The sequence below is a fragment of the Acartia tonsa genome, chromosome 4 (genome assembly GCF_053477335.1).
Source record: "Acartia tonsa isolate MP-2025a chromosome 4, ASM5347733v1, whole genome shotgun sequence".
In the NCBI taxonomy this organism is placed as follows: Eukaryota; Metazoa; Arthropoda; class Copepoda; order Calanoida; family Acartiidae; genus Acartia; species Acartia tonsa.
Genome location: NC_137263.1, coordinates 27,183,878 through 27,319,438, shown reverse-complemented (window position 1 = coordinate 27,319,438; position 135,561 = coordinate 27,183,878). Strand labels below are relative to the sequence as shown.

The following is a 135,561-nucleotide window of genomic DNA, read 5'->3' as shown; positions in this document are numbered from 1 at the left end:
AATTGCGTCTGTTTTGGGATAAGGCATTCACCTACTAACTTTTTTTTGTCGCTCACCTCACATAGCAACAGCAGGAACCTTTTTTATGTCCTTAGTTATAACGTTATGAGAAAACCTACTATCTTAAAGAACGGATGCGTTACGTGTTATGCCACAGTCGCGGGTCAAGGAGGTATCCAGGGATCCAAAACTATGTAGAACTTGTCAAATGGCTAAACAAGAATCATATAAGGTTCCTCAAGCTAACAAAGTAGTTAGGATATCTTTAGTATTACATATTCCTTTAATTATATCCATGTAAGTCTAAGAGAAAAGCCTAGGCTAGCCTTAAAAATAACTTAAAGAATTTGACCTAATATCTTCAAACAAAGATTAAAAGACAAAATAGAAAGCTCCAGATAAACGAAAAATCACGAAACCTATACGTAAATCTAAAGAAATATTGGCTTTAGATTAGAGCATAAAGGCCTTTTTGAAATTCTGCTCCGTTTTTGGCTCCTCCGCAAACACGATCTGTGGGAAGTAAATAAAAACTGATTTTACCATAGCTATACAAATGTCTAAAAAGACTTGCAAAGACACACACACAAAATTAATGTCGCTGATTAATAGTTATCACACACTAAAAATATTTAAAATAACGACTGTAAAAATATTGGCTCCTAAAGATCACGTATGTTAATGAAAATGTTTTGAGTTTTATAGAACAAGCTTTGCGTGTTAAAATAACAGTAACTAAAAAGCATTTATGTTTTTGTTATATGAAGAAATATTATATTTTGTGAGAAAAGTGAGTAGGGTTTATAAAGAGCATGATTTGTCGTGACAGCTTGATTAAGTCTACATTTTCTTATATTTCTGTCTAGTTGTACAATAATATACAATCAACAACATTTTTATTTATTTATAAAAATCATACATAAGAAAAAAATATTTAGAAGGTCCATCTAATTTTTAAAAAAGATTATTAAAATAAATTGTTTGAAAGAAAGATAAAATTTCTACATTGTTTAGCTGAATAAAAGTGAAATGAAAACAAATCCTAGAAATGAATTTTGCAGCGAAAGTTTGAAGGTAAGAAATGCACACTTCCAATCATTTTCACCTCTCTTAATTTCTTATAAAATATTTTTTTTATCTATTTTATGGCCTAAAACTAAAAATGCAAAAGTTTGCTCGCATGTCCTCCTGTCCCCCCCCCCCCCTCCTCCAAACATATAACATACAAAAGCATATGAGAAGAAAAAGAATTTTTTACTCAACTTTGCTGACTTCAGGGCGTTGTACAAAATCCTTTTTATGCTTCATCTACCTATATACTACGACTCTGCCTTGCTAATTTTAACATACAGAAGAGAATGTTGAATGTTAAGAAAGTTTGTACAACGTCTGTACCTGACACAATAGCTTGAAAATATAACCTTAATTGCTATAAAGTTGGTTTTGTTACTAAAAGATTTGGTAATGATAAATCCTCTAAAAATCTGAACATTTGTTTAATGGTATGGTCTTGTATTTTTTACAAACCAAAAATCTACAAAGATTGTCTGCTTTTCATAAGTAGTTTGGTTGGCAACATGGTTTCATCCTATGAGGAGATAAATGACTTCAGGGGAACGAAGAGCTTTTGAAGGACCGCCGTAGTCACTCTAGTCCGTGGTTAAATGAAAACTGTAAGGACATTGTAGGGATTTAAGGCCTCCTAACTCTTAGAGACACACCAACAGACATCCTGATGGTTTTCATCAAGGAGGTATTAGGCAACATGGACAAGAAAATGGTCAAAAGAACCTGTTTCCGATTCAGAGACAAAAAATAGTCTAGATATACATATAAAACAGCTTTACTGATAAGACATGAAATTGATTCCATTGATTAAATGTTTAAGTCTAATCAAAATAGTGAGTAATTTGTTGAAAAACTGCTCAAATAAATTATACTGTTTAAGAAATACTTACATTTTAGGACTTGATTACAGAGATACTTCGCTTAAAACATTACACCTTGTTGTAACAGGAATCATCATCCCTAAAATCAGACTAATAGGATAAAAAATTGTTATCAAATTATATAATACTAGCGGCTTCGCCCCTAGCCTCTAGGGGCTACGCCCTATATAGTTATGGGAAGTCAACCCTCCTTTATAGAAATATTCAAAAAAATTATTCTTTGTTTAATTACTCTGTGGTAAAATTAAACCCAGGTTGTGCGCTTTACGCACAAAAATTTTAATTTGTACAAATTAAACCCAAAAATTTCAATTCGTAAAAATTAAACCTAGGTTGTTCACATACACAAAAATTAAAATAAAAAAAAAAAATTTAAATTTTTTTTGTTTTGGGGGGGAGGATTCATGGGGGCTTCGCCCCATGTTGCAGTGGGGTTCCCCCACCCCAATAACTGGTTTTTGTTTACAAAAATTTTGAAAAATTAAAAATTTTGGAAGTGGGGATTTTTTTTAGTTTTGGGGGGGTTGGGGTGTCCCATTCCCCAAGAAAAAAGCTTAAAACCACCAGAGGACCAGTAGGTATATTCCCAGAAGGGTAGAGCCCAATTTGATCAGCAGTTATTGAGATTTTACAAAAAATGTAAAAAAAAATTTTTGGGGGGTTGTTTTTATTTTATTTTTGGGGGGGTTAGATGTGTCCCATCCCCCAAGAAAATAGCCTAAAACCACCACAGGACCAGTAGGTATATTCCCTGAAGAGTAGAATCCGATCGGTTCAGTGGTTACCGAGATTTTAAGGGACAGACAGACGGACAGATTTTTGGAATTCTGATTCCTAGGAAAACATAGTCCAATATCATTTCTGTAGGTAAGATAAGGTTAGGTTATATTGGGCATAGGGAACAGGGTTAGGGCCCCCGGTTAGGTTACATTGGGCATAGGGAACAGGGTTAGGGACCCCAACAGGGGTTAGTAAAAAGGGAAAAATTACCCTACATATTTACAAATAATTTCAAAAACTGATGGTGGGGGAGGGGAGGGGAGTTAGCAACGCTAAACATGCACATTGTGTGAAAGAACCTAAATTGTTTTAAATATGCATCTACAATAAACTTTTTCAATCGAAGCCACTGCTTTTCTCACCCTCCTGTTTGCTTTTTATTCTTAAACAATCTACGCTTTACTTTTGTAGAGGTATAACTTACAAAATTATAAGTAAATATGTAACAAATATGCTAAACATCTGAAAACACTAAAAGGACAACATAGTCATACAATGCAATTGTTAAGGAATTAAATGTGTAAATACTGGGTCAATGTATAATGTAAACGAATGTACTTTAACAATGAAACAAAGGTCTATTAATATGTATTGATATGCATATAAAATAGGCTAGATGAAATTTTGGGAAAAAACGTAATTCTGTTTGCACGCTTTAAATTTTCCAATATTTTCGATTAAAGCAAATTTGTTGGTAGCGACAATAATCTAATATTGACTGTTCTGTTCTTTGTCTGAATAACTGTAAAGCAACATTATCACTCTATCATTCTTTATATCTTGCTATTTCTCTATGTTATCTATTTCTCTATTTCTCTCTCTCTTTCTCTCCCTGTAAGTCTTTCTCTTTTTTGGTGCATTCCCTTATGTCAAATTAAATAAACGCCATTTATGTAATCAGCACAGCGCTTTTCTATTTTTATAGTCTGCCCGTCCGCACTTAGTTTTTTATGCTTGTGAGAATCGTCCATTTGATTTTAAACATACTGTCACGGATAGTTATCTAAGCCTTCGCATTTTTTCCTTATGACGCCATCTGGACGATCATAAATTATAGAGAAGCTTTAGCCAGGTATAGAAATGACTCTTAGGAAATGCTTTATTAAGCCATAAAAACAAAAGGACATCATCTAAACAATAATAAAAAAAATTAGTTACATGTTAAACATTTTTTATTCATTACTTTAATCAAAGTTTCAGCCTTTTATCTTTTATAGGGGCTGATAAAATACCATTTCCCCCATTGCGTTACTGACAAACGGACGGACGGACTGACTGACAAAGTAAATCATGAAGTAGCTTCGCTACTAAAAAGATTTGTCATAAATTTGATGCTGTCTGTAATGATAGAATAACATAGATTTAAACAAATAGAATAGATACAAATATGTAAGTTTAAACCAGGTACGAGAAATATTTAGTTGTAAAACAAGGATGACAACATCCATAAGTAGCGAAGAACAAAATTTATAATGAAATAGACAAACGGACTAAGTGATTTATAAAGCAGATTAACTGTTATCATAACAAAGAAAAGAAAGAGAGATATATGCAAATAAATATGCAAAAACTTTTAAAAAAATATTAAGGTTTATGTCTGAAAGTTTTAAAAATAAAAGCAGCTTAAAAGCAGTCATTCTACTAAAAGAGCAACTAGAAAGCTGTATATAAACAGTCCGGCCGCTATTGATGCCTTACACTTAATTATGCTCCATATTGATAGGAATGTTGACAAGAAGTTTCAGCCTTCTCTATTTTACGGGAGCCAAGAAAAATATTTTGGAAAAAAAGCTGCTAAAAAGCAGTCTGGTCGCTATTGATGTTATATACTGATGGGAATGATGACAAGAAGTTTCAGTCACCTCTCTTTTACAGGAGCCGAGAAAATCAGTTTTAAAAAAAGCGGCTAAAAAGCTCCTGAAAAGCAGTATTACTGCTATTAATGTTTTATACTCAATTAAGCTCCATATTTATTGGAATATTGAAAAGTTGAAATTTTCAGCCTTCTCTCTTTTACAGGAGCCAAGAAAATCGGTTATGAAAAATAAAAGCGGCTAAAAAGCTGCTGAAATACAGTCTGCCCGCTATCGATGTTTTATACTTAATTATGCTGCAGACTGATAAGAATGTTAACAAGAAGTTTCATCCTTCTCTTTTTACAGGAGCTGAGAAAATCAGTTTGAAAAATAAAAGCTGCTGAAAAGCAGTGTGACCGCTATTGATGTTTTATACTTAATTATGCTTCATATTTATAGGAATGTTGACAAGAAGTTTCAGCTTTCTATATTTTATAGGAGCTGAGTAAATACCATTTCCCCCATAGCGTTACGGACTGACTGACTGACGGACAGACAAAGTGAATTATAGAGTATCTCCGCTACTAAAAAGAGAGAGAAATAAAGAGAATAAAGGAAACAAGTATGACAACATTCATAAGTAGTGAAGCTTTTAAATAAAAGAATCAAGAAGAACCGCCATCAAATAAAAAAACTCGTTAATATAGAAAGTAGATTCTCATAGTTCAGGGAAACCATTATACGAACTTCGAATCATCTATATATAGCAACTAATTAAATATGAATCCTAATATTGTCTTCCTTCTTGGTACTACTCCACAGGAAGCATCAGGTTGTTGTAAAATTGTTTCATCCAGCTATGGTACTGCTCCATTGACCAGACATCATCCATGGTACTACTCCATAGGCATCTATAGTACTACTCTAATGGCATCCATAGTACTACTCTATGGGAAAATATGCTTAAATTATAATAATGTAGCTTCAGCACACAAATCCACACAATAGAAAGACAGACTGTCTCAATTAGTTGAAGAGTAGATATTCGATATTCAGCTCGCAATATGAATCTTCACACAAAATTTCAGAAGTCTCTCGTCGATACCAGCATATTTAAATAAAGTTTGAAATTTAAAAGAAAAAAATTATCTATTTTTAGTATCATTAAATATAACACATAAAATAATATTGTTTCTAAATTCGCAAATAAAATTGCAATTAAGTTGATAATACAAAAAGTTGATCCATAAATGATTTCTAATTTTTTATCAGACGTAACTATGTCTAATGTAAATGTTATGCTAATAATATACATGCCCAATAAATATTTGATATATGTTTTTTATAAATACACAAGTATTATGTTTATATAGTTTTGGCATGATATATTAATATTTTGTCATCGGGGATAATAGTTTACCATACCCTAAACTTTATCAATATACATTTCTCTCTCTCTCTCTCAATCTATATATCTCCTTATCTATCTATTTATATATCTCCCTATCTATCTATTTATATATCAATCTCTCTAATTCTTTTCTTTTTTTCTCTCCTACTTTGTTTCTCGTTTTTCCTGAATTCTTCTCTTTTATCTTTCTCATTTTCTAATCTTTTCTCTTTCACTCTCTCTCCATCCTTCTGATACACTGTTTTTGTATCTCCGTGTGTGTGTATGTGTTTGTGTGTGTGTAGCTGGGCTGGTGGTGCTCTGAGTGAGCTGGTGTCCGAGCAGAGCAAACTCAATATACAAGTAAAGAGAGAACAGAACTTGGTCAAAGCCTTCAAAGGGATTTAGCTGGAATCCAAAGGGAGGGGGGTAATATTGTAGAAGTCTATTAAAGGACTGTATTCAATATAAAAAATTCTAGGTACAATAAAATTGCATAAGTTTTGTACTTTTTTAAACTGTTAAAAAGGCATTTAGAAAATATAGATCTCATCTTTCAATGCCATTTTTACCTAATAACAATTGATTCAATAAACAAGTGAATTACATAATGTCCCTAAACAATAGCTTTTCCAACAACTTAATTTTAGTCACAATTATTTTAGAGCTATTTAACAATAATTAAGTATTAAGTTAAAAGTTTGATGTTGAAAATCTCAAAATTGATATTGAAACTTTGGAAGAGAGAAAATAAAGAGAATACAGTCCTTTTAAATTAGAGGAGACCATAACTGCCCCCCTTCCCTTTACACGTTGAATAAGAGAATGTGTTCTGGTCCTGGGGTAACATCCATGTAACATCCGATCCCTATCCTGCCTTCACTCGTCGTACACAAGCCACTGTGTCACCATCTAAGTGTTGGGGGCCAATGAAAAGAGCATTGCCAAGAGTACAAGTGGTTGACGTTGCTGTGTTGTCAGCTTGTGGTCTCAAATCAACATCCACCAGTTAAATATCCTCTTTGTGTATGTATCAGTTTTTTTTATTCTTGCCTATTGGTAAATTATATTTGATTTATTTTACCTCTGATTAGTTTTTCCTAAAGTTGAGCAAAACTCATTATTTCCCTAAAATTTGCAGTCATATTCAAACATAACAAATTTTCCAAACATGACATTTAGAAAGAGACAATTTATAACTTAATTATACACTTTATATAAGATGTGATTTTTATTTTATATTTACATTTTTTAAAATGTGAATACAAAATTAATTACAAGTTAAACTTCATTTTAATTTGTTATTTTGCAATTACATTTTTAATGGTAAACGTTAATAATGAAGATAATTTGACAATCGGATAAAATATTTATTTAAACTTTTTTCTATGTAGGGTGTATGTATATCTATAATACAAAGTAGAACGATGTCTGTCCGTCCGTCCGTCCCTTAAGATCTCGGGAACCAATGAACCGAGTGGATTCTACTCTTCAGGGAAAATACCTACTGGTCCTGTAGTGGTTTTAGGCTATTTCTTGTGGGGGTGGAACACCCCCGACCCCCAAAAAACAAAAAAATCTTCCAGCCCATATTGTTTAGGTAGGCTGTAACAGTGCTATTTTTTAAAACAAATTCTATATAGGAGGGTTGACTTTCCCGTACCTCATAGGGCGAAGCCCCTAGAGGTTAGGGGCGAAGCCGCTAGTACTGTATTAATTGTTCTTAAATAACATGATCCAATTTGATAAAACTCAAAATATTATGCATACAATTTATTTGTGTTTATATTTAGTTGATTACTTATGTACCCATAAAGTAAAATAGATATTTTAGAAAGAAATACTGCTCAGAAAGTTTGCTTTTAGGCTTTTATAAAACATCAGTGTGCTAGGAACAGGTTTGTTAGTTTTAATATGGGTTGGTTCTTAAGTCAGGTTTTTAAAACTTAATTTTTTCTAAATGTTCTGGTTTGTAAGTTAGCTGTTGATAATCTTGGTGCACTATAATTCATCTAAAGCCACACTTGAATAACCAAACTCGGGATCTAATGGAAATATTATCTATCGGAACGTGAAATTGGAGGAGAAAGACAATCCTGCATACACTTTGCATACTCGCAGCCCACTCAATCTCAAACTTTCAATTTTAAAGTCAAAATTAATCGAAGTTTAGCTTTTGTAACATAAGTGGTGAGTATAAGTATACTATATTGTATACTACCCCAGGACCCCATTACAGTTTCTACACTTTTTAAAGAACAGCTTTTCTAAAATTAAGGTCTGTACGTACAATCGTCCGAATTAAATAGCTTTCATTTTTAATTTAGGCATGTTTAAAATGTCCTATCGATTTTAAACATAGCAAAGTGATTCCTGTAATAGTTAAATTCTATTTAGAAATCGTAGCAACCATATAATCGTTACCAGAATGTCCTTACGTCCATTTAAAACATGTTGATTTTTATATTTAATGGCAAAATTTTTTTGTGTGATATAAATATCCTTATCATCTGATTGATCGAATGTTGACAACAAAGTTATATGTTTTAGGTGAAGCATCTCTACAATCAAGTCCTAAAAATGCAAGTATGTCCTTAAACAGTTTTGCAACAAATTAACTTGCAATTTTGTTTATACTTATACATTTATATTCTGCTTATTAAGTTCTGATATTACAGTTTCAGAGCTTTGCTTTTATGGATTTTGTCATCTTTGTTTAAATATTTAACTTGAAGTTAGTATAAGGACCTTGTTTAAAATATCTAAAAACTATTGAAAATTCAACATTATATTTTTTATATGTTATGTAAATAAGTTTAGAAAACATGATAGTACTAAAACGCTACCATAGACGTCCAAGGGGGGGGGGATGGGACGATCACCCCCTTAAACGAATTTGGGTGTGCCGTAGGCACCCCAAAATTTTTATCATTATACCCCCCCCCATTTAAAATTTACCCCTACCCTGGAAGTGCCGTAGGCACCCCCAACCATTTAGTAGGGGGTATTTACCCTCCTCAAACAATTTTGGGGTGGTAAATACCCCCCCCCCAAAAAAAAAAATCTGTAACATAAAATTTTTTGCCATTTTTAATACTAAATATTTAAGAATATTTAAATTACCCCCCCAAAAATAAACAAAATTTAGCCCTGCCAACAGATTTTAGGGGGGTAATTACCCCCCCCCCCCCAATCAAATTTTACCCCCGGGGTAAAAATTTTGTGGGGGGTAAACAAAAATTTCGGCGCCATTTTACCCCCCCCCCCAAATACGAATTACCCCCCCCCCCCAAAAAAAAGCTTGGAAGTCTATGAACGCTACTCATAGTTTTCTCGAAAAATAAATTTCCTGTTTATGTCTTACCCTATGTTTGCAATGCCTTTACTCTTAATCATTATAATAAAAGCTAATTAACCTGATATTTATGTTTAAATCAAAGCTAGAATGCTATATCTACCGGAAAACGCCACTCTAATAATGATATAATGTCTAACATGATAAAAATAGAATGTTTGTCAGGTTAGAAAATTAAGCTTATTTAAATTTCAAACAACCTGGTTTTTCCCCTATTTTGATACCTAATTTTTACATGGTGTACCTGTTGTATATTTTTTGTTTGTTTATATTCAATTCCTTATAAAATATCCTGTTTATAGGCAGTTTTACGACAGATTTACCTACATTTTATTCTTTTGTTTTTTCTCAATATTAGAAGCAATGTGCAACTACTCTATATTTGTTGTGTTCACCTTATTAAATGTCTTATTTGATTTATAAATATAGAGTTTCATCCTTGTTTTACGTGTTTCAATATGCTTGAAATTGATTTTTACTCATTTTGGGTTTTTTTTCAATGCACTTTTTGCAATAACGTTTCCCCCCATGAATACTATCAAGAACAGCAAACCCGAAGTTTGAAACCGACCATTTTCTGAACAAAATTATAAGTATTTTCTTGGGATATCTTGAAATGGGATATCATGTAACAGATTTAATGGATATAGTACACATTTTTCATTTTGTTAAAAGATTTTTGCAAAAAAATTCCATTCTGGACATTAAAAACAAATGCTCAAGATATATTATTTTGATTTTTAAAAAGTAAGGTAAAACGTTTAATCCATTTCTTTCAAAAGGAGTTGCTTTTAAAATCTATACTAATTATATAATCTAATATTATAAATTCTGCATATTAGAGAGCATTTGGGCATTGAAACTTACACACAAGACAAGCTTATATTACAACAGTATTATTTTATTGAAGCTTTCAATAATAAATTTTTATAAAATATTACATTCTTAAGATATCATATTGTATAGTAAGAATACTTTGTATTTCAATTTATAAACTTAGGATTATCCTTAGAAAGTTTTAACTATCTTTCATCTCATTATCATATTTGAAAGGCTTAAGCAAACTATTTTTAAATCTTTCTCAATATTTTATATTTTATACAAAGGGATATTTTACATTATTTTTAATATTTTTTGGTATTATTAGTATACAACATACAACTTAAAACAAACTTATAAGATTTTAAAGATAAAATTATTGCTTAAGAGCTTGGCTCTAAACTGTATCATATATAAAGATGGATTAGTCTGTGTGGATAATTAGGGTGATGATAGAGTAAAAAATGTTGAGTTATCTAATGATTGTGGCTGGTATTGATAATGTATATATGGTAAATGGACTGGAATACATCGTCAGACCTTTTTCTTTCATAAATATATAAACCAGACCAGTATTTAAGGCTTCTAATGTATCTAAATATTTTTTCCTATTTTTTTGGATTACAACTCTTACTTGATCAAAAGTCATCAAGTACATGAGTATGATATTTTTAAGTAATTTAACCCTTTAAAAAATATTGGCCATTTTCACTTTTAATTGGTTTATCCACATTTTTAAATAGCTAGTTTTATAGCTTTACTAACATTTGATTTCCTTTATTGAGAAAATACTACTTTATAAAACGTTGCCTCTGTTTGGCACAGGAACTAAATTCAGGTATTCATTAATATCATCATCTGTAGGCACAAGTGATTGATGCATTTTCTGAACAGGTTTAAGAAACTGCACATTTTGTGAGCTCACTTAGTCCTGAGTGTTGTAACATGATGAAAGTGGATGAATTTAGTGTAAAGTAAAGTATGAGAGTGTATATGTAGTGTATGTGTGTGTGTGTTTGTGTGTGTGTGTGTGCAACTATAAGTATATGGGTGTATAAATGGATTCGGATGAAATTTGTGCAGCTAGCAGATGCACTTGCTGTGTGGTGAACCAATATTGCCAATCAGATATTTTACAAATTTATATTCTCCAAAATTTTGAGAATGAAAATAGGTTTTTTTTCTAATTATACAATGAAGCTAATTAAAAATCTTAATTCTATTTCCCCTTATTGAGGATAAAGCACAAATGTTTATTATTTTTTTTATTTTCAGACATACATTAGAAATTTTGTATGAAATTCTATAAAATTATTTAATAGTTATTTAAAAGTATGCAGATTTTTTCTTTATCTAGTTTGAACTTGATTACTTTCTAAAAGTAAAAGTTTTGAGGGTTGGGTTATGAGTTTTGATGCATGTAGAGATGTATGTGTGTTTGTGCGTGACTGTTGGTGTGTGTATCCGTGTCCTTGTATATGTATGTGTGTGTTTGTCCCCGTGTGTGTATTTGTTTGGGCTGTGCAATCTACAAAAGTTAATTTTCTTGCTTTGAAAATGAAGCTTGAGCTCGGAGGCCATCCATACAAACTTTATAGATATGTATAATGTATATAGGAAAAGGCAGTGGATTCATTCAAAAGCATTCAATAATACTACATCAAAGTTTGAAGGCAAAAAAAGGTTAAGGTAAAGGCAAAGTTATCTTAAATGCTGTTTTATTTCAAAGAAGCTGTATCAACTTTTTTTTTATAGCTAGCCGGTTCTTTTAGTAAGTAGTAGATGTAAAATTTTTCATAGAATTCAGATATGCAATCGGTTTTTTTGTAGACCTCTTATTTTTTAAGTAATTTAAGTTTAAAAAAAAAAAAAATTAAGTCGATTTTAAGGTACTAAAATGCAACAAAAAAAAGAAAGAAAATGGCCATTATGAACAAAAATAGTAAGATCTTTAATTTGACACCTTACTTTTTCAATTCTGTCAGGTAATTATTGAAAAAATCGATTTTTTAAAACCCACGAGAATAAAAACTTAGAACTTAATTTTATCATTTCACAGGTAAAAAAATATGGGTTAATATATACCTTTAGAATCAGAAAAATATTACGAATCCATTGTAAGCAAAATTGAAATAAAAAGTTTACAATATAGTATATAAAATACAATAAAAGGAATTATATGAAAATATCATATTATATTATACAGGCAACGTCTTAATTCTTGAATTGAGTATAAAAATGGGAAGGGGGTAAAGAGGGGGTAAAAAAGGGAAGACAAAAGTGTTGCCTGAACAAAAAATATAATTGGCCATTTGTTTATTTTTTTTTTTTTTACTTCTTTTCAATTTTGCTTACAATGGATTCTAAAGGTATATATTAACCCATATTTTTTTACCTGTGAAATGATAAAATTAAGTTCAAAGTTTTTATTCTCGTGGGTTTAAAAAAATCAATTTTTTTAATAATTACCTGACAAAATTCAAAAAGTAAAGTGTCAAATTAAAGATCTTACTATTTTTGTACATAATGGACATTTTCTTCCTTTTTTTTTGTTGCGTTTTAGTACCTTAAAATCGACTTAATCTTTTTTTTTAAACTTAAATTACTTAAAAAATAAGAGGTCTACAAAAAAAACCGATTGCATATCTGAATTCTATGAAAAATTTTACATCTACTACTTACTAAAAGAACCGGCTAGCTATAAAAAAAAAGTTGATACACCTTCTTTAAATTATTTTTTTTAAACCTGGTTGTCCGTCCACCTATCTGTACAGATAGCTTTCTATTCCTATACAATTGAGGATTGTCTGTATGTCTGTCCATAATGATACGAAATCAAATTTTCTCAGGTTCTCTATGAAAGTTGCTTCTTTTATGTTGAGTGTCTTTCCAGAATGGCTCCGAATTCAGGTCATTTCTGCTGGATTAAAACCGGTACTAAAATAGAGCCAACAAAACAGTATAACGGTGGAGAACTGCGTGTAATACGTTAATAGCCTAAGCAACAGATAAAAGTAATATTTGAAAAGCCTGTTTGTATCAAATCTTGCTAGCTGCATCAATTCTTGTTTTAAAGACGTAAAAATGTAATATACATAGATATTTGAAAGTAATGATTACTTCTTACCCAATGAAATACACAATTAAGCGACAACGATTAGTTTTTTTTTTAAATTAAAATGCAATACCAAAAATAACTTTTCTGTGAATGCCACTTACTTGTATTATAGAATGATTCTTTTTAAAATAATTTTGATTTATTGTCTTAGGAATCATTATTCTATAATTAGGATAATTATATCATACAAAAACATTGTTGTAAAAGAGTTAAAAATCAGATTTAAATGGACATCTGACTTTCTGGTTATGATTATAAGTTGTACCTAACTTTTACAGGAATTCTTATGCAATTTTGAAATAGATAGGACAATTCCAACATGTCTAAATAAATTTAATAGCAATAGCAAATTTATAGAAAAGCTTGGCTTTAAATACTAACCAACAGACAACGCATTAAATAAATGATTTATTATTTGATTTTCACAAGGGAATACACAAAACAATATATAATGCAAAGTATAACGATGTCTGTCTGACCTTACGTTTGTTTTCCTCTAAGTTAACGCTAACGGCTGAACCGATAAGGTGATTCTCAGATAATATACCTACTGGTTCTGTGATTTTTTAAAGGTTTTTCTTCGGAGAGGTGTGTTCAACCTATAACTCAAGAACCCCTCTCCCCCCAAAAAAATATAGAAATTACGTTGCTCAAAAGGATATAAAAATAATTCTCAACAAATTTTGATTGCGAGAGTTTGGGCGAAGCCACTAATATTTCATATATTGCTAGGTCAGTAGTGTAATTTAATTCACCTGATAAAAACCAGACTTTTCCTCTTGGATTCGTGGTTTGATACCTTACTTTTGTATTCTACATTATTAAAAATATAAATGTTTTACACTAGCCCCTCAGGGTGGGAGTTGGGACCTTATATCCCCCCCCCCCGCATTAAAAAAAACTTTTTTGTCTGAATGTCATAAAACCTAGTTTGAAATTTCTGACTATGTTATTAGTATATATGAAATTTAAGTGCCCTAGCTAATTTCAAGTTCCAAGTATGTTCCCCCCAGATTAAAATGTAACATCTCCTTTGGCCGTTATTTTTATAATCAAGGACTTTTTGCTTACCTTAAACACCGACACCCCTTCGCTGCATCCGTTGACAACAATTTTTAAAAGCGAAGCTTTTCTATAATTAGGGTCGGTCCGTCCGTACGTCCGTCCGTCCGTCCGTCCGTCCGTACGTCCGTCCGTCCGTACGTCCGTCCGAGATAGATAGCTTTTATTCATTAATTTAGGCATGTTAGAATTGTCCTATCGATTTCAAACTTTGCATGATGATTCCTGTAGTAGTTGGGCACGATTTAGAAAGCGTAGCAACTCTATAATCATTACCAGAATGTCCGTACGTCCATTTTAAACATGTTGATTTTTCTACTTTTTTAACAACAAATTTTTAAGTGATCTAATTATCCCTTTGATTTGATTTTTGGTATATTGATTCCTGGGACAACACAGAACAATATTATAAGCGAAGCAACTCTATAATCAAGTCCTAAAGATGTAAGTATGTCCTTAAACATTATCATGTATCAAGCATTTTTTCAACAAATATACTTGCAATTTTGCTTCGATACTTCTGATTATTCAATTCCGACACTATACAAGTGTTAATGTCCGTTTGTCCTACCGTTTCAGTGCTTCGCTTTTATGGATGTTGTCATCCTTGTTACTACAAATTTTTACTAAAAAGCTTATTAAAATTATGGCTTTAGTATAGATGTGTATGTTTCTCGAACACAGTAATAGTGTCTGACTGATTATGACGTAACAAAAAAATTAGCCAATGAGAGGCCACTATAAATTTTACCATTGGTCAATAACGGCCTCTCATTGGCTATTTTTTTTGTTACGTCATAATCAGTCAGACACTATTACTGTGTTCATGTTTCTCTCAAAAAATTGTGTCGTTTTCATGTCAACACGATTGCATAAGACTTGTGATACGTCGATAATTTGTCATCTATGGCCATTTTATTATACCCACAAGTTCGACGTTATTGTAGTCAAAAGATTATTTTCAAAAAACATGTCAATAATATGTCTCCCATAATTCTTTTTTGTTTTGAGTCGATATAAACCCTTAAGGTTGCAATTTTTCTAATGGATTGATTGATGTAGAATTAGAGTAGCGGCGGCGCTTAAAGAAAAAAATACTAGAAACCCATTGGGGAAACTTACTTATATAGCTTGAAAGTATAGAAATTAATTTATTTCATAATAAGCAAGTTGCTTTTTTTAGTTCATCATAGGCCAAAACGACTTGTGCACTGCCAGTTTAATAATAACTAAACAAATAAATGATTGTAGTTCCTTTTGGTTACATATTGTTTTGGAAAATCAAAAAGAAATGTGGGAAATGTTTTGTTTGAGAGTATCCATTGTACATTGCACCCAATATAATCTGATTATCAGCTTGGCCCAGACTTTCCACTAATATTACCATCCCTCCTCCCTTTACACCGATTTCTACAACTTCCCTTTTTCCTTTTTTTTACGCGGACAATTACACTTGCTGCCAAAATAGGAAATACAATTAATATGCTGTAACCTTATCAACTTTTGGCTGTCCTATTTAGTTTTACTATTGGCTTTGCCCCTTGTCTCTAGGGACATCGTCCAAAGAAGGGGTTGGCTTACATATTCAAGTTTTATTCAAATAATAAAGGTCATTAAAACTTAAAACCAGAAAAGCAAATTTACTGTGAGTTGAGTGAAACTATTATTTTCAGGGAGTAAGGGAGGGGACAATGGATCGAATATTCAATTATTAGTGATCTCAAACCTTGGGGACCTGCCCAAAGTGTTTGCGAAGGATTAAGCAAGATTTTGAGAACTAGCACACATTTGCCACTGAATTTGTTATGATCCTAGAAGTACAATTTCTAGCAGACTAAAAAATTCATATGGAATAAAATTATTTTGGCTGATGTTTGTTTGTCTGTCTGTCTGTCTGTTTGTTTGTAGCAAAGGATCTCGTTAACCGCTGAACCGATCGGGTTCTCCTTTACAGGGTAGCTTATCATAGGTCCCGGGAAGGTTTATAACTATTTTCTTGGGGGATGGGACACCCCCAACCCCCCCCCAAAAATTAAAAATCCCCCCCCCCAAAAAAAAATTCTTTTAAAACTCAAATTAAAATAGTGGGGTAGAAGATTTGAACATAAGAAAAATGCGCTAAAACCATTTTTAGATGTTGACACCTAAGTTTTGAATTTTACATTTTACTGTACTTTTTTAACAAAAACTGTAATATTTTTTTAATGTTCTATAAATTGCCTTAAAAAACGGGGAAAATAAGCCATTAATCATTAAATTCTGATAACTATAAGTGGGGTAAAATTGCTTTCAAAAAAGTTCTCATAAAAAAACACACTGTTTTTGTTCTTGGATATTTATTTATTCTTTAATTATATGATACTTACGTTTCTTCTTTTCTAATGAAAACCCCCCAAAAAAGCTCATTTCATGATTGGATCTTTGCTCAGTAGAATACAGAAAATATTATTTTTTTATCTTCCAAAGGATTGATGAACATTAACTATTTTTTTTGTATAAAATTCGTGACCTTTGTAAAAATATTTCATTGTTGTTTCTTAAGCTTATTCCTTTATCCCAGAACTTTTGTCATTTCTTAGTATAAGAATTTCAAATGTAAATCCGAAACTTTTCTACATTCGAATCCACCCGTCCGTTAATTTAGACATGTAAAAATTGTGTTGTTGATTTTAAATTTTGCATGTAGATTCATGTAACAGTTAACTAAACTTTTTAAAGCGTGGAATGTTTTGTTCTTAAGTGATTTTTAGTTTAAGCCGTCAAAAAGGAGTTTCATTTTTTGATTTTCCAGTTTAAACTAATCTTTATACTTTTCCCAGCACTATGATTCCCGTAACAATTATGTACAATTTAGAAAGCGCATCAACTCTATAATCATTTTCAGGAATTCCGTATTTCCAGGATATCTCCCTTTGATCACACGCCCGTGAAAATATGACTTAATACAAATAAAAGAAAGTGAACCTGGATAAAAAAAAATTGTAAGTTTAGAAATCTGGGCTAACATTTCCTTATTTCATGCCTCATAAACTTGACATACAATTTATTGAATGCTTTTCTTAAGTGAACCTTGTCCCACCACAAAAATTCTGACATCATTTTAAATTCAAGATTAATCTAACATAAAAGAATGTTTTAAATTTAAAAAAAAGAGTTGTATGTTGTTTTTTCTCTTAAGTGTGAAATAAACAAATATTCAATGATTTTTTTTAGGAGAAAGTAAATTCATTACTAAATTATGACCAAAAATAAAACTTTTAAGATATCTGTATTAAAAATGTTTGTGGAGGGGGAGAGGGGTTTTAATATATGTCCTCCATTCAAATATAAAATAAAAAATTTCCCTACAAAATTTTATTTTTGTATGATTCCTCTTTGGATGATGGAGTAACCTTCTCTCAGAGTACATAAATTTTCCGCACCTATAAAACGCTTCACTGTAAAGGAAAGTCATATCGGTCAAGCGGTTAGCGTGTGCTTTCAGTACAGAAATAAACACAAATAGAGAGACACACAAATATCCTGTCTGTATTAAATAATGATTTTATTTTAAAGAAATAGTTTAAGGTTAGATTATGATTTAGTAGAAATATGCTGAGGTTGTATAAATTAGGAATACCTATCATCTTAATAAGCATATCTACATTATAGATATTTATACATCTAATTGAGATAGTTGCACCTATTTGCATTTTTAAAATTAATTTAGGTATTTATTTATACTATCAAGAAATTATAATAATTATAAAATTTACTTCGAGGCTGCTATATAACTCGCTTTGTCCAGCTGTAAGTGAGTCTGTACATCCGTCCGTCGCAAATATTATTTCTTTGAATTCTATTTTAATATAAGCTGAAATTTGTGGGGAAGATTCCTATGACCTATAAGCATCAACTATTTTGTCAGGGGAAATGTAATTTTCTTGGCTTCTATTAAAGATATAAAGGTGAACGTTTAAAAGAAGATTCCTATTATTTCTATACATAGCTTTTATTCTGTCCTGTCAGTAATGCTATTAAAATCATTTTATTTTACATGGGAAATGTGATCTAAACGACTACTTCTTAGCTAGATAGCTGAATTAAATTCAAGTTTTTAAAGCATTTTTTCTATAACTCACTTTTTCTGTTTGTAGTTCAATAATATGAGGAGAGTTCATTTCTGTTAGAAAATATAATTTTCTATATGAAATCAGATAATGAAATATCTTAGTAAAATTCCGTTAATATGCATTTACCATATAATTTACTCTGTCAGTCTGTTTGTTAGACTATGCCTGATAATTTGATAAATGTTTTTATATATCTATGCTTCGCTATTTATAGATGACGTCGTCCTTGTATTTATTTTGAACTGAGATGTAATCCTTACCTACTGATGAAAGCTTTCATTATTATTGTAAACCTGTCAACATTATATTGACGGATATAAGCTAAAAAAAGTAAAATATAATTTGTTAACATCTAAAAGACATTCAAGTAAAATTTATTCTGTTTTATTTCGCTTTCTATTCATTTAATGTTATCAAAATTCATGAAATAAATAATTCATGTCGTTGAAAACTGTATCAACATTTTTCAACTTCCTAGTTTATCCTAATTCACATATAACAGTGAAAAAATAACCTAACTTTTCAAAAAGCTTTAATAGAATTAAAATTGAAAATTAGATTTAATGAAGATAAAAAATATATATTTAGTGTTTTTTTCGAACCTCAGGTTTTTTTGTATTGTGCATTGGACCGCTTCAAATGATTTGAAAAATCTTGTAATTGGCTGCAAACAAAATTTTTCCCAAAAACTGGAAATTTTTATTTGTTCTCTGTCTCTCCTGTCAACTTTAAAAAATGTGACGACAAATTATATTTATGTTTTTTTTCTCATGAAAGTAAATTGTTACCAAGCAAAACATTTACTCCTGTTTGTTTTCAGACTCGAGTGCGCTCTGTGTGAGTGTGTGTGTCCTAGTGTTTCTGTATGTGTGGGTGTATTTGTTTGCGAGCTGGTCAGTACAAATATTAAACCCACTGCAGAGAGAGCGACAGAGCACAGGTAAGCAAAAGTCTTGTCTTACATGTATACAAACACACATATTCACACACAGAAACGCACTTTTATCCACAAACAAACACACTTCTACACACACTTTCTCCAGCTCCACCCATTTCGCAGTTTTTCTTCCCTTGGGATTACTCTACACGAACCTCTTTCAGTGTGACCCTTGTTTGTAACCCATTACCTAAAAATTCTTCATTTCAATATAATTGTATGCTGATTTTTTTTCTGGGATATGTGAGAAACAACAAAGTGAATTTAACAAAGTACAATTGTTTTGGTAAAATGTCAATTATTAATGAACGTGAAGCTTTTCTATAATAAGGGACAGTTCGACATGTCGATTTCAAACTTGGCATGATGATTCTTGTAATAAATAGATATAATCTAAAAACAAAGCAACCAAAAAGTCCGCAGGTCCATTTCAAACATGTTGATTTTTAGAATTATTTTTTATGTGATATAATTATTCTATTCAACAGATTTTTGTAATAATGGCTATCAAATAATTATTGGATGCGTTTATTTACATAAAATATTTGTTTAAACTTCAAGATATACTTGAATATTGAATACGTTGCTTCTCTATGTTTGTCAATGTTTGTTTGTTTGTCCAATTTGTAGAGCTTTTCTTTATGGGTGTTTGTCATCCTTATTTATTCTTGTTTGGCTTCTCCTCAGTTTTTTTTTGTATATCATGGTTGAGCTGTACTACTTATTTATCAATGAATCATTATAACCTTATTTCACAATCTCATGTTCTATTTATTTTCTTATCAATAAAATATTAAATTACATTTCTTGTGGAGGTGCCCCTAAATGCTAGGGGCCAAGTCTACAGTTCTAAATAAATGACTATTATACTTAATAATTTTGTTAAGACTGGGTGATGTGGGTGCTACTCCTGGTTGGTCTTCCCTGTGTCCTCGGACTTAATAAACCTCTTCTCTCCGAGGAAACTCTAGCCAGAAGAAAGTTAAACAGATTTATAAAAGATGATCCACAAAACTCCATGTGCTGGGAAAGGTAAACAAACTTTGTTATAGTCCCCTTCATAGCCCAGTGGACCATAAAAACATCACCACCTTAGTCTTACCAGTTTCAATACAGCTTTTCTCTAAACTGCAGATATCCCATACTTGACCTAACCCATTCTAAAAGAAAATAGCAGATATGTTTTTTTGGTATTTTAAACTTTCCATGATTATTGTTTTAATTATTATTTATGATAAAATGAAAATATTTTATAAATAACAATTTTTAGTGAAAATTTGAAGTATGTTAGTAAAGAATTTTAAAAAGTGTTTACATCTTAAGTTCTTTAAACTGTAAACATTTTCAGTAAATTTAAACATGCTATATTTTAATTCAAAATTTTATTCAGCGATTTTTAAATTATATCATTTTAATTATCCTTGTGACTAATTGTAAACAAATAAAAGTAATTTTAGTGGGGGAGGGAGGAGTTTTTGAAAGATGTTGACCTTACCCCCTTACAAATTTATCGAAAACAGTACTTTTGAAACAAGAAATTCTAAAAATTTGTTAAAATTTAGGCATGGAGCAGATGGTTGGATGAGTATTATAGATACACATAATCATTTCAGGTTAGTTTAACATTTTTAATATATTTATGTAATTGACATATAATACAGTTTTCATTTCATAGCCGTTGATGCTGGCTTAAAAGTAGATCTTTATCCTTTTATGAGATGTTATGTATGTTTTTTTTGTCAGCTGTCGAAATCTAATTAACTATGACCCGTTTATTACCAAATATATAATACTAGCGGCTACGCCCTTAGAGGCATCTTGAGTTTTATGTATCGGGTCACTTAATTGCCAAAATTTGTTGTTCAATGTTCATTATGTCACAACATGATTTTTCAGTATGACCCATAACCGGTCTTGATCCACCGGCTATTAATCCGCTTCGAAGCAATATTGGAAACATTTTGTAGTCTTTTAGTAGCTGAGCTACTTTTTAATTAGAGTATATCTGTTTGTCCCATGATATTTTTCTTATTTTCTTTCTCTCCTTTTATTACCACAACTACTCTGTAGATTAGCCGGTACATTCCTTTTCCTTCTTTCTTATTCAAAAATTTCCATGCTGCGCTTCTCATTAAAAAGAAATTTTTTTGATACTTAGAGAGCAAAAAGAAAATTTTAACTTGCATTGTCCTCTCCTTCTTTCTCCTTCCTTCTTTTATTTCCATATTTTTCTCCCTTGCACTTATTGTAAAACCCCATGATTCATTTTTGCAGTTTTTGTACAGAAAATATAGAAACTATTATAATAATTTTAAAGCAAGTTTGAAAAATTCTGTATTTATGAATATTATTTTATTAATATAATAAAATTGACTAATAGTTTATAAAAATAAAAAATAATAGAAAACGTTGTCTGTTTCAGGAATTTTTTTTCTCAATCTTTTGGTCTATCTTTAGACCTTAAATATAACAAATCAAGCTCATTACAATCAACTGAAGGTTATTTCAAATATTTAGTAGCTCCACTACCAGCCAAGAGGGGCCTTGCCCTGACAGGAAGAGCGGGGTGTAGCTCTAAAAAGTTTAAATAAATTCTGGTAATTGCTTTGTAGCAATCTGTGATGTGGTGACCAAAACTTTCTTCTGGACATACAGTCCTACAACCAGTCATATCTTTCTACCATTTCATAATGAGGAAATGTAGTCATAATTTGTGTGTTTATTTTCTTTGAAAAATAAACATTCCTATAAAAGTAAAAGTCAATAAATACAAAAAAAAATATATATCAAACTTTAAATGAGATGAAAAGACAATATAATGTATATGTGTTGTATTGAAAGAAACTTTCCTGTTTGGGCAAAAAAGATAAGTAGGCAATAAAATCTAAATTTGGCAATCTTGTTCTCTTTAATGGGACTTGAGTGTGTCCTGGGAGGGAATTCAGGGATTTACATTTTCTTCTCAATATACAACATACAACAAGGATCCCAACAATCAAAAGTAGCAAAGTATAAAAATTATGGATAGACCAACGGATAAAGTGAGTTATTGAGCATATATTCCGTGCTTAAAATGATTTATATATACCTAGATAGTTTTTAGAAATCACAAAACCTGTTTGTATACAATATGTATCAGTCTTCTGTAATATGTCCGACAGACCACAAACCATTAAATTATATACTGGATGCTCATTGATACAGGGAATCCAATCGTCTATCTTGAATAGAAGCTGATGAATTTACGTTTCCACTAAAGATAATAAATTACAAGGATTATATATTCGTTTCATTAAAAAAACCCATTAATTTCAACTTCCAATGTACTTTGAAAATAAAAGTTTCTTTTTTTGTTGTGATTATACCAACATTTTAACATATAAAGGGTGTTAAAAAAAACAATCGCTCACAATTTGAACCACTATAAGAACTTCAAATCTTGGAGATAGACCCCATAATTTTTAGAGTTTTTTTATGGGGAATGTAAAAATCTTTCTATAGACACCTTAGTCAGATTTCTAACTCAATCTATGCCAATTTGGCCAGCGATATGCGAGATCTTTTTGATGCTTTACTACTTTATTTATGTTGCATATGCTTCACCAACGACTTGCGTACGAGTACAAAAGTATAAAAGTTTTGCTTTTGTAAAGACACTGAAATATTTCACAATACAAAATTTTAAAAAGTTGGAACAATGTACAAAGTAAATTATAAATATTTGAAATAATCCATACCTACTAGGTACTGCATACAGTATAAAGTTTTAGATTTATATTCAATTTTGAAACATTGCATTGTACATACATGGAAAATAAAACAAGGGTAATAAAATGTAATAAAGCTAAATTTATCAAATGGCCTAAATGAAGGCAAAAACCAACACTTAAGCTACTATTGCTCTTGATGCAAAATATTGGATCACTTGCCATTTGATAATTATAGAGATTCTATATTCTTTTTAAATATATTGTACCTAATTGTCAAAATAGCAATATACATTTACAAAATATAAATTAAATCCTAATATGTAAAAATTTACGTTAACAAAGCTTAAAATAAGTCCTCTACGCTTCCTAGATTATACCTTATTTTTCATATTTATAGTTTTATGGTGGGGTTCATTGGTATTTACTTTTTTGTCATCGTCTAAAATTATATTCGTATTTTTAAAATTAACTAAAAGTAAAATGATTGATAATGATTTCTTTATACAGTGTGTTTTTTTTTATGAGAACTTTTTTGAAAGCAATTTACCGCACTTATAGTTATCAGAATTTCATGATTACAGTAAAATGTAAAATTCAAAACTTAGGTGTCAACATCTAAAAATGGTTTTAGCGCATTTTTCCTATGTTCAAATCTTCTACCTTTTGCAAGAATGGCTGCGAAACGCTTCAAAGTTGAGATCTAGAGCTAAAAATTGATACTGATACTATTGGGGACATGTACTAGAATATATCAAAGTTTGCAGGTCATATCTGAATCGGGGAGAGAGTACTGGCCCCCCAAAGTCGACAACTTAAAAACCAATTTTTTTCTTGCATAGGGTAGAAGATTTGAGCATAAGAAAAATGCGCTAAAACCAATTTGATGTTGTCACCTAAGTTTGGAATTTTAGATTTTACTGTTCTTTTTAATTAAAAACTGAAATATTTTTTTAATGTTCTATTAATTGCATTAAAAAACGAAGAAAATAAGCCATTAATCATTAAATTCTGATAACTATAAGTGGGGTAAAATTGCTTTCAAAAAAGTTCTCATAAAAAAACACACTGTTAAACTTTAGGCCTTTCTATGGACCCCCAGTTCCGTTTTTTACCTATCTGGATTGGATGATTAACCATGGAATTCTTTTCTCAACTATATTTGGAATTGGACAGAAGCTGGTTAAGGTAAATATTTTTTTGTTATCCTAACTAACCCAAAGAAATATAACTCGAATAAACTATTTTTAACAGTGTTGCCTTTTAGACAAACTCTTTCTGAACTTAATTTTGGAGGCAAATAGTTTTTGTTCAGATGCCATATTGCAGTTTTGAGGAAATAATTTTATCAATGTGCAAACTATTAAGGACATGCATACAATATTGCTGAGAATGGGTTGGGGTGTAGGATAAAATGGGTCCACCACCCTTTTTGGAGGGGTTAAGGGGTTTTGTGATAGTGGACAAAATAATGCTATATCTCCCGGTCATACGCCGTCATGCGTCAGGTTGGAAGGGTGACGCAAATTTCAGATCCCAGATTTCACGATTTGAAAAAAAAATTTCATAGATTATAGCGAATCAAACAATCTTGCAAGCATTGCTTTTATCTTACAGATAAAAATAGTAAATCAAATTGCGAAAACTGAGATGTGAAATTTGCGTCACCTTTCCAATGTGATGCATGACCGCTACGACCGCGAGACGTCGCATTACTTGGTCCACTATCGGGTTTTGTGTCTTTTGACCATTCATTATTTAATAAAGTGCATCATCATTTTTCAAATATCCTACAAACATCCAAAACATTGATGGTACAACCATAGTCTGAAAATTTAACTGTTCATGTTAATGAATTATGCCAAGTCATTCCAACTAATATAACTAAAAATGTCGCACATACGAAATATCAGTAGTATATACAACGTTTTATTAAGACGTCGTGGTTTAGGGTAAGAAGCGGTTCCCTGCAAAGAATGGATTTATCACAATTTGGTTAATATTTGTAAAATTTATTTTTATACAAGAAAGGAAAATATTATCAAAGATGTTGATCCAATATTATAAAATCATTTCTGCAAATAAACATTATCAAAACAACAAAAAGACAAACACAAACTCTAGAACGCGTTCAGAATTAAAGGTTTTACTCTAAATAAAAAGGGAATTTGTTTTGTTTTTCTTTATTATGGATTTGATTCTAGAACAATTAGAATATCTTTTAGATTTGTTTAATAGAAAAGAAGTAAAATTTTGATAACTATTTAAGTAGCACAGATATCCATGGGTTCTAGGGTAGGAGGGAAAAGAGTGACCCCCTTTTTTCAAAGCTGTTATTAAATATTTTTCAAATATCTAATTACATTTTGTAAATATATGTATAATTTTGATATTTAGGCAAATCCTACAGATCCTGAATGTTGTTATTACCTGCACTGCCCTAACTTGAACTATACAGTTGTTCCTAACCCAGAAAATGATCGTCTCAATGCTCTCGAGTTTACTCAACATTATCAGGTATATTTTCAAAATACATAGAGAAATGTATAAACTTTGCTTCTTCAACTCTGTACTAGCTGTTCCTGTATTTGTGTATGTCAGTTCCGTTGCTTTTTAAATGTCAATAAATGTCATCTTGATGTTTATGGTTTTAATCCAACAAGAATAGATGAAACAGGATTAAGTGAACTTAAACGTTCTTGTTGGACATTTCAAAATAAAGACATAATTTTTTTAGTTAAAAAAAAACAGTTACCTACTTTTATCCTGTTGTTTTGTACTATGTGTTGAGTTAAATAGATTTTCCTAGTAATATCTGATTGTGCCAAGTTTATAGAGAAACCCTGAGAAAACCATGTAGAATATTAAGAAATAAAGTTTGCTTGGTTAATAATGGAATAGTTACAAAATAACAAATCAAATATCTACTCAAATCCAAATATGAACATTTTGGAATTTCAAAATCGCCCCATAAGAGAAATTTGTATCTATAGCATTATCTGGCTTATTGATGGTTACAAATTTGTCATCAATATCACAATAACAATCAAAACAGCGTTATAAGGCAAATTTAATCTTTAAAATCATTTTATTTCAATTCTTAGTCTGTAAACAAGATTTTTAAAATCTTTTATTTCTAATTATTCTCATTAGATTAGAAATTCAGATAATTTTTATTTTGCAAGAAATCAATTTTGCCTCTAAAAAATTAGTTTACAATTTGGTGTACTCAAATGCAACGGAGGAAAATCTAAAAATACATAAAAGGATTTTTTACACAATAGTGATTAAGGGGGAGGGGAAAATTTTATCCCTAATAACCTCTCCTCTCAGTCCAAAGATAAAGCCTATACACCAGGTTTACGCAAATGTGTCAGAACTCCCCCCCCCCCCTTATTTTCATAAAGTATTATAGTTCTTATTTTCACAAAGAACCTTTATTTCTTAGCATTTATACTAGTGTATAGTGAAACATGTATCCCACATTTATTCTTTAGGCATCACAATATTCTTATCCTGCCAAAAATATTCTTTACATTGTTTCCTCATGAAGTTAACTTTATTATTGGCTACGAGTTGATTTATGTTCTTTATATACTCTTATCATCTGTACCAGTATATCAAAGAATTTACAAATAAGCTACTCTTAGTTTTCTGGTCTGTGTGTCTGTCTGGCAGTTCAACTCTCTTAAATTAAATTCTTTACTTAAGCAATTAAAATCCATTAGTTCAACATGTCATGCATGATATTTCTATGTTCTTACCACGTACTGTATTGAGAAATTGAATCTCTTTTTCACCTAGAATAGATAAGACTTGTGGTTCAGAAATGTTGACAAATAATTATTATTTTGATGACCCCTGACACTGCTTTTATGTTTTATTTTGAAGAAAAGGATTTTTTTGTTATATTACACCCAGAAAAAAAATATTTCATGAATTACAAATAAAAAAATAATTGTCGTATTAATTTATCAATAGACAGTAGATGGTAGAAATAAAATTTGATATATCACCTTATCTTTAAACAAAATACCAACAATTTTTAAAATCACTTGTTTGTGTTTTCCCTGAAATTGCCTAGCGACCACCTACGTCCCTTTTCCATTTATTTTCATACCCTACCATTTACATTGTACAAAAAAACTTTCTACTTTAAAATGGGGCATAAATTGCTGTTCTTTTTATTAAATTATGTTAGCTTATCATTTTTGCTCTAAAATCGTCGATTTTATTAAAATATTATTTATATTTTAGGGTAATGAAACTCTAGAAGAGAAGATCCATCTGACTCTTTCTATGACATTTCCCAACCTTCAGCAGCCACAGAGAATTGTTAGCAACTTTAATAATCTGGAGAACTCATTCCCAGAGGCTTTCACCTGGGCGGGAGAAATCAATGTATTTAAGCATGCTCTGGCCAGCAATGGATTTTTTGAACAGGAAATTATAGAAATATTACTATTTTTATCCTATCTATCAAAGTCTCAGGGTAATGAAGATGAAACAATAAAATAAAATAAATAGTGTCCAAAAAAAATGACGTCTTAAATTACAAATAACTAATGGTAAATTGTATACTGGTCATTTGCATTGTATGACGTCATTTTTTTTATTGTTTCAATGAAGATTAAAAAAATATGTGTAATTACAGATATCAATACCCTTGACATTTAATATGGCATGTTCGTTCAATAGAGCAATTAAGGGGAAAAAAGATTACCATAATGTTAGCTGGGCTGATACAAAGGTTAAGACAAGCGCAAAGTTGGATGGAAAATCAATATTCTACAAATATCGAATTCTCTATAAATTGTCATGTCAAGGTTCTCCTTAAACAGATTAATCTATTTATTCTTCAAAATATGTTCCTATCCACATCATTTTTTTATTTTTTTTAGACAGAATAACACAAATACAAAAGATAAGAAATACTTAACCCCAAAATCACCGTTAACCGTGTTATATATTTCATAAAAAAATTTCATTTGGAGTAACTTATAAAAAGGAAGTAAAGTTTTAAGTATATCTTAAAAAGTTGAAAACTTTATTTTGTTGTTATACACAAAACATTTATTTGGATTTAAATAGGCTCAATTTTAAGCCAAACTAATCTTCACTTCTACAAAATATGTTTTCTTTCCAATTCTTGTATTATTTCTATACTAGGCTTTCTAACGATATTCTAAAATTATCTTTTATACTTTTATATTCTAAAATTACTGAAAAGAAAGAGTAAGAGAGAAAATAATGATATAATGCATATTTATAAAAGTTAAGAAGAATGGGAGAGAGATAAGAAGACAATAAATGTTTATCTGGTTGATTAAGTCCATAATATTGTCTCTTTATTGTTTCAGCCACTCTATACAATTATAGAAAACATTTTACAATCTCTTAACAATGAAAGGAAACAGTTTTTTTTGTAATCTTCCTTTATTTTATTGGTATCTTTAAAACTATTAATTCTCATATAAATATTTTTCTAAACCTATTTTATTTCCTGTATTGCTAAACTTAAGATGTACGACTGAAAAGATTTTGAACAATAATTAGACAACTAATTAAATACATTTAGCAAATTAAAATTCCCTCTTTTGTAACATAATTAAGTGCATGAAAGTAGGTTTTCAGGTTAAAGCTAAATTTTAAATTATTGTTGATCTTTTTGCATTAGCTACCTATATTTGATACAAAATAATTATCTTTAACAGATTTTAAGATGTGCTTTTATATTTTTTGCGCTGAATTACAGCTTACACCGACAATGAAATTAATTCGGGAAAAATCACGCAACTAATACGTGTTTTTCGGCTTTCGTTGGGGGGCAACAAATCGTAAAATTGACGACCTCTCCTTTCACCCCCCCCCCCCCCCCAATATTATTTTAGATTTTTTTTCGCTTGTTGGTTATACCTTATTCCTGGCTGAATGTACTCTTTCATTCGTCATATATATAGCACCATCTATTAGTTTAATTAAATAAAATATAAACTTTCATGTTAGTTTGATAAATCATATTTAATTTTAGTGTTACATTATAATTACTTTTTTTAAAATATCAATGCTAGCCGATACGCCATTAGTTTTAACTAAAAAAAAGAACCTTGCAGTTCCAGTAGTTTGTGAGATCATATGGGACACACAGACAAAAAAATTTAAATTTTATTAAAAGATAAAAATTTTTAACTTTCATGATTTTTTCAAAATGTATAAAATAATATTTTTAACATTTACACAACCTCCCCCACACAGAAATCACTTGAATCAGAATTTGAATATTTTTCTATTTGAATGGATAGCTCCACATCACTTGGCTTTATTACAATTTTCAGTTTCACATTAGTGACTTAGTTAAACAGGAGACTCTTAATAAACTTTTATTAATTATGCTTCATTTAAATTGTTAAGGCATACGAGATGAGTTTTAAAATTACTTTTAATGAAATCTTAAAATTTTAATTGCCTTAAGACTTAACAATAACTTTAATAGTAGTATAAAATAAAAGTAGACAGAAAAATAAACTTTATAAAAATGTATATAACTTTTTAGTATATTTTACACCAGAAGTTATTTGCATAAAGAATTTGCACACTTTACATTTGCATAAATTTAGTTTTCTATGTGAGATACTTGTATTCTTATTCTGTAAATGTGTAGGCACTACAAAACATAAATATATTCATGTAGATAATTATACATATCATACAATATATATATATATATGTTTATACAGAATGTTTCCAGATAACTAGAAGGGAGACCTTGTATAAATTCACATTATTTTTTAAAATAAATACCATCATGGACCATTTTAAGTTATAAGTATTTTAACGTGCTAAAAGAGTTTCTTTTGCATATTTTTCTGTAATGATTCCGAGTCCTTTCAGAAAGTTAAAAAAATATATGTCTGATGTATTTTAAACAATGACTTAGATTATCCTCCTCCATAATCCTTCAGGTTATCTAAAAAAAAACGAAATGGCTTTTTTCAAAAATATTTTTATCAAGTTGGAAATGATAAGGAGGGTATAACTTTGAAGGCTCCTACTGGAGAAACATACTAACCATCAAATGAGTACTATTTTTGCAACCTCATTGGACGACAAAATTTGACGTCATAATATCCACGTATTGAATATCTTTTGCTCAAACGACTGACCGCAATTGTATTACAAAGCCAGAGAAAATGCGCGCAATATCGAACTTTTGTGCAGGGTTACGTGTGAATTATTGAGTTATTGCTATTATATTTGCTGGTTCCACTAGTTTAGACGCTAGCAGTCTCAAAAGTTATAAAAAAAATCCTTCCTTCATATATCAGACTTGATCCAAAAATTATTTCTGTTTTTCCATGTTATCCTGTTATGCAGTAGTACCACAATATACATTATACACTCTTCTATTGTGTAAAAAGTCTCACATTCAGCAGTTTTTTTTAGATATGTAGAGAGAAGCTAAGATTATGGCAAGTAACATTTGAAGCTTCAAATAAAGTGTTCTTTAGTGCAGATACTCTTTTCATAGGATATTTAAATAATTTTCCCATTTCAGTTCTGCTAAATTTTGTAACAAATAACACAGTACAACAAGTCATTGCTTTTATATTAAATTTATAAAAATTATATACGTATATAGATAAAGGGAAAATCCTTTTTTAAAAATAAAAACACTCATAAAAGCTTAGCTTAGCTAATAAAACAGCCGTACAAACGAAATTAACATTCACGGTCCTTTTTAATGTTGAAGAAACGGAATATTATTTAGATATGGAACAAATTTTTGACGGAAAAAATGCTATAAAGAGATGATGCTTCATAGCATATTTCAATTTTAGGACTATAGAGATGCTTCGATTAAAATATTTTGCCTTAATCATAATAATATGATAATATTTATATAATTTGAATGTTTATTTTTTACATTTATTTATTTCTGTAACATAATCAGGAAAGGGTGACAGTGAGTAGAATTGAGAAAGGAGAATATGACGGTCTTTTTGGAGTCTTGTCAGACAAGAGTTGGCCAACAACTCTGCATTGTGATCTGGGTTGTGACAATTATGATAAAGTTCCAGTCAACGAGGATCCTACTAATCGTATTTCAGGTTAAATTTTTATCAATTTGGTTAATTACGTAATGTTATAATTTTCTCTCAGTTTAAATATCATTATTAGAATCTAAACCCATTGCAGTTCTGAGGACTATATAGTTTTAGAAGAGAAGCTCCTCTATAATGTGATCATGTCTGTAAACATTTTAGAACTTATTTTTTTCGAAATGGCGCAAATTTATATTTTCAGACCTAGTATTGGCAGTCTAATTAATTTTCAAATCATAAAACTATAATTCCCAATAAAAATATGGTCAAGGCTGACATAGTATTGACATAAAGATATCACATTATGTAACCACTAAAACTAGTTATGATTATAAAGTTTGGTTAGCCTAAAATAATGAAAAATCTGTGAATTTTATGACGTGTAGTCATTAATATCCATTAATATGTTAATACAGTTTTATTTATAAATTATTTGATGAAATGTAAAAACAGTTGTAAAAGCACTTTATCAGGAAGAACAGTGACTTTGAAACTTTAAAAAAATAAATTAAATTCTTAAATGTAATCATTTCTTTACCTTAAAGTGTCTAGCGAGTACAGAACCCCTTCCATTTTTTGAAATAAATTGAAATTCTTCGGAGACTTTCCCTACGGTGCCCTTGCCCTTCTAGACTAACACCAAACTTAATCTGATCTAAATTAAAAAACAAGCACACAAAAAAATAGACACCTTGGAAACTGTCCCAATTTTGTATAACTTTTGCGGAACATGTTCCAGTTACGTCATATACGTTTCGGGAAAGAGAAAGGGAAGGGGGAAAGAAAAAAAGGGAAGGGGGGAAGAAAAAAGAGATGGGAGAAAAGGGGCACAGTGAGCCCAGGAATCCAATTTTGTGGAAAAAATTAATAACTTCCTTATTTTTCAACCAAATCAAACAATTTTTTTTAATTAAAAGGTTTTTATAGTATCTTTTACAGAATTAACAAGATTATCCCTTCCTCCCTCTCTAGATGATTGGGGGGTCAAAATATCACCCCCAAAAATTGGTTTTTGGTCGATTTTGACCCAGGCCACTTTGAATGGCTATCACGGCCAAAAAGTGATTGTGCAAAATAGCAAAGATGGGCAATGGCCCAGTGTGTCAGGTGACATGTGTCCCAGGCCTGTCAGCCAAGCAGTCTGGCTGCACTGGCATGCCAAAAATCCTCAAAAACTTCAATTTTTGACAATTTTTGCGACCTTTAACTGCGGCTGTCGGCCAAATGACCGGTCAGACCACCTATTCCGCACACCCGCCAATCCGGCTTGGAATGACCTACAAAAAAGTGGTAATACACGTGGCTGCGCCACAAACACACGCCTCCCTGTGTGCAAAAAACACAACAAAAAATTGTCATTTTTTTGGTGTGCTAACTTTGCCGCCAATTAAAGGACGGAAGGCGGCCGGCAATTATCTCTGACTTCTTCTGAGTGCAGTTAGAGCCGGCCATTGTGGTTCCAAAGACACCTTTAGATTTCTGGTAGCCCCTCCAGGAGGCCCTCAGGGTCCAATACACAAGGGCATAGTAAAATTTTATTTTGAGGTGCTCTAACTTTTCCACCACTGGTGGGAAAATTTTATGCCATGATTTTTCAGAAAGGCATTTTGCCAGATTTTTACCCTGTAAAAGGATTTTTCTCTATAATGAAATCCGGCAACAAATTATATAAGGATTATACACTAAAAATAGCTTAAAACGACCTTTACAAAAATATCTATAGAGGTTAAGCAACTAAGTGAAAGTTGATAAGACCAATGGGATCCTCTTATATATTGCCTAATTAATGCTAGAACTTCATCCTAAAAATTTTCACCTCGTTGCTAAAAAGATCAAGGTATTTGAATCAGAGCTTAAAAAAATATTCAACGTGCTTTTTTTGCATTTTCACCAACTTTCTTTAATATGAATTCAAGAGGTTTTTTTTATACAAAAATATTTAGTTTCTTGTTATCCAGCGTTAGATAATTGCACAACCTTTCTAAAATGTTATTACATTACGTCCTAAGTTAATATTTAATTAAATGGCAAGTAAAACAAAAAAAAAATTTAAAATATTTTTTTTGGGAGATTTTTGTATCTAAATTTCGTGAATTCCAGGGTAACAACTTAAGAAGGCCATAAAAACTTTAATTTTTTAAATTTTTCATTAATTTAAAATGGCAAACCTCCTCTAATATGATGAATTTTAACATGGACTTTTAAAATAATTGATTTTCTAAAGTTCGATTTTGGGCATAAATAATTTTTTCCACAAAGTTGGATTCCTGGGCTCACTGTGAGGGGGTTTCCCCATCTCTTTTGAAGAGATTTTCTTCCCCCCTTCCCTTTCTCTTTCCCGAAACGTATATGACGTAACTGGAACATGTTCCGCAAAAGTTATACAAAATTGGGACAGTTTCCATGGTGTCAAAAAAATATTTCTAATTTATTTAAAAATAAGGGGATGGAGAAGTTTCTGTGAATGACTATAATAATTCCCCCCGAAACTTCGATAATATTACTTGGAAGTTAAATAAATGTTTTTTTTTATAAAATTATGATACGATTATAAGAAAAAATGGGATGTGTTGTTTAAAGCTAGTGAATATGCACAACTTTATGCAGCTGGAGCTCATACAAATGCATTCCAGGAATATGTAACATAAATCTGAGGCAGGATAACTCAAATCCATTTGCAAATTACACTTGAGGAATAATGTGGACTTACAAACCATTAAATAAAGGACTTGGCTTCACAACATTCATTCTTATATAGTAGTCAGGTCAATAGTTTAAAATATTAATTAAAAATATTACTCAAGACTAAAGTCTAACCAAGTAATTAAGCTATTTTTTTAAAGGAAGAAAATCCGTCAAAAATTTGGATATAATACCTATTATAGCATAGTCATCTTGATAAAATATTTCATGTCTTTTTGTTAATTAAAACAAAAGTTGACAGATAGAAAATTAAAACATCGCAAAAAAATTTTATTAAAAGAATTGAGATGTAAAAATTATGACTAATGAGTAAGGCTATTGTGCTGTGCATATCTCTCATACAGAATATAACTGCACCACCCAGTACTTGTTACAACAATTAACAATTTTTATTAGATTTCACTTTATGTTTAATACTAATAGGCTGTTTTCGTCAAACTAAACTAAACTAAAAAAAACCAATTATTTAATGTGTTTGATTTATGATTTTATACTTTGACTTTCATATTTAATTATTCTATTTGAGTGACTTTTATTTGGATTTATTTGTTTATAACTTAGAATGTAATGCTTCGGACAACAAAAAGAAAGATAAGTTATGAGTATGTTCTTGGGCCCCATGAGTTAAAAAGAACATCAAATTATTATTGTTTTCTACGAAAATATTACATTATGCTTTTATTTGATTTTAGAAGTATGAAAAGCAGGGTACATAATTATGATTATCCTTAAATAAACATAAATTCACATTTTATTCTTGCCAAAAATATTCTTTGTCAGTTCTCGGATTCTTTGCTTGGAATTCCAGAATTCTATTTCCGTTTTGAGCCAAGGTTTGCCCTTTCCACATTGTGTTGTGTGCCTACATTTTCATATCTTGATGAAAAGCTTCCGGGAGCCAACTATTTACTCTGAGAAACCTTGCAGAAGAGACAGATATATTATATGGATACAAGGAAACTTCTTTCCTTTCATATCAGCACATTTCTTTTTATATACAGTGTGATTTTCAAAAAAGTTGTTTTATTTATGGGCTTGTGCCTTTATAAAATAGCATAAAACAAAGTTAAATATACATTTTCACACCAGAAAACAAACAAATAAGTTTTATATAATTTAATTTTGAAAATCTGTTAACTTTTTAGGTAAAATAAAAATTTTATATCCCTTTTGATAATGATATAATAGTATAAACCCAATATTGGGAAAGAAAATGGTTTTTCAGATTTAAAGACTTTTTTAGGACCTCACTGTAAATCAGGGATTTCTTTTCAGCTTTACAGAAATACATATTCTACTTGTACTTTATTAAAATAATTATGTAACTATACACACACATCATTAATTATTAGACTAAAATAGTCCTTCAGACAATAAAATACTATTTTTGTATAAATAGCAAAATTATTAAAAGAGAAATACAATTATGTTAATTTAAGGAAACCGATGGATTGAATTAAAAAAAATATAATAACAAATAGTTAGATGGGAGGGGTAAAATCGTAAATTCCCTTCTACTAAGAAATATCTCAAAATCTTAAGGACGTAGGCTATTACTAACAGAATTAGCAACAGTTTGACTTCAACAAAGCGATCGATACATCCTTTTCAATGAAAACATGAGATATGGGTAAATTTCAATGCGTTGAAAATTGTTCACCTACGGGTTTCAAAATATTTTACCACAATTTGAATTGAAACCTAAACAAACTAGGGCAATTGAAATGTTGTTAAAAATACAGCGGCAATATTTTTTACATTGCTTAATATATGAAAATAAAAAACATTTCTACTGGAGACATCATTCAAGTGATGAATTCAAGGATTTAAGTGAAGAAAGTTTAAATTGGCCAGATTAAGTTCTTGTTAACAATTAATTAAGTTAGGAAATTAAGGTGCAAAGAATAAATAATTATACAATATTGTGTGCTGTGTACAAATTACATTATTTGGTACTTGACAGATAAACATTAATATTTTTTTATATTTTAGGTTGTCACGTGCCTGCAGAGGAAGTTCGTCTTGCTAAGATTCAACATCAATGGTGGAAAGATACTTTGGGACCTTTCTATTATTCTTTCTTTGATAAAACCAACAACCCCAGGCCAACATTTAGCAAAGTGCAGCATCTGAAGGTGTGGGATGCAATCCTGACCAAGTATCCAGATATGATTGTTGTCTGGGCTCATCTTGGTGGCCTCTCCAAGGAGCTCAGGGATCTTCACCCTCATATTCACACTCATATTCTCAGGGTCATGTTCCAGAAATATCCTAACCTAAACATTGATCTGTCCTGGGATGTCCTGGCCAAGCAGAATCTGATGAACCACAAGCCTGATGCCAACATTGATGATCTCAGTCATGAAAACCATGTTGACTTCAATGAAGATACAGAGTTTCTATTTAACAGCTCAGATGTTGAGGCCTTAAGAAAGGAGTTACATGAGACTTGGGAGATTCATGAGGATCTGGTTCAAAGATCTGGAACAATCACTGGACCATCGTATTCTATGGCCGTGTATCTAGAACTTTTCCACGAATTTTCAGATAGATTTGTCACTGGTACAGATTTTGTCGCCTCTTTTGGCCAGAAAGAGGATTTCCCCGGCACCAAGAATGGAAATGGATGTGTAAAGGATATTCCTAACCATGCTAGACAACTTACAGACACAAGCTCAATTAATATGTTCCTGAATGATGATGTCTTTAAGAAGATTGTTCTTGGTGAAAACTTTTTCCGCATTATAGGACAGGCTGATATTTTCTCTGCTCCCCCGGTCTGTGGCGATTCGGTAAATACATTTTAATTTATATTTCTATCTTTGAAGTAACACTCAAGTTATTGTTAATAAGCTGCATCCTTTAAATTGTTCTAGGCTAACCTAAAAGTTGTGATTTCCTAAGTCCTACATATTCATATATCTATGAAAGGCTAGAGCGACTCAAAGTCCTATGCTAACATAGCAAATTTTAACAGATTTTGACTCAAATCACCCTAACTTATTTCAAAAATTAATATCAAGAAGTTTAACTCGTGACACAAATCTATATTATTACAATCTTTTATAACCATAGTTTCTTTTATTTTAACTGCTTTGTTAGATATATTTCAAATTAAAACCCAGCTCTTGATTCAAATATTATCCTTGTACTTTTACTAATTCTATTTCTCTATATTAAACAACTTAGATGCAAATTTGTTTATTTTTAGAGTAATTTAACTTTGCTCTCATTTCAAGAAAAGATTAATAAAAAGAGAAATATGAAACTAAATAAATAATTATTCGAATTCAAAACAAGAAGAATCTGCACATTACATGAATCAAGGATGACAACATTAATGAAAGTGAAGTAAAAACTTATACAACAATTGGGTATTGATATTGAAAAACAATATACATAGCATTTCGAAATAATGTAATGACGTTTTTAGATTTGATTATAGAGATACTTTGCTATTAATATGGACCTTAATCACCATTTAAAACATCTAGTTGATAGGAAAACTACATCACGTTAAATATTAATGTAAAACTGGACCTAGGAACTTAAAAAAAATAGTATAGTGGTGCTGGGTTTTGCTTTCAAAATAATACCTAACTGTTTCTGAAATCATAGTGAAAGTTTTTAAATAAGACTATAATTGTTAACTTGCATGAATTAACGATCACAGATATTCTTGACGAAATGACGAATGGAAAGACTTTTTAAAAAGTTTCGATTTAAAATACATAAATTATAAACCAATTAATCAATCAGACCAATATAGAATTTTAAATATTTTTAGATGATGCCATTGGAGGTTATTATTGGTGTGAGTGTCGGTGTTGGTGTTCTTCTCATCCTTGTTGCTGCGCTCCTCCTTGTCCTCTACTGTGTCAAGAACAAAGATGGGGGCGGAGTCAACTTCACCAGAGTCGTCGGAGATAACAACGCCACGACCAATGTGTAATAAGTGTGGTTAAAAAAATACACCTTTTAAGATAATAATGTCTACATATTAAGACATGAACACATTGATTAGGTGATGTTGCGTGGACTAATTGTGCCACAACATTAAATTATTCTGCTCATTATATTTAGGATTTAGGTGTAAACAAAGTGAAACTTGCCAACTCTTTACTCTCTTTTAGAAAAATTTTACTATGTAGGTTTAGTAGTGTAATAATAACACTATCTTGTGAAGTTTACAATTGTTCAAAACCATTTTTTGTTGAAATAGAGTTATTAAAAAACCGGTTTTAGCACAATGTGTTAAAATTTTAAATATTATCTCTTTTAGCAATGAAAATCGGTGAAATTTAAACTAATGGTCGACCTTACATAATACAAATTTATTTGAATACCTGGGCGCCATGGTAGACATATCAGTATTATCTGCCTTAAGTTTTAAATCATGTTTAAATTTCATCAAATATATTTAATTAAAAGTTGCTTTTTCTATCTTTAGTTTAAAACTTAGAAAAGCTTTTGGTCTTTAAGTAAAATGAGAATAGTTAAAAAAATAATAATCTGACGAAAAGAGTTATGTTATTTTAACAAAAATTTTTAATGATATTAAAGGCACAAAATCAAACTAGATTTGGACCAAATTTATTTTTGACTCTGTTATTGATTTAATACACTTTTTAGTTGTTATTGTTTTATTGTTGTCATTTGTGTAAATATTTATTCCCCTTTCTGACGGTAATATAAAAACAATTAAATTTGCTAACCTTTTAGATGTAAAAACTTTAAATAAAAATGAAGTATGTTGACTCTAAATCCTATCTTTAATCTATGGCTTTCAAGATATGCTTTCATGTGTTCTCAAGTAATATTCTTGTCTTGCCCTGTGCTGCACAAACTTAATATCAACATAAATATCATTTCAAACATAATTAACTATAAATTAAGTAAAATCATCGTACAATTGATAAAATGTTTATTCACCAGCTTTTTGAATATAATTCTAATTTTTGAGGATAAATTTGAATGAAGATTAATTTTGTATGAAATGATATAAAATAATTTCAGTATTTAATTACTTGCTTTATATTCTGTAGTTGTTGTTATTATCAATTTTTTTATTAGATCATATATTTTTCCTTAGCACAAGTATTGTAACTATTCCCATCCTATTTAGATATTATATTAATTGTCAACTTATGGCTTTCATAAGCAACGCCTTAGAAACAACCCAATATGTGAGTTTTTGACTGATCAGTCTTTATCAATGGAAGTTTTTAATGGAGTTTTCTTAAAACCAATGGAATACCTTTTTTAGAATTAGAAATTTTACAATCAAATTTATAGAAATTAAAATATGATTTCATAAACCCATGTTTATATTTAAATGAGATCTCTTGTATTCTATGGTATTTTAAAAAGAAGGGCATTTTTCAAACTTTTTGAACATTTACAAACCCAAGAAATTAAATTTAAATTAAAAATTTTGATATTTTCTTTAAAACATCAAATTTTCCGTATGTTTATGGTATTAAATTCCTGAAAGATCGGTTTGTTATTTTGGAAATAGGTTTAAATATTATTTGAAACATCGATTTTTCTACACCTTACTGGTGGCTGAAGTGCGGCTGCTGAGTGTTAGAAATTGATAGGTCGAAAATTGTCCTTCTTTAGATATTATAGTTTATAGATTATTAATAAAAAGTATTACCCAATTTATTGCATATAAAAAAATTTAAAAATGAAGCTAAAACTAGCCAATTCACACATAGTTTAATTATTTGTTATCATTAACTTTGAATTGCATATTTGTTATTAAAATCAAATTCTCATCCCAAATTATATAAAAATTTTATTCAACGCTTTCTCTCTTAGCTAATAACTTTATCAACTTCCAATTAAATGTAAAAGAAAGTATAAATTGTGTATCTTTTATGCTCTTGTTCTCAACTTGTGTTAAAATTAAAATAATATTTATATCTGTGTTCAATAATTATTGTGTTCTACTTATAAAAACAATTCTGAACGCTAATTCTAAAATAAAAGTTATACAAACCCTCTAATTTGAACCCATTACAATTATTTAAATACATTATTTTATCTATCTCTTCTATTGAAAGTAGACCAAATAACATATTTGTATTGCTATCATAGGTCAGGTAGCCTCGGATAGGTGATAGAGCACGATTTACACCACGAGATCTTATTTTGGTGTATAACAGATCTTACTTGATGTTGTTTATAATTAAATGGTCAAACGCCCTTAATACAACCCACATTTTGATAGCACGACCTAACTGTGCATGGTAATGATTTACGCCTGTTTTAGGCCAAGGTATTCTCCCTACTCTAACTATTTTTCCGAGCACCTGACATAGCAGCAGTAGGAACCATTTTTACACCGCTGTATTGGGCCGCGAGTCGAACCTATCACCGTCCCTGTAACGAAGGAATGTGCTAGGTGTTACGCCACAGTCTGACAGGGTATGCCAGATGTGGTAAATGATGATGATCATGGGGTAGGATCATGTGGCCTACACGTCGATTTTCCTGGATCTATAAACAATATGACCTACTGATATGCTAGCCATTAGTTAGCTAGTATTTTTTTTCTCAGAAAAATCAGTTTTATAAAATAAGAATAATTTAAATGATCAAGCTTATAAAAAATCAAAAAAATGAAATTTAAAACGATTATTGCTTTACAGAAGAACACAAAGACCCACAGATTAGCCCCTCCACTAAAATCAGATTTAACGTTTTATGTAGCAAAAGCTTATAATATTCTACATCAATTTGATACGACAACGGTATTACAATTCCCAGTGATAGTTTAAGTGGTTTGTTTTTGGAGAATTCTGAATGTCGTATTACTTAGACCAAAATATAAAAGAGCTTCTTAAAACACCATTACAACTTTAATATATACAAGGTAATATGAATAGCAGTTGATAAATACTGTCACACTGTTTAATAAAAAATAATTGACTTGATAAATATCGATAACAACATCCATAAGTAGCGAAGCTTTTCTATATTAAAAGCGAAGCTTTTCTATAATTAGGGTCGGTCCGTCCGAGATAGATAGCTTTTATTCGTTAATTTAGGAATGTTAGAATTGTCCTATCGATTTCAAACTTTGCATGATGATTCCTGTAGTAGTTAGGTACGATTTAGAAATCGTAGCAACTCTATAACCATTACCAGAATGTCCGTACGTCCATTTTAAAAATGTTGATTTTTTTACTTTTTTGACAACAAATGTTTATGTGATCTAATTATCCGTTTGATCTGATTTTTGATATACTGATTCCTGAGACAACAAAGTACAACATTTTAAGCGAAGCAACTCTATAATCAATTCCTAAAAATGTAAGTATGTCCATAAACATTATCCTGTATCAAGCAGTTTTTCAACAAATTTACTTACAATTTTGCTTCGAATCTTATACATTTATATTCTAATTATTCAGTTCTGACACTATACAAGTGTTAATGTCTGTTTGTTCTACCATTTCAGAGCTTCGCTTTTATGGATGTTGTCATCCTTGTTAATTTAAATATCTCTATAGACGGATCTAGTGTATGTTTACTCCTTGGGGTTAAAGATTAAAAAATGCGGCAATAGCGTAATGATTGCTTGAGGTGTCTGGTTTGTCAGATGCCCAACATATATGCTGGTAGATATTCCAGCCACGATGTACAATGGTACAGGACATCTAATTTCTAGGGTAGGATTAATTTACACTTCAGTTTTCAGTCAATAGATTCAAGCTTCATCTCAGTTGTTGACATTATTTTTTATCTTTACCGGGAAGTTTTACCAAGCATAATCTTTCTCTTGCAATTAAGTATTGAACAATTGGTATTTTGTATTTACAAAAAGAAACAGAAATTTTTTTTTGTAAGTTTAATAGATCAAAATAGATTCTTTTATTACATAATTATTAATATTTAATATTTGTATATAAAATTTTAAGATGTAAAACATAATCAAAATCAAACCTCAAAATTCCTTTCAATGTACTCCAAGGGCTCAAAATGTTACAACGTTTTGGAAATTGATTTTAAACAAATATTGAAATGATATACTGACCGTCCTGCTTACTACCAAAGTTTCTTTTCTTAAAAATATATAAATACTTAACAACAATAAATACTTAGGCTTCCGCAGAGGTAAGGGATGGGAAACCTGACCGAAAATTAGGTATCACCCTCCTTTTGAAGGCGATAGAGCAACTTTTAATATTTTCCTAAAAAATCAACTCATTGGCGGCCGCTTCTATTGGCTGTAGGCCAATATCCAATAGCCTGAAACTTGCTTTTGGCATTAACCAATTACCAGTGCCTCCAGTTCCTTATTGGCTGAATTAATTAAAGCGAACATAAATTTCTGCTTTTAGACTAAAACAATGGAAATTTTCTGCTATCAGAATGACAACAATATAAATGACGTTCAATTAATCACATCAACTTATTATCAAAATTGCACATTAATAAAAGTTCATTTAGCAAAACATAAACAGAGAAATTTTTAAACTTTTTATATGTTAGAACAATTTGAAAAACTCTTGTCTTTAGAAAATTTGAAATAGTAATATTTCATGCGGAATCGATAACAAACCTAAATTATTACAAATACAAAACTAGTTCAATATATAAATAAAAGTGTCCTGTATATTGTTATATTCTTTTTTTATAAATTTTGCTAAAATAAATACACACTTATCCAAGTTTTTCTGTTTATTTTAAACGTAAAATTTAGTTTTTAAAAAATTCTTAAATTATATGTATGCTTGTCATGGAACAATTAGTTGATAAAATGTTACCCCTTAAAATGTTTAAAAATAAATCAGATTTACTTAACTCAAAAAATTTCAAGGGGAGGGGGGCGACGTAATGACCATCTTAACGCGATTCAGCTAAAAGCCACTAACATATTGGTTCTTTAAAAAGTTCTTATTATATTTTAAGCTAGGAGGAATAAGCTACCTGAAGTATATGCTATACTTTTTTTTCTTTGCATTCATAATATATCTATTTCAATCATTGTTCATATTTTTCTAAACTAACTAATGCACCTTTCCAAAACCGTTTTTTAGAGAATTGTGAAGTTTCCAATCCCTTATCCCTGGGCTTCCGTGGCTAGGCTAAACATCTCTTCTTTGCAATCCACACCGGAAGTATATTTGCATGGCAATAACGCGCAATCTAGGTAAGGTCTTTTGGTCTGATATAAGTAGCCAATTATATTTCAAACTTAAAAACAATACATTACAAAACTGGATCCAATTTCTGGAGTTGCTTCAATCTTGGAGGTGACAGGTAATTTATGTAACAGTATCAGTTGGGGATTTGACAGGTTTGAGTCTGGCCCACAACGCGTCATACCAGAGACGTTAGAATTACTTTCTACTGCTGCGCGCCGCACAGTTTGGACATCAAGACAAAGGTCATGCAATAAAAGGGTTAGATGTCTGTTTTGATGTTACTTAACCTAATATCCCAAAGGGCGCAAGAGTATCGCATACCATTACAAGCTGTTGATGCTCTGCTTTTCTAGATGATAACTTGAAATCCCGCCCCAATGAGGTAATGAACTAGGTCCTGGTTCAAAACATTTCAGTTTCCCTACAATTTGGTGTAATCGGTTATGTTATTCATCTATAATTATGTTATAATATATAAACGAGATACAGATCGGAGATCACATAGATATACTCATTTTGTTGTATTGAAAATCATAATTCAACAGAAAATATAAATCTTCTTTTTAAATCTGTGTTTAATAACACAAGTATTCAATAAACTTTTATTGCGTCAAAATTACAAAATACCAAATATTACAAACATTTTTGATTTTACTTATAAAGTAGCTCCACTTCATGAAGGGACAAGAAATGCAAAATAATTTTAAAAACTTAAATCATAAAAAGATAGATTGTTTTAAAAATGTCTTGACCATGTATTGAAAAAAAAACCTTGCAAAAGACTAAATTCTGTGATTTATTAAGAGAATAATGCAACATTTTAAATTGTTAAAGACCGTTTGTTGTGTTGCAGGAGTTTGTATAATTATGTTACCTTAGACCTGTCCAATGTCTAATTTTCTTTCTTCCTTTGAAATTTGAGCTTTAAAAACATTGAAATTAAATAGTTTAAATTGTTGATTTTTTTCCCAGAGAACAAGGAACTGGTCTAATATCTGCCAGCCTGAGGTAAAATATCTAAACTATTGAACTGGTCTAATATCTGCCAGCTTGAGATACAATATCTAAACTATGAACTGGTCTAATATCTGCCAGCCTGAGATAAAATATCTAAACTATTGAACTGGTCTAATATCTGCCAGCCTGAGATACAATATCTAAACTATGAACTGGTCTAATATCTGGAACCTGGGATAAAATATCTAAACTATTGAACTGGTCTAATATCTGCCAGCCTGAGATAAAATATCTAAACTATGAACTGGTCTAATATCTGCCAGCCTGAGATAAAATATCTAAACTATTGAACTGGTCTAATATCTGGAACCTGGGATAAAATATCTAAACTATTGAACTGGTCTAATATCTGCCAGCCTGAGATACAATATCTAAACTATTGAACTGGTCTAATATCTGCCAGCCTGAGATACAATATCTAAACTATGAACTGGTCTAATATCTGCCAGCCTGAGATACAATATCTAAACTATTGAACTGGTCTAATATCTGCCAGCCTGAGATACAATATCTAAACTATGAACTGGTTTAATATCTGCCAGCCTGAGATAAAATATCTAAACTATTGAACTGGTCTAATATCTGCCAGTTTGAGATACAATATCTAAACTATGAACTGGTCTAATATCTGGAACCTGGGATAAAATATCTAAACTATTGAACTGGTCTAATATCTGCCAGTTTGAGATACAATATTTAAACTATTGAACAGAGGTGGATTCTTAAAAAAAATTTGCCCCACTAATCGCTTAGTGGGGCATTTTTTTTTAAGAATCCACCTCTGGTCTAATATCTTCCAGCCTGAGATACAATATCTAAATTATGAACTGGTCTAATATCTGCCAGCCTGGAGGATTTTTCACGAAAACAATTTTGCCCCACTGGGCGATTAGTGGGGCAATTTTTTTTAAGAATCCACCTCTGGTCTAATATCTTCCAGCCTGAGATACAATATCTAAACTATGAACTGGTCTAATATCTGCCAGCCTGAGATAAAATATCTAAACTATTGAACTGGTCTAATATCTGCCAGTTTGAGATACAATATTTAAACTATTGAACTGGTCTAATATCTTCCAGCCTGAGATACAATATCTAAACTATGAACTGGTCTAATATCTGCCAGCCTGAGATACAATATCTAAACTATGAACTGGTCTAATATCTGCCAGCCTGAGATACAATATCTAAACTATGAACTGGTTTAATATCTGCCAGCCTGAGATAAAATATCTAAACTATTGAACTGGTCTAATATCTGCCAGCCTGAGATAAAATATCTAAACTATGAACTGGTCTAATATCTGGAACCTGAGATACAATATCTAAACTATGAACTGGTCTAATATCTGGAACCTGAGATAAAATATCTAAACTATTGAACTGGTCTAATATCTGCCAGCCTGAGATAAAATATCTAAACTATGAACTGGTCTAATATCTGCCAGCCTGAGATAAAATATCTAAACTATTGAACTGGTCTAATATCTGCCAGCCTGAGATACAACATCTAAACAAACAAAACAAAATCTGCAGAGTTAGATATATATGTATATATATAGAGAGAGATTTGTATTATTTGAACCTTTGCATACAAAATTTCATTAAGAAAACTAACTCTATAAATGTACATAAATTTAATTTTCTAATTTGGTTTAGAGGACGGTACAATGAACATTATTTATTTCTATAATACTTGCAAAATAATCATCACAAAATTAATTTAAATCGTTGGTTCATTTGTAACTCAAGTTTAGTAACTAGGTTCGGCGGATTTAATGAGATATCTGACTAAAACGTAACTAATAAAAAAAGTCTACTAACTGTTGTTTTTATTTTAAGTAATGAAGCAATAACTGTTGGAATTGGCAGAATCTGGTATAGAATAGAAACATAATGGTTCTGTCATTTTATCTCCGCTCAACTGGATAATTTCATTTATTATCAGGAACTACAACAGGGATTATATATAATTACTAGCGGGTGCGCCCCTAGCATCAATTCGAAGGGGTATGGAGGGTCCAGAAAATAGCCTAATCCACCCCAAATTTTTAATCTAAAAATGAAACAACCCAAAACCATACCAAAGCGAGGTATTAATAAAATGAAGAATTCAATCGGTTTCAGACAAAACCTTACTACTTTAAATACTAGGATAGTCTAGATATCCATTCAAGTTTCATGTCGCTTCAACGCGATAATTTTGATATAATTAAAAACATGCACTGTGTAAAGACAGACAGTGTGAGGAAGGTTATGCTTGATAGAAAACGCTCTGCGTGTCAGAAACATGTAAAACAACTAATATATATGACTTTTATGCACAAAAATAATTTTATTTAAAAGGCTTTATCGTTTTGATTGATGTGCTGTCAATATTGTTTAATCCTTTTCATTCCATCATTCCAGTGATTTGGAGCCGTTTCATAAAAAGATATTGAAATGATTCAATAAACTTTTCTAAATATAGCAGGGATATGCAATTTTTAATCCTCAATCAATTCAATTCAGCCTCCCATCAACCGCGCGGTTTTCAAAGCGGCCAAAAAATTTACCATTTATAAAATTATTTTTAAATGCTTTTCTATTTTAAGAGTTTGTCCCTATTCCGTAACGGATAGCTCATATTGATGAATTGGGTATCATAATCGTCCCAATGCATGCTGATTCCCGTAACAGTTTATAATGCGTAGCAACTATATAATCATTACCAGTAAGTCTGCATGTCCTAATTTTTTTTATGTAATATGATTATGATATTTGTAGGACAATAAGGCACATTGTAAAAAGCATATTGTAAAAAGCACTATATGTATGCTTATATTTGTTAATATTCGTTTGTCTCACTGTCTCATTTGTTCAACTTCGCTTTTATAGTTGTTGCCATTCTTGAGTTCCTGTCAACCAAATCAGATAATTTTTCGTTTATGTTACGATTTTCTTTTAAGAATCAACATTTCGTAATAATTCTTGTCGTCCACGTCACTGTATGTTAAAATGTCAATTAAACCATTAGACATCAAACGCCCATAAACAAAAAAATCATAATAAATAAATTGTAAATAATAACAAGGATGACAACATCCATAAAAGCGAAGCGCTGAAGCGGTAGGACAAACGGACATAAACACTTGTATAGTGTCAGAACTGAATAATCAGAATATAAATGTATAAGAGTCGATGCAAAATTGTAAGTAAATTTGTTGAAAAACTGCTTGATACAGAATAATGTTTATGGACATACTTACATTTTTAGGACTTAATTATAGAGTTGCTTCGCTTATAATATTGTACTTTGTTGTCCCAGGAATCAATATACAAAAAATCAGATAAATCGGATAATTAGATCATATAAAAATTTGTTGTTAAAAAAGTAAAAAAATGGACGTACTGACATTTTGGTAATGATTATAGAGTTGCTACGCTTTCAAAATCGTACCTAACTACTGCAGGAATCACCATGCAAAGTTTGAAATCGATAGAACAATTCAAACATGCCTAAATTAACGAAAAAAGCTATCCGTTACGGAAGGACGGACGGACCTACCCTAATTATAGAAAAGCTTCGCTTTTAAAAAGTAAAGATAGACTAATATAAACATAAAAAATATATTTTATTTTAATCTATTTGTATGATAAACAATTATATGTATTGTGTAAATATATTGTAAATATGTTATATGTATACTCAACTATTCACATATTCTATATTACCCATTATCTAACCCATAAGCAGGATTCTATATGTACACAAAGACAACAATAAACAAGGATGACAACATCCATAAAAGCGAAGCACTGAAACGGTAGGACAAACGGACATTAATACTTGTATAGTGTCTGAACTGAATAATCAGAATATAAAAGTATAAGATTCGAAGCAAAATTGTAAGTAAATTTGTTGAAAAACTGCTTGATACAGGATAATGTTTATGGACATACTTACATCTTTAGGGCTTGATTATAGAGTTGCTTCGCTTAAAATATTGTTCTTTGTTGTCCCAGGAATCAATATACCAAATATCAGATCAAACGGATAATTAGATCATATAAAAATTCGTTGTTAAAAAAGTAGAAAAATCAACATGTTTAAAATGGACGTACGGACATTCTGGTAATGATTATAGAGTTGCTACGCTTTCTAAATCGTACCTAACTATTACAGGAATTACCATGCAAAATTTGAAATCGATAGGACAATTCTAACATGCTTAAATTAACGAATAAAAGCTATTTAAAAAAGTAAAAAAATCAACATGTTTAAAATGGACGTACGGACATTTGGGTAATGATTATAGAGTTGCTACGCTTTCTAAATCGTACCTAACTACTACAGAAATCACCATGCAAAGTTTGAAATCGATAGGACAATTCTAACATGCTTAAATTAACGATTAAAAGCTAACTGTCTCGGACGGACGGACGGACGGACGGACGTACGGACGGACGGACGGACCGACCCTAATTATAGAAAAGCTTCGCTTTTAAAAAGTACATATTACTCAAGGACAATAGCCTCGATACGTGGCGCAAAATTAAAGACTTAAAAACTGTTTTACAGATAAAACTATAAAAGGGAATAATACGTAAGACAAGAGGGTTTGGACGAGTGGCGTGCTGAAGGGGGGTGTAATATTGGATTGTCAACACCTGCCTTGTCATTTCCCCTGGTTAATGGCTGTTCACGCCATTGATTTGGTATATCCTATTTATCTACTGGCTCTATTCTTATAACTAGACAGCTTTTCTGTAAGTAACTTTATGGTACATAACATAGATCTAGTAAATTTTATAAATTTATATATTTGTTTTTTTCGTACAGTATTGAAGGGACACATATATACAATACATAAATATTGCATATAGGTAACCTCTTAAGCACTAAAGATATCAATTATGTGGTGTAAACGTATGTAGAAAAACCAAATATGTTTATGGAAATATCTCAACCAAGATCATATCATTTGTCTTTTATTTGTAACGGAGCTACACTGTACTTTAGGTCTTTTTTTTGTATCTGACATCCATTATCTATAATATTTTAGTAAATACATTGTTGTTTAAAATTCGAAGCTTGTCTATAATCAGGGTCCGTCCGTAACTGTTAGCTCTTTTTATTAATTTTAGAATTGTCCTATCGATTTAAAACTTTTCATGGTGTTTCATATAACAATTAGGTAAGAATTAGAAAGCGAAGCAACTCTATATCGATACCAGAAAGTCCGTACATAAATTTAAAACATGATGTATGTTAAAACTGTCCGATTCATATGATTTTTTGAATACTGATTCATATTACAAGAAGGCACAATTTTATAAGCAAAGCATCTTTGTAATCAAGCTCTAAATATGTAAGTATATCCTTAAACAGTAAATGTAATTCTTATTTAACCTACAAAACTTACACCTGGCTCAAATAATACTCTCCTTGTTTAGGTGGTGACTAAAACAGGCTAAACAATCTATGACGGAAAAAGTCCCCTAACGGCAAAAGTCCCAAAACCAACCAACCTAATCGGAAAACAAGCCTGTCAAGCAGATACCATGTTCGAAGCTATAATTAGTGTGCCTTGCTGTGGAAGGATAGCTAACACACTAAGAAATGAAGGTACTTATCTTTAAAATAAAAAGTAAGATTCAAGAAATGTCCTCCACAATGCCATTTAATAATCTATACTTTTTTATTGGGGAGGGGGTCTCCCTACCATCCAAATTGATCTTTTAAAACGTATTACAGGCAAGCGCATGACAAAATTTTTTGATGTATTGTCTTATCCTAAAAGCAGAGCCACTAGGGAATCAGTATAATAAGAAATATTAAGATTAATTTTTTTAATGGTTTTAAACTAATTTTTTGAATACTTTAAATCTGCAATATTATTTAACTGTAGAATGATAATTTTCTTTGGAAATTTACCAGTTTTTCGAAGGTCAGAATTTTCTACCTAGACTTTCGAAGGAAGAAAAGTTTACAGTTCATTTTCCCATTTCTTAAGGTCCTTGTTCATATCTAGATTAGAGATATACTTATTTACCTTTTACAAATATATGTGAAAGAAATACGAGGTTAGAAGATGTATGTTTTTCATGTATAACCTTGTTTCCTTTCCTCCAAGATGATTAAATTGAGTGTATTTGGGCAAGTTTTCAAACTTCTTTTTCTATGTAGGTTTCATTGTTTGTGTAAGTGTGTGTGGGTTTGTGTGTGTGTGTGTGTGCTTGAGAGTGTGATAATGAGTGTAAGTGTGTGTATGTGTTTTTGTGTAAAATATTTTATTTTTACTTATTTATATGTGTGTGAGTTTGTCTATGTATATTTAATGTGTGTATGTGTGTATATATGTGTGTGTATTTGTGTGCCATGCTCCAATGCCATGAAAGTCTTGTTCTGAAGGAAGGGTATTTCTCCTTTCTATCTCTCACTTATAATTCATCCCAGTTTCACTCTGAACACAATTAGGACAAAATTTATCATTTAAATATTTTCAAATATCGATTCAACTTTGGGCCTAAATAGCATGCATTACTAGTCTTAGAAAAAATATTGAAGGAATAACAAAATTTAACAGGAATAAAACATCCAGAAAAGTAAAACTCAGAGATAGCATAGTTAGTGGCACATACCCTCCAACTTTTATTTTGAATTTGAAGTTTGGGTTCTGGGATACAAATTTTTAGGGGTCAATTCTTTACCATTTAGGAAGGTAGGCTACCATCCCTCAAATTAACTAAAAACAATCCTAGGACTTATAAAGAGCTACCCTAACAAATAAAATCAGAATCGGCCATGCTGCAAGCAAAACCAGATAAACAATTAAATGGAAAAGACATTTGACCTTAGCCTTTTGCCTCCAGGGGCTTTGCCCCAAGACGCGATGGAAAGTCTAATCACCTATCTAATAATGTTATAATATGGGTATTTATCATTTAATGACTATTATTGTGAAATCTCTAACATCACAGTAAATTTTTATTTGATACCTATAATTATATCTGCGATAACTTTTTCAACACAGAAACTGTACATTTTAGGAATTACAAATGTCCCCAACCAATTTCTTTTGACGGGTTTAGTATTTTTTTCATCAGGGCTTCACCCAACTCCCCTATTTTTTTTTTTTTTTTTTTTGCTTCAGACATTGTTCTACTTTTTATTAAAATCAGTTTTCCTAAATGGCTAACAAAATTAGTTTTAAGTGATGAATAATAAATCAATTTTCACTTGTCTGCTGATTAAGTAATTTACCACTAAAAAGAACCAATCATGTGTATTTCTTGTCAAAATTTAGCAAAGTGATCAAAATTTTGCTCTCTTCCTCCCCCCTAACCCAAGACTTTTGCACAGTGCACACTAGGGTGGGTTGATTTTGGACATTTTTTTTCTGAGACCAAAGCGGGGATCTGCAATTGATTTTTATCAGTATAATACAACTCTGGATGATTTAAAATTTATCCTAAGTCTTAAAACCGCTGACAACCAGACATTCAATTGTATAGCTATTTGTAAATGGGTGTCAAAAATTTATTGAATCAGAACTATGGCTTCATGGTGCTCCTAGGAAAGGCATTGAGGAGTAGAATCAGTAACTTTTGACCGGTTCAGAAAATCTCATTCCTAGCCTGAGAAAGCCTCAAAAAAACTCTACAAATTGGACAATACTCAATAAACCTTAAAAAATGGTGTTTTTTTTAGTCATTTCTAAGGCTAGGAACGAGATATTTTGAAACGGACAAAAGTTTCTGATTCTACTCCTCAAGGCCTTTCCTGGGAGCACCATGAAGCCATAGATCTGATTCAATATATTTTTTACTCTCATTTACAAATAGCTATTCAATTGTATGTCTGGTCGTTGGCCGGTAAAAGGTTGATAAATAAAGGTTAAGGGAGCAAAATGTGATGACTTACTTATAGTAGGAAATTCATTACTAAACTGGGGAAATGCACAAAAATATTTAGCACTCTAGGACTAATTGGAACTGAGATAATAAGTGGAAAGGACTTGAATGTCATCTTTGCATATTTTTTATATTATTGTTCATTACATTTTTAAGTGGTCGTATTCTAAATCTCAATTTTTTGAAATTCTTTTTTGGTCAGAAATCTTTTTAAAGTTATTTTTATCTGTTACACATCCCCTCTTTGTCTTATTCCAAAATGATCCCGCCCTAGTGCACACCCATCACCAGTCATAAAATTTTGAAATCTTAAAACTTGTTTCTTTTATATATATTCTCAGGTAAGACTTTATTATTGGATCAATGCTTATCAATACCTTATATTTATGCTATGAAATTGATTTCTAATTTTGATTTATACGAAATATACGAATGGAAAAGTTGTCTATATCAACTAATTTAGCCCATTGTTTAAGAGTTGATAAAATATTATGTCCTACTTCACTCTTTTCCCCCCTGGACCTTTGTGACTCCCCACCACTTCCCTTCCATACAAAGTCACTAGCGTCCCACAATGTTAAAACCCTCTCCTTCCTTTAAATAACCATTTGCTTGTAATAGTGTACCTATTTTGGTTGGTACTAGCCCTTCCACCTCCATATTTATATGTACAAACATGATATATAAATGTATATATATATATACCTCTACCTTATCCTCCAATTCTGCCATAATCAATCATGGTCGTAAAATGAACGTTTAATAGAATGAACCTGTTCAAAGTATTTTGAACCATATTTCTTTTTTAATTATGTATCAATGAAAAGATGAAATAATAATTGTGTTATCAAATTAGCTAAAATAAAAATATTTTTTTCTTGGCAAAAAAGTAGCTATACTCATACTCAAACGTCCATATTTGGTTGTTGGAAATGGAAGGAAAGAAAAAAGAAATGAGTAAGAGGTAGATTTAGCTGTCCCTCACACACACACACACACTCATACACACATTATAATAGAAAAGAGTAACACAAAACAAATGGAAATGGGAAGGTAGTGGAGAAAGTATAAAAGATAATGGGTCGGAGGATACACCTGTAAACCGGTTTACGGAGGCTCAAACCAGTGGATTTAGGGGATGGGAGACAACACTTTTGAGGATGGAAGTTATGGAGTCCTCCGTATTGATTGGGAAACAGTGACGGCTAAGCACTGAAGAGAAAATAGGAGAGAAGAGGAATTTTCTTGTGGTAGAAATGAGAGACATGGGGAGTATGTGAGTAGGATACACTGAAAGAGGTAAATACAAACTTTCAGGGAGAAGAAAAGACAAAAAGTGAGTGGGAGAGAGAGAGAGAGAGAGTTTATGAGAGAGAAAGAGAGGCTTTAAGTTTTTACAAAACATAAAGAGGAAGAGAAATGAGAAGCATTTATAACGAGAAAGAGATTGAGAGAGTGAAAGAGAGAGTTTATGCAGAGAGAAGCTGCAGTCTAGTGAATCTACAGGAAGGTTGGCCATCCACACGCAGTAACTTATACTCACACATATAGAGTACAAATTAAAGCATATACAAACATAAACAAACCAAATTTTGGTTGATGCCAAGTGTTTAGTGCAAGCTCCATTTTCTCCTGGCCTTCATCCCCCTTTCCTTCACTCCTCCAGTAAATAAATGATATGTGTGTGATGACCGCTGGTAGCACCATAATGATGAGCAGGATCCCTGTGTAGAGATGGTGCACACTCACACCTTACTCTCACATGTATTATTGTCAACCTAAAACATGGTTTTCCTTGACTTGGTCAGGACTATGGTGATAAATAATCTTGTGTGTGAATATGAAATCTGAATAGTGCATGCAGTGATATTCTCAACAAGACAACCTTACTCCAGGTGGGATATGTCAACTAGGTTCAATAGTATCTACTTTTTTCATATTGTAAAAACAGTTAAAAAAACAATAGTTCATAAATAAAGTTTCCTCAAATAGTTAAAGGTATATTATTATTCATAATAAGATCATTCTATTTTATAACTGATCAATTTTTGAATCTAGTTTTCTTCTCTAGATATTATTAACTTAAAACTTTAGAATTAAATAATTATATTATACCCAATGGACCAGCTCTTTCAGTTTCAAGTTTATTTAAGTAAATGTTAAAAAGACAAAGGAAAAACTGAGGTCTGAGTAGGCTTTCTTATCTCAACTTCTAGTTTGTATCATAGTATTCACTAATTTGTATCATAGTATTCACTAATTTGTATCATAGTATTCACTAATTTGTATCATAGTATTCACTAATTTGTATCATAGTATTCACTAATTTGTCTCATAGTACTCACTAATTTGTATCATAGTACTCACTAATTTGTATCATAGTATTCACTAATTTGTATCATAGTATTCACTAATTTGTATCATAGTATTCACTAATTTGTCTCATAGTACTCACTAATTTGTATCATAGTACTCACTAATTTGTATCATAGTATTCACTAATTTGTATCATAGTATTCACTAATTTGTATCATAATATTCACACAAAAATGTATTGATCTTTGAAACATTAAGTTTTTTCACATAAAAAATCCAAACTAAAACAAAACTACAATTATATTATTACAAAAAGAGTTAGAGAATAAAGAATTATTAATTTTCAAAAGTTTTGAGTTTGTATTATATGTTAGCTTTATTTGAAGCATGGTGTGTTTCATTTAAAGTTTAGACATATATAGGACATATACACATTTTCTTAATAGGTTAAACTTATTTTACATTTTAAATTTCAAAAAGAAAGCTTATATTTAAATATTTAAATTGTAATTTCTTATGTTGTAAAATCTAAATAAACGTGGTTTCTTAAAATCGGAAAAGGACCACCAACTAACTTTTCAATCTTAAAATCTGCTAAGTAAGGTTAAGTAAGAGCTAGAAGAGCTCAGAATTACCCAGAATCATGCATAGGGCTCCGTGGCTTCTACATAGGGCTTCGTGGGTTCTACATAGGGCTCCGTGGCTTCTACATAGGGCTTCGTGGGTTCTACATAGGGCTTCGTGGGTTCTACATAGGGCTTCGTGGGTTCTACATAGGGCTCCGTGGCTTCTACATAGGGCTTCGTGGCTTCTACATAGGGCTTCGTGGCTTCTACATAGGGCTTCGTGGGTTCTACATAGGGCTTCGTGGCTTCTACATAGGGCTTCGTGGCTTCTACATAGGGCTTCGTGGGTTCTACATAGGGCTCCGTAGCTTCTACATAGGGCTTCGTGGCTTCTACATAGGGCTTCGTGGGTTCTACATAGGGCCCCGTGGCTTCTACATAGGGCTTCGTGGGTTCTACAAACTTTTTTTTAAAATTTCATTACAAAAGGAAGATTGGTCGGTTGTCCATCTATAGATAAGATTGAAAGCAACAAAATAGTTTTGCTATAATTATGAAAACCTCTTCCTAATTGGTTTAAACTCGGAATAAAATATAATTTCCAATATATTTGATCAATTAAGCTATACTAGTAATTAGTAATTATTTAAAAAATACGTGGAAAAAGTTTCATATTTTTTATGTAATAAATTTATCTTACTTTCAACAAATGCTTTTTAAATCCCCTTGTCCGTATTATTATTCAAGATTTTTATGCTTCGCTACTTATGGATGTTGTCATCCTTGTTCAAATTCTTCATTAGTTAATCCTCTCTATACGTGCGTTTGAAAGTCACTTCTCAAGTTCTTAAACTACAACAAAAACAATTTCCACATTTGCCATCCTGACCTAATCTGACTTAAAGTAATAAAAAAAGTGGACTGAAGAGGGTACATTGTGTGGTATGTAGCCTAAACGTATTGTAAGATTATTTTGCCATACAAGCACGGACGTGTCCATTAATTTTGTCAACATTGCAAAGGATTAAATAAATGTATGAATATCTGTGCAGCAAATTTCATACATACAAATTATTCTTAATATATCCTTGAAAGATAAATAGTTTTATAGCTAAACTCGCTGTCCTAACAGTTCTATTAATATAATATGTTTTTTATTCTTATTTCTCATAAGACTACTAAAATAATCTATTTTCTTATTTCTGCGCATTTAGCCTCTCGGGCTTGATATAATAATGCTTCGCTTATTACATGGGGCTTTATATTCTTAGGAATCTCCATTCTAAAATCGTAATTCCAAAAAAAGGTTTTTACATCATGTTAACTTTATGTCAGCTATGTGTAACAGAAATCGTCTAACAAAAACAAGGATGACAACATCCATAAAAGCGAAGCTCTGAAACGGTAGGACAAAAGGGCATTGTCACTTGTAGAGTGTCAGAACTGAATAATCAGAATATAAATATATAAGAGTCGAAGCAAAATTGTAAGTAAATTTGTTGAAAAATTGCTTGATGCAGGATAATGTTTAAGGACATACTTACATTTTTAGGACTTGATTATAGAGTTGCTTCGCTTATAATATTGTACTTTGTCCAGGAATCAGTATACTAATAATCAGATCACTCGGATAATTAGATCATATAAAAATAATTTGTTAAAAAAGTGAAAAAATCAACATGTTGAAAATGGACGCACGGACATTCTGGTAACGATTATAGAGTTGCTAAATTGTACCTAACTACTACAGGGATCACCATGCAAAATTTGAAATCGATAGGACAATTCTAACATGCCTATATTAAAGAAAAAAGCTCTCCGTCACGGACGGATGGACGGATAGAACTAGCCTAATTATAGAAAAGCTTCGCTTTTAAAAAGAAATCGATATAGGCCAAACAGGACGAACCTATTCAAATTAAAGAAAAGTCAGGCTTCTATATCAGTTTATTAAGGAGAAATGCAACTTTTAAAATATTAGCAATGCTACGAACATAAAATTTAGAATTGTTGTTAAAATCGAAGTTTTCAGATTTAGGGTCAGTACGTAGTCTGTTAAAACTTATCATACTTATATGCAACAGTTAGGTACAGTTTAGTAATCATAGTACTCCTTTAATATTTGAGCTATCTTAGTAAAATAAAAAGTATTTGGCAGCCTACTGCTGACCATTTAATGATATGGTGATGAAAAATCCGCAAAGTGAACAGAAAAAAAAATCTACAAGGTAATACATAGCAGGCTAATTTTAGTGAATATAAGACTAATCCACAAGAAAAAATATTCCTTAGTTAACTTTTAAAGCAGCTGGTGGTCAAATGGTGAATCACAAAGCCTTACTCCAGACATTATAAGAACTGGCATTGTAGTCTAATTTAAAAATATGGTATTTTTCAGGTTCTTGTGTGCATTTGAAGCGAGCTCAAATGAAAAATTAACGAAGAAGATCAATATTATGCCTATTTTGACATATTGTTAACTTATATTACACTTCAGATTCTTGAATATTGAGAATTTCTGGTATGCCTTGTCAAGCCTGTTCTATTGTTATGCTTAGAAAGTCTGAGCGACCAGCCGTTTGGACCCTAACTAATCTTAAAGTTAACCAAGCAAATATTTTCTTGTAGGTTAGTCTAAATTCAATAAAATTAACCTCTTATGTAATACCTTGTAGATTTTTTCCTGTTTATTTTGTAGATTTTTCATCATTACCCCATAAAATGGTCAGTAGTAGGCTGCCAAATACTTTTTATTCTACTAAGATAGCCTAAATATTAAGGGAGTAATAAGCGTTTAAAAAAAAGAGTTTACGAGGGACACCCTGTATATGTATATTAAACACTTATAATTTTTAGTTTTTTAAAAATACGATAGGTACTTTATATGATACTATAGGTACTTTATATGATACTAGCAACTTCGCTCCTAGCCTCTAGGGGCTTTGCCCAAAGAGGTTTGATCAACTTAATTTTTGGTATTTTAGATTTAAAAGAAGAAAACATTTTTTTTTTGGGGGGGGGGTTATTCGTTATACTTTGTATTATAAATATTCATTCTATTATCTTTATTTTGGGAATGTATTCCTGGGAGCATTAGGCATAAATTAAGTATGTATATTAATTATCCTGTCCTGTTTGGGATATATTTATACAGAGTTTTTTTAGACTTAACAAAAATTAATTATTTAATGCGCTGTTTCTCTATTTTTTTAATGTTCATTTGTACGATTTTTAAAGTGCTGTCATTCTTGTTATAGATATATTTGCATTAAAAACAAGGATGACAACATCCATAAAAGCGAAGCACTGAAACGGTAGGACAAACGGACATTAACACCTGTATAGTGTCTGAACTGAATAATCAGAATATAAAAGTATAAGAGTCGACGCAAAATTGTATGTAAATTGTTGAAAAACTGCTTGATACAGGATAATGTTTATGGACATACTTACATTTTTAGGACTTGATTATAGAGTTGCTTCGCTTATAATATTGTTCTTTGTTGTCACAGGAATCAATATACCAAAAATCAGATCAAACGGATAATTAGTTCACATAAAAATTTGCTTTTAAAAAAGTAGAAAAATCAACATGTTTAAAATGGACGTACGGACATTCTGGTAATGATTATAGAGTTGCTACGCTTTCTAAATCGTACCTAACTACTACAGGAATCATCATGCATAGTTTGAAATCGATAGGACAATTCTAACATGCCTAAATTAACGAATAAAAGCTATCTATCTCGGACGGACGGACGTACAGACGGACGGACGGACGGACGGACGGACGTACGGACCGACCCTAATTATAGAAAAGCTTCGCTTTTAATTATTTCTAGAATACTCTTACAATTTCCAGCTTTGCCAAAATTTATTATGTCCAACATTCTACAATTTAAATGTTTCCCTTCCTTTACAATACAATATACAATATATTCACATAATAATACAATATTCATGCAACAAGGGGAAATTATACTAAATTTGAATCATTAATGTTTCTATATACAATATTACTAAGTCGATAAACAACAAGAATGTTGATAAATAATTAATAAATATTTTTAATGTGTTTTGAAAATAATTAATTGTAAAAAAAATAAAACTGTTTGTATAGTCTACCTACTTCTTTTAATAAATTTGTATTAAGTTTCAAAAATATATTATTTCATTAAAGTGAATATTTTTAAATTAATCTTTCTAAAGTTGGTCAAAGACTGCTTTGATACTTTTGTTAAAAAAATTTTCTATAGAATTTATTTGCAATTTGTTAGGGTCTTGTTTGAGTTTATTTAAATTTTAACAAAAAAATTAAAATAGTACCTTAATCAGTTTTTGTCCAGGCTCGCTGACATGACAACCTATAGGGAAACACTACAAAAAAGCTACACAATCTTACAGGAAGTCCAAGCTTTTTATTAGGGGGGGGGTGAAATTTATTTCATATATGCAAAGCCGTCCAAGCTTTAAAAAAAAAGGTTGGGGGAGGGGTAAAAATTAAATATAATATTTTTTTTGGAGGGTTATTCATTAATATACTCCTCCCCCTTGGACGTACCTGCAATATTTCCTCTTGTTTCATTGAAAAATAGTAAAGCAAATTTGTTTTAGTACTTTTCTAATTAAATTTTATTACAAATTGTTTAACATTTTTATTGTGTAATCATGCATTTCCTACAAACACTAATTTTTTCGGATCAAGTCGGATATACGCAGAAAGCCTATTGTTGGTAACTGGTAAAATCTGGCCGCACTGAATAAGCACTATACAAATTACAGACCTCAGTAAAAGAATTTCAAATAATCAATACCAAATATATTATATGGAGCTAGCAGTCTTTAGGATTAAAAAATTCAAATTTTATGCTTGTTTCATTTAATAAGTTGGACTCTGTGTATTATTGGGGATTTCAGGGTTCTAGTGATTCCTTTTCACACTTTGGCCGTCGAGTCAGTCTGTAGGAAGTAAGTAGGTCTAAAAACAGACCTTCTTCTCCTTTCTTACTTAATTCTATTGGTCTTGTAATTAAATATTTCTGATTATGCAGCTACTCAATAATCAAATTTGAATTAAATAATTTAGTATTAGAATCGGCTTAAAAACATATTTCATGTAAAAGAATTCAATACAGATCCTCATTTTTTAATATTCTAATTTCTCAACAGCAAAAATGTTTTTTTTTATCAAAACCATGTCCATTCACCCCCCAAACGTTACCCATCTTAGTCTAATACTCTCAAAGCGATCCCTTAAAAAGTAGGTAAAGGATAAAACAATATTTTTTTTCTGGTTTGAGTTTTTTATTGACATAATTTATTTTTTATTTAAATTTTTTTTGTTTTGATCTAAATCTCTTATGGTTATAAAGGTCCTTGTTATTTGTTATTACCCATTTACCGAGCTACCATTATCAAACATTTATTTTTTACATTTACACAAAACCACGGCCCTTATTTTGGGTAATTAATTTGGAAAAAATATTTAGGGGGAAATTAAGATAAAATCATAACCTTTATCATTGGTTCATTTTTCTGAATCTTGAATTGTCTTTTTTTTCTCGCCTATTAATTATACGGGGTTTGTTGATTTAAATTTAAGTTTTAGTGGAAGCATCAAAAGTTATTCTGGTAGTTTTTGTTTTATTTGTAACCACAGTAACTATATCAAATATCAGTAACCATTAATAGTCCATCTATTTTTTAAAGCATAGCTTTTTTATGATTAGGTTTCGTCCGTATGTCTGTCTGCCCAGGGACGTCCAAACGAATTTGGGGGTGCCGTAGGCAAATTTGGGGGGTAATGGGTGGTCGATATTTAGGTATAAGTAAAAGCACCTCATTTTTTTAAATTCTTTACCTCTTGCCGTGCATTTTGTAATCGTGTACGATATTTTTACATCTGGTATATAATACAAGAGAATATATCTCATTAACAACATCACTAAATATTTCATATTTCTAGTTTAATTTGTAAAACATGTGGAAAAGTATGAGACAAAAAGTTGATCCCCTTACTGAAATAGTTTGTATGAGAATGATTTATCAATGGTTGATAGGCACTTGACATATTTTAAATATAGGACACAAATGTAAAATAATGTTCGCACCAATATACAATATATGTATAGAAATTGCACATTTATCGACCAATCCAAAATAAAACTGTATACAAGAACTGTTAATTTTTAAAAGCGAAGCTTTTCTATGATTAGGGTCGGTCCGTCCGTCCGTAACGGATAGCTCTTTTCGTTAATTTAGGCATGTTAGAATTGTCCTATCGATTTCAAATTTTGCATGGTGATTCCTTTAGTAGAAAGCCTTTAGAAAGCGTAGCAACTCTATAATCATTACGTCCAATTTATACATGTTGTTTTTTTTTACTTTTTTAACAACAAATTTTTATGTGATCTAATAATCCGATTGATCTGATTTTTGGTATATTGATTCCTGGGACAACAATGTATAATGTTATAAGCGAAGCAACTCTATAATCAAGTTCTAAATATGTAAGTATGTCCATAAACATTATCCTGTATAAAGCAGTTTTTCAACCAATTTTCTTACAATTTTGCTTCGACTCTTATACTTATATATTCTGATTATTCAGTTCTGACACTATATAAGTGTTCATGTCCGTTTGTCCTACCGTTTCAGTGCTTCGCTTTTATGGATGTTGTCATCCTTGTTTTTATTCATCTTTTTAATATTTTTTCAATGTTCTCGGCAAATGATGTATTTGTTTGCCTAAAAACAAAATGTTTTTGAGGAAGGTACTTTTTTTCTTTTTCTTTTAAAAACTAAAAATGAAAAAAAAATTGGGTTCGATCACCCCCCCCCCCCCTCCCCTCACTCACCTCTTTTAAGTGTTCCCAGCGGATCTATGGTCGTAGGCGGTAGTGCTGTACAAAAAAGGGCAAAAAATACAATATTTAATAAATTTGAAATGGAAAAGTTTAAGTTTTGAACAGGTCTAAAATATAAATGTATATTATAATATACTTCTATCGACTCATCCAGATATAAAGTTGTTCTATCAAGTCCGCGAAAATATGATACCTAAAGATTAATTTAACATTTCAAAGTTACATTTATATTTTCATAAAATCCATTGAATAATCATGTAGAAGTGTATTTTTGTTGCTGTTGTAATGAATGAATCTGTTAATCCATGTTTGAAATCCAAGAAAATCAAGTTCTTTAGCAGACGTGATTTAACATCGAAATAAAATCCAGGCTTTGGTTGAAATGTCAGGATTGTTGAATGAAAGAGTATCTCATGCAAATTTTAAACTGGAATCAAAACTTGTGCCAATTGAAAATTTTAATAAATTTTGTATTTTAGTAGATATTAGAATATAGAGTATGTACATGAAATTACAGAATTTGTAATATTTTTTTGTTTTTAATAAGGCTACAGTTATTTTTAATGTTTTTTTTTTTGCATGAAAGTTAAGATTCCCAAACAGTGAACTTTGTTTTATTCCTATATTTTTTAGAAATGTCGCTTAGAAATAGTTCTCAATAAAAAAATCGATTTTATTTTAAACCAATAGAAATAAGAAGTTTTTACAGGTGATACTAAAAATGTTATTTAAAATTGTTTTTATATTTTAACTAATAATAACTGTTAATTTTATAAATATTACTTGCAGCTTTTGTATGCTTAATTTGATTTTTTCTGTTTTCATCTCTGCAGGCTTCCTCTAATAAACCTGCTAAACTTCACTTATTCTAAAAGAAGATTAATCATCACACATACGTTTTTATTTTAAAAAATGGGAGGAAAGATTCAGGTATTGGTAAGAGATATAAAAATGATTATAATACAATTTTCTTAGAAGTTAGTCGTTGGGTACTCTTTAAATTATGTAACATTTTAGTATTTTTAGCCAATTATAGGCAAACTAATTAAATCTTGAGCTGTCTAATAAGATTAAAATGAGAATTGTGTAAGATGTAAAGTTGTCAAAAGTTTTCTACGAACTGCCTAACTAAAGTAAATTTTGGGTTGTGTGGATAGTAGATGGGTGCGCACGCAATTAAAGCACAAAAATAAAAATAATTTAATGAGAAAAAAAAATATAAAACCTATATTGACAGAAAATAAAGAGAAGTCTTCAATACAAAGCTTGATTGTTAACATTTACATTCATGCCACGGGTTAAATTTACAATAAATCATCTTTCTCTACTAATTTAATAATCTAATTGAAGATCATTACTAAGCAATAATATCTGCCAATATGATATTTGTAAAAAGGTTTATTTGAAGGTGTGAAGATTTCGCGTAAATTTTATATACATCAGAGGAAGAGATAGAGAAAAAAGAAGGGAGAAATAGTATGTTGATTTAAATTCACAGATTTTACAATACTCATGCTTTATATGATTTTAAAAATAATCCTACCAAAGTTGAAAGTCTACGAGTTAGGATGATTGTAAAATCAACTTTAATGGTCTTGCTTATTACTAACTTTTTGTAAAACTTTTTTATCTTTATCACGGCCACATTAAGACGTTAAACCTATTAAATCTCCACAGATAATAAATATTTCATGATTCAAATTGATGGACTATTTGTTTTCTTTTTTTGTTACTTTATTAGATTAAATGAATTTTAATATTTAGGAGTGAGCGGGATGGATGGATATGTTTCATTGTTGTTGTTGTTGTGTCAACTCTACCGTCCAACATCTCAACAGCATGATGTGAAGCTAGAGGAATCTCCACGAGGTACATAACTTTATTGTCCAAGGACAGCTCAAATGCTGGATTGAATTGTGACTGTTCCAGCTACACAATTATTATTTAAAGATTCTTGTATAATGTATGTCTGGCAATTCAAAAAATTCTCTTGCTTTATCCTTGTCCCAAGAGACATTGGTTAGATTAAATTTAGTTTGAAATTTTAAAAAATCTAATCCAGTTGTTTACACTAAGTAAAAAATTTGCATAAACGAGAGAGTATTCTAATTAGGCCATTAAATTCAGCATAAACTTTGTAAAGGTCGTCACAACTAGAAACTAGACAATTTTTAAACTTTATCAAGTTTTTAATATTAGAAAACAGATAATAGATTTTTAAAACATATTGATATTTGAAAAATTATTTTACCCTTCTATTTTAATTGACATTTTTGTCTTAGTTACATCTTCTTTGCTTCAAATAATTTCTTGTTTAATTTCATAAATATGTTTCATTTTCTATGTCGAGATTTGTTCTAGAGTTCTTAATCTTGAAATGAAATATATATCATTCATGGTCGTTTTTAAGATGATTTTGTATACAAAAGATCCAAAATGATCCCTTTTATTAGATGACATGACAATATGTTTTGATTGTATTGTGGGCCAGCGTGGTATAGTTTATTGTCAGCTATGAAATGATTATTGTATTAGCCTATTTCTTGTGTCTCATGGTCTCAATCAGTATAGTTTCAAGTGCAGCTACTCTAACACCGGGATTCTTCATCTGTCCATAATGGCAGACTCTTCAATAGAAAAATATTTTTAATTGCACTATTTATGTCCTTTCTGCGCTAAATATGGTCAGTATTGCTAATGATTAATTGAAGAAAAAGATTTAAATCTTTTAATATGGTTTAAATTTGTAGATAAAACGTCCTTTCTTGTAATTAGATGAGGTTGAACGGTTATTACGAGAATACAAACAGAATCAGGAGCTTCTCACAAGACTCGGAGATAGATATTATCAAGTTGTATACCCAATACAGGTATTATCAAGTTGTTTATCTAATACAGGTATTATCAAGTTGTTTATCTAATACAGGCATTATCAAGTTGTTTATCTAATACAGGTATTATCAAGTTGTTTATCTAATACAGGCATTATCTAGTTGTATATCTAATACAGGTATTATCAAGTTGTTTATCTAATACAGGTATTATCAAGTTGTTTATCTAATACAGGCATTATCTAGTTGTATATCTAATACAGGTATTATCAAGTTGTTTATCTAATACAGGTATTATCAAGTTGTTTATCTAATACAGGCATTATCTAGTTGTATATCTAATACAGGCATTATCTAGTTGTATATCTAATACAGGTATTATCAAGTTGTAAATACAGGTATTATCAAGTTGTATATCTAATACAGTTATTATCTAGTTGTATATCCAATACAGGTATTATCAAGTTGTTTATCTAATACAGGCATTATCTAGTTGTATATCTAATACAGGTATTATCAAGTTATATATCTAATACAGGTATTATCAAGTTGTTTATCTAATACAGGTATTATCAAGTTATATATCTAATACAGGTATTATCAAGTTTTATATCTAATACAGTTATTATCTAGTTGTATACCCAATACAGGTATTATCAAGTTGTTTATCTAATACAGGTATTATCAAGTTGTTTATCTAATACAGTTATTATCTAGTTGTATACCCAATACAGGTATTATCAAGTTGTTTATCTAATACAGGTATTATCTAGTTGTATATCTAATACAGGTATTATCAAGTTATATATCTAATACAGTTATTATCTAGTTGTATACCCAATACAGGTATTATCAAGTTGTTTATCTAATACAGGTATTATCTAGTTGTATATCTAATACAGGTATTATCAAGTTTTATATCTAATACAGTTATTATCTAGTTGTATACCCAATACAGGTATTATCAAGTTGTTTATCTAATACAGGTATTATCTAGTTGTATATCTAATACAGGTATTATCAAGTTATATATCTAATACAGTTATTATCTAGTTCTATACCCAATACAGGTATTATCAAGTTGTTTATCTAATACAGGCATTATCTAGTTGTATATCTAATACAGGTATTATCAAGTTGTATATCTAATACAGGTATTATCAAGTTTTATATCTAATACAGTTATTATCTAGTTTTATACCCAATACAGGTATTATCAAGTTGTTTATCTAATACAGGCATTATCTAGTTGTATATCTAATACAGGTATTATCAAGTTTTATATCTAATACAGGTATTATCTAGTTGTATATCTAATACAGGTATTATCTAGTTGTATATCTAATACAGGTATTATCAAGTTATATATCTAATACAGTTATTATCTAGTTCTATACCCAATACAGGTATTATCAAGTTGTTTATCTAATACAGGCATTATCTAGTTGTATATCTAATACAGGTATTATCAAGTTGTATATCTAATACAGGTATTATCAAGTTTTATATCTAATACAGTTATTATCTAGTTTTATACCCAATACAGGTATTATCAAGTTGTTTATCTAATACAGGCATTATCTAGTTGTATATCTAATACAGGTATTATCAAGTTATATATCTAATACAGGTATTATCAAGTTTTATATCTAATACAGTTATTATCTAGTTTTATACCCAATACAGGTATTATCAAGTTGTTTATCTAATACAGGTATTATCTAGTTGTATATCTAATACAGGTATTATCAAGTTGTTTATCTAATACAGGCATTATCTAGTTGTATATCTAATACAGGCATTATCTAGTTGTTTATCTAATACAGGTATTATCAAGTTATATATCTAATACAGGCATTATCTAGTTGTATATCTAATACAGGTATTATCAAGTTTTATATCTAATACAGGTATTATCAAGTTGTATATTTAATACAGGTATTATCTAGTTGTATATCTAATACAGGTATTATCTAGTTGTATATCTAATACAGGTATTATCTAGTTGTATATCTAATACAGGTATTATCTAGTTGTATATCTAATACAGGTATTATCAAGTTATATATCTAATACAGGTATTATCAAGTTATATATCTAATACAGGTATTATCTAGTTGTATATCTAATACAGGTATTATCAAGTTGTTTATCTAATACAGGCATTATCTAGTTGTATATCTAATACAGGCATTATCTAGTTGTTTATCTAATACAGGTATTATCTAGTTATATATCTAATACAGGTATTATCTAGTTATATATCTAATACAGGTATTATCCAGTTTTATATCTAATACAGGTATTATCAAGTTGTATATTTAATACAGGTATTATCTAGTTGTATATCTAATACAGGTTGTATATTCATACTAATACAGATATCATCAAGTTTGATATCTATATTCGCTACAACTGTATGACCTTAACCGTATACAGTAAAAAAGACAAAGTTTCCGTAATACCAAAAATTCTTTTCTAAAACTTTTTAGAAATATCTATTAAATTGGTATCTTTCTGAACATTGCAAAATCATTAAACTTTTAAGTTAATGATAAAGAAATAAATTAAAACATTTTTTACTTTACATGCTTTGATTTGTTAATACTCTTATTGAAACCCAAAAACTAAGAATATGAAGTCTTAAGAGCATCTTACTTTAATAATCTAAAATGATTTTAGGTTTTTCATTATATCACATACTGGCTTATTGAATCATTGATAAGGGATAAAGAGGTTGATTCAAAATGATTTTTTTGACGGGCTTATACTTTTGGTACTAGAACCAATTTAATTTTTCTTTTTTGGCCAATTTTATAGACTTGGGGTATTAGAGCACAGAATGCCGTTACAGAATGTATACTCCGAGCAGACGAAGCTTACTGAACAAAATTATCAAAAAGAGAAGCAGTTAATACCGTTCAATATGAAAAAAAAAATATGGATAATTTTGTTTGGTTCTAAAAAAATTCTTTGAAGTACTTTGATACTTTTGTAATTAACAATTCTAATCCGACTCTTGTTCTATCTGTAATGAAACCCCTATTTTTGTGACAGACTAATCACAGCATTATAATAATGACAAGGTTACCTCAGCTGATGTCACTTATTTACGCTTATCCAAATTTACCTGAGCAACATTTTAGTAATTTTTTTTCAGAGAACTCAAGTTTTGAAGATCGTTGAGTTAAAACTCTAAAATTTAATTAATTGCCCATTGTCCCATCCTTACATCCCTGCTTACTTATTGATGAACTTTGTGTAAATTTTATAAATTTTCAAATATTGCGGTATTTCTGGTAGATATTAATGTAAGTTATTGCCAGATACTTTTAACATAATCTCAAGGGAACGAGGTTTTAGAAAATAAACAAACAAACATTACAAATATGAGCGAAACCAGAACAATGATGACAATATCCAAAAGTACTAAGAACTAATAGAAAGCATACTTTCCTACTTAAGTCACATATCCTTACACACTTACATATTGTCAGATGGACACAGTAATTTACAAGTTAGATGCTTAAACCTTGTAACGCAGCTGAACAACTACAATAAATATTCTTTAAAATATATTTAAACTGATGATAATTTCCCTCTTATATTTTGATTTCGTTCTATTGCCAGCTCTTAAAGAATGATCTAGTCGAACCAACCATTTGAGATATTATTAAAATACATTTGTTTAGGTTCGACATCGAGAAAAAATGGGTATCTCAACACGTGAGATAGACAGTGGATATCCAAAGGTAAATTTCTATCTATTGATGGTATTGCTGAAGAATTGAAGAGTGCACTTTTATTTTACTTTTTCTTTCTTACACATTATTATTTTGTTTGAGTAGGCAAAGTTTTAAAAAGTTCCAATGTTTTACTTTTTCACTTTTTAGCAATGATGTGCAATTTGAAGACTTAGCAAATATAGAAATACATACTTATGTATGAAATCACTATAAATCATATAAATTTAAAAGAAATTTTATTACATTTTTTACAGAGTATGAACAATGGTTTCTTTTCATTTAGACAACTAAATATTTAACTAAACATATTTTTTGTATTTATACTTAAAATTTGCCAGCTTCAGCTTTAATAATTTATTTGATAATATTTTAATATGAACACATTTTAAAAAGACTAAGCCTGAAAAATCAAAGATGGGATAAACAAACATTAGCAATGATTAAGTTTCGAAGTTTATTGCTTTTTAGGTTCAAACCAGTATTTAAAATCATTACACGTCTTAATTTAATTTCAATTTGCGCATAACTGAACGTACTAGCATATATATCATAACTATAGGAATTCTACACATAGCAGGCAGGCCTTTAATTTTACAGGAATCTATTTTAAGTTTTAAATTGAACAGACGATTCTAACAAGTTTAAATTTGATATTGAAGATGTAGAAAAGAACACTCCCGTAATGTTGAAATCTTCGCTTTTAAAAATGGAAAATGGCAAGTTTTTTTTGTCATATTTGTTACTAATTATAAGTAAGGTTATATATTTGACTGTATGTATAAATAGTGTATGAAGGAATTATTTGGCACACCATTCAAACTTTTTGTTCTCACTAGATCTTCTATATGTCATTACAAGAACAATCCTTTCATTTTATATGTACTTCTTCTCTAACAAATCAACATTAGACATGTTCATTTCTATCTTTTACATATTTTCCATGTTTTAGATTATTTAAAATACTTTCACTATTCCCGTAAAAATTCTCTTGGGGTGGTACCGTACACCCATTTATGTGCAATTTTTTAGGGACATTGTATAATAGCAAAAGAATCCCCTCCCATCTTGAGTAAAATTTTCAAATTTTATTTTTAAATACTGGAACTATTTTTATATTTCTAATTGACTTTTAACAACTTTAATACTTTGATTCTTTGTAGGCCTTCATATATGTATTCTTAAATTTTACCATATTTTACCTTCATTAAGTAATATAAGTCTTTTTGGTAACAATTGAACAGATAATTTCTTGTCTCTTCCATATTACATAAATTATGCATGAAAACAATTTCGTGATTTTGGAATAAGGTTTTATTAATTTTTTCATAATGTCAAAGAAATCAAATCTTGTATGATGAAATAGAGAATTTAACAAAATATTATACTACAATTAAAAAAAATTAAATCCATTCCTTTTCCCTTATTTGAAAATTGTTATTAATTTTCAAGGTTCTTGGAGGCCTTGTATTTAATCTAAATCTATTTTTATTGTTTTTTTATTTGAAGCAGAGCTTTGTTGTAATGAATATATTTATGATTTTTATGGAATATATATAATTATTATGGCTCTGCAGAAATAATTTGAACAAACTATTTCTTCCATGCATTTGTAAACATTTCAAAGTTTCCAATATGTCATAGGTTATTATATTTTTATTTTTAGGGAAGCTATGGTCCTAATGATATAAACAGTAGAACAGATCCTAAGTATGGACAAAGGGTAAGTGGATTATATATCATTTTTTAAGGTGATCACATCTTATACTATTTGTATCAAACCTCATTGCTTTTGCTACCCATATTCGTCACTACGTTTGCCTGAAAGAGTTCCTTATGTTTTTTTTTAGCTGCTATATAAGATAAAGAACTGTTTTTTTTTAAACTCTTCTGAATAATAAAAATACCCTTAACATTTATATTTATTGGTCTGTCGATTTATGGAGAATGATAGATTAAAAAATTAAATTTTAAAAAGTTTCAATGTAAAAATGATTATGTTTGTCTCTATTTAAAAGTTTATATAAAATGCCTGGCAATATTGAATAGGTATTACACAATATAAAACTTTACTGACCTTTCTATGAAATATCTCAATTAACAAGAAAAATTTCTTCTAAACTTTAAACGCGGATAAAATATAATCAAAAGATGAGAAACAGGTTGCTAAAAGCAATTTTTTTTCTATAAAATCTTTAGTATTAATTGTTGAAGAGTTCCTTAATGAATATTAGAATAGGCATTTAAATAATAATCTTTCTAAACGTATGACATATGAAGGAAGATTTCTTACTTTTTGAGTAAAATCATATCACGGGATTCTTAAAATTACATTTATAGGTAACAATAGGTTACCCAACAGAAAATAAAAAAATCCTATTATATGTATAAAGCGGTAAGTTTTTTTTTGTCTGTAGCAAAGGATCTCGCCAACTGCTGAACCGATATGATTCTCCTTTACAGTAAGCTTCTTATAGATCCTGAGATGGTTTTGGGCTATTTTATTTAGATATATTTTAAGTCTGAGTAAGGTTTTAGGCTATTTTTCTGCCCTTCAATATCCCTCGCGAATATAGAGCCCCTAGACAATAGGGGTGCATTCGCTACTAACTATTAAAGAACAAATAGGAATTTTTTCTAAAAATAATACCGTAATATGTCAAGAGCATAAGTGGAAATAACAAATAAAATATACATGCTTTAAAAGTTTTATTTTCTGTTTCTAATTTCATCCTAAGTACAACTGTAGTCTGAGAAGATATTAGAATGTTTAAAATTCAACACTTCTTTATGATATTGTCTCGTCAAATTATTGATATCTTGTTTTTGTTGTTTTAGATTTACTATTTTGCATAGACATTTTTCATTTTAACACTTTTTATAATTTCAATCATATTTTTTATTCTAATGCGTTAAATAAATTTATATTGGTCCTCCTTCGGTCATTCTTATATTATATTTCTTCTAAATTGAATACTATTCTTTATCAAAACTCTTTTTTTTTTCTTTAAAAAATCGTATATGCATATATGCCCGTCTGCTGTCTTGTTTAATATGAGTATATTGAACAATCTTATTTTTTTTTTAACTAGAATAGAAATTGATTAAATGCACGAACCAATTTTTTATAATATCCCATTTTCTCATTTAGGTAATTTATTGAAAAGTAAAATATCTACTTTCAGTTAACCAGCTTTTTATACTTCTTACTAAATTATTTTCAATACTTTCCTTAAGTGATTCATTTTAGTAGAATATCTATTTATAAATATATAGAAAGTGTTTACATTGAAAAGATAAACTTTATTTTCATTAACCGGAAGTTCAATGTTTTCGCCATTACTTTGCCTCAAAAGAAATTGTTTTTTTTTTATATAAAAATAGAAATTTATTTTTATATAATGTAAGTACTTCCAAGTATTTAAGAATATAACCATACAAAATTTAATTGATGATAAATTAAATAACTGTAGAAAAAAGGAAACAGATGGATTTCGACTCGACCATAGCAAAAGCGTATAAGACCCAACAATTGAAATTAATAATATGCATGTGACACTGTGCAGGGAGGGAGGGCACTGTAATTAATAATAGGTATGCATGTGACACTGTGCAGGGAGGGAGGGCACTGTAATTAATAATATGCATGTGACACTGTGCAGGGAGGGAGGGCACTGTAATTAATAATATGCATGTGACACTGTGCAGGGAGGGAGGGCACTGTAATTAATAATAATATGCATGTGACACTGTGCAGGGAGGGAGGGCACTGTAATTAATAATATGCATGTGACACTGTGCAGGGAGGGAGGGCACTGTAATTAATAATAGGTATGCATGTGACACTGTGCAGGGAGGGAGGGCACTGTAATTAATAATATGCATGTGACACTGTGCAGGGAGGGAGGGCACTGTAATTAATAATAATATGCATGTGACACTGTGCAGGGAGGGAGGGCACTGTAATTAATAATATGCATGTGACACTGTGCAGGGAGGGAGGGCACTGTAATTAATAATAGGTATGCATGTGACACTGTGCAGGGAGGGAGGGCACTGTAATTAATAATATGCATGTGACACTGTGCAGGGAGGGAGGGCACTGTAATTAATAATAGGTATGCATGTGACACTGTGCAGGGAGGGAGGGCACTGTAATTAGTGTTAATTATGATGACCAGTGGCCACTAAAGTTTTATTTCAAGAAAAGGTATAAAAAAAAAACGTAAATGTTAGGCAAGTCGTTATTGCTTTGTGGAACAAAATTTTGAAAAAAATTTCATTTGTTAGAAATAAATAAATAAAGGTAAAGTTTCAGTTTCACTTTTGTTTAATTTGGCCTATTTTAGCCCATTACCATTGGATTTTTATTTTCTTGTCTAAAAGCATTGGAATAGGTATTTCTCGCATCGTATTATAAACAGCTTTCCGAAGGCAAGGGCTAAAAAACTGGGTTTAATCTTTTAATTGTACATTTTTTTATTTGTAGAAAACTGGATATGATACGATGCCAAACATAATTTTTTTGTATAAATGAGAACCGGTTCTAATCCACCAGATATTAATCAGTTTCGACTAAATACGAGAAAATATTTTTCTCGTATTCATTCGAATCAGGTGGATAGGAACCGGTTCTCATCCATACAAAAAAACTATGCCTAGCATCGTATTATTATATCTAACTTTCTACGAATATTGAAATGTACAATCATAAGACTAAAACCAGTTTTTTAGCCCCGAGGTGCCGAAGGTGTGGGAAGCTGACTATAATACGATGCGAGAAATAACTATAAAAAATATTTTAAATGTCTGCCATAGTATTCGAATGTATGTGTGTTGTCAAGAAAACAAACTGGCTTATCTTGGCACTTTTTATCAAAAGCAAATTTTAAAAAATTATCATCATAAAAGAAATGAATTTATAATAGAATGATTTTTATTTTATTTTAGCATCAGAAGCACTACAGGACAACATCTCTACTTATCAAAGCTTTCCAACATAAGTTTAGACTGGATCTTGAATTAAACTCGTAAGTTTTTCATTAATCAGCAAAACATGTTCTATAAAGCTTGAAATCAAGCTGAAATTTGTGAAAACTATTTAGATTGTTAGCCAATGCTCTATAACACACATTGTCCGTCTGTATGACAGTAATGGTACATCGGAGATTTCAATTCTATGGGGAAATTTAATTTCTCAGCCTTTATATAAAATTAAGTTGTAGAATTCTTAAGATAATTTATTAGATAAATAAGCATCTTTGTCAGTCCGTTTGTTCGACTTTTCTTGATATTTTATATATTTCCTTGGTTCGCTTGTTTTTCCTGGTAAATTATACTGGTGCTTACTTTTAGTTTTCTTATTCATTGGCTTAAAACCTTTGGACACTTTGATTAAATCAGACGAACAACTTTACTACTATAATTGTAATCCATAAAAGGGGTAATTTGAATTATCAGCATTGGGGATATACATCAACTTATTGTATTATCCCTTAGGATCCATTATAAACACATACATTTATCATACTTTGTTTATAAAGGGAGAGGGGTAGAAATTTGAACACTTTGCAAAATGTTTCATCCCATCCCTGAAATCTATGTAAGTGCATAACTGGGCACTAGTGGTTGGGGTTACCCAAATGCCGTCTTCTGTTGGCACGCCCATGATATGTACATATATATATTTACATATTACATATTTGTATGAGTGGTGTGAGTGGAGGATGACAACTAACCTTGATAAATCATCGGAATTCAGTAAACATCCATTTTCTGATTGATAAGAGATTTGTCCCCCCCTATACATACATATATATAGGTAGATATATATTATGTGCAGATACCTTAGATGTATAGGGAGGGGGGGGGGGGTACTATTTGTCCAATAATCATGGCAATGTATGTATAATAGGAGATATTTTCCATAAAGAAAGATGATCTATCACTATGATGGTACTCTTTCCTTGATGTATGAATGCAAAATTCTCAACTAAATTTACTTTTTACCTACAAATTTTAAACATTTTAGCATAGATACTGTATAAAGGTTTTAATATTATGTTCATTTGTAGCTTAGCAATAATGAGCCATATTTTTTATAGAAATTTCATTTAATTAAGTGGTTCATGTTATAAAATTGTAATGATTTTCATTTGAGAATCAAAAATAAAAATAGGAAAAAATTTAAGTTTTGGTTGGTTTTGTTTACACAATTTTTAAAATTTTAGTTACCCAATTGTTTAGAAATTCATATTTTAATTTTAAATATATTAGTTTTTACGGTCAATCACAGTCAAGCATTAAAAACCATAATTAGTATAGTAATAGTAATTAGGGATTATCCACAAAAATTTTCATAAGGATCGGACTATTGCTTCTATGTCAAAAATCATAGAAAAATTTTCTTTAAGATATTAGAAAAAAGCGTATTCTATTACTTTTAAGGCCTGATCCTTTAAAAGCCCACATTGAACAATAGATTTGGCCCAAAAAAAAACATGAAAATTATTTGAAAATTGACCTCAATAATCGAATTTGAAATCAAAAAGTATCATCTTTGCAAAAAAAACTTGACTATATTTTAAACTAAAAAAAATTGATAAAAATCGGATAAATGGCCAGTCAAGCATAAATTATCATAATTGGTATAGGGATTATCCACAAAAATTTTCATAATGATCGGATTATTCCTTCTATGTCAAAAATATTTTTTTTAAAAAAAGGACCAGAAACTTCGATTTTTTTCTCGTAAAATAATTCTTTTAAATATAAATTTTTTTTTTTTATTAAAAAAACCTGTTCTATTCACTTTTAGGCCTAATTTTTAAAAAAGCCATATTGAATTTTAGATTTTACGAAAGAAAACTTGAAAATTGACCTAAAAAATCAAATCTAATTTTTTTTTGAAATAACTAGAAAAAGCCGCGCCACCAACTTTGGTCATTTTTGAAAAAAAATATAAGCTCTATTTTAAGGCTCTCAACGGATTTGGATACAGCGGGCAATTCTTAGTTAAAAAGGTTTTTACGGATCAGTTCTAGGTCTTAACAATTTTTGTGCACATCGATCTTTACACACCTACGGAAAAATTTTCAAAATTTTTTTTTCCGATTTTGAGACCCAAAAAGTACCTTTAAAATTCATCTCACAAAAATTACCAGATTAACCCCTCCCCAAAAATAGCCCCCTTCACCTTAGATAAGTCACTAAACAAGATATTAACATAATCAGAAGAAAAGATTATTTCTTTTGCGGTGCTCCAAGAGTGTGTAAATGTTTGGCTTTATTTAAGTATGTAGTTTGTATGGGTTTAATTGTAGCATGCCAGCTTTTGGCATACTATAGTGTAGGATAAGAGCATGTAAAAGAAAAGTATGATTGCATGTCATAACATACAAAACCAATTCTTTTAATGGATAGAGTGTTTTGTGTCTAGTGTGTCTCTTTTTGTAAAAGGATAATTTTTGACATAGGTGTATACTCTAGTATTTGTCAGGGTAGGATATAATAGGATACTTTGTGACATAGGTTTGTACTCTAGTATTTGTTAGGGTAGGATATAATAGGATACTTTGTGACATAGGTTTGTACTCTAGTATTTGTCAGGGTAGGATATAATAGGATACTTTGTGACATAGGTTTGTACTCTAGTATTTGTCAGGTTAGGATATAATAGGATACTTTGTGACATAGGTTTATACTCTAGTATTTGTCAGGGTAGGATATAATAGGACACTTTGTGACATGGGTTTATACTCTAGTATTTGTCAGGGTAGGATATGATAGGATACTTTGTGACATCGGTTTATACTCTAGTATTTGTCAGGGTATGATATGATAGGATACTTTGTGACATGGGTTTATACTCTAGTATTTGGCATGGTAGGATATAAGGGGATAATTTGTGACATAGGTTTATACTCTAGTATTTGTCAGAGTAGGATATAATAGAATTCTTTGTGACATGGGTTTATACTTAAGTATTTGTCAGGGTAGGATATAGTAATACTTTGCGACATAGGTTTGTACTCTAGTATTTGTCAGGGTATGATATAATAGAATTCTTTGTGCCATGGGTTTATACTCTAGTATTTGTCAGGATAGGATATAGTAATACTTTGCGACATAGGTTTATACTCTAGTATTTGTCAGGGTAGGATATGATAGGATACTTTGTGACATGGGTTTATACTCTAGTATTTGGCAGGGTAGGATATAATAGGATAATGTGTGACATAGGTTTTATACTCTATTATTTGGCAAAGACAATGTTATTAAACTGTCAAAAGAATAATATAGGATACTTTGTGACATAGGTTTATACTCTAGTATTTGTTAGGGTAGGATATGATAGGATACTTTGTGACATGGGTTTATGCTCTAGTATTTGGCAGGGTAGGATATGATAGGATACTTTGTGACATGGGTTTATACTCTAGTATTTGGCAGGGTAGGATATAATAGGATAATGTGTGACATAGGTTTTATACTCTATTATTTGGCAAAGACAATGTTATTAAACTGTCAAAAGAATAATATTGAAGCTTTGAATGAAGTTTCCATTTGAATGGTAAGAATGAAAGTTAGTTTGTAATTAACCTAAATTTTGAAGCCTTGTCTTGTGTGCTGTACTATAAAACTAAATTGGATTGCTACAATAACAAAACAATAAATTTATAAAATTTAAAACTAAATCATAAACTGATAATCTTGTTTAAATAAAAAAAAAAGTATTTTTTGGAGGGTTAACTTTCTGAGGCTTTTTCTTTTTTTTTTTGATTCATTTTCCGCAAATTCGAGTGAAAAAAATATGAAGATGACTAAGAAATTTTACCGGCACTAATGCTACAGCCAGTCGTTTGGCTGTAAGTATCATTCAAAGTTGTAACAAGTTTTTGATTTAATCCAAATAGGTATTTTAAACTCTCTTAGAATAGAAGATTCCTAGTTTTGAATTTTGCTTCGATTTGGTGCTTTACGCATCACACACAGACCAACAAGATGTTCTGTAGAGTTTTCATATTAAAGCATAGTAAGATCTTTTTTGTGGTTTTGTTGAGATATATTGAATGATATTGTATAATAGTAGGGGAACCTTCTTAAGACCTGAGAACAAATTATCAATGTTTGTCTGTGAATAAAGGAAATCTTCGTATAATCCTGATGGTGTTTAATCAAATTCGCTAAAGAACCTGTTTTAGTGCAAAAATAGCAATAAATTAATGTAATAAAAAAAAAGATCTAAATGTCCTAAAATAGAGAAATTTGTATTATAGTTTCAACCTTCATATTGAAATTCCACTCCACGTTTAGCATAGTACTTGAAAGTTGAGAAAAATAGATTAACCTCAAGACATATACAAAGCTTCAATTGAGAGTACAGCCAAATCGAACCAGAAATTTTCCAGATCTTAAGCTTCAAAGAGTCTTACTACTTTGTATTTTAAGATATTTGCAAAGCCTATATGTAATCATTTGAAATTAGTACAGGAGTGATTGTGCACCACTACACCCTGCAATGAGTTGTGTCTGAATACTATATAGTATACATATAATATGTGTTTCTCTCCATACTTAAGCTAAAGGATTTTTATATTTTTCTTTTTTTTACCTATCTTGTAATGATTGCCATTATATGCAATACATATGTATATATACTATATTTTGTATATTTACTTTTACAATATAAACTGAGACAAAAATCTCAGTTTATTTTAAAATGAAATTGAATAACTAAACACTCCTTTCATGATTGTGGGTGAGGACAGGGAGGACAGGGAGGGAGAGGACATAGGACTATAAATTAGACCAATAGTACTAAAAGTTACGGTTTTATAATTCATGTTACAATAAAATGTCATATTTTGATTTATTTTAGGCGAATAATTGCTCCGAATGTCCAGAAGAAAGTATTTTTGAGCGGCGGAGCTACGGAACATTCATCTTCCGCTTCTCAGGTTCAACAAAAATATTAAAAATAGTTTAAATTATACCTATGCAAGTAAAAATGAAAAATTGTAATTTGAAATAAATTCAAATGCTCATGATACATACATGAAAGAAGGGAATAGAATGCATTGCAGAGCACTATTAAACAATTTTGACACGCCTAACCATGGATGTTAAATTAATTATTGTTTATTATTTAGATGAATAGAAATGCTTTTACCCAGGATGTTGAGCACTGTTACTACCATGGTGTGGTGAAGGACTGGCACGGAGGAGAGTTTATACCTGGATCTATGGCGGCACTGCAAACCTGTAATGGAGTATCTGGTATCATACATCTTGGCAATGAAACTTTTGTTATCCACCCTTTCTATGGCGGAGATTTGTCTGTAAGTTACCTTTATCCATACTTGTTTCCCTTTATATTTAACTAGCGGCTTTGCCCCAAGAAGTTTGATCAACCCATTTTTTGGTATTTCAGATTTAAAAGAAAATTTTGTTTTTTTAAATTGGGGGGGAGGTGGATTTTTTTTTTTTTTTGGGGGGGGGGGTTAATTTTTTTTGGTTGGGTTGGGGGTGTCCCACCCCCCAAGAAAGTAGTTATAAACCTTCCCGGGACCTATGAGAAGCTACCCTGTAAAGGAGAACCCAATCGGTTCAGCGGTTAGCGAGATCCTTCGCTACAAACAAACAAACAGACACACAGACATCGTTCTACTTTGTATTATAGATGACTTGTGCCTGTTTTGTGCTAATGTATTCCCCCTACTCAAAGTGGGGTATGGAGAGGGGTTAGTTTTTCATGGGGCAGTATCAATTAAGGGGAGAGACGTACCGAAAATTAAAGAATTCTCGGTCATTAACGACATATTTCAAGACAAGCACCTTTTATTTTTTAATATAGGACTATATGATGTTTACTATTTAAGTTTAATTTATTATTATTTAATTATAAAAACCAAAAAGCGGATTTAGGGATACGACGAATTGACTAAATTAAATAAGTCAAAGTTGATTCAATGAAGGGCTAAAAAATTGTTGGCTATGCAGTTTACTTTGATTGGTCTCTAATCTTATAGCCATGTTGATTTATTTTATTTAAAATTTCAGAGTAAGCATCCACATATCGTGTATCAGTCAGACCAGAAGCCCACCCAGTCCTGTGGAGTATCAAACAACCTCCTGAGGAAGGATGGTCAACGATATCGTAGAGAGATTGGAGGAGAGGGAAACAGGACAGAAAGAGATGTTAGATACGTAAATAAGTACATTGAAACTGGTCTGGTTCTAGACAAGGCCATGGTAAGATAACATAAGTTTGAACAATTACATAATTCTTTTCATACAAAATGATTCTTTGTTTTGTTGTTGTAATTAATTTTATCCTTTACACAATCATCAGTCAAAGACAATAGTTCTATTACAAAAATTTGATACCTTTAAAGGCCTCTCTGTAAATAATGCTAAAAATTTCATTATCTCTATTTTAAACAAGGATGACAACATCTATAAAATTGAAGCTCTCAAATATGAACTTAATAAGCCAACTATAAATTTTTAAGTCTAAATTTGTTGCAAAATTGAGTAAATACAGGATACTGTTCTAGGACACTCTTACATTTTTAAGACTTGATTGAGATACTTCGCTTTTGATATTGTATCTTGTTTTCCTATAAATCATTTTCATAAGTCAGATTAATAAGTTTTAAAAATCAAATTGTTTTAAATTTGGTAACGTAATAGCATAGAACCCACTTGTTATAGGAATTATTCAAAGTTTTCAACCTTTAGGACAATTATAACATGCCTAAATTAACTAAGAGCTATAGAAAAGTTTCGCTTGTAAAAATTATACAATTTTCTAGTTTGACAACAGACCTGGGCTGTCACAGAGAGATGTTATACATGAAGCCATCCAGGTGGCCAACATTGCCGACCTTTATTTCAAGAGCTCTTTGAAGACCAGGCTTAGTATTGTTTACCTGGAGACCTGGCAGCTGGAGGATATGGCCCCAGGAATTAAACAACAGAATGATATCAACAGGGTAAGTCTTGTTTCCAATTTCTTAAATTTCAGCAGAGCTAAATTAGCTTGAGTTTTAATCATTTAATAAATCCTAAATGTTAAAGAAAAATTTAAAATTTGTTCATACATATTTAAAGATTTCCATTTAGATAAAATTGAACATGCCGCTCAAATACGATCAGAAACTAAAACTTTGATTTACTTAAAAACATAGCATTCCTTAAATTGTTATAAAATTGAATGAAAATTGTTGACAAAGACTTTACTACTCAGGGGGGGAGGTGAGTGTTTGCTATTAGTTGCTGTACACATACACACACACACTCACTTGTGTTGCATTTACTGCAGTTTACAAACATTTTGTGGAGGATTTGGTGTTTTCATACATACTCTATACATACTGAATATTCTGTAAGTAAATGCAAAAATAAATATACTAAGTCGCTCCATAACTGCATATTCACATACGGCGCAACATTGAAAAGTAATTGATCCACTGAACCAATAGAAAAATATAGTATTATTTCATACCTTTTATTATTGTAAAACAGACAGTTTGAATTGTAAAATAGATATTGGCTAAACGAACTTGGCAATAAGCAAATATATAGAAATTAAAGAAAAAAATTATGGTTAAGCCATTGCAATTATAAAGAACAATAAATTAAATATAATCTAAATATTTTTTATAAAATTAGTGCTTGGTAGTTGTTAATTATAGGATATTGGGGAAACCATCAGGAATTTAAGGATCTCAAATTCTTTAATTTGTTAAAAAGAAAAAAATAACTAACACTAAGTTCCCATGTCAGCACATATATCCCACAACTCTTCACACTTATTTTCAAATTAAAGATAAGGTGATGGGGAGTTTTTCGTTGGTTTGTTTATTACTTTAGGTCAGGTTAGGTTAGGTAACTAGGTAACCCCGCCTGGTTAGTACTTCCCGCAAGGGTTAAACATAGGAGAAAATTAACAAATAGACGACAAAAATAATGTTTATCATGTCCAATCGCAAAATCCATGATAATATATTTTCTTATCTTTTTTGGGGTCGGGGGGGGGGGAGCATTTTGTCTTAGGGGTTGCTGGTGATCTCCCCCAATATAGTTAAAACCTTTTAGGACCTTTGAAAAGCTTCACTATAAAAGATAGCCATATCGGATAATTTTCTATTGGTTTTTTTTAAGTTAACCCGCCCCCATAACACACATGATCCGATAACTGAAAATAAAATTGGAATGCCCTGGCAAATTATCAGAGGTGTGAGATGAGATGGGAAAGAAAGTATTCAGATTTATGTGTTGCACTGCGGGTTAGTATAGCAGGGGCTAGGGGAGGGGGGGGGGCAGGTGCATAGATGGTTAGGTAATGGCAGGGTAGGGGCGGGGCTGGCGGAGTATATTGCCTACTAGGCATGCATATATATACATACAATCAATGAATATTCTAAATATTATACTATTTATTCAAGTCTTTTTTCAAACGTTTATTCACATTGTTTTCAACTAATTTCGTAAAAGTTTAAGAAGTTTACAAAGTTTTGGAAATTAATAAATTTGACAAAAAGTAATAAATCTTATTTTACGCAAGGTAAACATGGATGTTGTGTTGCAAGTACACAGCAAACAATATTTCTATTTCTCATTTAGTATGAAAACCATTTGGAATATATTGTATAGAAAAGTTTTCATCCGCATATTGATATCAAGATTTATTAGAGTTCTAAAGGTTTATAGGAAGATATATAGAGATAGGGCTTCCCCATTGCTTTATCATACTCAAAACCTATTTCAAAGATTGAAGCACTATATAGATAAAAAATTGAATGCATATTCGGTTCCATTTATTCTGTGTTGATTCACTGGAATTCTCTCATTTTATTTTATTTTCCCTCACTTTCTTTTTCTCTTTCTTTCCATCCTTTGTCTCTTGTTTCCCATACTCGTTAAATTCATCCAGCTTTTGCGAGATTAACATGAATTGGAAATCTATACCTTGAGGTGGGTGAGTCTTACAACAAAGTTTGGGTGTGTGCCTTGCCTATTTAAACAAGTTTTGTTGTAAGAAAGTATGGGTGCTTGTTAATATAGATTTTGAACGGACGCGTACTTTGTATTTAGAATGGAGCATAGGAAATCTTGCTACAAACAAAATTTATGTCAAGCATAGTCACATTGGTCAAAATTGAGTTTGAAAAAAAGTTGAATCAAATTTCCACTTAACATGCATGTAAAGAAAAGCAAATATTTTTTTAATTCTACACAAGTTTTTTTTCCATAAAACTAATTTTTTCATAAAGTGTTCATATGTCAAACGGATGAGTAGGTATAATTGTTTGGTTTGATTTAAAATGTGTGGGTATTTCTTAATCAAAATATGTGGATAGCATTGCTACTAGAAATTTTGAGCATTATCACAACTTTGTGTGACTGTGAATGGGGTAGTTGGAGCTTTACAAAACTTTCGTCCTATGCAAGGCTTTGCTCACAAAAAAAACAATACACATTTTTTTTAATTATTTTAATTATTACAACATATAGTATTGTATACTGTAGACTAGCAAAGTTAAATATTTGCCAAGAATTCTTTATCCCAAAATAATTACTTTCCCTTGTGGAATAATCCTTTTCAAAGAAAAATTAATCAAAATACTGAAGAAGAAAAATTTCATATATCATTCTAATATAACCTTTTCATAACCTTATGTTACCAAAGTAAATCTGTAAATATATACATATGAAAAGGAGGTGAACTTACAAGCAAAATTATAGATTTTAGATAACTAAAATTTTTTTGGGTTTTATTAGGGCTATATTCAAAAAACGCCCATCTCAGAAAACGCCTATCTCAAAAAACGCCCATTTAATTATTGAAGCTCATTAAAAAGTACATCATTTTTTAATCTGATAAAAATAAGAAGGAATATAGGGATAGGACATTAAAATAACCCCACCCTATTTTCCCCCCAAAATTCATAAAATATGGAAAGTCAATTTGTTAGATAGAAAATGTTAGATTGCTTTATAATTTACTAGCAACTTCGCCTCTAGCCTCTAGATACCTCCTACAAAAAAAATGGTGGGAGATTTTTTGTTTTTTTTGGGAGGTTGGGGGTTTCCCACCCCCAAGTAAATATCCTAAAACCACCACAGGACCAGTAGGTATATTCCCTAAAGAGTAGAATCCGATCAGTTCAGTGGTTATCAAGATCTTAAGCTTCAGACGAAAGGACGGACAGACATCATTCTACTTTGTATTATAGATAATAATAATTATTCTAAACTATTTTTTTTATTTTGAGGAACAGCTATATAATTCTGATAGGTTCAAAGCATATTATACTCAATAAATATTTTGCATATTATTTGTGTATGTTAATAATTATATAACATGAATCTAAAATTTCTTTTTAGCAGAATAAAAACTAGAACAAAATTTTGTGTTTTCCAAACTATTTATCCCTTCCTTTCACCCTACCCAAATTTAACAACCCTATTTTGAAATTCACCCATCCAAAATTCCACGACATCTTTATGAATATCTCTTTACTGTTTACAAATTTACTAGGTTTAGTTATATTTACAACATTTCAACCTGATATTCTGTTAATTCAAGATATTAGGGCAAATAATAAAGAAAATAAATAAGAAGTATGTTTTAATAGAGCTCATAGTTGTTCATCTTATTGTAATAACTGAAAAGTAAACTGGGTTGTTTGCAGTAGAAATAAAAAAAACTTAAAACATGAATTAACTAGGTAAAAGTTTTTGTTATTCAGTTGTGATCAATTTTCAAAAAGCAAACCTTTAGTATGTTGTTGCTCAAAATGCTTTAAAAACTAAAAATTGCCTAAGGAATGTACAAGAGTGACATTATACTTCAGGGATAGATATTTCAAAAAGAAGATTCATAATGTACATATTGTACAATATTCACAATACCTTCTTAGACTGACATATTTCACATAATTTTTAAAAATGTAGTAGGCATTTTATGAAAAAGGCGTTTTTTGAGATAGGCGTTTTCTGAGATGGGCGTTTTTTGAGATAGGCGTTTTCTGAGATGGGCGTTTTTTGAGATAGGCGTTTTCTGAGATTTTTGAGTATAGCCCAAATAAAACCCAAAAAATTTTATTATCTTTTGTTTGTTGAAATATCTCAAATAATCCCCCCCCCCCCCGCCCTTATTTGGAGCTAATTTGGAACAGGACTATTCTATTTTCCTAGTTAAGACTAGTCAGCAAAAATATACCACATTCACAATTAAAGAAGTGTCCTTCACACTCACCTAAGATAGTTCTATCTCCATTTTAAATTTGTAAAATAGTAATGAAAAATGTAAATGTAAGGAAACCGCACATTTTCTTTTTTTTAGTATGGAATAGCAGAATACATTATTCTCTAAACACATTCCTAAGCTGTGGCATCTATACATTCAATTATTCGTATTAGTAGTGAAGCTACTTTGTAATTCCATGTGTTTCCATATCATTTTTAAAAAAACAGTAAGGGAAGATTTTTTGGATTTTATTAAAGATAGATTGCTGAAAATTACCTTAAAAATCAAGATACCATGACCGATAAACATGAACACTAAATGATGTCCATTCATTATTTACGGAGAACATTTTTTTGGGTGGGGGGGGGGGAGTTACTGATTTACTTGACTAAAATGAAAAACAAGATTAAAGTTTAAATGCTTCTGAATAATGGGCAATTTGTCAGACGGTTTATCTGTTTATTATTGTTGATAACCTAATGTGAGAAACTTATTTATTTATTGCTTGACTACTAGGTTATTTTTGTCATGAAAACTGTGAATTACAATGGTGTGAAATAATGGCAATGTAACTGTAATGATATCAAAAATATTGCACATTAACACTCGCTAATGAAATTGACAAATTTACACTATTTTTTATCCTTAACACAGTGACAGTATTTTTGCTAGCTGTAGAAATGGCAGCACCCCTAGACTCAAAGTTTGCTTAGGTTAGTCAAGCAACAAATATTTGCGCAAAACCATCCTAATCTGGAAATTTAAATATTTTTGTGCTTTCCTCTTATTGATGTTGTCTTCCTTGTTTATGGTACAATCAGGATGGATGGAGAAATAAGATGATATAGTAATTGTTTATATGGAGGATAATTACAATCATGTATACAACAAGTATTTAACATATTTACAACTAATCAGACTTATTCAGCACAACATACATACAAATCTCATACAAGAATATAACAAACTAGGAACTTAATTATGGAAAGATTTTTTGAGGGAGTAAAGATAATGTCTCATTGCCTTTCATATTTTCTTTAGAAATATTTATAATATAAATATCTGCAGTTTTAAAAAGTCATGTTGCAATTAAAGAAATTCTAGGTACACAGGAAAAATGGAAAGAAAGAAAGAGAGAGAAAGCAATACAAATAGAGAGAGATCCTCTGATTAAATAATTAAGTGTAATTGATTGACCCAACAGAAGAATTCATGTATCTATGTATACACAAGAATTCATGTATTCATGTATGTATAGTGTATACTATAGTTGTATATAACTATTAGGCTACCTAAGTGATAAATAACCAGTAATCAAAATAGAAAATTTTAAACAAAAAAGGATAATACCGCAGAACTAGGACGTTGCCGTTTGAAAAGAAGAGTGAGCAGGGGCGTTCAAGCTTTTCAATTTGGGGGGGTAAAATTTTTTGAAAGAGAGGATAATCCCTCCAAAATTTTTACCCCGGGGGTAAAATTTGCTTATGGGGGGGGGGGGGGGTAATTAACCCCCCTGAAATCTGTTATCAAGAAAATATATGATATAAAATTTATGCCACCGAAGTGATACAGACCAACATAAAGACCCTAAAAGAAAATATTAATTGATATGAAATAAAAATAATAATTCTATTAAAAATATTAATTTTAAGGTGATGGATGATTTCAGTACATATATTAACAGTCAGAGTTATGATATACAAAGGGATACAACTGTTCTGCTAACGTAAGTTTTTTTTATTTAATTCTAGTCGTTTCGTCACTAGCCCCTGATAAAAAATTCTATTTAATAATTTTCTATCTTCATAACTAATAAAAGATTTATTTTCATTAAAAAAAAATGAAGAGAAAAAAGTTAGTGAGTCCCCTGCTACCAAAAATACCTAAGTTAGTATCCTGTAAAGTTTGAAAATCAATATCTTATCTTGGAATGACATCTAAGACTGAAAAGGTAATCCCATTTGTCATAAAAAGTTTGATAAAATCCATTTGAATCAGTTTTGTTCCCTGTCAGTTAGACAAACTTTATATGTGCATCGTTATCCACTAGGTGGACACCTGCTTTTAATACAAGACTTTTTATTTGCATTAAAAAATCTTTTTACATTAGAAAATGGATATATTTGTATTTGTTTATTTTCATTTAGATTTCGAAACAGACATTTTATGGTAAATTTTCGGTTTTTATTATTCTTCAAAAGGTGCTTTAACCTCCACTTTCAAATTTTTAAATTATTTATTATACAGGGAAATCTTCTAAATACTAAAAATAGTTAAAAATTTCAGTGGTAGATCGTTCATGCAAGGAAAGACTACAACCGCGAGTGTCAACATGATCTGTACTAAGAGATCTGTTGGAGTCAGTGCAGATATTAATCCATTTGAGCCTCATATCCTTGCGAGCAACCTGGCTCACGCCATTGGACATAACCTTGGCTTTGCTCATGATGAAGTTCCGTATGGTTCAGGTACAAATAATTTATAATTTAAAACACCAGTTTCAGATATTTTAGGTGGTTTTAAGAGATAATCTAATGGTAAAAAGATAAGAGTTAAAATAAGTAAACGTTAGACTAACAAACAACTTTCAGTAGCTTAATTACCAAAAATTTAGACGAATAAAGAATATATAAAAAAATACTTCGTTTATGTTTCTAAAAAATAACTAATAATCCTCCCTATATTTAGCAGGAAGCCTGAACCTAAACCCCTGCGGGTGTCCAGATTGGCATGGTTGTATCATGAGGTCAACAGTATCTGGTGAAGATGGAATCCAGCCTTACAAATTTTCTGCCTGTTCTGTGGATCATTTCCAGCGCTGGATGGATCAGGGATCTGCTCTCTGCCTCCTAAATAAACCAAGGAAATTTTGTGTGCTTTTTAAAACATACCTTGTACATAAAAACAAGCATGCCTGAAAATTGTGGAACGTTAGATCTAGCCATTTACGAGTTTTTGCTGGGCAGACACTCATAAATGCACTTAAGATCTTTTAAATGAATAGACAAATAAAACTTCTTATTGTTCTTGTTCAGGTTTTTTCTAAATATGTCATCTAGGACTATTATTATGCAATACAAATTTGTAATATTTTATCAATTAGCTTTTTGCATAAACAAAGAAAAGAGTAGCAGAAGAACAAACATTTACAAATTTTTAACATTACAACATTGATGAAAATTACAAAGTGTATAAACTAGTCATTTTCCGTGAAACATATAATTTCTAAATTTCTAAATTTAAGTATAGGTAGTTTTGGCATATTAGGCCTTTAATAAAACAAGTTTTGCGTGCATATATTTTAATCTATACAGTACATACCTTTCTAAATTATCTAACTAATGATAGCCTAATCTTATAAATGATATTCTTTTCTATGTATACAAAAATGGAGAAAAAAAACATTTTTTCCCCATATTAATCTTATTTATTGCTTTCTTCACTTTTCTAATCCAAACATTTTCTCCTTTACTTGATGCTGTGAGAATTGGTGCAAAAAATATGACGTAACAAAAAAAATTAGCCAATGAGAGGCCGTTATTGACCAATGGCGGCAATGGTAGTGGCCGCCATTGGTCAATAACGGCCTCTCATTGGCTAATTTTTTTTGTTACGTCATATTTTTTGCACCAATTCTCACAGCATCCTTTACTTTCGTTCTTTCTAGAAATCGTATTTGCTTATAACTAGTTATGAAAAAGTAATACTGTCTTTATGATTTCAATAATTAAAATATTAGTCATTTTATGGCCCCTCTAAAACAATTTTCTCCATAAAGTTTGTTTGTTTATAAACATTATGCCGAATTAGTATGATTTGTATGTTGTTTGGCTGTGTCAAATTTTGCGTACCTTTTTCCTTCAAAATGCTTGTTTTATTTTCAATATAAATTTATAAATAAATATTTTTTTCGTCTTTTTATAAAAGAAAAATGATCTGTGCGTTGGAGGGGGGGGGACTCGGAAGGTTACCTACACCCTTCTAAGAGATATGTCCCTTGCCAAAAATTCTCCCCCCCCAAAAAAAAAAAAAATTTTTTAGCTTTTTCTTTTAAAACTTTAGTTGGAAAGGTGGTTGTCGACTTAATCACTCTATGCCCTAGGGACGTAACCGCTAGCTATATAATATTGCGTATTTTTTGTCCAATTTAGCGTATTTCTAAGAAAATAAATAGAATGTTTAAAATACTCTTATAATGTGGCCATTTCTTCAAATGAAGTTAGATTTCTTCCATTAATTATAAAACTTACTGTAGTAAAAGAGAATAAAATTTTACTTATCTTGAAAAAAAAGAAAAAGAAAGTTTTTGCCGGCCTTGTTAATATTTTCTTTTATTGAAGGTCTAATTTTGTGTAAAGACAGTTTCTTTCCCTCTATAGTTTCTCCTCCACCCTCTGGCATTCATACCATACATGGAAACAGTATATTGACATACAATTATACTTTATAACTTTTTATGTTGACTATGAGGCAATTCAAGAACGCTGTTGTTGCTGATTTATTCTTAACTTGCCGTTATTTTAAAGACTTTATGAATTTATAAATGTCTAAAATTTTCCATTATATAAAAGTGATCTAATAACACTTTGACTTTTTCTTGTCTTGCTGTTAATAACAGCGAAAAGTTTGGTATTGATTCTGTGTACTAACCTATGTTGTTATTCAAGGCAAACTTTTACAAACTCAGCATAAATTCTTTTCACACTATTTATTTAGAAACATAGACGAGCATAAACAACTATAGGCTAGCATAGGAAAGCATTAACATGCATAGACAAACATAGGCAAGCATAGACAAGCATAGAGAAGCATAGGCAAGCATAGTCAAACATAGGCAAGCATAGTCAGACATAGGCAAGCATAGTCGAGCATAGGCAGGCATTGGCTAACATAGGCAAGCATAGGCAAACATAGGCAAACATAGGCAAACATATATAAACATAGTAAAGCACAGACAAACATTGACAAATGAGAAAGCACAGAAAACCATAGACAAGCATGGGCTATCATATACAAGCAAAGCCATGCATAGACTACTATAGGATAGCATTGACATGCAAAGGCTTTTATAGGCAAGCATAGACGACAAGCATTGACGGCAGGCATAGACAATTATTGACAACTGTAGACAAGCATAGACAAGCATAGGTAAGCATAGACAACTAAAGACAAACATAGACAAGGATAGGCTAGCATACACAAGAATAGACAAGAATAAACAACTATAGACAAACATAGGCAAGGATAGGCTAGCATACACAAGAATAGACAAGAATAAACAACTATAGACAAACATAGGCAAGGATAGGCTAGCATACACAAGAATAGACAAGAATAAACAACTATAGACAAACATAGGCAAGGATAGGCTAGCATACACAAGAATAGACAAGAATAAACAACTATAGACAAACATAGGCAAGGATAGGCTAGCATACACAAGAATAGACAAGAATAAACAACTATAGACAAACATAGGCAAGGATAGGCTAGCATACACAAGAATAGACAAGAATAAACAACTATAGACAAACATAGGCAAGGATAGGCTAGCATACACAAGAATAGACAAGAATAAACAACTATAGACAAAAATAGGCAGGCATAGGCTAGCATACACAAGAATAGACAAGAATAAACAACTATAGACAAACATAGGCAAGGACAGGCTATCATACACAAGAATAGACAACTATAGACAAACATAGGCAAGCAAAGGCTACCATATACAAGAATAGACAACTATAGACAAGAATAAACAAGGCAAAACATAGACCTAAAAGCTTACAAAATCATAGTAATTCTGTTGTAATATTATCCAACCAGCTGCGTCCTAGTATCTGGGTCCTTTGTTTTGGAAAACTCATCTTAAAACTTAAATCTAAAAGTAGAAAATTCTAAAACCATCCCCGGACCTATGTTGCTTCCTAAAAATGAAGGTTCGGTAAGAAAAAAAACTTTATTACATTATATTCCCTTTACATTCACCCCATGAGGGGATGGGGATTTAAGGTCAATATATATTAATACTATTTCATATCTTAAATATAAATCGGTGAAAGATATGGAGATGTGGGCTGAGAGGGAGGGTACTAAACTTGGTTGGAAATTATGCATGGATATATTTTTATTTATTTTATTGCATTTAACAACTACAAAATGATTATGTACAATATGTATTATGCTATGAAGATGGAAGGATGTACTTCTATTTTAATGCATTATTTATCTCTAGGATTGATTAGATTATACAGATATTAACCACTAATCTGAGGATTATGCCTGTGTGCGTGTAACTGGTAATAGGTGTGTGTGTATTTCGGCTATGTGTGTGTGTGTGTGTTTTAGTTTATGTATGTGTTTGTGTTTGTAAATGTTTGTTTGATGCAGGTGTAGAACTTAATATAGCGCCATCATTTATTAAATGATTCACAAGTTCATCTAGAAATGCAATAGGCAAGTGATCATGGTCAGATCAACCTTTGCATCGGGAAGGCGGATCTTAATTGGGGGTGGGGTGGGGCAAAAGTAAAGGCATAAGAAGCAGAATAGTTTTAAGGAATGGTTAAGTTTGGAGAATGTTATACAAGAATAACTTTGTAATATTAAAGCTTATTTTTTTTGTTTTTAGCTAGGTTTGTTGGTTAAAAATGCATTCCACAAATCTAATATTTGCGAAGCTTTTCTACTAGGAGGGAACTTACGTTAGTCCTTAATGCATAGCTCTGATAGAAAATCTACGAATGTTAGAATCGCCCTATCCATTTTAACTTTAAGTGCAATTTTGAAAGCACATCAACTCAATAATCTTTACCTGGAAATTTATGACTATACTTCTATTTAAAAATGTTTTTTTTTGGCACCCTTTTTCAATGGATTTTCTTATTATCTTGTTTTTAAATTGTGATTCCTTTGTCGATTAGGCAAACTAAAAAGTTTAAAATGTAAATTCATCCTTTACAAGTATCCTGTATTTCAAGAATTTTGCAATAAATTGACATAATTTTCTGAAGACTTCTAAATAATATTATGTTTCTTCAAAATTAATAGCACTACCTCTTTTAATTTTTTAATGCTCGTCTGTCCGAATGTCTGATTTTTTGTGTAACGCTTTTTTGGATGTTGACAACCTTTTTTTCTTGGTCAATTATAATAGTTCTACTAATCTTCTACAATTAAGAAAGTAATTGTAAACCTTTAATGAGTAACCACAGTAAGATACTCCATTCAAAACAATTGTATTCTTATCCTAATAACAACATACAAAATGAATTAGTGAGGGCCCGGGACCTATGGTGATGCCTGGTCCAGGTGGGGGAGGATACAACCCAGGTCCAAGTATGGGAGGAGGGCGCTGTGGTAATGGTGTTGTAGATGAAGGTGAAGATTGTGACTGTGGCTCAGATCCAACATGTTCAGATAATCCTTGTTGTAGCAGCTACACATGTAGGCTCAACATTGATGCTCAGTGCTCAGATGGAGAATGTTGCCAAAATTGCAAGGTAAGTAACTGTTTCATACCTAACTGTAAATGACTCGTGAACATTACAACATAACGTGATTAACAAATGTAAATGTAAAATGACACCCATCAGACAAACAACTGTTGTATTAGACAAGGTATTATACCTTTACTTTAATTACTAATGTCACGCTTTCAATGCCAACAACAAGAAATGTATATTTTTCCCTTTGAACAATTGAGAACAACAATTTATCCATTAACTCTTAGATAATTAGCGGAAGAATTTCTATTTTTACTTCTTTTATTCTAATATTGTTTTACGTTACGAATTATTTGAGGCGTTTATTTTCTTCTCTATGAAGTTCCAATTTTAAATACTTAATTTATAGCAGTTTGACTTTATACTGGCATTTGATAATATATAGAATACTATACTACATAGTTTGAAAAATGCTGAATTTCAAAACAGAAGGGCAAATAATTTTTATCGATCGAAAAACTTGATTTTTTACATATTAAACTTTGTTTGTTTTCAGATAAAACCAGCAGGCGTTGAATGTCGTAAATCCATGGGAGAATGTGATCTTCCAGAGTTTTGTAATGGAAATAGTGGAGAATGTCCGGATGATTTATACTTTCAAGATGGCGCGGAATGTAGAAATGGTGAAGGGTATTGCTATGGGTAAGAAATATTTCTTGTTTCCAAATGGTTTACATTATTTAATAGATATCATCCTTAAAAGTATTTTGGACTTATGAAGAAAAAAAATTTCACCAGTTAGAAAGAAGTTCATTAAAAGTGCTTTAAATGATAACAATTGAAACAAGTTATTTTAAAAGATTAAAAGTAATACAACTTTTATACTTAATAATTATATATTTTGCAAAATTCTATTTTTCAATGCAAATTTTTTACTATAATGTTACCTTGTAGTGGAGTTTGTCCTACCATGAATGATCAATGTAAGAATCTGTGGGGTCATGGAGCAGTCAGAAGTTTAGTAGAATGCTTCTCTACGTATAATGTGAAGGGTAACCAACAAGGGAATTGTGGAAAGAAGGTTTATCAGTTTCCTGGACAGTCAGAATACAAAGAATGTAATGTAAAGTAAGTTAATTTTTTTAAAATCCCGCATTTCTTCATTAAAAAATATATTAGATTTCAAGATATTGTTTAAGATTTCTTTTTTGTTCTTCTCATATGAATGCTAAGATTCAGTGTAGCCCCGACTTTTTAAAAACATATACTTAATTACAGATTGCTTTTGGGGATATAGTTTATGCTATTGGTTTATAAACCTAATTTGTAGTAATGTTTGGTTAAATGTGAATACAAACCTATCTAACATAAGACACATTGTTCATATTAATCAGTAAACTTTGATATTGAAACATAATATTAGATGTGCAATACCACGGTTACTAATTAATATTTGTTAATGAACACTAGAGCAATATATACCTAAAGTAACAATAGCTAGAGAATGTGTTGTGTATTCAGTGCAAATGAAATAATAATTGTTACATCTTGGAAACAAAGATGCATTACTAAGAGGGGGACAATGTCAAACTTCATAAACAAGATGAATAGAAGATAGAAAAAGGAAGATTATGTTACTAACGTATAGCTTATATGAGCTTAAAGTGTGAGTTTGTATTTGCAACACTTTACAAACACATTGATCTAAAAACAATTTTTAATCAATATTCATAAATATTTTTAAAAACTAATAAATTAAACACTTTGATTGATATAAACATAGCATACAAAAAGAATTTACTTATTATTTTTCCTTATTTTGTCCTTTGCCACACCATTGTGACATGTTTTCCTCTGCAGTGCCTTTTAAATACACATTGGGTCAGTACAGGTTAAAGCAAAAAAAATTTTAAATGAATAAATTTTTTTCTCATACTTCCAATAGTTTTAAATTCTATTATCATTTATTTTTTTCTCCTTGATGATTTATTTTATATTCGCGTTTATGTTATTTATTGTGTGTGTACTGAGTAGTCGGGTTGAAATTCTGCAGTATATTACATATTGGCAAATATGATAAAGAAAAGATGTAAAGATGTGGGAATACAAAATAGAAATACATAAACCTGTCAATCTTACACCCACAAAATTTCTTTTTATGGGTTTTCATTACATTAACTATAGTAAAATATAATTGATATAGATATGTTTATCTTTTTTATCATATTAAATTTGTAAATCTCCGTCTTAAGAAATTTGTAGAGCAACAAACAGCATATTATATGCTTTTTAAATGATGAAAAAATATATTCAAGTAACTTGTACTTGAACAATGAAGAAATATGCATGTACTAAACATGTATGTATCTTCTCGATGAAAAAGTATAAAGCTTTAGATGGGTGTGAAAATGAATTTTGAATGATATTCTTGTGCCTTGCTCAACTACAATACATACTTCAACATAAATATATATACGCCAAGAGGTTTCTACATTAAATATATGGAAATATAAAGTTCCTGTGCGTTTGGTGTGTGTGAGTGTAACCGTCGGTGTGTGTGTGTTTGTGTGTGTGGTTTGTTGTTGAATGAATGTTTTTGTGACTATTTATACACCTATGTTTGTATTTTAAACAAGAACATTTATGTCCATAATTAGCGCAACAACAACAAAGGAATAATTAAGAAGTGATAGAAATGAAACATTACCTTTATCTATATTGACAACCATGGAATAGTTTGACCGAACTTGGTTGGTGAATAACTTATAATTATCCACAAGATATTGTTTCATATTGAATTCTACCTCAAAGACAACTCCGTTTATTACAACAACTATACACTGTGAAAATTAATTTTATGTAGAAATGCCTTTTTTAATAGCCTTAAAATCATACAATATTTATTATTAAAATTGATATAAGAAAGATAGAAAGTAAATTTTATAAATCCTATTTATTAACGTCTTAGAAAGCTGTTTGAATACAACAAAGATAAAAATACATATTATACGAACAAAAATATAAATGAGATACAGCATTGATACATTTGATATGAAAATATGACAGGAAGAGGAAATATGTCCCACTAATGCTTAGTTTATCCATTATACACATAATATCTGAGATGCAAGGTAGATACAAAACAACAACTTTCTTTAACTTATTCTGTATAAAGAATTTTGGGGGGATGCATTTCTTAATATTTGTTTGTTTAGGGATGTGATGTGCGGAACTATACATTGTATGAAGGGAAGAGATAAACCTGTAATAGAGGGAGTGGTCAGCCATATTAATTCTCAGGTAAAAACATTTTTGTTTTCTATCATGGTTCACAATTTAATGAGGATTTAGGGCTTTGAGAAAAAATATTTTGCGTGTTTTTTTCTGATTGAGATAAAAAGTATTTGTTATTTGTTTCTTTTTAAACAATGATTAAATATTTATAATAAGTGTTTTAGTATATAAATAAATTACAGCAAATTTCCAACAGATGTTATATAAATTATAAAAAAAAATATGAGGATGATTTAAGATTCAAGCCATTTTTTTTTGTTCTAAAATTGTTAAGCATCAAGTTAAATTTTGATATCCTCTCATGATATTTTATTATTTTTATTTTTTAGAGTTCCTTGGATAACAAACAGCTGGAATGTAAAGTGATGTCCGGAAGTTTACCTGGATATAAAGACCAGGGAATAGTACAGGATGGTACAAAGTGTGCTGAGGGAAAGATTTGTATGAACCAGACCTGTGTACAGATGGTCATGCAGGAGAACAGATGTATGTCAATTGTTGGTGGAAAACGTGTTGAATGCTCTGACCGCGGGGTAAGCTTCAGCTTTGCCAATTTGTTTTCATTGGAACACTACAGCTATTCAGAATATCATTGATAAAAAAAATATTGACTATTTTCAATGAATTTCAGAACTGATGCAATATATATGGAACTAGTAGATTAATGAAATTTGTACTTAGGTGTGTTCCAACCTTGGTACCTGTGTTTGTACTCCTGGTTGGACAGGCATGGACTGTTCAGTCAATATTCCTACCCCCTGGACAGAGGCCCCACCGGGTGGAATTACTCCAACATTCTTCGATCCTGGCACCACAAAGTCCAACACACATATATGTAAGTTTTGCATGATATTTTTCATAGGAAAACATTTTAAAAAGAGATATCAGTTGTTCAGAAAAAATTGTTTCAAAATAGAATAAAATCATGCTAGAGATAAATCAACAAAATTTTAAAACACTTTAGGTTAGGTTAAGTGAAGCACGGGTTAAGGGTGCCCCACCATAAACAAGTTTTTTTAAAGAATATAATTATTGAGTCGAGTGGAGGGGGGAGGGATGTGTGGTTCAAAGGTACATTTCATACAGAATCAATTTACCAACTTCTTTCTAGATTAAAATGAATCAATTTTATATAAATGAACCATTTTTTTTAAAATGATTAATTTGTTTTATTCTAACAAAGAACGACTGGAATCCTTTTTAGAACATAAGTATCCCTAAAAAATATACTTCATATGTTTCTTACTAATATATTTTCTATATTCAAACTAAATTCTGTATCATGTATAATAATAAATGTTTCACATTTAATTCCGATAAGAATATTTTCAAGAAAAAACTAGTCACAAAGTATGAATATTATAATGAAAAATTATAAATATTTTATCTTTTATTTATGAACAGTCTAAAATTTTCGAATAAAATTAGATTGAAACCATTAATGTTTCAGTTTTAATTTTACAATTTAATTGGCATTTTAAACCAATCAATGTTACTCCCATCTTCATTCAGGAAGGGAATAGGTATTGAAAGGACTTATAAACTATTTTTTAAAGTAGGGAGGGACTTACAAAATTTCAAATGATATTTACATAGTTGGTTTTATTTCATCCCCCTTAGGATCCCTTAAACAAGGGTAAACAGGTTTATATAAACTTTAATATACTAAAGCAGCATTTTTTTGATTGATTTCTCGTGCAATATCCTACTACTGTGTTTTCCGGATCTTGATTAAATTGCCAGCGTTGCAAACATTGATTTTAGTATTTGACCTGATTTATATTTTAAATGATTTAATTTAGTGAATATATCTCTAAAATTTTATCATATCTACATTTAAAATTATAAATATTTAAATACATTACATCTGTATAATTGTATAATAATACTTAATATGATGAAAATCTTATTTTTGAATAACACAATTCTTATTTAAACTTTTGTGTAGCGGCAGGTACAACGATAAGCAACGAGGTTCACGTGGATAAGGCAGCTTCTAACACTGTCTTCCTTGTTCTTGTATTAATCATCGGAGTGGCCATGATCTTCATATGCTTTGCTATGGCCGCCGTGTGCTATAGGTATTGTCACAACTACAACAGCAACAAAACCAAGCAAATATTATCAGCTTCTTAATCTATCTGAAATTTAAAGTTAGAAAATATATTTTTTTATGAATGCAGATATCTTAGGAAGCTGTTGATAAACTGGTTTGAATGATCTGTACGGAATGATGGCTAATGTACTTCTGTAATTGAGTGTGGATATCCAGCTTGTACTGTTTCTACATCACCATGTACCAATATAAGGTTCAACAAATGATAAAACAAACAATCTATAATTTATACTTAGGTTTTAGTATGCAATATTAAATAATTCAATTTATCTATTTTAAAAATCTGCCTTTTAATGTAATGACTTGGTATGTTGCTGTGAAATTAATAAAGTTTCTTTGAAATTATAATGATTATGTAGAATTTTTGTATTGTCATATTGTTGCACCATTATACACATGCGCTTATACACACAGCTTAGTAGAGCTACAACTATTCTGCTCTCCAGCCAGCTACAAACAATTATAACTAAGGATATTGTGTTGTTTGGTAACTATGTTGTTTTGTCAAACTATAATAATAATAATAGCTGCAAATGCGCATTTCTGTACTGCGCCCATGCTAGATGTTTAATATTATAATTACAATGTACTTTTATTTACAATATTAATATTACAGGAATACCATTTAAAACCCCAGCATAATATATTTAGTTTATTATGTATGTTGATAGTTATGTCAGAAACAATAGATTAAGGTAGATTGAATGAAACATATTTACTAGTCATACTTGATATTGTGTATCTATAAGTATAAAGTATGTTAACATGTATACAATTATAATGTTTATTAAAGTAAATAACAAGTGGAAATACTAATATCAGTAATTTGTAATAGATACACATTTAAAGTTTAATTAGGGACATTATAGTATTGTGTTGCATACCCGAACTTTAGCTACTAAAGAAAATTTCCGGTTATCAAAGATATTGAAACAAAATACTTTAATTTTCTTGTTACAGCATAAATTTATCACCAAAAGTAAGTCTAATGTAAAAATGCGAACGATAAAAGTCCGGGCTCAGCTCCGGTAACCGTAGCACAGTAATTCTTTTAGTATATTAAGGTTAACTGCAGACAGCAATCAATTTGCATTTAAAATCTGCAGTCGTAGCCGCAAATTTTGGCCTTAATTTTTTAATAATAAACTTTGCAAGTGCCGAGCCCTGCTCAAATATTTTTTCATTCTATTCTAAAAGATTTTATTTTACCTTTCAGTGTAAAGATTATTTTTCCCATGTCTATCCCAGCTTCATACAATCTTATATGTACATACATACTAATAGATAACAAGCACAATAATCTACATAAGTTGGGCATTAATACTGTTGTTTTTATGATAAAAGATATCAGGGCAGTTGTTGCCAATAAACTAATTATTTGAGTAGTTGGTAGATTTCTAAATATAAGAACGAGGAGCAGTTTCCCCGAATATAAAAATAAACTAATCATAGCAAATCTTCTTTGAAAACACACTATGTCGGTCAAAATATTTCAGAGATTTTTTTGTTTTAAACAAGTACCCTTGTCACTCAAAATTAAAGATTTGTTGGCTTCGTTTTCAATTTAAAAAAATGCAATATACAAGTATACCAAAGTTTTTGGACTGACGGTATTACTCAAGGAATAGAATAGCTGCGTCACTAATAATACTGCATTGTATTGGTCTTGTTATCCACAAGGAGAATATGAAATGCGGAATTAAGAAGTATAAGATGAATCTATACATACAATACTAAATACTTGCTTTATACATAATAAGGTTACATTCATACATACAAACATACACAGTATAAATGGATTATATACAAAATCATAATACGTGTATAATAACTGTGTATGCTTATTCAGACATACAGACATCTTAAAGTTTATTTCATTCTGAAATTGTCATAGTTATCATTTAATAAATGTATTTGTTGTTTGTTATAAGCGACAATGCAGAATACAGAGCTTTCTAAATATTTCTGCAAAACTTTGGCGCCATTGTAGCTCTGTATGTATTAGAACCAATAGAGATACTTCAAAGTTCACAGTGCTTTATAAACAACTGGTTAAAACATTCCATTCGGGCACTTGGGTCTAGTGTTTTTGAGCGAGCTTAACAGGAGTAAAAAATATCAATTTATTCGCGCCTTACATATCATTACCCACCGTTTATTACAAGTAGTATAAGAATAGATTTAAGTTCAGAATATATTTTTTAAGTTATTTCCCCTTAATGATAATCGAAAACAAGAAGAAATATAGCTAAGAACGTTTCATGACAAACTGATATAAATAAATTGACTTTAAAAACTAATTTTTATTGTTGGGGTTTACCCAGATTCTTAATGGTCTAACCACATCCCCCAACCATAAGTATATAGTATATTATTATAATAATGTTATGTTAAGTAAAAAAATACTTGTTCAGGAAGTTAATACAGATGAATTTACTTAAAATTGAGCTTAAAAACTACTGTAATATACTTATACAATATATTGTATTCATATAAATGATTGAAAGTATTGTACATTTTTTTCTATACTAATGTAGTTGGATGATATTTGCATGGGTTGAATGTTAACTGTTTGTTGTAGTAAAAGAGAGCGACAGCGACACCATCATGATGGTGATCATCCTTGTTGTGGGGGTTGGTGGCATCTTTATTCTCTTCGCCATTCTGGCACTCTGCTACAGGTGGGACATAATTATGCATAGAAAGTCAACTTTATTACGATGTTACATTTTATATCAATATTTTTTTAAACATAATACTTTTAATACAAAAATTTAGTTGTTAAATGATTGTTTCTGAAAATTGTATTTTTTATGGCTATTATTTGATGTAGACTGACAAATCTTTTTAACTTTTTGTTTTTATCATGAAATACTCAGAAATATTTTTTAAAAATTAAGAATTATATTATTACAGTTGAAAGAAAATTGTTTTTAACTTTCTTGTTTGTCCATAAGAGTGAAGGAAAACTTTAAAAAGACAAACTTTTATGGATGTTATTAATACTGACATTATTCCTACTCAATATACGTATGTATATACATATATATACTTAAAACTGTTTTGCTAAAAATAAAATTAACGAGACCCATAAAGACCAAAGGCTAAGCCACTAGTTGGATATAAATGATTATTTTACAAATTTTATTCCACTTGAAAAGAAAAACTTGTTAATTTAATTTGATTGATGTGGAATATTTGCGCTAAGTTTGAGAAGTGGCTTAACTCTAAGTTCAATATCGACCATCAATAGTTTTTTTCTTCATGTTTGCCTATTCTTCACATTCTCTCGAATCCTTTGAGGGAACTTAAACTTTTACAAATTCAATTATTCAACTAACAAACACTTGAATAACGTAGTATAACTTTTGTTTTACAATTTTATGAGAAAAAGGGAGGAATAGGATTAAATATTGTAATGATTTCCTAATCTAAGTATAGGGGCTCCGTAGAAACATCACAATGCTGATAATTCGCATACAGCTTATTTATGCCAAAAAATTTTAAGCAAAAATAATAACTGTTCAATTCTTGGCCTCCTTTAAAATGTTTAAAATTCAGTGTTTTCCAGTTAAAATTGTTGGACAAAAGGTCTTTTATCAAAATCCACTAAAAGAGCCCCACAATTAAAGATTAAATTGTAAAATATGTATATTTTTTAATAATTATGAAAAGGAAATTATGAATTGGATTATGGTTATAGCAAGCTGTTTTTGAAAATTTCTGTGTGATACTTAACTCTTATAAAATTAAATAATTCGATTTTCTACTTACTTTCATATATAAATCTAAATGTTATTTTTTCCTAAATCAATATATACAATACATGCATTTATAATACTATTAGTCATATGTTATTTTGCTTTAATAATTAAAATTGTAAATATAAAAATCATTTTAAGAAATTAGAAATATAGTTTAAACAAATTATAAGAAAAATTACTTTTTTTAATATCAAAGATTATCTTTCGAATAGTAATTTATTTCCAAATAATGTAAAATGACAAAAATTTTATGGAAATATGTATACAAATTTTTGCTTTTTAGAAATCATTTATTATTTTTATTCCATTTTTTTGTATTTAAAAAAAAGATATCGTTTTCACTTCTTCCACCAATTCAAAATAAATTTTTAGTGTTTTCTCGTCATTTGTATGTCCCTTGGGACATCTAAAACGATGGTCTCCAAAAACTTTGTCCGTCCATCCGTCCGTAATCCCATTTTTACTTTGTTCATCATAACACCTTGCGTAGTTGTTACAGTTTTAAAATCGTCTAAATAAGTGTAATCAATCTAGGACAGTATGGACGTCCGCATCCTGTCATTCTTTTGTCCGTCCGTCCGTCTAAGTATGTTAGGAAGAAATATAACATAAGCTATAGTAGGGATAGAAGAATAGATCTTTCAGTTTTGAAACATCTAACCAAGTCTATTCAATCTCGGGCAATTAGAAACTTAGACTATTGTAGAGCTACAAACATGGTTCATACAGTGTTTTGATCGCCTAATCATTCTAGAATATTTATCTGGTTTAGCCTGTAATGTTCACAATATATTTTTTTATGTTTAAGGTTTTTATGTCTGTACACGAAAGGCATCAGTTTTCATAAAATCTAGTCTTGTTAGACTTTTAAATAATTTTATTTCTACCCTTAATTGCAGGTCTTTAGTTGTTTACAAAAATATGTCAATGTGTGAAAGGTCAGTTTTATCGTGTAAAAAAACACAACTTGAAATAACAACTAACAAAATTTCAAATTTAACTTTATGATGATTTAGTTAATCCCTCACATTTTTTTATGAAACAAAGGATTTTTGTGTCTGTATGTTGAAATTTTGTCTTGTTTATATATAGTGTGTGAGAGAGAGAGATGTGACTAACTTGTAGGGACTAATACAAACACACAACATCTAACAACACAGTCAATTATGTCCATTCGTAGTGCAACATTTTAAACTAAAACAAGGATGAAAACTTCCATAAGTAGCGAAGTACAAAAAAAAATCTTGAAAAAGACGAACGGACAAAGTGAGTTATAGAGCAAATATTCAGTTGTCATAACAAGAAAGAGAGATGATATGCAAAAACTCAAAGAATTACGTAAACTTACAAAAAGTTTTAGGATTTTTGAAGCATGAATGGCAGATAGACATACAAACTTTGTATAAACTAGATACGCATATGTCATAGAAATCTTCAATGCAATTTTCAGCTGTTTATCTTCCATAGAAGCCGAGAAAACAAACAGGATGCCAGATTTATTTCATCACTTTATTGACAAATATTATGAAAATAATATAAAATATATAAAATACATTAATATGAATAATATACATACCGTCTTTAAATTGTGCTTACAGTGTTACGTACAGATTAACTGAAGAACTTAATGACGGACAGTCAAAGTGAATCATGGTGTAGCTTCGAAAAGATAAAAAATGAAAAACTAAGAGCAAAGTCAATTTTAGGCAGATATTGTCGACAGCTTACTGATTTTTTATTTGACGAGTTTAATTCTAAGTTTACTAGACAAAGAGAAATGGCCATGTTATAGAGTAGGTGCTACAACTAACACATATAGAGTAGGTGCTACAACTAACACATATAGACATACAGAATTATGTTATAGAGTAGGTGCTACAACTAACACATATAGACATACAGAATTATGTTATAGAGTAGGTGCTACAACTAACACATATAGACATACAGAATTATGTTATAGAGTAGGTGCTACAACTAACACATATAGACATACAGAATAGAGTAGGTGCTACAACTAACACATATAGACATACAGAATTACACATTTTATTCTCTGCCTTGTAATTTGTATGGTTCCCGCTTTTGCTTGCAAAATTATTTTATGTGTAAACAAATTCTGGATCAAGTCGAAAATACGAAGAAAGGTATTTTTTAAGTCTTGTGGCGGCTAAGCTGTTGGGCCCGCAACCTGCATCCATACAACGTTACAATCGGTAAAACAAAGTCTTTGAATAAACTGGAAGATAAATTTAAAAATAGCAGCAGTCAACACAGTGAAAGGGGTGAAAAATCCTCGTTTTACGCGGGTTTTCTCCAGCAATGTGCATAATTTAATGTCAGTTATTGTTTATTTTCTGGTGGTGCTCTTAAACTGGTTCTTATGCATTGTTTGCGAAAGTAGGCTGTTTTGGTTAGCCATTTGGGCGTTCGCAGCCTCTTGATTTAATGTAAAATTAAAGAAATTGTAATAAAAGTTTAATAAAACAATCTTAGAGATGGACACAAAAATATATTACAATCAGACCATAGACGTCCAAGGGGGGGGGGTAAAGGGGTGATTATCCCCCCCCCCCCCAACAAAAATTTTTGGATTTTCAATTTTTACCCTCCCCCCCCCCAAAAAAAAAATGCCTCTATGAAATAAAGATTACCCCCCCCCCCCAAATAAAAAAGCTTGGACGCCCCTGAATCAGACCTATCTACAAATATAAGATATAAAGGAAGTTGTTTTTTTCTATGAAAAATATTTAGAATAAAAAATTGGTTCACAAATTTGTATATTCTTCGTATAGCTTGCATGGCTACTGTCAAGTGAATTACAGCTAACAAACTTGAAAACTAATTTTCTGATATCCTAGCTGAATGATGCATGAATAAAAATCCTCCAAGGCCAAAAAAAGGCAATACTTTGGGGGATATATTTAGTATTAAAGCTATAAGGACAGATACAATGTTTATAGCATAGCTCTTATTAAAAAACATATTTTTTATGTTTTGTATTCTACTACTTTATTTTACTATATGTATCTATCCTTGAATGTATTTGTCAGCTTTCTATGTCTTGTAACTTCTCATGCCTGTCATCATTGTTTTTTAAGCTACAGATTCATTTTATCAATTTAAAATTGTTTTTTTTTACTTTATCAATGAAATTATTTGGAGAAATAATCATTGAATTAACTTTGATAATTAAATTTACTGACAAGCTAGTGACTGTAGAGTTGACAAATAAAACTGAAATATTTATCTGTTGTCAATCAAATGTGATCATGTTTATATTCATAGTCCTAATGTTACTTATAACAAATATCTGTGTTATTTGGCCGTTTTAGGTAAATGAAAATGCATAAGAAAATTAATGAAAAAGTTGTCCATTTTAAACTTAAACTACTGTCTTTACCAACCTTCCTATTTCATTTTCTCTAAATTATTGGAAAACTTTTCAAGTTTTGAGACTAAAAAAGTATGGGGAGGTTGGACACATACAGACAGACTCAGGTTGTACACATACAGACAGACTCAGGTTGGACACATACAGACAGACTCAGGTTGTACACATACAGACAGACTCAGGTTGGACACATACAGACAGACTCAGGTTGGACACATACAGACAGACTCAGGTTGGACACATACAGACAGACTCAGGTTGGACACATACAGACAGACTCAGGTTGGACACATACAGACAGACTCAGGTTGGACACATACAGACAGACTCAGGTTGGACACATACAGACAGACTCAGGTTGGACACATACAGACAGACTCAGGTTGGACACATACAGACAGACTCAGGTTGGACACATACAGACAGACTCAGGTTGGACAAATACAGACAGACTCAGGTTGGACACATACAGACAGACTCAGGTTGGACACATACAGACAGACTCAGGTTGGACACATACAGACAGACTCACAAACATTTACATTATGAGACTCCCGGTTTTTATTTAGTATCCAGATAAAAAGGGACCCTCTTATCAAAGTCAGAACTTTAAAATAAATCTGAGTGAGGGAAAATGCCTGTCCTTCAACAAAAAATGAATATGAAATAATGTTTTTCTCTCAATAGTAAAAGTAATTTTTTTTCAAAAAAATATCATTAAAGATAAAAGTCAATTAGAATAAATTTAAACTTCTAGAAGAAAATCTGCGCTGCCCAAATATGACCCCCCGTACCTGAAGCGGCCCATTCTGCCGGGAGGAAAAGGATTTGGACAGCCCCACTCACCACATCCCAACCACCCCGCCCAACAACACTTTGGTCCACAGCATGTTGAGCCACCGCCAGCCATGGAGGAAACGAACAAGATGATTAATTTTACACCCACGCCAACATACAGATCCATGGAGTAAGTATTTTTAAATTTTTGAACAGCATAAATTAAATTATATTTCTCACCATTGTGAGGAGCTTAATCACTGCGCAATTCTCTTAAAATTTACTTTAACCTAAAAGAAGTCCCCAACATTTAAAATACATAAAATGTGTGTCCTGGTAATTTATTTACAAAATATTTACCACATTTTAATCTTGAAATATACAAAGCCAGCTGTATATAATAACACTATATATGTATTTAAACATTCTCTAGCGTTTTAATTTGATTATAAAGTTTCTAGTTTTTTTTTTAATTTGCCATAATGCACCAACAATAAATATAATATACATATGGGTGCAAATAGTCTTCACACAGCTTATAAATACTGGGTGTCTCATTTGTCCTTTTTTATCCTTTCAAAATGCAGAAAATAAAATGAAAATTTGTTGTTCAGTCACAAACTCCAGTGAACCTGAGTACCTTGAAAAGTAATATTTAAGTTTCCTGGAGTATTTCAGTTCATATAATATCATATTAAATATATGTATAATAAACAAAAATTATTAAAAATTAAAATATAAATTTTCCAATCATTCTTTTTTACATGGGACAAATTAGGCTCCGCAGATAATCTTTCAAATAATTATGCAAATTACAGTTTTATATTTTTTATCTATCGATTTTTTACTGTCTTTTTATGTTCCCTCTAAAATAAGTGATACTCTAACCGAATCAAAACTTTTCCAGTCCTATGATATGCTGTAATACTTTTTTTGACGACAGTGATTGAAAAATAATTAAGGGTATTTTTTAACTAACGGATTAAAAAGAATGGAAGAATTTAACCATGAAAAAACTTATTTTATTGGCTTTTATTTTGTTAGTTTTTTTTATTTAATATTATATTTTTTATTAGATGTATAGCTTGTATGTACGAGAGGTAAATACAAGGATTCAATATTTACTATTTCACAATATAATTTAAACCGGGGCTTTGCATCCGCTGCTGCAGCCGCAGCAAACAACAAGTCACAAACAAGCCGCACTAGTTTTGTCAACCTCCAGTTGTTGTCGCAAAAAATTAACCACCACCTTGATTATCATGAAAGGAACAAAGTTGACCTCGATCTTTAAAAATCTGCAGCCTTTTTATTTTCAGCTTCCAGCAAGTCCGCAGCCACTTCTCTTTTTTCCTTAAAAACCTGTGTAAATACGGATGGTTGCCGAGCCCTAGTTTAAACCTTTTCCTTAAATTTTGTATTGAAGAAAAATATTTAAACCACAAAGACAAAATACACTCAAAATATTTTCAAATATATCTTTTCATCATTTGAAATCTTTTAAAAAAAACAAGCACAAAATAAAAAAATAAAAAAAGAATACACTAAAATTAAAACACTTTTCTTTCATAATTATACTTTAATTTTGAAAAATAGAAAAGGAAATTGAAAGATTAACTTTGCTCTGGCTAATCACTTGGAATAACAAAAGTAATATAAAATTATTTCTCGTATTTATTCGAATCCGGTGGATAGGAACCGGTTCTCATGAATACGAAAAAACTATGTCTAGCACCGTATTATATCCAGTTTTCTACGAATATAGAAATGTACAATCATAAGATTAAAACCAGTTTTTTAGCCGGTGCCTAGGGCACCTCGGGGCTAAAAAAAAGTAGTTTTAATCTTATAATTGTACATTCTATATACGCGGGAAGCCGTTTATAATACGATGCGAGAAATAAGTATTTTAATATCTTTGTTCTTAATCTTTGTGGTATAAAAAGCAGACAAATAATGAAATTTAAATGTAAATGTCCTTAATGAAGTGTCTCACCATGTCAAACTATTGTGCTGTAATAAGTTAAGGTCATTGTTAGTTACAATGTCGACGTAAATAACTAAATAGATTTTAAAACGACATATCGATAACTGGTTAGCCATGATCATTTTAATGAATGGCATCCAGATATACTACTTCCAGAATGAACAATACCCCGTCCTGTCCTAGAAAAACTTGGTTAAAATTTTGGCCCTCAGCTTTGAAAGATTACTTGCTACACCTTTGTCCTTCATATGTTATAATTAAGACGGCTCCATTTTTTTTGGTAAATTTCAGGTTTATATCGACACACTAGAGTTGAAATTTTGTAAAAATCTTTAAAATTGAGATGGTTCAAAAGCTTTAAAAAAAGGTCTTTTTGCAGATTTTAAAAACTTTAAAGTGCTTGTACCATCGTCATTTTTGAATTACAGAAAAAAATGTTTTGCATGGGTAATTTTTTTGGCATAAATCAACCATATTTTGGCTAGGGGCCAAAAGTTTAACAAAATTTTTCTAGGACGGGACACAAGGTAATGGATAAAGTAAATAAATGGACCCCCTAGTATTTCTGTTGAAGGAACCATGAAAATATTTTTATCAAAATTGTGGACATAGAAAAAGATAGATAGACTTACATTCTATTACTTTACCAAATAGGATTAAATCTGATTCTGTAACCCAATGCTACGAGCTTCCAAAGATCAAGAAATATATTATAATGTATAGTAATTTGTCAGTTAGATCTCGCTAATCCCTGATGGGATTCAGTTCCTAATTTTAGGGAAGCTTCACATAGGTCCTAGGGTAGTTTTTAGTTATCTTATTTTTAATAAAAATCTTGGTATGGTTTTTTATATATTTTTCTCTCTCATAACTCTCATAGAAGAGTCCCTTGATGCTAACGGCACAGCTGCTAGTTTTACATAGCCTACTATAACTATGAAGGCAATAAAAGACCATAATTTTAGAATATCTACTCCACTAACAAGTAAAATTTGATAACATAGCTCACTATAACATAAAATACACCAAAATAAGTTTTCTACATTTTAATTAATATAAATTCATAAAAAAATAACGTTATAAAAACCTAATTTTATCTTTTAACATGTAACACAAATAATTATACATTAATTGAATGATATTTATTATTCTTAAATAATAATACTAAGATAAGAGAAAAACAAGTAGAATAACAAAAAAATCATTTAAATCTAATATCTAATATGTTTTAGTGCATGTTTAAAATCAAGATATTTTGAATAAGAATATGATTATATTGATATTGTAATTGTTGTGCTAGGGAGCATGGAATGAAGCGTATGGGTAACCACACAAGCTTTGGATCCACACATCAAATTCCAAGTTCCAATCAGATCCTGGGTTCAGGTCAAAACATGCTCTCAGATCAAGCATATCAATCAGGTCAGACATATTTTTTAACTGCTTTGCGCGTTCCAGCCTAGCTTCACCCCTTAACTATACTTTTTGGAATATTTGATAATAAATACCTTTGTTATTTTAAACGGAAATATAAAACTTTTGGAGTCTAGCTAAATCTATATTATTGAAACTCAACCAGCAAGCGTTGGATTTTTTACTATCGTTAGGTTTTATAAGTTTGCGTCAATTTTTATATGATTTTAAGTATTGTGAAATACATAGAAGATCATAATGTTTTTTTATGCGATTTTAATTGTTGCTTTATTTTAGAGAAAGGAATATTGAAGAAGCCCGGCCCTTACTGTTCTATGGACAAGGACAGATGGGATGATAGAATAAGCTCGTCTTCCCAAAATAATTTAATTAATATAGTCGGAGCTCCTCCTCCCCCTTCCCATGCAGGTCTCTCCAACCATCACTCCAGACAGGAGCTTTCTGGTCATCAGCACAACACCATGTCACGTTCAGATCTGGTCCATGCTGCCAGCCTTTCCAGACAGGACCTCACAGACCACCATAGTTTATCTAGACAAGACTTAACTGGACATAGTAGTTTATCAAGACAGGATATTTCTGGACGTGCCACACTATCCGGCCACAGCACACTTGCGCGTGGAAACCATGCGGTCAGCGCGCACCCGGGATATTCTACAATATCCAGGACTGGCCCAACCTCACTGTCACGTGAGAACCTGGCGGGTGGACACTCGACTCTGTCCAGGCCAGGTCCAGGTCATGTGGCACTCTCTCTTTCACGCGAGGAGCTGGCGGGTCATGGACCTATTGACCGCCAGGACTCCCGCAGGGACATGACTGAAGTGGATAGAACGTTAAAGTCACTAAATGGCTACCATGAAGACATACTTGAGGTTAATCTTTTAATATTTCTCACGAAATTTTTTTTTATAAACCATATTTTATTCTTAAAGAAAACAAAAAGTTTTGAATTTTAAGTGATTGGATAAGAATGAAACTACTATAGAAATTGTTTTGTTTTCACTTTTATATCAAATATTAATGTGTTTCAAATGTATTAAAAAGGGGAGGAAATTTTTAGACAAAATTTTTTATTTCATCACAATATATTCTAATTTAAAAATAATTAAAGAGCATTTACAATTATTATAAGTAACTATTTTGTATTATATTTGATTGCTGCAGGCCCTGAGAGATGCGGCCAGTAGCAGACCAGTGGGCCAACCAAGATATTGTGCTCCACAACCAAATCAGGATACACAGGTGCTAAATGAAGAACTGAAACGCCAGGGTTCCGGAGGAGGGCTGGCAGGAGCTGGCAGCGGACCTGACTACGGAGATGGGAAAGGTGTAGGGGAGCACAATCAGGATGAGATGGGGCCTATTCGGATACGAAATCTTGAGGACCTTATTAGGTAATTTTTTTTCTTTAACTGCAATACCTATGTTAGAAAAGTTTTTAAATTAAGTTCATAATGTTCATATTCTCAATAATATTTTATTTATTTTTTCACTTTTTTTATGTGATTTGTATCAAATATCAGCTGAATATCAGTAACATTGGTGATTTACCTACAACATTTCGTTTGCATGATATTTTATCTGACAGTCATACAAAGCCAGTGTTTTTATTAAATAAGAGCAATTATCATCTCGTGTCATAGTTATCTGGCAGCATTTAAAATAAGCTAGAGGTTACTAATAATATACAGCGAGCATTATGGCATATATACAAAAAAAAATAACTTTGTGATGAAATATTTTTGTTTGTTAGGCAATTAGAGCAAAGTTCTAACCGACATATGAGTCCTGTGGGAGGAGAGGGATTACCTGATCCTCAATCTGACCGTCACTTTAGGTAACTATCCTAACATATAAAGTAGTTAGGATTTTCTGTCTGTAGCTAGATTGCTATAACTGCTGAGCCATTTCAGGAAAGATTCACATAGGACCCGAGATTGTTTTGGGCTATTTATTTCTAGATTTAAACAAAAAAAAGTTAAGACAATCTAGTTATTTGCCTAAGCAGTCTTGCACACGTTAAAAGATTGGTAAATAGAATTGTATATTATCTTGATTGGAAGGACAAAACCGTAATCATAGATTTTATTTCTGCTTTTATGAAAATAGATTCATCCTCCTGACTGAAAAAAAAACATCAGAAACCGCCTTCTATCTAAATAATCAGGTGTAATTTGCTCCTCCCTCTCCTTCCTAATAACCCGCCCGTTACCGCCCGTTCACTTATCAATATTGATTGGATTATACCCTAAGATTCTTTCTAAATGTGTATCTACCTATCTATTTGTGTAATCAGACAAGAAGTAAATTTGTTCCAGACTAATTGCTTATTGTTTGAAAAAGCTGAGAAGCTAAACTAGAGTTTGTTGGCAATCAGAGAGAGACAAACTTTAGATTCATCAACAAAAAAGTATTTCTTCAGATACAACTAAATATATTTTATATTTATGTATAATGTATATTTAAATGTCACCTTTTATAATTATTGATTTTAAAAAGAAATAGTTATAAGATTGACATAATTGTTTATTTAACGACAGTTGATGTAGCAAAGTTACTCTATACGTAATATAGAAAGTGACAGTACGTCCTTCACTAAAAATCATTTACTTTAAAACCAAATTAAATTAGAAAATTAAATTGATTTGTGTAATTTTATTAGGTTTTATAGTTTTATCTTTAGCTAAATTTGCTAATTTGAAAATCTTTCAGCGTAGTCTTTTTTGAGAAAATTGTGATTTAAATTTAATAACAAATTTACACCCACTTGAAGTTTACGTAAAAATATTTTGAGAAAAGCAAATATTCTTTTCTTTCAACTTAAAATTATATCTTTAATTTTATGAAATATATTTAAAGATGGACCTATTGAATGTTTTGCTAAGATTAAGAAAATTTAATAAATAACATTTTTTTAAAGCCAAGCCTTTTATATTTAGGATCCTCTCGTCCGTCCGTAACTCATATCTCTTTTCAATAATTTAGTCATCGATTTCAAACTTTGCATGATGGGTACTATAACAGTTAGCTACGATTTAGGAAGCATAGCAACTCTACAATTGTTACCAGAAAGTTCGGTAAAAAATGCTGATTTATAACTTTTTTGAGAACAAATTTTAGTTTAATATAGTTATCCTATTTATCTGACACAAGAATTATTGTTCGTATGTCTTGATCCGTTTCAATAAAGTTGCGGTGTTTAACAGTTATTTATCTCATCGTATTATAGACAGCTTTGAGTCGATAGTAAAATAAATAATTACGTAATAAAAATTTTTTAAAAGTTTATTGGATCTGACAAATAAATTTTTCGATTAACTTTTATATATCCTACTTTCCTAGTACGTATATACAGTAGTAAGGTTTTTTGTCTGTAGCTTATGATTTAAATAACCACTGAACCGATTGTGTCCTGGGGTGATTAAATGCTGTTTTATTTTTAGATTGGTCTTGGGAGTGTTTGATGCTAATTTTCTGTTCTTCCCTACACCTGCAAATACATATCCCTAAGATTCTATGTTCACAAACGCTAATTATACATATAAAGTAGTAAGATTTCGATAACTACTGAACCAAATCAGTTCTCCCTAAGATATAAACTAAGGTACTGGGATGGTTTTAGGCTATTTTATTTTTAGATTTAAGTAAAGGGACAGTTTTTTGCTATTTTTTTCTTGACCTACTCCTTTAAAATAGAGCCTCAAGATGCTAGGGGCGCAGCTGCTAGTAAATATATAAAAAAAAATCCCAACAAACAACCATAACTATTTTTATCTAGATTGTTAATATCTATATTTATCATTTTTGTTAAAAACCTCCACCTTGCACCACCCTTCTGCATAAAATGTTTTATAATTTGTCTGCAGTGTAGTGTAAAAGTGTACATCTAGATTATTGGACCCATAGAGTTTACCATATTAGACTACAGGATCCAAAATGAATAAAATAGAGGCATTATCGTAAAAAAGTCCTTCCAAAATTTCAGAGTTCTTTAGGCAAAAGTGGTTGAAAAGAAACATGATATTAAGTTTTGAAACTTTACATTTTCTTTTCATATTTTCATATCAAGTAGTCTAGTCTGTTTTTCATACTCCAACATTTAAAATTCCCTGGACCCCCTCGATTATATAACATTAAGATACAATGTATGTAGAAATAGTCTGTAGAATATATCCATGCATAATAATCAGATGTCCTAGTCAATACTGCACTAGCCATTCATACCCAAAATAAACATCAAAGCTGAATGGATGAAATTAGAACTTTTTTCCTCATTTTAATGAAACTATTATACCTAAAACATTTATAAAAAAAAACTTTTACCTTTTAATACTGTACAGAATACTATGGTTTACAAAAATGCAGAGAATAATGCAATGTTTTTCAATATATTCTTTAAATAATTTAAACAAATAAAACTTGTTAGACTTTGAGTTTGTCTTTTTATATCTCATAAACAGTTGAATTTTTTTTATTTCTCCAATTAAAGGAAGAATTATATTTTTTTCTCAATTAGAAGATATAGACACGACAATGACTGACTATATATAAATCATCTCTACAGTATTCAATTATGTTCGCAATTGCGTCTTTATAGAGTCATAGTTGTTTAATATAGCTATATAGGTATATATAAAGAAATTTTACCACTTTAAAAATCAGCTTAACCCATAAGCTGTTATGTAATGTGTAAGAAGAATAACATTTACAAATGTGTAGAGAAATCTCGCTTGTGTAAAATAAAATGTGTGTGACTAGTTTAAACCAGGAAAATAATAAAGATATCTTTCAACTTTATATACATTTTTATTCAATTAGGTCTGACAGAGCCTTGTCTTCAATAATTTACCAGGGGTATCAATTTTGAGTTGCGTATGTTAAAGTTTTAGGGGGGGTAAAACCAGGTCATTAAGGAGAAAATCAAATAAAAATGATGCTTTTGGGGTGTGAAGGGTGCTTTCATCTTGCTACACCCCCGTTGTCTTATTTGGCATATGGTAGCTTCCTACAACATTACTTGGCTACAAATTCTGTTGCCAAAATATAACAGTGCTTTTAGTTTTGGTATATTTGAAAGGTGTCATAAAAATCTTAAATATAAGACAATTGACGATAAATTAATTTACATCTTACAAACAAAATTAACCCTTCTGTAGATTATTATAAGTGAAAAAGTTTTGGTACTGCTAGATTGACCAAACAAGATTTAATAAGAGCACCTAAAGTTTTTAAGCCATTGAATGAGAGAGCATATATATAAAACTTTGGGTACCAGTACTTAAAGAGCATAAAGACATACCGAAGATATGTTAAAACATTTATTTAGATATAATCATATTCAAACCTTATTATTAACCTTTATTGATTATTAATGTGCTATTTTTATTTTCAGTGGAATAAACCATGACGGGGGGCGTTACCACTCCCGGGGCCAGGGAAGCGGTGGTCAGGGCGGTCGCAGTCCCGCCCTGTCTCTGGCCTCGGGTAGTGGCGGTCAACGAAGCAGACGTGGCAGCCGCCGGTCACCTTTAAACTCTCCTGGCACACCAATGTACAATGAGGGGCTGAGTCAGCCAGGTGTGAAGCCAACCCAGGATATCAGTGATAGGTAGGACAATTTTAGTGAACCATTCACTCCATAACTAGGAGATGATATGTCAGTCTGTCCAACTATAAAAGGCAGCAGTGAAGAATACAAATGTCTTGCTAACTTGATTTTGGGTAAAGTTAAAATATTCTGAATTTTTATAAGTAAGTTTTAAAATTTCAGTTTAGAAAATTTCTTATTTTAAATAAAAAGCTTTTTATAATTCATCATGTGGAATTTCAATTATGGATATCATTGAATTGATCTTTTTTTAACATAGTTGTTACCTTGTTGTTTATGTAAATATAAACAGGTTCGTGTTTAAGTTAAAGGTATTGAGAGGTATTGCTTGAAAGATTTTATCAAGTTAAATTGCCCCACAGAACATTTCTAACCTATCTAAAACTTTGCTTTCATATTCTCTACATATACTATACATCATGGATATAAGACAACAATATTATATTGAAAAATTATTCAAATAGAAATAGAAATTTATTATTTAGCTTACCCTAGCAATTATAAATTGATTATTTTGTGTCGTTGTGGAGCTATTTGTTTTCGCTTGAGTTGGAGGTTGAGTGAAGCCGCCTCAAAGTGATGATGACTCCACATTTTTTACATTGACATGAAGACATTATCATATTTTGGCTGCAGCTGGTGTGGAAATTTAGTTTTTGCTATGGCCGGAGCGGAGCCGCGTACTCCTTACAATAACACATGTCTTTAAACATACACTAAAATAAATTTGAGTATGTTACTTTTATATTGCATAATACTTTGTAACACATTTAAGCTTTCTGTCTCTTCTAGTTCGCTACGGTTAAAACATTATTTTAAACCATTTTCTACAAATATTATTGTTTTGTTATTTTGATTTAGCATTATTTACAGTCATGCTCTCCCTCCTCCCTGGAGAGACGATCAAAATTAATGGATTAAATATCCTATCCTTATATCCCTGACAATACATACATAAATTTGGCATAAAATGGTATGTTCTACCTACATATTATTATCATTTCACATATATTTAAATTGTGAATATAAACATATTAGGCAAAATACCATAATTAGTAAAGTGTACTTATCCAAATAGAATATATATTTAGTATATGGAAGATAGTCCTCTAAATCGAAAGATATAATGTATTTTAGTAGCGATGCTACTCTTAAATTCACTTTGTATGTCAATTTGCCTGCACACAATAGGGAAAATGTGATTATCTCGGCTGGTATCTAAGATTGATGCCGGAATTGTTTTTGTGAAGATACCACTTAGCATCCAAAACATAATTACATGCAAGAATTAAAGATATAACTATTTGTTATGGAGACACATTAACGTAATGATGAAAATAATGAGCACATAAATGTAGAAAAGCTTGTATTTTATTCTTTTGTTTCATAAAAGACTAAATAATTGTTTTATTTAGTGAAGATTATTTGCGCAACAAGCTGCTACGCTCCGCCTCAGAAGAGGGACTCAACATTCCCAGCACTCCAGAGTTCTCATTCGATGGAAACCTGGAAGGTAGCAGCACACCCTACAGACAACAGGCCAGCAGGATGGTGTCTCCTACCTCTCCAGTTAGTGAGTCTGGATCTTCCTACCATGGCTCTGCCAGGTATTATCTTTATAGGAGGTAAATAATAGGGGTTCAATATATTTCTTTTAAAAAAAATTATTTTTGAAACAATTATGCTCATAAGAAGCACAGCAATAAAAAGCTAATATGTTTTACAAAAATAAAGTTTAGTTATAGAAAGCGTTTATTCGAACACAAAAGGAAAATATGATAATTTTAACAAACTCATAGTTAACAACTGACAACGGACATTCTCGATTTATACAATAGCTGCGCTGCTTCAAAATTTGGGCGTTTTCATTCTGATTGTTTAATTTACATTTTTATTCCAGATCAGAGCAGGACTCATATACAACTCATAGTGAGCGAAGCTTTACAAATCCCCCACAACGGGAAAAAGACTCACAAAGAAAATATTTCCCTCCTCCCCCCGAGGGAGGGGACGTGGATGAGCTAATGCGGGCTAGATATTTTGACTACAAGCATTAAAGCTCACACAAATAGCTATTATCAAATATTTAAAATTTAGATTAAGAAAATAAAAGACTATTAATACATTCTCAATAATTTGTTCAAAGACTAAAATTATGTGTGCTATAATAAAATAAACTATACTATTAAAAAACTAGTGAAAATTGTGTACAGAGTGTACATTACATAGTGTACATTGCTAACAGTATACAGTGTACAGAATGTACAAAAATATTATTTGTAAGTGTAAAGTAATAATTGATAATGTTGTGAATTTAATATTCAGTGTTTCATAGATTTTTATCTCCATCAAGATAAGTTTATGTTGTCTAGTTTAGGAAATAGGTGCAGAACGCGTACATTTCAACTTATATACACACACAAATAATACATGATTCTAACAAAATTAGACAAATAATTTTATATTTACGGTTTTACTTCAACTTCTGTATCTTTTTATAAAAAAAAAATAAAGAGATATTTAAATGAAAACTATATAATTTCATGAAAACTCCTACTACTTGAATAATGCTACTCAAAATAAGGATAAGGTTTCTATAAGCAGTACTAAAGCAATAATAAGCTAACTTCAATTTAGATCTTCTTTTTAGAACAAATAAGAAATTAGTTATTTATTAATATTTGTTTATTGTTGAATGATAAAATCCATAAATGAATGAGGAAGACTTTATATTTTCTTAACTTACTGGGATGAAATCTTAATGTGAACTTAAAATTAAAGAGAAGCTTCGCTACTTATTTCAAGATTTTTATAATTTTTATAATTTATTAATATTAAATATTAAACTTAAATTCAAGAGGAGTTTTTATCCATTTTATTCTTCAAGTTAAAATAAAATTGTTCGAACTATAGAAATTTTTAAAGTCAATATTTATAATAAAAACAAATTTTCTTTTAATGAGCCAAATCCATATAATTTCGAAGGCCATTAGTTTCCTTAGCCTTACAGAGACTTAGGAAAACTTCTATTTAGTATAGCCTAGGAAATTCTATAAGATTTGATCTAATATTATGATAAGTTTATTGATAGATTGTTTAAAGACATGTAATAGGAAATAATGCTTTTTATTATGTATAGAAACCTTGTAAACTGCTTACAACTAACTCATTCAATTAAACTGCCCAAGCTATCCAATTAAAATGTAAATGTATGCGTTGAAACAATACATATACAGTAAATATTTTTTATTTCATCATTATTTACTTCAAATTTAGATTTAACAATACATTTTAAACGCCCTATTTGTAAGATTATTGTAAGTAAAAGACAAAAATAAAAAATATTCTTTATAATTTGTAAATTATCTTTAAAAGTATATATTATATATAAAAACATCTTTCTGTTTGTAACATTTTGTTTGTAATGTAGCAACGAGGATTTTTAGCATTAAATTGTCATTTTGTTACTTTTTGTTCTAAAAGGGGATTTTAGAATATAGGACGTAATAATTGTAAAATTTCTACTTCTGCATAGCTTATGCTTTATGGGATTTAGATAAAAATAATTTTGATGGTAAATCTTAAGGAAAGTAAAAATTTTCAAAATCATTTGACATGTTAGCCGTTAATCTTGAAAAAGATAGTAAAATTTAAAAATGTAAATAGAAATAAAATATTTGCTAGCTACCATGTGATTTTGCCGTGTGAATAAGAAAGGCGCAACAGTCTTTATATACCATTTAATATGTATTAATTATGTATACGAAGTAGAAAGATGTCTGTCTGTTCATTCATTTTTACAGGGTTCAAGGTTTTAAGCTTTTTAAGGGGTTTGAGAAACTATCCTCCTTAAAAATTATCCTCCCTCGAAAAAAGAAAAAAGATTAAGGTAAAGGTAAAGGCGTTCAAGGATTAGATAAAAGTATTATTTTTAAAACTAAATATTGATAGTTGAGATATATTCCACCCCCTCTATCAGACTCTAGAGGACAAAGCCACTGGTTGAAATCTAGTAAATAGGAAAATGACCGGATTAGTTTTTCATAATTACTTTCAAAATAAACTATTAAAAGTTATTTCTGTTGTTGATTAATCAATAAAAATGAAAAAAAATACTTTATTTTTTAGTCAAATTTCATTGATGTACACTCACCAAATACAAAATTACACCCCCCCTATGTACAACCCACAATGCCGCCTGAAACAAGCAGAAACTACACCCGTACACCGTACCGCCCTAAAATAAAATTACACCCCCATTGTACAAATGACTGCTCCGCCTTTCACAAGAAGGTGTACTCTCACACACCTATACACCCACCTGCACCTCCAGAAAACAAAATTAAATCTCCCGAGCTGAATGAAACAAGAAGATGTACGCCAATACTCCTCTACACCTCTCCTCACCCCCTTAAAAATAAATTACATCAAAGTGGTAAAACCAATAGATCCGCCTGAAAAAACAACGCCCCTCTAAAACATATTACATACCCCGTGTACAACCCACCGCGCCTCTTGATACATGAAGGTGTACAATCACACATCTTTGCACCCCTCTTCACACCAAGAACAAAATTATACCTACTTGGTACAACACAGAGCGCCTCCTGAGACAAGAAAGTTTACACGCACTCCTCTACACCCCCTTGAAACAAGGGGCTCGTCAACTCCAAAGTAAATCAGGGTAGAAAAAATATTGGTACTCCTCGAACTTTAAAGGTTTCATTTGTATCTCCTTCATACCAATCAGGGACGTCCAAGGAGGGTGGAGAAAAGGGGTGAAAAAATTATTTTTAATTCTTACCTCCCACCCCCTCACAATTAAAATGCTTAGACGTCCTGTTAATAAAATCCTGTTTGCGCACTACAGCCCTATCATGATTATAAAGTACCTAAGAAATCAAAAACATTAATTAGAAAAGCCATAGAAAGAATCCGAATAGAATTTATCTGTAGTACAAGAAAAGAGACAATCTTGTCTATAATACAATATACAGTGATGTCTGTATGGATGTAGCTTAAGATCTCAATAACTTCTTGGCCGAGTAAGCAAATTTCAGTGAATATATCTACTAATTTCATCATAGTTTTAAAGCTTTTTCCTTGGAGTGTTAGGACAACCCTGCATCCACCCTGTCAACCAAAAAAAGTTATTTTTTAAAAATTGTATTCAAACCATCCCATCCCTCTTTTAATATAATCGTCTCTAGGTCTGTCATTTTTTATAGGCATTGTAAAGATCTTCTTTTATTGTGGTTAGAGAATAAATTTAGACTTTTCATAATAACTTTATGTTAGTATTCAATTGACAAGGTTTTTTTTTAATGGCGATTAAATTTTTTACCTATTTAAAGCATTGAACTATATAACGAAAAGGGAGAATTATAGAGAACGACCTACATTTTTATAAAGGTTTGTTCTAAAACTTTAAAGAAAAGACATGAAGACAGAATTTGAAGATTTTTTAAAAATGTATTTATATATTAATATTTAGATCATTTATTTTCAAATAACATACTTTAAATACATATTCATAATTTTTATGTGGTTCTTTCACCTGTTTTGTAGAAGTGTAGCATCCCTACAATTGTTCTTATTCTCTGACTATAAAACTCTTTTGTTAATGCTTCATTCATTCCTCTTTCACTAACTATTGAATATTATTTTGATATTAGTTAGATAATATTTGAAAGTTGTGATAATAATATCCCTTTTACTTTCTAATTCTACTCTTTTCTATGTTCAACCTTTTGGGTTTTCGGTCAATATTCTGCTACTCTTTGAATTGTATTTGTGCACTACAGAACATTTGGACTGTCTCAATTTTATATTTACATCCAAGTTTGGGTATTGTATATGTGTTTTGTGTAAATGTATGTATCTGCGACCGTTTGCAGTCTTGTTCATTTTTAGAATTTGTATTAAGAGAAAAAATTACCTAACCATATATCAAAGTGAGTTAAAGGTTCAGATGTTCAGTTGTAATAATAAATAGATATGTAGAAATAGCATACCATTAAACCTTATTCATCTCTAAATTCAGCCGTCTAATTTAAATAGCAGCCGAGAGATCAGCGGTTCTCCCCTTATGGAGTTAGCTTCTAATAATCAAGGGAACAGAATTTTTATTTAATTCATGAAATGGCGAACTTTATTAAAATCAAGGGTAAGTCATTGAACCAATTTTTAAAGATTAGAATAATGATTATTTTATTTTTTTATTATGTACAATAAAAAAGTAGATATAATTATCTTCTTAATTACATATTTGATTGTTAATTATACCTTTAAAGGTTTAAATAGAAAAGTTCAAATTGGGATTTGCATATGTTGTCATATTTTAATAATTTAATTTTAATAATTTATTGTGTAGTGAAAAGTGCTTATTTGTTGTTATATATGCATATATTTTCAAGTTACTTTAATACACTTCTGACTACGGTTTGATATAATATATCTAAACTATTTTTGTGTTTATATATATTAATAATTGTGATGTTGAGAATAATTAGGAATATATTGTAATAACTTTAAAATCTACTAACTTCAATAAAATTGATTCCCTCAATGCAATTAAGGCATTTGACAAAAGAAGCAATTAGGCTACAAACTAGATCTGAATCTTAAGAATTTCATACAAAAAATATTTTTAACATTTGTCTTCAAAATACATCGTTTTAATTTTTTAGTGATGAAATACAAAATTTACTAATTCAGATTTTTTTAATGAAAATTCCATAATATTAGTAAACGATTTTATTATATTCACAATTTTAAAATTTCACTAAATGTAATATTTTTAATAAAACCAACCCAAATGAACGAATATTTACCTTTAATGATTTTTCTGGTGTGTTCAAAATTGGTTTGAATATGTTAAATAATGTAAAATAACTTCCTTCAAATATTGATAGAGATCTAATTTATTGCCTAATACATCTTTTGGATGAAATATTGGTGAACATTATATTATTAATGAATAAAATATTAAGGTACATAACTATTACAGAAACTAAGCAGTAAGCAAGTTAGAATTATTCTGCCTGCTAAAATTTATACATTATCTGAAATAATATAAACAGATATTTGGATGGTAAAACAAGGCAAATTTCGTTTTTTTTGTAAAAATGTACAATATGATCATAGAAATAATAATAATAAATTTAAATGAATTTGCAAAATAGAAAATCAAATGCTTTGTAAATATCAAACTGCAAATATTCTTTATGCATACTGTTTTCCACTTTGGGGCCTTACTATTAATGAAAATGGGCGCAGCCGCCAGTACATAGAGTAACAATAATCCAAACTTTATATAAAACTTAAACTTTCAATTTTGCTTTCTGAAAGGCAATTTGTAAATTTCTTTCTTAACATGGTTTTTAGATTCGTATAATAATGAAAAGTTAAAGTGCTTGGAAAAACTAAGTAAAGCAACCCCACCCTTTTAAAAAGAGAAGAAAAATTTAATTTTGAAATGTTACAGCTTTTGTGGAATTCCAGAGATCACTTTCTGATAATTCAGATTCAGTATCAGAAAAATATTCATCCTTCTTCTCATCGATAAGTTTCTGCTGGGCTGCAGCTTCCTCTCTCTCTTCCTCAGCAATCCTTTCCTCTTCCGCTTTCTTTTTTGCCTCTTCCTCCTCTCTTTCCTTGGTCTTGGCTTGATCTTGTTGTAGTTTAGCAGCTCGCTTTGATTTAAATCTATTTTTAGCCTTCACAATCTTTAGAAGAATCTAAACATCAATTTTAGTTTTAAACATTTGCACTTACAATATGAAAAAATTTGATCCAATTTCATAAACTATATTTTGTTGAATATTTAATGACTAACATACCAATTACTTGTAGAAAAGTTTCACTGAAACTAGATTATTTTGTAGCCAAAAGAATTCATAATTTGTATAACCTGATAGGCTTCGTGCATATCTTGTTGAGATTTCTTCTTTTGTTGGTCAGGATTCTCTGCAAATATATTTTATGTAATTGGATGTTTTTGTCTTTATGTTCATGTGTTTCTTAAGATTATTTTTAAAGAACTAGCTAGGCATTTTGATAATTTGCAAGATTTTTTGTTTTTATGACTAAAGAAGATTCTTTTGTTATTTACCCATTTAAAATTGTTACTTTTTAAAATTAAACGGCTTTTTAGAAAAATGAAATCCTGTAGCGTCAAACCTCGTAAAAGTAAATCTGGAAGAATTGCAATCTAAAAAGGTTAACTTTAAATGTGGACATCCTTGAATCTAAAAAATTTGATTCGATATTTAAAATGAGTATTCTCAAGAATACAAGGTCAATGTATTTATTACAATAAAAATATTTAAGGTTAAAATATTTCAAGACGATATTTACATTTCTCAATTTGCTCAGAGAATGTAAAGTATTATACCAGTGCATATTTCTTAGGAACAAAACTTTTTTTGGACAATCCTTTCTTACTAATCATGGACAATTATATCCACAAAAAAAACAGCATTAGATTACGACATTTAGTATGAAGCAACTGAAGTGCCACATGTCTATGTGTTTGTGTACTAGAGTGAGGCTACTCGCGGGGGAGGGGAGAGAGGGTTAAGAAATAAGGAAAAAGGAAAAGCATTAGTTATGAGCGACAGATATATCCTTATTATAGAGAAGTTATAAAAAATATGCCTTAAAACATTATTATTTCAACAACAAAAACTGTTACCTAAAAGAACTTTAGATTCCTCCGAAAAAGCATCAAAAAGCTCTTTTTCTGAATAATCCGTTAAGTTTCTATTCTTTGTTCCCCTGCCAAGTCCCAAGACTGACATAGCCGCTTCTTTAGACATCGCTTTCTTTCTTGTCATTTCTCTTTTCCTAAATTACATGAGGAGATTAAACACAAGATTTTTTAGTTAAATACTCTTCTGCTTAGAATTAAGCAGCAGATTTATTGAAAGACACACATAATTTTACACTTTAAGATTTATAATTATCATGTTTTACATTATTTGAAATTTTCATTATGAGTTTAAAAGAAATAATTTATGCCAGTTAAAATATTAAATCTAATTATTAACCCCTTTGGAAACATTTTTTTAATTTTTAGCTTACTTAGTAATTTCAACAAATGTTTTATATTTTATCTTACTTTTTCTCCTCTTCCTCTGGATTTGTATCATCCCAGTAATATTTAGGAGCACTCTCACTTGGTTTACTCTTCCTAAATATATTAATACAATAATTCATTTAATTTATCTTGCAGTAGTTAAGGCCAATATCTCTCCTTCAACTTTAATCCCGACGCACCCCCAACGAACGCGCAGACTAGAAGTTATTATTGAAACTAAAGCTGCTGGTTTAATAAAAAATTAACCTTGTAACTTCAGGTTTTTTTTCTAGGTTAACTATATTATGCTAATATAAAGTAGATAAAAGTATTATTAGTTTTTTAAAGTTTTTTTTATGTGTTTTATGAACCTTTGATTCCCTTGGTCTATTTGTATTTATGTCTGGCTAATGTAATGATGTAATGACAGTGTTCTTACGGATTTTTTCTTTTTCTTGGGTTGATTTAGATACAGTTAAATATTTTAGTCAGCTAAGATGTTTAAAATCCAAATTTTGAAGGTCCGAAAAAGGTCAATATATAAAGAGTCCATTCTTTATTCATGAGTTGATTATAGTAGATGTCTTTGGATATTGTATTTAATTTATCAAAACTCAAATTAAAAGTTAGAATTTTTTTCTTTCTTAAGTTGTCACCCCATTTGATTCTTTATCTCATAAAGAGGTTCAATTACAAGGGATATTATATCTTCATTTCTGCTTAGGGATAATTAACATCTTAAACTCAATTTATAGGTGTACGAATTTCGTAAATTTTCTTTTTAAGTTAGACATTTTTTTGTGTTATTACCGTATGCGGCCATTTTTTATGGATATTAGTGCAACCTCGTTGCCAAGTAGCACGTGACGAAATGATTGCAAAATGCTGAAATATCGGAGTTTCTATGAAATGGACAATCCTGACAAAAGATTATTGAAAATTTTGGGAAGGGGGAGAGGAGCATTTGAATCTTTGGGGTCATTTTATATAAGCTGTTATGGAAAATTTGAGAGAGTGGGGGGGGGGGGGGGAGAAGGGGCGGGGGTAAGGGTGGTTAAAACTGTGGACAAAACAAATCTAGATCAAAATATAAAAACAAGTTGTATAACTGTGCTTCTTTGTTTTAACTAATGTCGAGTTTATAATTACATAAAATTCTAGGCATGGAGGGGACATTGAACTGTAAATGACAGCACGATAACACAAAGTTTTATAACAACGATATCTTATTTGTTCACTCTCAAACTTTTTTTTTATTGAATTATGACTGATTGGTTCCTAACTCTTGGTATCCCAACTTATCAACTAACAATCTTAATCTAAAAAAGGGGATACTTTCGTTTATAATCTTTGGAGATTGGTGTATAAATCTATCGTACATTATCTTATCCCTAAGATCCATGGAATTGTCAATGGGAGCTGTTTTGAAAAGTTTTGGCCTCCAGGTAAAAAAAAAATCTACAAAATTTCAGAGCATATGGCGAGGATTGCAAACGAACAGCTGTTTTGTTGTTGTATTTAATGGTCACTACTTTTTAGAGAAAACTTTGAACAATGAATCTCAAGTCCAAACGATCATCCTAATATCCCACTTGTCTAGAAGTCTACATTCAAAGCTTTTTGTAACTTCATTTGTTTTTAACGTTTATTAAAAGCGAAGCTTTTCTATAATTAGGGTCGGTCCGTCCGTCCGTACGTCCGTCCGTCCGTACGTCCGTCCGTCCGAGATAGATAGCTTTTATTCGTTAATTTAGGCATGTTAGAATTGTCCTATCGATTTCAAACTTTGCATGATGATTCCTGTAGTAGATGGGTACGATTTAGAAGGCGTAGCAACTCTATAATCATTACCAGAATGTCCGTACGTCCATTTTAAACATGTTGATTTTTCTACTTTTTTAACAACAAATTTTCAAGTGTTTTAATTATCCGTTTGATCTGATTTTTGGTATATTGATTCCTTGGACAACAAAGAACAATATTATAAGCGAAGCAACTCTATAATCAAGTCCAAAAATGTAAGTATGTCCATAAACATTATCCTGTTTTTAAGCAGTTTTTCAACAAATTTACCTACAATTTTGATTCGACATTTATACATTTATGTTCCGATTTTTCAGTTCAGATACTATACAAGTGTTAATGTCCGTTTGTCCTACCGTTTCAGTGCTTCGCTTTTATGGATGTTGTCATCCTTGTTTTCTATACGATTAGGACCGGTCCGTCGTAAATTTAGTCCTGTTAGAATCAATGACGTTTAAGCTTTATATTTTAAGGAGGTAAAATGAGAGGTTTCAAATGTTAAAACCTTTGAAACCCCTCATACATTTTTTTTGATTTGAGGGGGATAAAAGTTTAAGGGGAGTAAACATCCCTTTAACCCCCCCCCCCCGCTTTTGGACGTTTATGGTTAGAATAGTCCTATCAATTTCAAACTATGTATGATAATTCTAACGAGGCTTTTCTATATAATTAGGATATGTCCTTCCGTTCGTAACGAATAGCTTTTGTCGTAAATTTAGGCATGTTAGAATAATTCTATCGATTTAAAACTTTGCACGATAATTCCTGTAACATTTAGGTACGATTTAAAAATTATAGCAACTCTATAATTGTTACCAGAAAGATAAAACAGGCACAAATTTATTATTTTACAATCATTTTTTCTATAATACGATTATCATATTCATCTAATTTTTGGAATATTAATATTTAGGACGACAAGGAAAAATATTATTTATAGCATCTCTATAATTAAGTCCTTAAAATTCCAGCATCGTGTATTTCAACAAATTTATATACAACTATTTAGACTTTAATACTAATGCTTATTAAGTTCTGTCACTCTACAAGTGTCAATGTTCTTTTATCATATCGTTTTATCTTTTCTTTTATATATGTTGTCATCCTTGTTTTACATTAACTTGTGTTAATATTTTTGTAAATATAAAACAACAGAATAACAGTTCACTTTAAATCATTTTGCGTCATTCTTTCTTATAAATATTTATTCATTTTTCATATTGAACCCAGGGACGTAATGGAGGGGGGTTGTAAACACCCTAAAAAAAATTGGGATGAAATGCCTTGTCTGCTTATTAAATCCATAAATTTAATGTTTGTTGGAGGTTTATAGTTTGGATATACTTTCACCAACTACTTTACACTGACTACTGACCTCCTGTTTGCCAGACCTGTCACAGTTTTGTTCAGCTTCTGCATGTTTTCAACCTGCTGGATGAGACTTGCCCGGCGTAGACCCGCGCCACTGCCAACACTTTCATTAGAATTCTTTCTCTCATTGTTGTTCATACTCTTGTCATCATTATTGTTGTTGTTAGACCAGAGTTTTCTAAATAACAAGGATGACATCATCCATTAAAGCAAAGCTCAATAAAGACGGTAAGAAAAATGAACTTTAATATGCAGAGTATTAATTTATAAGTCTAAACTAAATCTTTTATAGATTTGTTGCAATATTACTTAAACACAGGGGGCATTTTAAGGACATACTTGCATTTTTAGGACACACACGAAAACAAACATGTATCGCATCCGCTCGTCGTTGGGGAGGAGATTTGTACCTACTGCTTAGATGTCAGGTGCGCTACATAAATATTAGGACAAGGGAGAATGACTTGTGCAAAACAGGCGCAACTAATAACCTTGCATAGTTAGGACGTCCAGACAAAGTTCGTGCAATGAAAGAATTGGTTGGGATGTTAGTGCCTTTATACCAACTTGGAAGGTCTTATTCTATATTGTTGAAAACTGTCTCCAGATGTAATACTTAGGTAACCAAAACATGGATGGCCTACCGACAGACAAACTGACCAACAAAAAATACATGTAGGTTAACTGTACTACTATACATACTAACCCAAAATCTTCAGTGACGGTTTCTTTATTAGGAACTGAATCATTGATCAGGGGTCCGTTTCCAGGTTTCTCCCCTAAACAATTTCTTTCTCATTAACTGAAGTCCTGTCATATTTAAAACAAGGATGAATACATTCATAAGTAGCGAACCTCATTTATATGAACATATACTAGAATTAAAGCGAAATTGAAAGACAAAGTGAGTTATTAGGTTGATGCCTATTGGACTTATGACATTGACGTGTTCACTTGCCGTCACGTAGAGTTCAAGTCTGGGCCCAATCACATCACTAGAGACGTTAAAAATGGTACCTACATCTGCTTTAATAATAAAGGGTATTGTGAATACTTTCGCTAGTAAATAGGCAAACGAAACACGTAACTATGCACAGCTAGGGCTTCAAGACAAAGATCAGGCCATAGGTTTTGATGTCTTCATAAATTAAAATGAATCAGACAAATCATATTTTTTTGTAATTCTTGACATGCTGGCATAAAGAAATAAATTTAAGTCTTGTGGTGGTTCTAAGCTTATTTACTGTCCACCATCCTTTAGATGCTAGAGGCACATCCGCTAGTATACTAAGTTATTTGGCTATTTTAGGCCAGAACGACACACAGTCTGCACACAGTCTGCACACAGTCTGCACACAGTCTGGCCTATATGATTGTTTTAATAATAAACAAGTACTACACAGTCCAAAAGTAGCGCAAGCAATAATCTGTGAGGAAAGAGAATAATTGTAAAATATGAAAGGAACAGAAAGGGAAATTATGAGAGGGAAATTACGAAAGAAGATCGAAAAGTAGAAGAGAAAAAGAGATAGAAATAGAATATGGACATACATTAATCAGACCTCTGTCATTTATAATCTCTAAACAAATCTAGTTTTTGTTAATGTACTTTGACGTATAGACCGTTATTATAGAGTAGCTTGCGCGACTAAAAATTGTTTTATAAACTTTAAATAAAAACTTCCGGTACTTGCTTACATGTGGTAGACTGGAGCACCGAAAACCCCCCCCCCCCCCCGCTTAGTTTTGACAAAAATCAAAAATAAGGGGGGGGGTAGTTTTTTCACTGTACATTACGCCAGAAAGTTGAGTGAGGTAAATCAAGTAAATCTAGTATACCAGAAGGGAAACCTTATTACAGGGATATTCATGTTTTGGGGCATAATTTCCTTATTTATTTATTTATTTTCCCAGTAAAAGGTTTTAATTTTTGATTTTCATCAGAATTAAGGGGGGGGTTAAAAACTACCCCCCCCCCTTATTTTTGATTTTTGTCAAAACTAAGCGGGGGGTTAAAAAACTACCCCCCCCTTATTTTTGATTTTTGTCAAAACTAAGCGGGGGGGGGGGGGTTTTCGGTGCTCCGGTCTTCACATGTAAGCAAGCACCAAACTTCCACTCTACAGCATTTACAAAAGTTCATCGAATTTCCTTTAAACAGTTAGGGCAATGATAAAAATATGAATATAATAAAGAGACACTGGTATAAAGGTGTATTCTTCAAGATTCATAAAGATACTTATTCGAGTTAAAAATCTAACGTAAGTATCAATAGTAAGTATAAAGGAGAAGTACATGTTCGAAAAATCATTTTGTTTTAAAATATATAAATATATGTTGGTGGTATTTTAACTTAGTTCTATTCATTATACTCACTGGTAAAATAGTAAACAACAAAAATTAAAAGCATTTCATGTCGAATAAAAATTTGTGTCTCTATATTTAAGTACAGCTTTAAAAGAAACATTGCATATTAAAACAAAAAATTGAAATAGAAAAAGAAAATGTAAATGTTATGAATTACCTGGCTTTAGTTTCCTTCTTGTTGTTTTGTTCATTTCTATTTAATATTGTATTGACAAATTTTGTTTCATATAATTTTCTGAAAATATAGTTTCATCTTTCAAAATTTATATTTAGTAATAACAGCAAATAAAAGCTACAAAAATATAAAAATTTGCATTAAAAGTTGCTTTTACTTTGCCAGACCTAAAATAAAAGTGTTAAAATAAATGAATAACTAAATAAAAAAATAATCAAATGTTTCCAATGTTTCATAATTATACAGGCTATATAAAAAGAAGTGTACTGTAGTCTGTAAAGTTTTTCTTTCAGAAAACAATGTTTAATTTTATTGCTTCTGCGCTGGGCTTTACTTTTATAGAACTTTATCGTTCTTGTTATCCTATTATTATTGGAAAGAAAAGTTTACTTTGTGACCTGAACATTTCTCTTTTGGAAAGTTTTCTGAAGAGAAGGCTAATTAAGAAAAGTAACTATAAATTAGTCTTCAAATAAAAAAAGGTTTTTTCCTTTCCTAAGCAGGAAAACTATAATTTGATTGAAAAACTTTGAGAGAATGAAAGTGTTAAGTTGGTATAACAAGAACAATTATATCCGTAAGAAGAATAGCATTGATAGAAAGAGAGAGATAAAAAGAGTGGAAAATAGAATAGCTGGAATGAGTTAAAGAGAGAATATAGAAAGAGAAAACACAAACTTGTATCAAATGTTTGTTTTTTTCAATAAGCTTTCCTGGACCAAAATTGTTCCTTTTGTTAATGAACAAATGTTGGCCTTTTTAATGATATATATATTTATCTATGCTAAATATATCATTTTTTGTCTGATTTATTAAATTATTTGCTTTCAAGGGACGCAATCGTATAAGAATTTATGTTATAAACTCAATTAGTGTGGTTATCTGTTAGTAATATAAAATATCAGTCAATGTATTGATATGAAAAATATTTTACTTATGTCAGCCATAACCAATTTATAATAAAATCACAACATCAATGTTAAATATTGCATATCAACAAATTGTGTCAGTAAAGACAATGAAAGTTGACCAAAGGACTACAAGAGAGCTACGTCTCGATATTAAAAACGAATTGCATGACTTGAGTAGATGCATTTACAACTTTTTACACAATTTTTATAATTATTAATTTGTTATTATTACAATAATAATCTTTACGGCATGAAAATCAGAAAAGTTCATAAAGTTTTTTTATTTGATCATAAAAAATATTCATTGGAAATATGTTGATATCAGCCAGGGGGGGGGGGAGGGGGCAATTGAGCTTTGAACCAAAGTTTTAAACCTTCTATAGAAACAAAACTAAACTTAGAAATCAAATACTAGCTATGGGGGGTGAAGTCATCCCTTTTAGTTAAAAATAAAAAAAAACTTTCTTAGAAGAAAAGCTTTTTTTTTGGGGGGGGGGAGGGGGGGGGAGGGTCATTTTTCTCTTTTACTATAGACTGTTCACTGTAAAAGCGGTTAGTACGATACTAGAGAACTGTTTTAACTTATAAATCAATGTACTGCTTATGATAATAAATATCGATGTCCGTTTGTCCTGTACTGTTTATAATCTAATAGATTCGTCTTTATGCATGTTTTGTCATTCTTGTTTATTATAAAGTTATTGTATTTATATTAGAAATATTTGCGATTTATTGGAATAAGCAAATCTCTCAACGTACTTTATGTTAAAAATAATTATAAATTAATGTATAAATGAACATAAGAAAGCTGGACCAGAATAACAATTGCTTTTTTACTTCAGGGAATATTTTGTATTAAGTTTTGGTCACAAATATAAAATATTTTCTATTTATTTGTCAAAACTATTTGATTCTGTCAAAATTAGTTTTCTATGACTTGTGTCGAATATATGTCTTTTTAAAAATTGGTCATAGCATATATGTATATTATCAACATAGCGATATTCTTATTAAAAAGTGATGTTTTTGTAAGTTAAGAATTATTATACCTAATCTTTTTAGGGCAGAGGGTGACAAGGAACTGTAAAGACGAACCCCAAACTGTCCCACTTTGAGAAAGACGATTCCAGTGACGTCATATACGTTTCGGGAATTATGTAATTTGCTAAAATAAATTATTTACTGATAGTGATCAGTCAATAATTCAAATGTTGTACATGAGACTGTGGCACATCTGCTGGTTGCCGGGAAGGCAATAGGTTCGATTCTCGGCCCGACACCGCGTCATAACGTTAAAAATCGTCTCTACTACTGCTGTGTCAGATGCGCGACATTAATAGTTTGAGTAGGGGGGTTGTCTTAGCCCTTAACAGGCACTGCACATTACCCCACACAGGACTTCTAGGCTGGTTGTCTTGATGACATTTGACCCTATAAATACGCACTTAAATAGGCAGATTTAGTCCAGAGAAACACCAACAAATGATCTCAAGGTGAATCCCGTCCTGAACAGGTCATCCAAGAATAGATATAGAATAAATGGATATTGTTGCAGGAGAATTTTTGGTCGCCAATGTAGGTTGCTAATATAGTCCCCAATAATTGAACAATGCGTTCTATCGTGGTCAGAGAAGGGAATGGGGTGTATTGTTATATAATATAAGCCAACTGGGAGAACTATTGTATCAGGGTATGCGAAAATCTGTCACAGTATCCACGTATTCCATATCAATTCATACAGGTTATAATTATTAAAGTTTACATTTTCATGCAAAAATAAATGTGATTCCCTCTCCTGCACTTTTAGATCCCCGGTCCAGGTTCTTATAAATATTATAAACAATTATTGTGTGGATTGAAAATATCAAAAAATATTTTTAAAGAAGGTGTATCAACTTTTTTTTTATAGCTAGCCGGTTCTTTAAGTAAGTAGTAGATGTAAAATTTTTCATAGAATTCAGATATGCAATCGGTTTTTTTGTAGACCTCTTATTTTTTAAGTAATTTAAGTTTTTTAAAAAAAATAATTAAGTCGGTTTTAAGGTACTAAAACGCAACAAAATAAAAGAAGAAAATGGCCAGTAAGAACAAAAATAGTAAGATCTTCAATTTGACACCTTACTTTTAAAATTCTGTTGAGTAATTATTGAAAAAATCTATTTTTTTAACTTCGATTTAATAAAAACTTTAAACCTAAATATTTTCTCAAACAGACATAAAAAACATGGGTTCATATATACCTTTAGAATCAGAAAAATATTACGAATCCATTGTAAGCAAAATTGAAAAAAAGTAAAAAAATTAAAAATTAAACAAATGGCCAATTGTATTTTTTGTTCAGGCAACACTATCGTCTTCCCTTTTTTACCCCCTCTTTACCCTCTCTTTACCCCCTTCCCATTTTTATACTCAATTCAAGAATTAAGACGTTGCCTGTACAATATAATATGATATTTTCATATAATTCCTTTTATTGTAGTTTATATACTATATTGTAAATTTTTTTTTTCAATTTTGCTTACAATGAATTCGTAATATTTTTCTGATTCTAAAGGTATATATGAACCCATATTTTTTTATCTGTGAAATAATAAAATTAAGTTCAAAGTTTTTATTCTTGTGGGTTTAAAAAAATCGATTTTTTCAATAATTACCTGACAGAATTGAAAAAGTAAGGTGTCAAATTAAAGATCTTACTTTTTTTGTTCATAATGGCCATTTTCTTTCTTTTTTTTGTTGCATTTTAGTACCTTAAAATCGACTTAATTTTTTTTTTTAAAAACTTAAATTACTTAAAAAATAAGAGGTCTACAAAAAAAACGATTGCATATCTGAATTCTATGAAAAATTTTACATCTACTACTTACTAAAAGAACCGGCTAGCTATAAAAAAAAAAGTTGATACACCTTCTTTGTATAGTTTTCTACCGATAAATAATTTGGACCTACTTTCTTATTAAAACTTGATTATAGAAAAGTTTTGCTTTTAGCATAGTGGCTTGTCGTCTTAGGAATCGTCATGTCAAATGTTTTTTAAATAAGCAACAAAACATGTAAAATCTTATAACTTACACAAGGCATAAAAGGGCACTTAAGGGGGGGGGGTGAGTTGGCCCCACTTTTAATCAACTTTTTAAAAGAAAAAGTAAAAATAGTTGGGGGGCAGTAATTTTTTTCAAGAGGCGATTTCTCTTGGGAGGGTGGTGGACCGTGGTACCCTCCCCAAAAATAGTTTAAAACCTTTTAATGATGCTGCACTGTAAAGTAGAATCATATCGGTTTAGGAATTAGCGAGTTCTTTCGGTACACACAAACAAGAGTAACAGACATCCTGCTACTATGATTTTTATATTTTATACCTAGCGTAACAAACAATAATATTTCCAAAAAGATATAGAAGTGAATTTGATTGTGGCCCGCTACAGACTGATGAATAAACTTCTTTCATGATCCTTCCTCCCCCACAAAACTTTGCATTAATAAATCCATAGAGACACCCCTCCCCCCCCCCCCCTCCCATGTTGGTTATAAGGAATATTATGAACTGTAGCGGCAAGCTGCACCTCCAAACAAAAACATCTGAGAGGTCATCTATTCCCTATAATCATACATTTTCAAAAGCTTCACTACAATCAGGGTTGGTCTCATTATTGTATCTTCTTAGACGACGGTTAGCTTTTTTAGTGATTAATCAATCATCTAAAGACTGTCTATTAAAAATTATTCACGGAACTGTTTGAAATTTTACTCATTTTATAACAACTTTTGGTCTTGGACCTAGCCCTTAGAGGTGTTAGGGAATTCTACCCCCCCCCCCCCCCCACCCATTCATTATTCTTTTGAATAAAATTTGGAGCGTGGGAAATTTTTTTCCGACAGCTTCGTCACTCTAAAGGGTGCTCGAATGTCCCGTCCATATTTGTTTTTGTCGTTTTCTGCCCTAAAAAGTTAAAGAATCCTTTAGCATAAAAGTGCATTGTTAATTAAAGTAGAAAAATCCACTTTTAAATTTAATTAATTTTATTGATCATTGATTTTATTTATTTCAGATATGGAAAATTCTTGGCTTTAAAATTAGAGACAAATATTATGTAGAAAATATGAGAGAGTGGTCCAACAAAGTGGAAGTAATCATTATTGAGACAAAATTACTTTTTGCCTAGTATGCTGGAAAAAAAATAGAGCGACATAGAAAGAAATTGAAATAATATTTAAGAATAATTATCACTGCACTGTAGGGACAAGATGTCGTCTTTTCTTGACAAGAACTTGCTTTGACTTGACAGTCCTTACTAAAGATAATTTTAGGACTCGGCACCTGCGCCTATTCGTCTTATCTCACTAATCAGCCGTCAAATCTTAAATCTTAACCACACCCTAACTGCTTTTTTGGCTAATCAGATGCAAAATTTGTATTTAAGTCACTGCCAAGTCGAGCTGTGGCCAAGCATCATTAATTTCCAAAAGCCGCGACGAGCCCTGAACAGTTTTTCTAGTTATAATATCGAACAAAACTTGCAACAGAGAAATACAATTTCTTTTACAAAAAGTTTGCATCTCTTTATAATAACAAGTTACACAATAATCACTGTTTTTAAATTGTTAGAGAAAATATAAGAAAAGTGAACGACTTTTTTCTTTTGATTTTTGTATAGATATATCATGTTTTTCTCTGTTAAAAATTTGATAAGATATGTCGGCAATATGAAATTTGCCATGGTAATATCAGCTAAAACCAACAACTAATTTAATTCGAGAGAAAAAAAAATCACGGAACATTGACCAAAATTATCTAATGAAATAGTGTTAACAAGGAAGAAGGATAATATTCAAAAGTAGCTATTCACAAAAAATGGATGGACAAATGAAGAGCATATGTTCAGTTGTCACAAAAATCTGTGGTAAAGAAAGTAGAAAATCACATTTGAATGCTTATTAGTATAAAAATATTAACGAAATTTTTATTCGAAATAGGAGCCAAGAAATTTTAGAGACAGTTGAAAATATAGAGTTTAGAAGGAAAATTGCTATACCTACATAATGCTTATTTGACAGTGAGTGTAACAACTACTATCTGAGAAACAACTCATGTTAAACCCTTCAATATGCAACACAAACAACATTGCAAATATTGAACATTCTGTACAAGCTTGTTTAAGTCATACTAACAACTTCCTTCCTTGCATTTGTTACTGAATTGCCAATTTCGATTTTTTTCGATTTCGTTCTTTTTATGAAAATTTTGAAAATAAAATAGATAATTTTGGGTTAACTAACGTTACAAAGTGGTCATAAATACTTGGGGGGGGGGGAAGTGTTATGAATCTTTACCTAGCACCCTGACAGATACTTGGCACCCTGGCAGATTCCTGACACCCTGGCAGATACCTGACACCCTGGCAGATACCTGGTACCCTGGCAGATACCTGGCACCCTGGCAGATACCTGGCACCCTGGCAGATACCTGGAACCCTGGCAGATACCTGGCACCCTGGCAGATACCTGGTACCCTGGCAGATACCTGACACCCTGGCAGATATTCGAACCCGTGT

The 135,561-nt window shown here is 30.6% G+C and overlaps 3 protein-coding genes across 3 annotated transcripts; 2 read left to right on the top strand and 1 right to left on the bottom strand.

The window, feature by feature from the left end:
* The first annotated feature begins 19,443 nt into the window (after positions 1-19,443).
* On the top strand, positions 19,444-39,841 carry LOC145316646 (uncharacterized). The gene is made up of 9 exons (XM_080157319.1): positions 19,444-19,604; positions 20,206-20,350; positions 20,881-20,931; positions 24,108-24,213; positions 25,423-25,542; positions 27,283-27,472; positions 30,981-31,133; positions 35,823-36,622; positions 37,618-39,841. Exons 1-9 carry the CDS (start codon positions 19,538-19,540, stop codon positions 37,780-37,782), a joined length of 1,797 nt encoding a protein of 598 aa, XP_080013445.1. The 5' UTR covers positions 19,444-19,537; the 3' UTR covers positions 37,783-39,841.
* A 13,546-nt stretch (positions 39,842-53,387) lies between these two features.
* Positions 53,388-118,379, top strand: mmd (disintegrin and metalloproteinase domain-containing protein mind-meld). The gene is made up of 29 exons (XM_080157318.1): positions 53,388-53,796; positions 63,414-63,518; positions 64,425-64,519; positions 68,173-68,232; positions 69,890-69,946; positions 73,174-73,253; positions 78,104-78,182; positions 78,375-78,563; positions 79,285-79,476; positions 80,040-80,219; positions 86,134-86,207; positions 86,768-86,949; positions 87,170-87,344; positions 91,758-91,983; positions 92,483-92,628; positions 92,881-93,054; positions 95,142-95,226; positions 95,550-95,753; positions 95,902-96,055; positions 99,918-100,017; positions 102,000-102,038; positions 105,252-105,461; positions 108,559-108,680; positions 108,969-109,567; positions 109,860-110,089; positions 110,449-110,532; positions 114,088-114,303; positions 115,719-115,928; positions 116,204-118,379. Exons 2-29 carry the CDS (start codon positions 63,425-63,427, stop codon positions 116,358-116,360), a joined length of 4,413 nt encoding a protein of 1,470 aa, XP_080013444.1. The 5' UTR covers positions 53,388-53,796; positions 63,414-63,424; the 3' UTR covers positions 116,361-118,379.
* A 2,310-nt stretch (positions 118,380-120,689) lies between these two features.
* LOC145316644 (uncharacterized) lies at positions 120,690-129,160 on the bottom strand. The gene is made up of 7 exons (XM_080157317.1): positions 129,081-129,160; positions 127,263-127,335; positions 126,561-126,734; positions 123,425-123,496; positions 122,999-123,150; positions 122,216-122,271; positions 120,690-122,042 (listed from the first exon to the last, which is right to left on the bottom strand). Exons 1-7 carry the CDS (start codon positions 129,112-129,114, stop codon positions 121,770-121,772), a joined length of 834 nt encoding a protein of 277 aa, XP_080013443.1. The 5' UTR covers positions 129,115-129,160; the 3' UTR covers positions 120,690-121,769.
* Positions 129,161-135,561: the final 6,401 nt, after the last annotated feature.

Excerpts from the sequence above, each read along its gene's own strand:
- LOC145316644 (XM_080157317.1), bottom strand. The coding sequence starts at position 129,114 with ATGAACAAAACAACAAGAAGGAAACTAAAGCCAG. Across the intron at positions 127,336-129,080 it reads AAGAAGGAAACTAAAGCCAG|GGGAGAAACCTGGAAACGGA; the intron begins GTAATTCATAAC and ends GAAATTGTTTAG. Across the intron at positions 126,735-127,262 it reads ACCGTCACTGAAGATTTTGG|AAAACTCTGGTCTAACAACA; the intron begins GTTAGTATGTAT and ends CTTGTTATTTAG.
- LOC145316646 (XM_080157319.1), top strand. The coding sequence starts at position 19,538 with ATGCTGATTTTTTTTCTGGGATATGTGAGAAACAACAAAGTGAATTTA. Across the intron at positions 20,932-24,107 it reads GATACACATAATCATTTCAG|GCCTTTCTATGGACCCCCAG; the intron begins GTTAGTTTAACA and ends GTTAAACTTTAG. Across the intron at positions 25,543-27,282 it reads AGTTTACTCAACATTATCAG|GGTAATGAAACTCTAGAAGA; the intron begins GTATATTTTCAA and ends TTTATATTTTAG.
- mmd (XM_080157318.1), top strand. The coding sequence starts at position 63,425 with ATGGATGGATATGTTTCATTGTTGTTGTTGTTGTGTCAACTCTACCGT. Across the intron at positions 79,477-80,039 it reads TGGTTCTAGACAAGGCCATG|TTTGACAACAGACCTGGGCT; the intron begins GTAAGATAACAT and ends ACAATTTTCTAG. Across the intron at positions 91,984-92,482 it reads AATGTTGCCAAAATTGCAAG|ATAAAACCAGCAGGCGTTGA; the intron begins GTAAGTAACTGT and ends GTTTGTTTTCAG.